At 26.4% G+C, this 144,179-nt stretch overlaps 4 protein-coding genes across 15 annotated transcripts; all 4 read left to right on the forward strand.

Moving 5' to 3' along the window:
* Positions 1 to 7,603: 7,603 nt before the first annotated feature.
* On the forward strand, positions 7,604 to 21,461 carry LOC119674171. The gene is made up of 4 exons (XM_038085297.1): positions 7,604 to 9,973; positions 20,742 to 20,795; positions 20,907 to 21,281; positions 21,334 to 21,461. The coding sequence occupies exons 1-4, from the start codon at positions 7,849 to 7,851 to the stop codon at positions 21,459 to 21,461; spliced, it is 2,682 nt and encodes an 893-aa protein (XP_037941225.1). The 5' UTR covers positions 7,604 to 7,848.
* Positions 21,462 to 33,711: 12,250 nt separating this feature from the next.
* On the forward strand, positions 33,712 to 46,080 carry LOC119679705 (acidic leucine-rich nuclear phosphoprotein 32 family member A). Of its 2 annotated transcripts, XM_038092200.1 has the most exons (9): positions 33,712 to 34,095; positions 34,211 to 34,471; positions 43,743 to 43,906; positions 43,969 to 44,181; positions 44,323 to 44,399; positions 44,745 to 45,074; positions 45,191 to 45,249; positions 45,605 to 45,773; positions 45,837 to 46,080. In XM_038092200.1, the coding sequence occupies exons 2-9, from the start codon at positions 34,424 to 34,426 to the stop codon at positions 45,878 to 45,880; spliced, it is 1,104 nt and encodes a 367-aa protein (XP_037948128.1). In that variant the 5' UTR covers positions 33,712 to 34,095; positions 34,211 to 34,423; the 3' UTR covers positions 45,881 to 46,080. The 2 variants fall into 2 exon arrangements, with proteins under 2 accessions (XP_037948128.1, XP_037948127.1); XM_038092199.1 differs by lacking the exon at positions 44,745 to 45,074 and having other exon boundaries at positions 33,736 to 34,095; positions 45,140 to 45,249; positions 45,837 to 46,072.
* Positions 46,081 to 48,833: 2,753 nt separating this feature from the next.
* On the forward strand, positions 48,834 to 111,198 carry LOC119678443 (myc box-dependent-interacting protein 1). 6 transcript variants are annotated; one of them, XM_038090267.1, is made up of 10 exons: positions 48,840 to 49,728; positions 101,529 to 101,664; positions 102,236 to 102,426; positions 102,506 to 102,610; positions 102,677 to 102,847; positions 103,613 to 103,694; positions 103,776 to 103,895; positions 107,351 to 107,848; positions 109,453 to 109,595; positions 111,025 to 111,198. In XM_038090267.1, exons 1-10 carry the CDS (start codon positions 49,660 to 49,662, stop codon positions 111,103 to 111,105), a joined length of 1,596 nt encoding a protein of 531 aa, XP_037946195.1. In that variant the 5' UTR covers positions 48,840 to 49,659; the 3' UTR covers positions 111,106 to 111,198. The 6 variants fall into 6 exon arrangements, with proteins under 6 accessions (XP_037946199.1, XP_037946198.1, XP_037946195.1 ...); XM_038090266.1 differs by having other exon boundaries at positions 48,841 to 49,728; positions 103,613 to 103,709; XM_038090268.1 differs by having other exon boundaries at positions 48,841 to 49,728; positions 103,613 to 103,709; positions 107,408 to 107,848.
* An 18,287-nt stretch (positions 111,199 to 129,485) lies between these two features.
* Positions 129,486 to 138,659, forward strand: LOC119678691 (G protein alpha q subunit). 6 transcript variants are annotated; one of them, XM_038090671.1, is made up of 9 exons: positions 129,486 to 129,776; positions 131,218 to 131,402; positions 131,463 to 131,617; positions 131,755 to 131,883; positions 132,820 to 132,948; positions 133,185 to 133,314; positions 133,389 to 133,542; positions 134,021 to 134,128; positions 138,436 to 138,621. In XM_038090671.1, exons 1-9 carry the CDS (start codon positions 129,659 to 129,661, stop codon positions 138,516 to 138,518), a joined length of 1,191 nt encoding a protein of 396 aa, XP_037946599.1. In that variant the 5' UTR covers positions 129,486 to 129,658; the 3' UTR covers positions 138,519 to 138,621. The 6 variants fall into 6 exon arrangements, with proteins under 6 accessions (XP_037946599.1, XP_037946600.1, XP_037946596.1 ...); XM_038090672.1 differs by lacking the exon at positions 138,436 to 138,621 and adding an exon at positions 134,465 to 134,592; XM_038090668.1 differs by lacking the exon at positions 132,820 to 132,948 and having other exon boundaries at positions 138,436 to 138,659.
* Positions 138,660 to 144,179: the final 5,520 nt, after the last annotated feature.

Below are 144,179 nucleotides of genomic sequence, written 5' to 3' on the forward strand. Positions count from 1 at the left end.
TTGCTATTTGATTATTATAGTAAAGCAAGTCAATGAAGCTCAATCTTCTGCTCGGTTGGCAGAAATAAATGACTGCAAATGCTCAGTAATTTCAAGCAAATAAATAAAATAGTCAAATGACTAAGTGTAAACAAGATTTCTTCTACAAACTAAGACAAAATCTACAAAATAAATTGCGCGTTAGTAATCTTATTTAACATGTTTTACTTCTGAAACAATTCCTACATTCATTCAAAAAGTTTAAAAACAACTTAGTCCTTTAATTTTAAAATCGAAACTTTTTGAATTTTAAAGGATGGAAGAGCTTCCTCTAACTAAAATTAAACGAAATACTTTAGAAATATAACACGTTTTTCCAAATTTTTCCAAATTTTTATTACAATAAAAGCATTTTTGATGTAGTTTTATATTCCTTCGAATGTCTTCAGGCTCTTCTTGTTGGCTTCATTTTTACAGGAAACGCACGAATGCCTTTAACGTTGCGAAGAACGGAAAAGTCAAAATACGGGAATGTATAATTTTATAAAGAAAAGACTTAATAATACTCAAAAATTAAATTGCGTTAAATTACTTAAAGCTTAAAAATGAAAATAAAAATCAATTTACGAGTAAGTCTTAGTTTTATTAAATTAAAATCATTAAAAGGAAATAAAGGGAATATAACTTTGTTTAAACTTAAAATATTGAGTGCCACTTAAAACGTAAACATTTTAATATCCTCTTCAAATGCGTTTTGATAAATATCTGCATTGCCACATATATACTTTCACTTCATAAAATTTTATTCAATTTTTTGTTTTTTTAAATAAATTTTATTTAATTTAAATTTTATTTATTTGATTTTTAATTCGCTTATGTCAGTCTATCAGTCTTAAACTGTTGATAGAATTTATTTAACTTTTCAAATATTTTATATTATTTGGATAATATATAATATTAACAGTAAAATAATATAATTTATTTTATAGTTTCTTATTTTGAAATTTATGCAATGTTAGATATATTTGAAAAATTAGGATTATAGACTTCGCTAATTTGTTCATATAATGAGAAGAGAAAATAATGCTACAACAAAAATGGTATTTGAAATGAAGGACTAAGAAAGAAGATGAAGCGAAGACAAAGCGAATATCAACTAATGCTGAAGAGATATAGTTGACAAACTGCTAATCACACTAGATGTATAGAACCATTAAGGACAGTAATTTTAACGCAAGGGTTTCTAGCATTTATCATCGTCCAAAATATTAAAAAAAAAAATGTATCAAAAAAAATTTTACCAAAAAAATCTTATCCAAAAAAAAATTTGATCCAAAAAAAATTTTAACCTGAAAAAAGTTTTAAATTTATTAAATTTTTATTTAATGCCATACGATTTACAAAACCGCTATTTGGTACTTTTAGCTTTTTTTTTTATGTGAAAGAAAAATAAGTTATATTAAAAAGTTACCCATATATAAAATTAGTTTTATCTAAATTCAAAGAATTTTATTCAACAAACACTTTAGTGAATCACAATAGTTATTTATATATTTTTATATATAATATATACTCGTACGCATGTATAATACTTTGTAATTTTTTCCTTCTTTCTTTTTTGTTGTGTTTATTCATCTGCATAAGTTCCTTTTTTTTATACAAAAGAAATTAAAATCAATAAAATGAATACATTAAAAAACTACAAATAAGAATTTATTTTCAATAAGATTTATACATTGATATCATTTTAACAATTTAAGAGAACATTTGAAGTTCTACTCATGATTATTTTTTTTTTTAAATGAAATAGAATAAATCAGATGTGAAAATTTTAAGTTGATTTTTTTTTTATTTAAAATAAAAATACAAATAAATTGAATTTTATGAAATTTTTAAAAGAAGACTGTGTAGGGTATTGAATGTAGATTTAAGGATGAAAACTATAACAATATGTTGCATTATTCTATTTATTATAAAAAACTATATATAACAAGACTTAATTCGTACTCCTAAATTCATATCACTACCCACGCGCTTTTACCATTTAAATAAAGCTTCACTGCAGAGTTGTATTTACCTCCAACAAAATACATTTTAATTACTTTTTGTTTTTTACAAATACAAATACAAAAAATTTTGCCATTTAAGATAAAAGGATGCGAATATTCTACTTATATTAAAATTATAAAATTAATATTAAAATATTACTTTATAGCTTAATTACATCACAAAAAAAAATACAAAAAACAATTATCAGTCAACTTTGGCCTTAAGCATCAACAAACAGTTATTCTGAATTAAGGATACTATGTATTCTTATGTTAAAAATACTTTGTAAAACAATGAAAATGAGACTTTATAACTTTTCCAAGCAAATAATGAACTTCTTACTTTTTATAAACTTAAAGTTTTGCATTTAAGCAACTAAAATGGAAAAAGTTCCAACAAAGATTAAATCTTTTGATGCTTCTAACATTAACACTTCTTCTTCTTCTTCGTACACATGAATTTTAATTGTATAAATTGAAAAAATACAAACAAACAAAATAGAACTAAACAAACAAAGAACACAACAAACAACAAAATGACATCAAAGCACACATTAAAAATTTCATATTCAAAAGTTTGTTTGCTCGTGTATATGTGTTGACAAGTTAAACTACATGATAAAGCAAATTAGTCAAGTAGACTAAAAAATAAGGAAAACAAAAACAACAACAACAACAAAGGCTCTGTATAGACGTTAAAGTAGTCGCTCGAACATGAAGTTGAAATCTTAACGTCTGTCAAATAAAAAATAAACATACACAAACAAGATTGGGCGTTATCAAAATCAACTAAAATGGCGTGGCATTTCTTCATTCTTCATATGTATGCGTGCTTAATTAAGAATGTGTGAGTCACTTTCAAGCTCACTTTAATATTCAGCAGCAAACATATACACATACACATGCACATACATGCCGCGCAAATATTGGTACGCATTAGTAAACAAATTGCCATACTTTGTGATTTATTGCGTATCCTTGTGGATTATAAGTTTACTTCGGTTTTCTTTATTATTTGTTTATTTTCGTCAGCGAATTTTATTTCTTTTTTCTTGGCATTTTTTTTTTTGCGTGATATTTATATACAACATACACAACATAAAACGAAATTTTTTAAATAGCTTACCCGAGTGAAAATAAATTTTGTTTGCATAAGTTTTATAATTTTATAATTTTCACTAATTAAATTAGGAAAAAAAATTAATTTTTATTTAAATTTAAAATTTAAAACTAAAAAATTTATAAGTTAATATTTTTTACAATTAATTTGCGCCAAAAAAAATCACGGAATTATCCAACTTCCTGGCGCGTACAAAGTTCTTTCAATTGTACTGTGTGAAAGGTTGAAGTTACATGTTAACTCAATGCTTGGGTCTTATCAGTGCGGCTTTTGATCTGGTCGCTTCTCTGTGGAAGTTAGATGTCAACTCACTGTTTGTGTCTTATCAGTACAGCTGTCAATCTAGTTGCCAAATAGTTGCTGCGACACATTTTATAAAAAGGCCAAAAACGCAACATCGACACCCATCATCTTTTTGTCAATCATATAGCTATCTTCGATAGTCTCATAAGGTATCTCTACAAAGTTAATAGGACTCCTTAGAATGAAATTGAGCAGCTCCGACAAGGTAGGATTAAGTCCTCCTTACCTTTGGATGCCGTGCGAGTCTTTAGATATTGTATGATCATATGATCTTTTCAATTTCCTCGTGGAAGTAATGATACACAGGCTTAGTGTTCATAGTAATCACATTATTTTTCACAATTGTGTCCAACTTCTTGCTTACATCGATGACATCGACTTCATTAGGCGTATCAAGGATGATGTTACAGCTGCCTTTGCTGCTATTAAAAAAGAATTTCCGAAGATGGACTTAGAGGTGAATGAGGGCAAAACAAACAATATATCAGCTACTAGTAGAAATCAACTTGTAACTAAGGATGATTCTTTCAATCTGTCAAGGATTTCATCTCCCTTAGCACCGATGTGAAAAACAACAACGATATCAGCTTAGAGATCGGACTTAGAGATCACTATTATCAATAAGTGATACTATGATCTAAATAGGCAATTGAGACGTAAAAAAAATTTCGAGAAAGACAAAATTTGAGCTCTATAGGTTACTTATCCTATCTGTGCTTCTATGTATCTCAAAAGCATGGACGTGTGATATGATATGTAAGACCGAAATCGGATGAGTTGTTATGCCCATATATGTTAAGTATGTAGGTAATTTTGTTATAAAAGGAAATTTAAAATTTTTCTGAAATTTCCATTGAGAAGATTGCTTTTAATTCAATATTCATTTAAATTTTTAGTTTTTTAATGAACATTGAAAATTATGCAGAATTTAGTTTGACTTGAATTTAACATAAGTAATAATTTTTATTTGTAATAATATATTTGATAAATTGCAATAGTGATGCCAATATGTCTGTAAGAGACTTAAGCTTAAGTAAGAGACGTAATGTTTTTATAGAATAAAAATCCTACAATTTTTATAGCGTTACGTTATCCTTCATTTGTGTATATTACTTATATGATTATTTGTAGTATTTTATTACCACACAATATCAGGGAAACTTTTTCATATAATTATTATTTATTTAATATATTTTTATTTTAAAAATCTAATAAGTAAAAAGAATGTACAAAAAAAATGCATAACATGATTTCATACTTTTCTTAGAATTATTATTAATTTAATATATTTTTATATCAATAATCGAATGACTAAAAACAATATATAATAATGTTGCATAATATGATTGCGTACTTTTTTCTAAGTATTTAAATAATTTTATTTTTACTAATAGAAGAATTTTTGAATAGTAAATTCTTGTATTGCAATAAAAAATTTTTATTTATAAGCTTTAAAATTCCTTTGAAATAGTAATACAGCTAAGAAATTCAAATGCAATCTGAATTCCAATAATCGAATTTCTCATATACAACATCTGTTATCCTTCAAAGGCTCTTATCTCTACAGAAAGTGAAGCCATTAATGAATCGTTTTTGTAATACTGAAATTACTGCGGCTTAAGATGAATGAAAATGTTCTATTTCTGTTGCTATTTGCGTAGATAAACAATACATCTGACTTTGTAGTTTGCAGCGACGAAGATGGTTAACATGCATTGTATATGTTTTTGAATAAAGACATGTACCACAAACAAATACTTAGAATAACAAATGCTTACATAAATTATAAGGATTTCTTCGATGCATTGTACGTTCTATGGAAGAATATGGTATTTCAGCAATTAACCAAATTGTTGAATACATAGCTTCATATATAAAGAAAGCTTATTTAGTACACAACAAATATTTTAAAGAAATTTTGAATTGATTTAAATTTAAAATTTAAATATTTTACTATATCCTTTCAACTTAACTGAAACTAAGTAACTATTAAAGAGAAAAATCATCGATCGTAAATTTGAATATTGATCAACTGAAGAATCATTCTTTTTCTGCAATGCAGTCATGAATTTCATTCGTTTTAAACCTTTTAAACTTTCCGAATTGTATTTACTGCAGATACAGTGCTTTTTCGACAATCATCATAAAGTTTTGTAATACTCTAGTGATAAGAAACCCTAACGAGTTCTTCCCTGTCACACATTTTTTTCAAAAAAAAACTGAAGAACAGATACTCTCGCACGATTATAAATACCAATTATAGTAATTATAATTGTATTACTAAATGTACTAAATATAGTATTTATAAACTGTATTTCTGTCGCAAATACAGATTTTTCTAACAAACAATAATACGTAGTTTTGCAACACTGTTAAGGTTAAAGACTCGAACGAGACGTTTTTCACTTGCAATTACCCCGTTCAAATAGGCTAGGAGTGATTGTTGAGACAATTTTTCTTCTTGTATAAGATAGTCTTAAACGATTCAATTTCAAAATATGAATGACGTTATATTATATAACGTTGATCATCTATATATAAGTTATCTATTCTTTAAATGTTATTCCTAAAACTATGCGTATATAACTATGCGTACAAATTATATTTTTCATTAATTATGAAAAATTATATATAATTTTTAATAAAGAGATTTTTCGAACAGTACTGAAACTACAACAACAAAAGTTCATTTTATATTATTTGAATTAATTGAATTTTTAGTTGACCATACAGCTGTTTCGAGTATTGTCAAATATGCATAATAAATGGTCTCGGAAATAGTTCTTGTATTTAATTGTTCGTAAAAAGTTTTTTTGGGACTGCAACTAGCAGGAATCAAACTCGTGTCCTGCCAAATTTAAAACTCAGAGTCAGAGCACCTTAACCAACCGACGCAAAGCTGTTTTGTTACTTTGCTGTGAAAAATGAATAATTTTTAATTCAATTTAATTTTATGTTCATTTGAATTATTTATAGAAACCAGTAATATAACAATTTAGAGTAATTACACTAAAATATGCACAGTAAGAAGTGTTTAGTATCCTAAAACTGATGAATAACCCAGTGCGATTTAATTTATTAAAGTAATATTCCCATTCGAAACTTCTATAAACATCACTCAAGCAAGTAATCATCTTCATCACTACGATTGTGAAAATGAGAAATATTTCTGAAAATATTGAAATATTTTACCCAAACCATTTATTGCAGTTTTGAAACCATTAACCCAAAATCGCTAAGGAAGAGCTTAAAGTTGGGGTTGAGCACCAATTCGCAATGGTAGTCAACTGTTAAAATGTCAAATATGTACACAGCAACAAATTATGCAAAAATGTTTGCAAGCATTTAGGGACATAACCAAGTGATAAATTTCGATACTGAAAAAATGTAAAAAAAATGTTAAAAAAATTAAAAAAAAATAAAAATGAAATCCTTTTAAACTTAAGCGTCGATTGCTTAGCATTCGCATCCATTCATCGCTCCGGGACGGTCATCATAACTAATAACAAAAGGTGTTGTCATTGCACATGAATAAATTACATTTTCGCTGCTCATGTTCCTGGTCATCAATCAATTAGAGACGTGCTCTACTAAAATGACATTTATTAAAAATTCAAAAAAAAAATAAAAAATGCACTACAAAATATAAAACTTGGTTCAATTTGCATAAAACATATCTAATTTTTCCTTCTTTTAACATTTCACAAACTTCTTTAAATTTAAATTATATTTTTATTTTTTTAACCACTTTTTCACGTATTTTTTCACGTATTTTTCCACTTTCACTTAAGTATTTTACACTTAACGATTTTTCGTACTAACATTTTTTTGCTTCTTCTCTTCTAGTTGTGATTTTATTGTAAAATAAAGAAAAAAAAAAGCCGTGATTAATTAATAAAAAATTAACAAAAATTAAGAAACTCACGTGACAATAAGTAAATGTTAGACAAAATTTGCACATTATTTGATTTAATGCACTATAAAATCTGAAAGTTGAACATTTAAAACATTTAAAACAAAAAAACAATTTTAATTTAAAAAATTAACACCAGAAATAATAGAACAGAAAAAACAACAACGCACCAACTCTTGCACAAAAAGATAGAAAAAATATAGCAAAATTAAATTGCTTTGAAATACATTCTGAGTGTATCTGTGTATTCGTATATTTGCTGCACAAAAGTATAAAAAGCCGTAAAGTGCACTTTAGTTTATACATTTTGACACACTTTCAATTAATTAGAAATACGTAAACTTAACGCACAAAAGCACCGCACTTCAGTTTTTTACAAACGGTGTCAACAAGCTAAGATTATAACCTTTTCCCGCTCGTAATCCCACACCAGCACCACCATTGCACATTATTACAATAGACACCAACATCAATACTTCTACCGTATGGAGCGCGGTGCCGGCGGTGGTCATCACCAATATGTTGCTGCCGGCCATCCCAACGTAACATCCGATGAACATAAAATTCAATCTTCATTTGACAATCCTGCAACAAAGAAAAAACCGCCTAAATTGAAGAGCATTGATCGTTCGGTTTCAATGGCTATAGATAATTATGCACCACAAGGTATTGTTGGTGGTACTTCACCACCGCATATGTTGTTTGATGATTCAATGATTATTGAACATCGTTCGTTATCGCCAGTTCCCATACGTTCAGCACCACCGCCACAAACACTTGCACTTCCCGCACACCATCAGCACCAAATGCACGGTGGTGGCAGTGGTGCCGTTTCACCAGCACTGTCAGCACGCCAACAACATTTATCGTTTCAGCACTTGGCAACACAAGCGCGTCAGCGCCAGCATGCACATCCGCACTCCAGTTCGACAAGTTCACCAACTTCGCATGTCGTCAGTCCGGTACAGCCTGACATTTATTTAGTTAGCAGTAGTCTTGGTGACGATGTAGGTGCTATTGGTGGCAGCACATCGCCAATACAATTCATTGATGACTATATGCTACCGCCATCGCATCGACATACAGCCACTGCTACACATCCTTTAAAAAAATCAATGTTTCGCCGTTCGGACACTATTGATGTGCATCCTGCCTCTAGTTATCAAATAAAAAAAACTCATTCTTTTCATGCACAACAAGATCCCAGTGGTATGGACCATTTAATAGTTGGTCCTAATTCACAAGGCTCCTCAGCTGCATCCAGCAGACGCACAAGTTCCGTACGTGGAAATTTTCTTATGCCCAGCCATCCCTCTAAAGACACAAGTCGTTCTCCATCACCTAGTAGACGTGGTTGCAGATCACATCGATCTTTTAATGATCCATCTCGTAGACCAAGTATTAAGCCTGAGTCCGTAGTTGAATCACAAATTCGTCATCCATCACTAAACGATGAACTTATGGAATCTCTCGATGGACGACCACCACTGTTTGCACCAACAAATTTATCATTAGAAAATGAACTTTTTATAGAGTCACGTTCACGTAGTAATAGTCATACGAAAATGGAAAATGTGGGTGCCGATATGCCAGCACAACGTGGTGCTGCTATGATACGTAAAAGCTCCGGTTCGTTTGAAGATGGTACATCGCATAGTGCTACCCATCCGCCTGCATCATCAACCAGCATAAAAAAACGTGATCATCCACATTCACGGCAACACAGTTCACATAGTCTTGAACTTGATGGCAGACCATCAACTTCCGCTGCTGCTGCTGCAGCTGCTGCGGCAACACATGCACATCCATCACGCACAATACAATTACATAGCGCTGCTGCAGCGGCGACGGCAGCATATCATTTTAAACGTGGCGCACAACATGGTCGCTCACTTTACTTATCGCCAAGTAATCTCGAAGAACTGCAAATTCATCGTCCAGGCGTACTAGCAGCTGCTGCTGCATTTCAAGGCACCAACGCCAGTGCAAAACAAGCCAAAGCTCTTCATAGCGCTAGTGTACGCCTACGCACATACAGGGAAACCTTAAGCGCTACGAAGAAATCGAAAAGCTTTATTGGAGATGGCACATATCCACCGCCTATAAGTGGCAATGACTTTGAGCTTACATCACCCCACCGACGCAATAGTCGTCCATTATCGAGTGCTGTACCCGGTGCTAGCATTGAAGATATAAAACGTAGTCCACGCCCTATGGCAATAGCATCCACATCAACAGCTGCTGCATTTATTGAAGAAAAACGTCCATCGTTCGAACGTAAACCATCGCTAACATATGAAATAGGTGATGCAGCTTTTGAACAGGTACTACGACCTTTTCATCACAAAGTGGCCGGACGAAAATCATCGTTGACCGGTACACGCAAAGCGTTGAAAAAGAAATCGCTGAGTGAAGAGACCGATGAAGACGAAGAAGCTGATCGCAAACGTAAACGTATCGTTTGCACTGTAATGACCGTGTTCCTGTGTCTGGTATGTGCCAGCGTATTTGTTGTCATCCTAACTTTAACACATTCCTCAGGGCAATCGCAACAGTCGTCGTCAAAGAAAATATACACCTATACTAGAGAGACGCCGGTCCACTACAATGGTATGATTTGATTTGTGTATTGGACGTAAATTTGTTGTGGTTGTGAATGTGTTTTTGATTTTTCTTATTGGTTTTATTTTTACAGTTGTAAACAATTTCGACTTCTTCTAAACTATCAATACTTTTTAGGATTAAGAACAAAGTCAAGGAAATACTTGCAAAAGCAATCAATAAATTTTTTAACTCTTCCAGATACGCAATCCGGAAGTATTTGATGCTCTTTTTATTGAGATTTTTCTTTAATTAAAGTTGATAAATATTTGCAAACATTTTCTTGACAAACTATGTAATCGTAATTTTTTAGTAAACTAAAACCAAAATAATAATATGTATTGCTTGTTAATGTTTTATAATAAGAACTATTAAGAAAATTTTTCGAAACAAAACTTAAATAAATTCTAAGCCAAACATAAATAAGATTCGTTAATACAAAAGATATATGGACAATTTCTATCATTGACGTCTTGGATTGGTTGTATATTACAAAGGAGCTTAAACTTATAGAAGATTTTTGTAGTCTTTTAAAGTTGGATCTCAATAATAATAAACAAATTGGCAAAGTATTTTTATTTTAACATTATTCATCGTCACTTATACTTTATTTAGCAAATTATTGAATAAAATTAATTAACATATTGAAATTGCAGGAAATTCATTTCGTAGAATAAATTAATTGCAATCGGTAATAATTTAACATACTCAAGTCGTAAATGTATTCATAAGTTTAAATTTCATGAACTTATATTTCTTTTTTTTTCTTCCAAGAGTAAACTTTTCCAAAGCAAGCCCAGCACCTTTAAATCACACGATCTTATAAGCCAGTCTGCAGGTCACTTTCTTGACTTAGTACTATCATTGAATGCTTCCTTCAACAGTTCGATCGCCAGCAGTTTGGTACGTTCTACCATCTTGTTAAAACCAAAACCTCTCTATAGCATCTTCACAAATTTTTACGAAAAACTTTTTTGTCATGGCATTTTACCTACTGAACATTTTTGATGGTGATATGACAACTTTATTTTTAAATTAGTACGATCTACGGATCTCTCTAGCTCTAAACTAAATAGTAGTTTTGGCTAATAAATCCCCTATGTATCTTTCACTTTATCATCTGTTGATGATAAACTTTCTAAAACAAAAAAATTTATCACTCCGGGATATTCGATCTTTTTCGGTACTGTATAAATCACCAACACATCGGTTTCGAATGGCTTGTAAAATAAAACGAATTATTATATATCGAAATAAGCATCTGGGTGTGTTCATATGATAAATAAAATGTCAAAATGGCGTAAAAGTTTTGATTCTTCTACTGGACAATAGATGTTGCTTTCAAGACCTTTCAACCAACCTCTATCTAGTAAATATACTCTAATAGATCCTATTTATTGTTTCAAATCATAGAATACATCGTAACTAATAAATAAAATAATCTTTAGACTCCACTTACATTTATTTCAAGTCCTATGATGCGTTCTTACTACAAATAACCTGTTGTGGACCTTATTTAAATTCATTTCAATTTCCGTAATGCATCATAACTACCATATATGGTATTTTGGATCTTATTAATATTTATTTCAAGTTTTAAAATGCTTCATAACCACAAATAGAGTATATTTGTGGATCCTGTTTATATATATTTCCGGTTCCGCTCATTTGACAGTAGTAAGTCAAACTGTTCTAAAATTTGCTATTCTTAATCTTTTACATAATGAAAAAAGATTCATTGAATACTTCGCATGAATTGAAGAGTTTTGTTAAAAATTTCATTTAAAAATTCAGTTTAATTTAAAAGTTTCAAAAAAATCAGGTAAATAAATAACATAATACCGCATTCAAATGACTCGGCATTTACTTTCTGTACATAATTGCCTGTAATCTAAAAGAAGATGTAGTTAAAAAGCCAAGCTTTGTTCCTTTCATTGTCTTACTGAAACTATCTAGATTCCTTAAGTTTTCATTTCGAAACTAACTGGAATAAAATAATTGCATCCAACACCTGAAATTGGAAGATGACTAACTAAACTAAACGCTTTATATGCATAACATTAAAACTTTTAACTAATTATAGATTGCAACAATATTTATAATTTGCATTCCACACTTTTACATATAATATTTTATTAATTTATCTATCTAAAAATTATTTGAGTGAATGAGGTCATTCGGGCATTGAGTTTGAAAATATATTGAACTATTGTTGCCATTAAAAATTTAATAGAATATAGAGCAATGGCAATTGCACTGAAAAAAAAAATTATGAACTTCACCTAAGCATTTTTTTACATTGCAGTTAACCATTTATGAAATTAATGACAAAGATCCAACCTTATGTATGATATTTTCACACTATCGGCAATATCTTAAATGTGACAAACTTATAAAGTTTGGTTTACCATTAAAACCAGTGGTGGATAGAGAGATAAAAATGTTTTAAGCCCTTTATTAAGCTATCAAGGTATCAGTGCACATATAAGCGAACAGTAGCAATGTTAAGAACAATTACACAACGCATTAGCAAAAGACTCAAAAAATGCACACAAATGCAACATTATTAAGTCAACGACATCTGACCTTTGCTGTAAGTATTTCTGTTATAAGAACAGATAAGAAATTTTTAGTGTTTTAGTGTTCAATATTTAAACAAAAATCAGAAATAAATATTTAAAAATACCATAAATAAAAGCTTTTAGTTATATTACAAATGGTTTATGCAGTACCCATTTTCCGCAAAACAGAACCACCACTGTTTGACACACTCAAGCTACATAAATTAATGTAAATGTGTTGTATTCGAATTGTGTTATCAACAGCAAAAGTTACTAATAAATCTCGAGTATTGTGCATGTATGAGTACGTATATATGTTACTGGCTAGGTTTACTTTAAAATGTTTGTTTTTAGTGTCCCATTACACTGTTATGTACTGTTGTATAGTACTGTTATACTGTTATGTAGGTTAAGGTGTAATGTAAATATATGTAAGCTAAGCGGATTGTTATTGTTCATGTTGGTGACATTGCCTGCTTTGATGGCTTCACTTGCATTTGTAACCAACAAGCAAAAAATGTGACATAAAATGAGCATTTATGAATTCACTTTGCAGCGCAGTGCCCACATGACAATAGGTGTCCTCAACAACAATACTAACAAAAATGAACCCAACAACAAAGCTGTGAGCCACCAACAGTTACCATAACCACACTAATAAACTTAAATAATAACAATAAAGTAACAACAAACTGTTAATAGCAGTGACAACTGAAGTGCATGTCTAAGTGCTTGGAAAAATAACAGTTCGTAATAACAAGGACAAGATAATACTAGTGAACTATAGCTGAAAAGCTGAGTGCTTTAAGTGGACAATCACATATGACTTTTTTTTAGTTTTTTTAGTTTTTATTAAATAATAAAATACATATTTATTGTAAGGTGAATTAATTTAAAAGAAGCTTAATAGTATTACAAACTATTATACTATTATGGAATTTTAGTTAAAAGTTGAAGTAACTAAGTAGTCTTCATTAACCTTATTTCATTTGCGCAAATTACATTTTGCTATAATTTTTAAATATTTAAGTAACTTCCTTATTGTTAGTCATTATAATAAATAGTAAATTATTACACAAGTTAATTTTAAAAATATTAAATTATTTATTGTGTTGCAATTGTATAAAACATATAAAAATAAAACAAAGTACTATTAGAGAAAGAAGTTAATAATGTTTTTAAAATATAATAACAATTTTTATATACACATATTGTTAACTTTATACAAAAAGGTTATTATTATTTATTATTTTTTTTTAATTATTAATAAAATTTTTTTTTATTAATAAAAAAAAAATTTTTTTAAATTATTAATAAAGAAGAACTAACTTATTATTATTTATTATATTTATATATTTATAATTATTTTATTATTATTATTATTATTATATTATATATTATTGTTATACTATTACTATTATATTAATTATTATTATATTCTTATTTTATTTACATTATTTATTATTATTATTAAATTATATTATTATGCTAATATATTATGCACATTATATATCTTATTGTTAACAAAAGGGTTATACAAAAGGGTTATTATATTAATTTATTTTTATATTTATATTATTTATTATTTTTATTTATATTATTAAATTATATTATTATGCTATTATATTATGCACATTATTTGTCTTATAATTAAACTCCATACAAAACGATATAAGGGTTAAGGTAGTTATAAGGATATAACTTTAGTTATGAGTTATAAGGGTGTAACAAAAAAGCTACACCCTATTTGATATGACAGCATTTTTGTAACTCACTGAAACATAATTCATAGCCCCAATTAAGTTTATATATTCCAGATCTAGTAGCTTAGTTAGTTGAAAGACAAGTAGACTAGTAGTTAGCAACTTTAATCATAGCTACTGAAGCCTAAGTTCATATTTCATTGAGTGAATACATTTAATGTAAAATAATATATCTGTAGTCAAGATTAGCTCGAGAAATTGAGTTCATTTAGCCTTGTCCGTGTATATCATTGCATATATAGAGTGATTTTTTTTTTTTTGTAAAACAAATACGGGCCAATTTTTTAATATATTATATCATTCTTCAAAAAGAGATTACTCGATGTTGACTTTCAACATAAAAGCCATTATTATCTTGTCGAAAATGACTCTACATATAAACAAATCTTCTCTGATATTTTTAATATTGTCTCATAATTAGAATACAAAAACCATTTCTTTTTTCTTCACATAAAGCAAAGACTCAAAATATTTCTCTAAACGAAAATATTAACACATATAATAATTTCTTCTTTTCCTTAGTTGGTCATTATAGTAAAGACATGAGTCGTCCTTAGTTGTCAACTCGATCAGTAGCTTGCTATGGCTAGTTGTTAGTAGCGCGTGTCTTCAAACCGTTGATCACTTTTCTTTTTTACCGAAGATGCAAACAGCCTCTACCGTGTTTTCTACCAATGGGTACCGAATCAAATATCTTTCCAACCGGATCACTTTCTTCTGAACTTTTTCTGTGCTTAACTATGTCAATATCGCGGTACAAGCTATGTTAGTTGGTTACAGTTTCTAATGGAGATAACTTCCATGTACCTCAATTAGCAATTTTTCACCGTTTTGCTACCATATTCCGCGCAAGTGCCCTAGTATGAAGAGTAGAGACTAAATCCATCTCACCGAATTTAGGTAATTTAATAGTCTTTTCATCTTCACCAGTGAGCAATCTGATAAACTATCAAAAAAGTATTTTCCTAAGAACCCAACTATGTACACCTAATACAAACAATTTTGCCTATCTAAATAGTCTCTATCATTATAATTTGTTCGCACTTTATGGATACTAAATTTCATATACAATGTTTTTGAAAATTTCTATTTTGCAAAAATGGTTTAGATACTATGATATATATGCTATAAAGTACGTACATTATAAAGTATATTTTTCTGCATGTGCAACTTATTAAAGTAACATAAACATTAGTATCAAAGGATTTTTTAGAATTTGCCATTAAACGTATACCATTCCCTTGTAGCAAGTCCCAACCTCAGCAATTCAAAGTAAGCTTGTGGTAAGCACTTCAGTTTGTGTATTTAAGCTACTTAGAAATGGTACTGATTTACTCTGCTCAATACTACTTGGTACTTTCATATCCTTGTCCATCAAGCCATATCCTTGTCAGTTGTAGTGTTCATGACGTTCACACTTTCACATTACTGCAGTCAGTTTTTAATTTTAAAATATTTTCTTCAAAATTGTTGCATTTTTACTGCAATTTTGCTGCATCTTTTTATACTCCACAATTTGATTTTTTATTTTCAGTTCTCCTATCTCTTCACTGATAGACCAACTGAAAGTTGTAGTAAAAGTTAATGGTGTGGTAAAAAAGAAAAATATATTAAAATCAAGCAATATAAGTTTGCATGTGCATTTAAGTTGAGGCGTGCATATTGACCCAAAGACCACTGAAACCCATATGAAAATGTCAACAAAAAAATTACTTTTTGTGAGTGCAAGTACTCGCATTGACTTTTGTGTCATTAGTGTAAAAGTGCTATCTAAATCTCCTACAGCAATAAGTTGGCTTTAGTGACGGGACTTAACTGTCAAAAGTGTGGACTCCTGAGAGCTTTTTACACATTTCACATTAACATTAAAAATAATAACAAAAATAAAAAGTTTAAGTAAAATAGTAGTTTCCCTAGAAATTATTCCTTTAACTGCTACTTTAGGGTAGAAATGGGAATTTCAGTTCTTTTTAAAATAATTATTTCTCTTTGTAATATAATTGTATTTCTGCTATTTTAAAATTCATTCTCAAATAATAATAGCTAATTTAATTTTAATAATATAAACTACTAAGTACTTGGCTAAGAATTTATAAAGAAGTTTTAAGTTCACTTACCATTAAAAGTGTTTTAATGCCATTGATCAAAAATCTTCAAACTTTTATTTTATATATGTAAATCGTACTATTTGGCTTTTTATTTTTTGTACTTCTAAGTTTCCCTCTTATCAAGTAAACGTGAAAGTTATAATTGGTCTCAAAGGAGCTGCACTTATGCTAAAAGGATAAATGCATTTTTGCTATGTTGTACATTTAAAGGATTTGACCACAGCATTGAGGACCACTCCTTCATGGTAACATTTCACTGGAACAGTACAAACAAAAACTGCCAAAATTGCTCAGAAACATTTAAAAATTGTTTTTTACATTTGTTTATTTTTCCAACATTTTTCTTGTTTTTTACTAAAAAAAACTGTTTACTACTCCATTTAACCCAAAATTGCCAAAAATCACATTTTACTTTTGTGCTTAACCAGCGAAAACTTTGCTAAATGTTTAGGAAGAATATTCAGAAAACTATAATATTTACTATTACAACAAATAAACTGTTAAGCTATTAAAATATATATATAAAAAATATTTATACATACATATAATTCATAAATGCTGTACTGCTGTACTGAAAACAGTTAAATTTCAAATTATTATATTTATAATTTATAAGGTATGGTAAGAAATGGTTATCAGATAACTTCCAACACCTCAATTAGCTATTTTTCGCCGTTTTACCACCATATTCCTCGCAAGAACCTCTAAGATAGAAAAATATAGTCTAAAACCATCCCGTCGAATTGTAATAATTTAATAGGCCCTTTAATAGGCCAATAACAGTCTGATAAAATGTCAAAGAAGTACCTTCCTGAAAACCTATTTCTAGGTTAAGAATAATAATGCCTTTAAAAACATAGCCATCTGAAATCTGAGTTTATAAACAATGTGATTCAACTCAGATACACTAAATTCAACATTTCTATTCATTTATACTTGAATGAATCGATAAGGGTCGGATGCACACTGGCAGCAAAAAATGTCCGGTTTCATTACTCTGCCGCGAGAGAGATGGTTATTATTTGCTACTGTACACAACGGACCCACTAGTAAATGCAATCAGCTGAACAACGTTGGCCAATAGCAATAAAAAAAAGAACTTAGTGCCACCACTTCGACATTTAAGCGATACTCTATACATGATCTAATGTATCTAACAACCGATCTACGGCATGGAGGTGATGCCGATCATTTGTATCCTTAAATATAGTTACATAATAGCAATAAAAAATACTTGGTGCCACCACTTCGACGTTTAGGCGATACTATACTACTGTACACAGTGATGTCGCTATTGAACACTGGTCTTTAACGCTCGGTACCTAATATAACTCACAATTGTTGAAACTGCATAGAGGCGACCCCGATCGTTTTTATCCTTTAGCATTTTTTCCTTAGATTGTTAGACTATCAATCTATTTAATGTCAAAAGAAAAAAAAACGACAGTGTAAGAAGATTCCAGAAGGTAACAGTTCTACCACTCAAATAGGGCCATCTGATTCAACCGATAATATATTTGAAAATTCATTTGAATTTAATTTTTCTTGTGAAAAATTTTCTAATTCAAATGCAGAAGCTTAAGCTCTGTTACACATTGTATTTACAGCAGCAGTTTTTGCATTTATACTTTTGAGTGTTCTGCGATGACACAAAACCATCTCTGTGCAGAAGTATTTGCCAAGAAGCGCAACAGATGTAATCAATCAAACAGCCCTGACATGGTCTGAGTGACTTTTCTCTGCTCTATAAGATACAATTACCAGTTCACAGAAAGTGTTGACGGTCTTATCTTTATCCATCTACAAAAAATGTATGGAGGATGCATAGAGAATGAGACTAGACATAGATATAGTTGTTTATTCTCGTCTTGTTTGTTTTTATTTAAACTCGCTTAATTTTAAGACGACGAAATCAATTATGAATAATTAATTATTTTTGGTTTATTTTAGTTAATAACTCCAGTTGCTTTGTGGATAAGCATGTATCTATAAAAAAAACTATTCTTACTCAATTTCTCTTCCCATTCTTAAATCAATAACCACAGTTACGTTTCGTCATGGAATAGTGATCGGACTACCATTATCAAAACGAAGTAAATAACATAAAATAATTTTCGTTAAAATAAAATGTAAATAAAATGACACCAAAAAATTTATTAAAAGAATATTAAAATTTTGAACTTTTTCCTGTCATGTTTCACTACATCCACTTTATCCACTACACCTAAAGTTTTATCTTTTTTTGAAAATTAATTAAAATTAAAAAACTGTTTCACACATGGTGCTAGGCAAAGTTTTGAATAATATTTTCCTTAAGTTTCATTTAAAACTTGTGTCATAAGTTTTCAGCACATACATTCATATAAGAGTACATATGGGAAGGAGTACATTAAAGGACATACACCCCTACACTCAAATTATTTTAATAATTTTACTTACCACATATTTCCTTTTTTATTTTAATTAATTTTATGCTTTCGTAGTCATAGTTGGCTTATTATGGAAAATATTTTAAAATTTAAACTGTGTACTTATGGCTGATGTTAAATAATTTAAAAACAATTACTTTCCGATTTAACAGAGAAAATAATAATAAATATTTATCTTTAAGTGTATTTCGAAGTTTTCTGTTATATGCTCCACTTAAGAGAACAGAATCCTACAAATACAAACTTACATAGTTGGAAATTGTAGCAATTAACGGGGTATCTTGAGCATATAAAAGTTATTGTTGGGACTTACTGGAGTAACTACTATATTATATTTATATCGTATATATTAAAAGTCTATGGGTATAATTTATCATAAATAAAACAGTGTGCGTTTGTCAAATAATTTAAATGGAACTCTATTTTCTTTAATTTTTTGCTGTAAATAGATAGTATTCTACTATATAAGAGTTATGAGATGTGAGCATGAACTGTTAACCAGTGTTTGGAGTGTTCTAACGTATACTTTGGAGTGTTCTATGTTGGCACTAAAGTATATTCTACCATATTACCATGTGAAATGTAACCACGATGTGTAATCTTGTGTATCAACCTTACCTGTTTTTACACTTATACTTTAGAGTGTTCTGCGATGGCATTACGCCATCGAATATGATCAGCTAAATACTGTACTTGTCTGAAATAGCCACATATGTATTACCGCTTAGAAGAACGTGTTTCAAGTCACTGCAAGTAACATTAATATTCAATACCTAAACCAGGGCTCTCCAAAGCAAGGCCAAAGCAAGGCTACCACAATTGAGCGTTTTTTTCTTTGTTATATTTTATTAACATCACATTATTTTATTTTTATGGTATCCCAAATAAATAAATTAAAATGTTTTAAATAATTTATTACACTTCAGGTTAATTTAGCTAATTGACAAAGATTTAACATATAACATTAGATTAAAAATATAATATACTTCATATCACAACAACTAATATTAATAATGCTAATAGTGATAAAATTGTAAATGATAAATTGATGAAGAATTATTAAAACTAAATCTTTCATTACCGTCGTGTTTTTATTTTTCTCTGGACAAATTATGAACGTCTGTTTTTATTTCTACGACCTTCCAACCTATTCAATGATTTGTATTGGCCCACGATCTTATCTGTTCTGGACGGCCCTGACCTAAACTAACTGAAAATTCTCAACAATGAAAACATATTATAATTACGCAAAAGTTGTATAAAATTGTATACCACTATCTTTAAATTTTTTTATATTTTTTTCTGTTTTTTTACTTACTTATTTACTGATCTACCAAGAATTATCGTCATTATTTAAAGAAAACTAGTGTCATATCATTCTTATCTATTGGTTAAGTTAGATAAAAACCTAGATGCTAAATTTATACATCGGCTTTAGGACTATAAATCCGAATAATACTTCTGATGATTCCCACAAACTTCGTTCTTCGTATCCTATTATTAACTATCTGTCATTAAGTAACTTATTTATTTATTTTACAACAATGTTAGGCAAAGAAACAAGTCATAGATAATAAATCTAAAGAGACAAATTTCAGGTAAGACAACATAACATAGTAATGTTACTAATACTGTTAAACTTTTTTTAAAGTAAATAGTCTGGATTGATGAATGCTTACGATACTCATCAACAGACATTTACTTTGAATGCAGTTTTAGCGCAAAACAACAAAAGCTTAAAAGAGGATAACAAATTAAACACACACATATACAATATTTAATAAATGTCTAATAATAACTAAAAAAAATATACATCGTCCCGCTTATAGTATTTCGAAAATAATTTATAAATTTTTAACAACACTTTGAATTGAAAACATCATTATTTAATATATTATTTAATTTGTTTCTCATAGTTCGCCAAGAAAATGAGCGTATGATGAAAGAGGCCATGGATCGTGCAAGGTTCGGTAAAAATTATACAGACACTTCATCGATTATAACCTCACCAGGACTTTCAATTACACACCATCAACAGATTCCATAACAAATAAGTATATTTGACCGTAAAAGGAAATTAGATTTCCCTAAACGACAACACCTGATAAGTGAAAATCAGGGCAGTGGAGCGGGGGAAATAATACAAGCAGAAGAACTGAAACAAATAAGCAACGATGAACCGAACATTTTGCATAAAGCATTCACAAAGTTACTAACATATTTCAAAGCAACCACAATCAGAGAATTTCAAGATACAACAACAGCAGCATTAACAGCAAATGCAGTTAATACAACTACCATTACAACAACAATAGCACGCACACAAGCCACATCATCAGCTTCCACAACCCTAACAGCAACAATAATAGCAAAAACAAAAACAAAAACAACGACATCAACAAACGGAAACAACAACAATAACAACAACAGCAACAAATATGGCAAAACCAATATTAGTGAAAATGTGAAATACAATGAAATCAACAGCAACAATTACATTCGCAACAGCAACAAAAACAACGCTAGTCACAGTAACAGCCAGAGCAGCAGTAACAGCCCAAGCAGCAGTAGCAGCAGAAGCAGTAGAAGCAGCAGTAGTAACAGCAGTGGCAATAACGGATATGCCACTGCATTAACATACAAAGAGGAGGAAATCGTTGACTTGATGTTGATAAGCGAAAATTAAACACAAAACTTGTAGTGCTGCCAACTGCAACGAATTCACAGCATTCAAGTTAAGCGGCAAAGCAAGTGTAGAAATTCATTTTCTAAACAATTTGTGAAATTTTTATTGCATTGATAACACAAATAGCAAACTACAAATGTAAAAAAAACAAAAAATGTTGTAATAAATTTTTTTGTATTTATTGAAAAAAAAAATAATAAAATGCTACAACGGAAATATCTTAGATATTGGAGCAAAATAAAAATGCGAAAGTTGTAGATGTAAAATATGTGCACAAAACTGAATTATGTAAAAATATTTTGTTTAATAAATTTAAATAGAGATTTTAAAGTATCAGATGAAGAACAAACAATTTTTATAAAATCAAAAAAAAAACAGTTACTTAGAGAAATAATTTCTGCTATAAAGTTATTACTTAAAAAGTATTTTAAAGATACTTTGAATTTTTTTATAATATATTAGATTATTTTAGTTATCAAATTTAAGTTCATTTTTTTATTATTTAACATATTTTATGCTATTTTAGTTATGAAATTTTAAATTAAATTGTTTAGTATTTCAAAATTTTTAAATTATATTATTTTTAAATGAAAGATTTTCTGACGATAATATACTATAAGCAATATAATTTATTTCTAGTTATTTTTAACATAATGTGACAGTTAACAGCATTTTTAACTATTGTGTTAAACTGTTAATTACATAGTACAATTACATTGTTTATCGGTTTAATGAATTGTTTTAAAGTAAGCATTGTGTATTAAAAATAATTAATTCAAATTCAGAGAAAATCATTCAAACAGTAGTTTTTTTGAACAGTAGTGAACTACAACAACAAAAATTCATTTTATATTATTTTCATCAATAGAATTTTTGGCTGACCATATAGCTGTTTCGAGTATTGCCAAATACCCATTATGGTTGGTCTTGTATATAACTCCAAGACCAGATATACAGATAAATAAATTCATGACATATGCAGTAATTTTGATACCAGTGGTAGTCTGTTGGAATGGATACAGAACTTTACGCCTCTAAGATATTTAGATTTTTTGTAACCGTTTCTATTAATTTTAAAGAAATAAAAAAAGAAACTATAAGCAAAAAAATGAAACAGTGCTATGGAAATGTTTTCTTTGCAACGTCACAAATTGTCAATTAATAAACATTATACAATGAGGTCTAGAAAAAATGAAAATTTGATGCTTTGTTTTGTGATCGTACTTACTTCTTCGAAACAAAAGTCACTCAAGAATTCTTATTATATCTGTAGTGAAAATTAAATTATTAAATGATTTTTATTTTATTCATTAATAATATGCATTTGTTGAAATTATTTACTTATTTAACTATCAATAACATTTATTCTTGTTAACTGCATTCATAGTTCTTTCACGAAACTCAATATTTTCAGAGTAAAAAAGTATTAGTATGAACAAGTATGAACAAGTATTAAAAATCAACATTAAATTAATATAGAGAAAATGATATTTTAATAACTCCATTCCTGAAATTATATCAAATGAAGTCTAATATTGACTTACAATAAACCGGTAAAGAAAATTGGTTTAAAATATTGTAAATTTAACACAAATTTTAAATGAATCGGCAATGATGCGTGTTTATACCTGGAAAATAAAATCACTATATTTACTATGTTTTTCCCCGAATTAATGTAGTAAAATATTTAATGATATTTCCCTGTAACATTCGTTCTCTGTTTTCTTTTATATTATTATAGCAGAAATTATTTCTATTGAAATTAAAATTAAAAAAACAGAAAACAAATTTTAAATGAAAGTAAAGATAGGAAATATATAAAATGTTGTGTACACTGAAAAATATTTTGTGACATTATAGTTGTAGAAATATTATTATTAAATGAAAAATATTATATTGAAAAATATAAATGTAAAAAACGAATTTTATAAATGCTCAAAGAGCACAATTAAAATAAATTTGAAAAACTATATTATAGTGAAATAATCTTATTAACTAAAATTGAGATTATTTTAGGAAGACATTGAGAATATTTGTAAATTTGAAACCAAAAATAAAATAACTGAATATAATGACAAAAACACACAAAAGTTAAGAAACAACTATTTGTAGATCAATTAAGTAAAATTATATATAAAAACTTATAACTAAAATTAATATAAATTTAATTGAAATGTATAATAATTAAGTTCATTATGTATAAATTCATAGCAATTAAGTAAATGTTTGTATATGAAATTATAATATAAAATAAATAAGAAAAAATTAGTAAAATAAATTAAATAAAATTAGTAAAATAAATGAAATAAACACAAAAGATTTTACAATATAATTAAATGATTAATAAAATTTCAAATTGACTAAGAAAATAATTTAAGTATAAAGCTATTTCCATATAAAATAATTCGTTACGATAATTTTTAAGAATTAAATAAAAAAAAGGCGAGCTTGTTTTCATTAAAAAAATATATATAAAAATATAAATTTAATACTTTAATAAAACAAAATAATGTACTAATTTAAAAATAATTAATATAAAATTTGCCTATAAAGTGCATTAAATTTAATAAAATAATTTTTATATATTATAATAAAAATAAACTCACTCAATTTAAATTAGGAATTAGAAAACAAATTTTTATAATTTAATGTTTATTTTATATTTTAGAAAATTTAATTTAAATTATATGTTACACAAATTTTTTAAGTTTATTTAAAAACAATATATATTATCGCATAAAATTGAACTAATAATTAGTTCAATTAGTTCAATTTAATTCAATTAATACTAATAATAAATTTATTATTAACTATTGAAATATATGTTGTTTAGTGGACGGAGAATGAATTTTTTATTATTTTCAATGTATTTGTATATTAATTAAATATTTTAAAACGATTGCATACAATCAAATCGTCTCAATGAGTTCATTTTGAATTCAGCTCTCTCCTTTGCGCTGGGGAAAACAATGTATTCGTTCATTATAGAAGGCTAAAATTAAGTAAAAATTATTAATTAGCTAAAAGTAATATAAAGTTCTTTTAATTTTAAAATTAATTTAAAATTAAATTAAAAATAAAATTTAATTGTTTATTAAATGAAATCTAATAAATCAGTTCTCAGCAAATTTGATCAGTCAGTCGTACGGTTCACCTTTTAAACCTAAAACTTACATCCATATTCATTCATGCATACATACATACATACAGTACAAAAAGTAAAAATAAACAGGAACAGAAACAAAAGAAGTTGACCCATTTTCTGTGTCCCAGAAGACACCCTGAAAACAATAAAATAACATTAACAATTAATTAATAAATAATTTACTATTAACAAAAATACACATAACCACAGCTATAATAATATGATAACAAATATTGTGATTATTTATCACAAAATAAATTTTTTTAATTATTGTAATTACATAAAAATAATAATAAATAAAATAATAATAAATAAAATAATAATAAATAAAAAATAATAATAATAATAAATAATGATAGCACTATTAATAAATATATTGCCAAAAATAAAATTTAAACGAAAAAAAACCGAAGTAATTATACAAAATATTACAACATCTATAAATGAATATTTGTAAAGAAAAATAATAAATTAATTAACAGTAGAATAAAAAATATTAAAAATTAATAAATTATTTAAAATATAAAAAATAAATAAAAATAATGCAATATAATACAATAAAAGAAATAAATAAAATAAAATAAAAATATGAAATAAATGTTAAAAAATATATGAAAAATAAATAAATCTTACAAAAGATTTATATAAAACAAAGAATAGAAAATTATGAAATAAATACAATTAAAATTAATAATAAAATTTATAAAGAAATAACAAATGTTAAAAATATATGGAAAATAAGTAAATTTAATATAAAATAATAAAGAAATTATATCATAAATTACTGTATTTATAATAATAAAATTTGTAAAAAAAGTTCAGAATATAAAATAAAAAAATGTAATATAAATAAGTAAAGACATAAATGTTTAAAAATATATGCAAAATAAATAAATATAATAAATGATCAATATAAAAAAAAATATGGGTAATTATAAAATAAATACAATTAAAATTAATATTAGAATTTATAAAGAAATAAAACACAATATTAAAAATATATGAAACATAAATAAATTCAATAAAAGGTGTTTATTAAAAAAAATAATTAGAAAATTATATAATAAATTACTGTATTTATAATAACAATATTTGTAAAAAATAGTAAAGAATATAAAATTAAAAAATGTAATATAAATAAGTAAAGAAATAAATGTTTAAAAATAAATGCAAAAGAATGAATATAATAAAAGGTGAATATCAAAAAAATAATTATGAAATAAATGCAATAAGAACTAATAATAATATTAATAAAAAAAATATAATAATATATAATAATGGTATAATAAATGAATAAAGAAGCAAGTATTTAAAAATATATGAAAAATAAATAAATTCAAAAAAAAGGTTTATATTAAAATAAATAAAAAATAATGAAATAAATACAATAACGAATAATAAAAATATAATAATAATAATATTTTTAAAAAAGTAAATAAAACAATAATAAATAAAAAATAAATAATAAAAATAAATAATAAATAAATTTATAAAAATGTATTAAAAATAAATAAATTTAATCAAAAGGTAATATACAAAAAAAAATAAAATTAAAAGTTATAAAAAAATTTGTAAAAAAAGAAAAACGAACAAAAAGAAAATAATGGAATATACAATAAATGAAATAAATAATTAATTAAATGTTAAAAAATATATAATAAATAAATAAATACAATAATAATCTTATTTAAAAAATAAATATATAAAATAAATACAATATAGAAAATATAATGAAATACTTATAAAACAATACCTTCAATATAGCTGTGATTTGTGAAGAAACCTTTTTTAGCTTCTCTTAGTTTATATACTCAGACATCGGATTTTTTGAAATCCCCGTCCCTAATTTGGCAGATTTGACTGTAACAGTAATACGTATATAAATATATTTTTTTTATTATAAAAACAATTTTGCGTTAAGAGGAATATGATTAAGTTTTAAAATGGCGGTTTCAAATAAATAAAAAGTTTTAAGCTTTTTCAATATGATTTTCATATAAAATCTGCAATGATTAAAAAATAAAATTGTTATAAATTTTAATTGATAAATGAAAAATCTTTTAAAATTTTGTATTAACAAAACAAAATTTCAGTTAATTGTTATGCTTATAATAAAATATTTAACTTATTAGATTTTCTATAATTTATGTATTGACATAGATAGAGAAATACGATATACATAAAATAATAATTATTATAATATGTATTAAATTATTTTAAGTAATATTTATTATTGTTAAATATTTTTTGTTTAAAAGAATGGCTGAGACAGAAGATGGAAGATATTGTTGTTAGAGAGTAAGTGCATTCTATGTCAGATAGATCTATCTGGTATGCAAGTACTACAGTAATGGAAAGTAATATAAAAATAAAATTGGTGTTATTATTCAGTTGTCATTTTTATAATCAACAACACACATGTTACGCTTTTCCCATTGAATAACAGTTTAAATACCGTTGAGTTTTTATGTGCCAGATCAAATTGTTTAAAATTTAGAATCGTTAACTTAAAGTGGATATCTCAACTTCCTTAATCTTCTTATTCATTGTTAAGCCACATTTATTGGCACAGTCCACATGTTCTACTGAAAGAATATGGCATTTCATACAATCATTTCTTATTTCTTCCCAGCTAAACTTTGTGAATTCTTCAATATTTATGAACTGCTTCTACTAGTGTTAAAGTCCTTATACTTATTATTTGTACCTCTCTCTTTTATGGCATTAATTCTCTTATAACCAGATTTGTACTTTCACTTCACTTATAATACTTAGTAATAAAGAAAATATCTATCTTGGTATCAGACATGTCCTTTTAATAAAACATATGAAACTAAATAAGACGATCAATCAAGAAAAGGATCGATCAAGAAAATTGAGATGAGCACAATAAACCAAAAGAGTCGTGGTGCATCTCGGTATCTTCCGAAATATTCTATAACATAGAGGGTAGTTAACACTTACTGAACCACACCAATTCCAAATTCCTGAGTACCCGACTTATGATCAATATATTCCCTTTCTTCTGTTCGCATATATGACTATATATGTTAAATTTATGTACTAGAAACACATTGTCATATAAATATTTAAACTTAAACAACAATTCTGCATGATTCGTAACAGAAAAAATGATTAACACTGTCGTCTCTATGTACTAAACATAGCACTAGCAGATTGCTGAATACCTAGCTTATGGTCTATATATTCCCTTCCTTTTGTTCTTATATATAATTATTTATATTATTTTTTGCAATGTATTTATATTTTATGCAAAGATAACTGAAACATATAAATATTTAAACTTATACAAAATTTTTGGACATGATCTTTACCAGAAAAGATGATTAATGCTGTCGTTTTCTTCTACTAAACATAACACGAGCAGATTGCTGAGTACCCGGCTTATGGTCTAAATATATTCTTTCATTTTCTTCCTGTCTGTCGTAATTGATTTTAATTTTTGCATTGAGTTCATCGGTAGCCAAAGACGACTAAATCAAATAGATTTTCAAATAATAATAACATATTTTTTTTGTCTAAAACTGTCCAATCCTTGAACAGACAAATATTTTGAGAACATTTTTTTAAGTACAGCTTTTATAAAAGAGAATATTCTCTTATTTTTATCTGTCTATTAAACAAAAAACTTTTTTTGAATATTCATATTTCGACACATTCTCTCGATTGACATATGTGAGAGAAAGCTCTTTTATGCAAAAAGAAGCTTTTTAAAAGTTCTGAGTAAATTTTATATAGAATTTAGATATCTATATGATGATTAGTTATCTTTGGTTTAACCAAACAACTATTGCTTTATTTAAATTAATTAAAAATGATTTTAAAAAATGAAAACCTAATTATTAAAAAATTTAATAAAAAGTTGTGAAATTGCTTACGTTTGTGCCTATTGACACTACGAAAATAATTGAATTATGAAAATATTGTTGTATATTTATAAACACAAAAGAAAAGAAGAAGAATCAATCGAGATTCAAAACTAAATTCAAAATTTCCAGACAATTAAAGGTAAAAAATTAGAAAATTTAAGAAACTGATTTGATTGAAGAATTGCGTTATCGTTAATTAAAAGCTTTATATTTACAAATTAGTCAAAGGAATTCCATTGAATAAAGAAATTATTAATAATAATATAGGCAAATAAAACTTAGATAATACGAGCAAGAAGAAATAATGTCGACTATGTAAACAAAAACAAAAATGAATTGTTAAAGTAATTAATTGTTTAATTAAATGCAATGAATAAATTAAGTATATGTTAGGTAGTTAAAGATAAGCTCGGCGTGAAGTGATGTAATTTAAGTTTGATTACTATTAGGCTTATTTATTTGAAATTTATAACTGTGAAGTAATTAATTAATTAATTAAGTAATTCAATAACGACTTGTAACATTATTTGTTCATACAAATACTTATGTTGGCTAAATTATGTTGTTAATTTTAAACAAAAGCTAAACGAAACTGATATTTGTTAATAAATTAAAACTAAATCAATAACAGAAAATAACAGAGAATAACAGAAAATGGAAAAGTATTTGTGAGCAAAAAAAGTAATTAATTAAGAACACAAAGAAATTTGATATATCGAAATAAATGAAAAATTAAATGTAATTAAAATTGATAAAAAAAAAATAATTCAATTAAAAGGAAATTAAACAAAGAAAATTATAAAATTCATTGTGAACGATGCTAAAAATTGAATATCGTAAACGTTAACTATTACAAGGACACATACTATGTAATAATTAATTAGTGTGATTAAAAAATCAATTGATTCAATAATTACTTAAGTTAAGTTATCAAAATTGAAACTGAAAAGTAAAAAATGAAAAATCAGAAAATTAAATTATAAAAAATAAAATTAAATACTGTAAAATGTGTATTTGCTGTATGAAATCACTCGAATATTAATGTTATATGTTGTTAATTAAATAAAGTAAATATAAAACAATATTAAATCAAAACTTGCAGGACATTGTCATTAAAGTGTAAACAAATAAATCAAAAATAAACATAAGTGTTAAAATAAATGTGAAAATTAAACTAATAAAGATGTCATCGGTGTAGTATCAGAAATGATTTATAAATGTTTAAAAAAAAAAAGCTTGAGTTTTATTTATTTTATTTTAAATTATGTTATTTGAGATTGTGATTGTTTTTGTTCCACAAATGTAATGCGTTCTTTTTTTGTTGAGAAGGAATTCATATAATTAATATATAATCATTGCATAAATTAAGAATCAGTATATTTAAATAATTTACTCATGAAGACAAATATTTCTTTAACCTTATATTTTTGAAGTACTATTAGAGCAATTACTCCAAGCTAACAGAAATAATATTTCACTAATAGCATTCTTTTAATCGCTACTAAATAACATACTGCTACTTGCTGCTAGATAACATTCTGCTAACATTTGTGCATACTGTAATCTGTACATTCTGCTTATGTCTATTCTACCATAAGTATATACTATATATATATATCTCTGACAAAAGTGCTAATAATAAAATTAAAAAGATATACCAATTACTTTGTGAAAATACTAATGTCACTCATCACTAAGTACAGGAGGTATGTCATTATAGAAAACCCAAATAATGGAAATAAATCGTTACAAGCATATAGTTTTCTAGTTCCCAATCTTGATTTCACTCGTCACTAAGTACAGGAGGTATGTCATTATAGAAAGCCCAAATAATAGAAATAAATCGTTACAAACGTTTATAAATCTTTTAATGGAATTTAATGGATCTAGTTCGCAATCTTGATTTGGAAGCGCTGTTTTAGTAATAACATAAGACAAAAAAATTATAATGGAAAGCATCATTTATTTAGTTTAAGCTTTATCATTTTAGAATATTGATCCTTTTACAATCTCTGATGATGTAAAAGTTATTAAAACCTATTATAAAAATGGTGCTGATCGAATTGTTTTCAGGAATAAGATCTACTATACGCTTGGTACATATCTGAATAAAGAAAATATGTCCTGTTGCAGCAGGATAGTAAAAATGTACAAATAACCATTGAAAGACAATTGAATATATAAAACGTCAATACAACGTCAGCAACATTCATCATTTAGTGGGTATATATGATAGAAACGTACTTTATAGAAAATGATAAAAATCTGGCATAAACTGTCAGTTCAAAAGGAGCTTTATTTTTTTTAGGATCTGAGTCAACTGCGAGACCTCGCCTTGAATAGCATTATAAGCTTTGCCAAAGGTTCAAAGTGGTTCTAAACCTCTGAATTTATCTATATACAGTAATAAAATGTGTTTATTGGCGTAAATTGAACCCTTGGGATCGCTGGTATAACCTAACATATATAAGTATTATAACGCGATAAAAAGAAACAAGGAAAAGATCTAACTATTTGGCCTTCTTCTTTTCTATGACACGAAAATTACACCTATATTTATATACGAAATTATTCTAACAAAAATCATCTGTAAATGTATAGATAATATATAAGAATTATATAAGAAAAAATAGAAGAAATACATATAAGAAAATATAATAAAAAGAAATTTTAAGAAAAAATTTGTGTGAGTTATAATTAAAGGTTCTTAAACAAGCTAATGATCTTATCGCCGATTAAAATTATTTATATACACTTAATTATATATATATAATTATATACAGTTAGTTAAGTATTCATAATATATATGTATTAAATTTTGTGTTCTCGAAATCTCAGAATGAACTTTGTTGCTACCTAACTGTTCTCTTTTTATTATTATTTTATATATTATTATGTGTATAGTTGCTACCTGGCTGTTCTTTCTTATTATTACTATTATATATAATTTTTTTCGATATTAGAAAGAACAACAGATGTATTAACGAAACTGCAGGTAGCAACAAGTAATCAGAGATATTCAACAGAATATCAGAGAGGTTAAATAATATATAATGATAATAAAGGAAATACAATGAATGTCGTAGCAACAACACAATGTTTACAATATTTGACTTTTTATTATATTCTGTTAAATAATGTTGAAGATTTGGTAAGAGAGGTGATAATAGAACTTATTAAAGAGCATATCAGCCACATACAAAATATAAAAACAAATCTGATGTAATTATGGGTAACTAAAGAAGCAATTATAAAAGTGAAAAGAAAACAATATTAGAAATTTCTAAAAATTGACCTTTTTAAATGAAAACCGTAAAGAGTTTTTGCTGATTTTGTAGCTTCTATTTATAGGCTTAATAAGTCTATCCTTGAATAAGTCTATAGGCTTATTCAAGGATTAATGCCTCGAACAAAAGTTTGGATAACAAAGAGTGCTCATAAAGTAATTAACCATCTCTTAATGTTATGATGTTATAAGAGAGGTGTGGGCGCGTGTATGTACAGGAACCTTGAAACAGAAATTGAGAACTGATATGAGATTTTAATGTAATGACCCTTTATTTCAGTTAATGTATTAAATATTGAGCTGAAATTTATTAGACTAATTATTTTTTTATTTCCTCCTCAGTTTCTTTAAGAGGTTTTAGAAAAAACAATATGCAAATCTGAAAAATACAAAAGTAAAATTTCTCAATTATTTAATCACAACAATGTTTCTTTCCACCCATACCACCCCGTATGCGGTAGTCTGACTACCAGTACTAGTATTATATATTAATTATGGAATTGTTTTTATTTATTTGCATATTTTACATTATAATAATTTTTCTAGCAGCTTTAGTTTATTAAAATTTTTAAATAACCCCTAACATTAATATATTATTAATAATATATTAATATTAATTAATTAAGGATTTTTGTTGAACTTCTAATAAAGTATTTTATATATAAAATATATAAATATTCAAGATATAATTCTTTATGTTATTATTTATTACTCAAATGCTTATTGATATAAAATATGTATCTTCTTTTTTAACCATATATAATAATTTTTATACCAATTAGTCTTTGAGTACTCATATTTTTTATATTCTTTTATAAATATTAATTTTTTAAATTTTGTTTTAATTCATACCTTTTTGTAAATTTTATTAAATCTATGAGAAGTACTCTTCGCTGTTAACTAGCAATTAGCACTATTAACTTTAATTTGTTAAAATTTTATTATAAAATAACTCTTAATATTTTTATAATTTATTAATAATAATAATAATTTATTATTTTTAACATAGATTTATAAGCTTTTTTCAAATCATATTTTATATGTGTTTATTTTATAAATTATTATCTTTTGATTTTTTATTTAATCCGTTATTATTATAGCATTAATTTTACCAGTTTAGATTTTTTCGAGAATTCATATAAAAAGATTATATTCAGTTTAGAGATGATATATGGCTTTATTCTTAGTTTTAACTTGACTCATAATAAGTTTTCTGATTATTACCGAGCTTAAGACGTTTACTTAACACATAATATTATAAAAAATCATATTAAAATTTGTATTAAATAATTTAATTAATTTTAATATTTTCTTCTTCTTAATTCCTTTATGTTCTTGTGGGGCATAGGGCCTCCATAATTATATATTAGTTTTTATAAAAAGCATTTGCATTTTTGTTAAAAATATAATTCAAATATACAACAAAAATTAATAAGTGTAATTTTTTATAATTTTGTGTGTTAAATAAATGATCTAAGCCACGTAATAACAAAAAAACTTATATTTTTATTATATACATAAACATAATATTAATTATATTTTATATTTTTAATATATATATTTAACAAATAGAAATAATTGAACTCAGTTGTTTTTATTAAAAATTTGAACTTAAACCCAAAAAATCTAATAATAATTAATTTTAATTTCAAGTCTGTTTTAGCATTTTATATATAACTCATATTTAGTGTATATAATATGTAATTCACATTAAAAATATCAATTTATATGTCAATTTTTGCAATGAGCTTGAGCAGTTTTCAGTTATATTTAGATTATTTCTGTATAATTTAAAATTTCTGTCTAAATATCTTCCACTGAACGTACACTACACTCGATTTATTCAAATTAAAGCAGCACAAGTAGTTGCGAATGTATTTCACTTCCAAATCGTTAACAGGTAGAGATTGATAAATAAAAAAGAGATGGATATGATATGTTTGAAACACAAGCCGATACTTGTGAGCAATAAAAAGAGCTGAAGGAAAAAAATTGGCGGTAGTTGACAAAAGGAAACAGCGAATAAAACAAAACGAATTCCAAAACGGAAAGTGTGAAACAAGTAAAGTGAAGAAAGAAAGCCAAACGAAACGTTTAACACGCAGAGAGATTTTATTTCATTACAAGAATTTGAACAGTTTGGAACAAGCGAAAATTTTTGCGAAGTATTTTGTGAAGTTAAGTTAGAAAAAAATATCCGCCAAAACGCGCAGAAGACGAGTTTAAATCGTTGAGTGCACAGATTTTATTATAAATAGTTAAGGTAAGCCATATAAAAAATTTTTAAAATCAATTTTTTAAAAAAGTGTATTAATTAAAAATTTTTTCTATAACCAAACAACTTTATCGCTGCTACGAATTTGTGTACAAAACAAAAGAGAATACGCATCAGACGTAAATCTTGAATTATTTCACACGTTGCAACAGAATTCAACGCCAACTGTTTAATTTTTGTGAAAAAGTGCCGACATAATTAAGGATTTACCAAAGTCACAGCCGGTTGCTTTAGAAACTTAAAGTGCGAATTAAATTCGAGATATCAGATATTAACAGCCAACGTTGGTCAAAATTACATATTAAAAACAATTAAAATGGAAAAGAGAATTCATTTAGAGAAACGCGGCAAGAAAGCAAACCAGGTAAGTGTAGTGCTAACTTTTAATAACAAAAAAATTATGAATTAATTTTGAAAAAACGTATTGCATAGCTGTATTATGTGTAAAGCTTAATTTTAATCGAATATAATTTTCATTCTGAATTTTGTGTATAAGTAATCATGAGGAACTTCACATTGAAAACGCACGTTCACACATACACACACACGCACACACATAAGCTAAATTAATCTGTCGCATAAAATTGATCGCCATCAATGTGTACTCTGCTTTTTTATGTAAGGGTTGCCACTTCAATGCTGTGCAAAAACTTAGTCGAATATAATAAATTATTATTGCAGTGAATATGCAAATTAATATAAATTCATTTAAAATTTATGTGATATAAGATTTATATCTATTCACTTCCATTCAGAATATAAAATGATGGCTGCTTGGCTTCAGTTTACAATTCAAACAAAAAGTACGCCATTTGCCGGGGCTGTAAAAATTCGTTTGTGCGTTGAACATGTGCAATAAAGAACTTAATTTCCACATAATTAGTGGCTTTTCAAGAAGTTTAAACGTATTACAAATATCTATATATATAAATATATATAAATGTGCATATATGATGAACCAGTCATGGAAACATTTCATTGTATATCACTCATTATGCAACTTGTTACTGTTTTGAGATACTAAAAACGGGCGTAAACTGTAAAGAATTCCATTTCTTAAAAAATTTTCATAAATAATAATAATTCGCATATAAAGAATATATTTTAGCTTCTTTAGAATACTATAGAGAATTAACTTTCAAAAAAAAAAACATATTGCAAGTATCTATAGTCGACGCATTGTGAAATAATGGCTATTTCATAATAAAATTTATCCTGAGCACAGGTTGAAGCCCTATGCTCCACTGAGAGAAGTGGACCAGAATATATACTTCAGGTCTCATTTTCTGTTACTTAAAGATATGCAAAATCCAAGACACATTTATTTATAAGCTTCTGAACAGTTAGTGAAGAGAAAAGACTGGTACTGGTACCAAAACTATTGATCTTCAAGTTTAAAGTTGGATCTATCAGTTTATTTTAGTGGAGTACTCTTAGTATTCAAATTTTTAAGTTTAAAATATATTAATTTGCATTTTATATTTGCCAAAATTGGTCAATTATTAAATTTTTTATAAAGCACAATTAAAATTTCTAAAACTTTTGATATATTGTTGTAGTAGCACGCTGGAGTCATGATCTGCACTTAACTGGTCCACAGTAGATATGGAAGATATACAACTACTGAAAGCAATACTTTTATATTGTGAATATTAATTCATATTCATATCATATCGGCATCTATAGTAGAGATAGACTTTGGCCAAATTTATGTGTTTAAATACAAAGGCGTGTAATTTTCAAATTTTTTAAAATATATATTTTAATGAAATATTGAGAGCATATACCAAAATCTTGTCAAAACGTAGTCAGTGTAGATATATCAGGAGCTACTTATTGTTTTTATTTAATCATGATAACTTCATAGAAATTAACATTAAACTTCAATTTGTAAATGAAGGAATTTCAGATTAGTTCCGCTAAATATAATTAGATGTATCAGAAATGTCAGGAGTTCAAACTTTTAAAACTATATAGAATTAATATCATATAATATAAAATTATTGCTTTACTAGTAGTTTTATTATATATACCAACAAATAATAGTAGCTCATATATTTGTTTTGAATCTTTTTTCTAAGTACTGTTTGTCAAAAATTCGAGTCATTAAATACACTACCTGCTCTAAATGGATTTTAATAACAAAAGATAGTATAAAGAAATAGCTAAAGTACTACAACTTGAAATAGAATGTTAAAATAACATTTGCTACCTGTCCTAAATGACCATTTTTAATATAAGATATATAGAATTAAATCCTTAAATTTTAAAATCCGATTTATTTTGTGGTTTTTAATATTATAAAATACCATAAAGAAATAGTTTAAGTATCAGAAGTTAAAATTAAATTTTATGCTTTAAATTATTATTATTATTTATATATAAATTAAAATTATATATAAAATATATATATATATATATATATATTTATATTAAAAAAATATTTACATAATTGTTTGTACACTAAAATTAATATCTGGAGTACTTTGCATAAGGAACTCCCCACCAGTTCTAGGTAAAAAGGAAAGATAGAATAATAAAGTATAGAATAAAGGTAGAATAAAATATTTATAGATAGAATTGCTTCTTGTTTTTCAAATTATAAGTTTTAATTGACAGATTAAAGACAAAATTATATTTTATATTAATATTTATTTGAAACATAATATGAACTTTTTAAGTACTGACAAGTATTACTATTTGTTTAACAAGTGGGATTTAACACTGTAATTCGATTAGTCAAGAACAGATTATTTATTTTATCCTTAACAAAAAACAACATTAACAATTTAGTTATTTTATTATGATTTCTAGTTAATGCAAACCATAAATATAATGAAAAGCTAGAATAATGCTAGATTTAGACTACTAAACAGATGTTATTTTTGATAGACAATGGTTCTCTTGTTATTATAATTTTTTCGTAATTGATAAGAGTAACAGTTCTAAGAAAAACATATTATCATATCATATCATATTATATATCTGAGTTTCGAGTATCTCTCTAGTTTCGAATTATTAAAAAATAGTTTCTATTAAATAATATAGTCACTTCCGTCATAATTGACGTTAAGTTACAACTTATATTATGCATATTGTATATAATATTATATACAATATATTATTATAACTTTTCTATAATGTAAAATATTTTTATCAACCACAAACCTTCTTTTGTAGTAGCTAATATCTTTATTGAAATTGATATTATCGTTCAGAAGGTGACATAAAGGCGGAACTTCGATAGATTTAAAATTGAATCCATGTACTAATTATACACTGCTCTAATTTCCATAAACCATCTTTTTTACTTTTCCTCCGATCCTTGTCATATAAATGTAATCCCTTTTCGTTATTTTACTTGCTGAGTTTTTCAAGAACTAGTAAAGTCTTAAAACAGGCAGATTGTTTAGTATTGATCTGTATCAAATCTTCGTTCAAAAATTTTTATCAGTTCAGTTAATAATCTCACAAATTATTCAAAATATTTGACTAAGAGAAGGGGTGGACGACACTTAGAACAGGGCCCTGTTGTTATCTCAAGAAACTAGTGCACATTAATACAAAGGGGCGGTACCTATAGGTTAGATTTATTTCTTTTTTGAGGTTGATCTCACTGTATAGCTAAATTATGATCTCTAAATCAAGTCATTTTATGTATTAGGGTATATAGAGAGTTTCATTGATATCTGTCTTTCAATGCTTTGCAAACATCTTAATAAAGCTAATATAAGTTTTTTAAATATAAGAAATTACAAAATATATGTTGAAATTTAAGTTTAAGCACTGTTTCGATTTTATAGATTATCTATAGATTGTTTCGAATGTTATTGTCATTTTGCAAAGTGTCTACATATATATATTACGCGCTTACCACCGATGTTCTTACTCGAGATAGTAAACATATTCTAAATGTACACTGTCAGGAATGTTGTAGACACTGTGAAACTTTGTATATATTACTCGATTACCGATATTAATTCCACTTTAGTGTTATTGAAATTTAAATTAAAATAATTGAATTCATAACATAAATTCTGTGACAGTTTGTCATAACTTTGTTTGGAATATCAGCTTTTGTAAAGACAGTGGAACAACATGAATTACAGAAGAAAAAAAATCATTTATCATTAGTTATACTAAATTTCTTCTGTTGTAATTATATATTAGAAGTTATTGTAGAATTTGTTCTATTAGAATCATAAATGAAGGTAACACTAACCATAGTGGTTCACTGTTATCGCCGGACGACTCAATCAACGATGGTGTTCAGAAATATTTTCATTGCCTAAGACATTTGGCTTTTTGGAATGAATTAGGACAGATTTTTTTTAAGTCATATTCTGTTAGATTTGAAGTAAGCTTTTTCGCTAGGTACATAAACAGAAATTTATTGCAGAAAATCGGTTTTCAGATAATTTCTGGAATTTCAAAAATATTTTTTTATCTTATTTCACACACTCATCACAATGCAATAGTAATGAATATACTTATGTATAAAAAGAGGCTTATGATTCATTTAGGGATGGAAGGAGAGCTTTTGCTATGCCTCGAATCTAGTGTCTGCCTCAAACATTAGTATAACCTAATTTGAAACACTTCAGCACAGATATTGTGTTTATATATCATATAAAGCATCTAAAGAAGCATAACTTATGCATCAAGTTTTTAGTCAACCACCCATAAATTGTTTTCTTATAGACTTCCATTCCTCATCCCTGCTTTCTGTAGTGTGCGAATAAAGCTTCGCTAAAAATCTACTAAACTTTTAATCACATTTTAATTTTTGTTTTATTTCAGCATAAATGTTGTAAAGTTGTTAATAGCATAAAGTTTTGTTATTCTGTGGTTCTGATATTTTGTTATTCTGAAATAAACAAATTCACACAAAGCGATTAAAAATTTACTTGTTTTTCTATAAAATTCGGTCTTTTTCGGGTCTGCAATGAAATATGAAAATAAACGCGTTTCTGCTCAACAACCAGACGAATTGTTGGTTTTTCATGGTCAGTGTGTATAACAAAACAACAACAATTTGCGCATATTAAGCTATGGTCGGTCAAAATAAAATAAAAATAAAATCATTAAAGCGCGATACATTAGCAGAAATATTTTTAATCCGAATTCGTTTTATTTATCTGAGATGAATTTGTGGTTGAATATTTAGCACAGCTTGCAATTCACCTTCCAAATTATTTATTTACAAAACTCATTGAAATGATTTCAAATAAACTCTATTGTCATCTGCCTCTGTCTCTGCCTCAGTCTTTGCTAGCCAAATATTATTTCAAACTCTTAATCATTTTGAACCAAAACAAAATACTTGGTTGGGTGTCTGTATGTATCTACCTAATAAAGATTCTGCATAATTGCAATTATTCTTTCTAATGATGTGCTGTGCCTAAAGTAGCGCAGAAATGCTTCGAGTTTTGCTCTACTAAAAGTATCTATAACGCATAAACCTTTTACTGCATACACTTGCATTTATTTGCACTCGTCAAATTAACAACACATGCAGATGTGCTGCCGCCTGCCTGCATTCATTTAATGTATTTATGCATGTATCGATGTCGTCGTCGATGAGAGAGGAAAGTGCCAAGTAGCAAGTAAAGGAAAAATTTTAAAATTATTATCCATACTACTCTTATGAAATGTAATGGCATTGCCACAATATATGCGAGTATGTTGCCTTTGGTGAGTGCCTGCCTGCCTACCTGCGTGGTGCACAGAGCCGTTGTTGCGATAAAAGAATGTAGTATCGGGTAATACCGTCTTGTTTTATCCTTTGCGCCATCCTTTGCTATGACACAAAATATTCCACATAAAGTAGCTATGGCAAATTCAACATAAATGAAATGTACAACAGACCCCCTGACCCTTCCTTACTGCTGTCTGCTGCGGCTGCTGCTGCCTTAGCAATTAAAAAACCACTACAATTTGTTTCTTTAACGATTTTCATATGAAACTTTAAAAGTGACAATATTTCAAATAATATTAAAAATAAATTAGTTAAAAAAAACAATTAATAGGATTAATTAATGTTTATAATGGTGTGTGTTGATTAGGTTCGTTAAGGTTGGAGTGGTGGCCTTATACACCAAACCCCACTTGAGTTTAAGTAATGACATAGATTAAAAGCATTATTCATACGCAGACCCCCGCATTCAGTTAAAAGAGAACCAATATCACAAGTCAAGTCCTTAATTTTGCAGGATGACAACTCTTTGGCCGGTAAGCAAAGGTGATGCCCTCAAAGACAAAATCTTCTCTTAACAAATGTTAAATACTGACAAATTAGATGGAGCATAGTTTCCTACTTCTACTTCAGAGTCACTAACACGATAAGTGTTATTATAAGATAGAGCCAGTTTCATAGTATGTGTTTCTAGTACGCAGTGATCAATACCGTAATGCTAAGCAAGTTCCGTTTTAGTCGAAACAAGTGATTGCAGATTTATATACACATTCTCGACCTAGAGGAAACAAACGTAAATATGACGAAACCTGCGTAATAGGAAACAATTGGTAAAGAGGAGAGATAAAAGCAGAAAATAAAGAAAAAGACTAATGATGGTAATGTTGAAACTAATATGGCTATGAATGTTAAGCTAATCTGGTTGGGCATATTCAAGCTAACATGGGAGGTAATATCGAAGCTATTCTGTATAAGAATGTTGAAGCTATCCTGTGTGAGAAAGTTGAACCAAACCAAGGTCCAACAGTTTAGGACAATAAAAAAAAGACTTAATTGGTAAAAGGTAGTAGCATAGAAAGAGATGGTAAAGCTATTGAAGCTAGGCTGGGTTCAACTGAATGAGGCGTAATTGACATAAACTTTTTAGATTTATCTCTGTATAAGTTTTAATAAGTCCTAAGTCTATAAAAAAAATCTATTTAGCTTATGTCCGTCTGCGTGTCCATTTTTGTTAATTGTATAGTAATTTTAAACGCAATTCCAAAAGTGTTTGATTTTTACTATATTGATTTAAAATAAATACATTTAAGTATTATTTTTGAATATTAAAACAAAACTTGCAATGAATTTATCATGTTGAACATCAATTAAATGCTCTAAAACGAATTATAATCTTTGTTACCGTCTGTCTGTCTGTCTGTCATTGTGCAAAAAGGTGGTGAAACATGGTCAAATGCAATTGCAATAATAGAAAAATGAAGAGAAATATTTCATTTGTTCCCCCCTTACAAGCTCCACAAATATTGGCATCTTAAATTGAAGAATTTTTAGGAAAAATGGCATTTATTAAGAACATTCAGTAGACTGCTTCAATGGAAACGTAACAACATGGGTAACCAAAACAAACAGAAAGTTAAATTTATTAAATTTGATTAAATCTCACCCATACCCAATCTATTGTCAGTTCTAAACAAATCCCCTCCTCTCTCACACTAGGATTGCCTATCCATATCTTAACCCATGTATACATTTTTAGCAATTCCTTTCATGGTATCTGCTTTATAGATCCCTGCGGGATATAACAACAACAACTTTATATATTATAATATATACATAATAGTATATTTTATTATAATATATATAAAGTATATTATATAATAATATATATAAAGTATATTATATAATAATATATATAAAGCATATTATGTATACAATATAAATATAAAGTATTTTATATATAATATAATACATAAAGCAATTTATATATATTATTTTACGATATATTGAATTTAAATATATTTTAAATGGTCTCCTCATAAATCTGACTCGGTGGACCTTGCTTTCATTAAATCCCTTATTGATACCACCTGTTGTATCACTCTTTGAAGATTTGGTATCGCAGTCTGGATTAGTTAAAATTGAACAAACGTTTATTATAGGGATATATATGAATCCTTCAAAATAATATAATTTGTTTAATTACTAAAATAAAAACTAACTTTACGTTCCATTATATAAAGCAAGGTGTCATAAAGTGTAATAAATTAGTTTTTAATATTTTAAACTAAAGATATTCACTTCATTTCTCCAATCAAAAGAATATCAATACCAATATTAGAATAAACCATATCGAACTGAATATATAAATATAACCCATTGACTTATGTCCAACCATATACTATATATGCGTTCCTAAATATGGGGGATAATTTCTCTATTCATATAAAGCCCACAAATTTTGTTTATATTTCTCAATGAAATATTTTTATGGAAAATTCATATCTTTTACTAATTTAATTCTATTTTATTGAGATCTGTTAACATATAAAGCTAACGCTTCACTCCTAAACCTGCTACACCCGGCGAATTTGCAATAAAAAATAAAATAAAATAAAATTTTATGAAACGATTAAGAGGAGTATTTGTACTGTACGACTATATAAACCCTAGTGACCTTAGCAATATTATTGATAACAGCCACAGAGAATGTAAAAATAGTGAATTAACTTAAATAGCAAAGCTAATTTTTTTTTATGCCAAAAAGAAATAATAAATAATATTAAATCATAACTTATCTACCACAAAGTGTGCGGTATTTAGTAGGAATCGTGTGGCAAGAGCGAAAATTTTTTTATGAAAGAAAACGATAAAACAGCAACAACTGTAAACATATATTTTTTTGTTGTTTTCCCTTGTTGCTGTTGCATATATTTATTTCGTTTTCCCTTTTCATTTTATTGACCGCTAATGTTTCGTTTTACATCGTTTCGTTTCTTACGCGCGTTTTACATTTCTCTTGTCTATCGCTATGTCTGAATGTTTCACTATTTCATTCCTTTTTTAACCCCTTTCTTTCCTCATATTCTTTCTGTTTCTAATTACTTTTGTATTACATAAATTTGCTAAAAATTCATTTTTAATTATTGAAAAATCATAATATAAATTGACATTAAAGAGTTTAATAAATAATTTGTACATATATTATTCACATCTGCATACATTTTCATTCAAATTTAATACGTTGATAATCGATTTTTATATACCATTTTGTATAAAAAATTGTTTCGCGTTCACACACTTACAACGCAACGCAATATGGCGGCGGCTGTCATGAACGCTTGTTAAATAGCGACTAGTTTCATCTTTGTTTCGCACTTTACTTTGAAGCTGAAAAACAAAGCCACTAAATTTTACTTTCGTTTGAATTTATCATTTTTCGCTTCAAAATTTCAATGTTGCCACATTTACAAATATTAATAGAATATTTACATATATTGTAAAATGCTCATTATGACCATATTTGTACTACATCGCTATACACAAAATTGTACTATTTTAAATATAATAATATTTAATAAATAAAGGGTTAGATATAAATATATACATATATGTATTTATTTATATAATTATTTATTTATTTATATAATTATTTATTTATTTATATAATTATTTATTTATTTATATAATTATTTATTTATTTATATATTTATTTCTTTATATATTTATAATATATTTATTTATATACATATTTATGTATATATTTATATAATCTAACTCGATAAACAAGACACAAAATCTATTAATTGCTTTATTAATCTATTTATTGCTTGGAGAAAATTGACAGGTTTATTTATCGAACCCATTTAATAAAAAAATTTATTGTATTAATTTATTATATTAAGAAAAAGCATACTAATAAGAATTTTTTATTTTATTTTAGATCACAGAACTTAATTTAGATAATTGTCGCGCAACAAGTATTGTTGGTTTTACTGAAGAGTTCACCGCGCTTGAAACCTTAAGCCTAATCAATGTAGGTCTCACCACATTAAAAGGTTTTCCAGTTTTACCCAATCTAAAGAAGTTGGAGCTTTCTGATAATAGGTAATATTTAAAGATGTAATATAAAAAGTGATTCATTAATAATATTAATATTATTTTTTTAGAATATCAACTGGTCTTAACTACTTGGCATCAAGTCCAAAGTTGCAGTCACTTAATTTATCTGGAAATAAAATTAAGGAGCTGGAAGCCTTGAAGCCATTGCAAGAATTCAAAAATCTTGCTGTGTTGGATTTGTTTAACAATGAAGCAACTCTGGTTGAAAATTACCGTGAGAAGATTTTCGAAATGTTGCCGTCTCTCAAATACTTAGATGGGTAAGTCATAATTCATATATATTTGTAAGTCATATATATTTGAAATAGAATTCTTGTCATATGACAAGAAATTCTTAATTGAAATAAATAATTTATAACATTTAAAATAACTATATATAAAACTTTATTTTTTTTTTATAGGTTTGATTGTAATGACGTTGAAGTTCAGTCAGAGGATGATGACGATGAAGTCAATGGAAATTCTGATGACGAATCAGGTAACAAAATTTATAATAATTACATTATATATTATTATCGATAGCGTATAAATTTGTCTATTATATATAATATAATATATATAAATGATTTAAAAAAAGTTGGAAGTATTGGAGCGCCGTGAAAGATCTATTTATGTATATTGTTATACACATAAAAGATAAATATATTATTATATCTTAAAATTATATAGTGTGTGGTGGTTCATTATAACGATTTTAATATCATAATCATAGTTACTCACATTTTTCTTTAATAATATTCACAACAAAACACATATCGTACTTTGTTTAATTCTTGGAAAATTCACGAATTTTCAATAAGTTTGCCTCATTCAATTATTTCAGATAAACAAAATGTATTTTGTTTAAATGGTTTAGAGTTTGATTTGGATGAATTAGAGGAGTTTGAAAAACGTGTTAAAGCAAAAAAAGAATCAAACTGTGCTTCTAGAAATATTGACGAAGTAGATGATTTAGATGAATATTTAAAAGAATTAAATTTGAAGGAAGCAAATAATTCCAACTCCAAAGCCAACGAAGAAGATGAATGTAAACAGTCTTCCAGTTTAGTGGAAACAACATCCACGAATAGATTTTCTCTTAGCTATGTACTTACACTTTATTGGTTTTATGCCATATTAAACTTGGCCACTATCGTTTTTAGAATTAATAATAGTAAGCAATTTGTAAATATGTAACAATTAACTAATCAATAAATTTTATCTGCTTTTTATTTCAAGATTCTGATGGCATCGTTGAAGATGATGAAGATTTAGAAGATTATGGTGAAGACTCATGTTCTGATGAAGATGCGTACGAAGAGGATGATAGCGACGTTTCTTTGTCAGAAGTAAGTATAACAGTTAATGAAAATATATCAAATTTTTTGTTAGCCCTTACATTTAGAGCATTCGTAACTTTAGTCTCAAAACAGACTTTAATATAGATTAAGGCATTAAAGTTGCTGACTTAAGTCACTATTGAGAATTGAGTTATTGTTATTGATTGTGATTTGGCTACTTATCTAAGAAAATATCATATATTAGAGAAGCTAATATCTTTAATATATTGCTATATAATTCCTATATAATACAAGCGTATGTGTTTATAAATAATATTATAAATGTATTAATTTTTAATTAGTTTATAATTTATATATTATATCACAATAAACATTTATTAAAAAAATAATTATTCTATTTAAGGTGTACAATGAAGATCTAGAAGAAGATAATTCTGAGTGGGATGAAGATGGTGTTGAAGAAGAGGATGATGATGACATTGAGGATGATGAAGCTTTTGCAGATGGTGAACTTGATAAATCTGCAAGTAAACCTGCTGTAGTGGAGGAAAAGGCTTCCGCAAATGATACTGGTAAGTTTAAAAAAAAAAAAAATTACTAATATAATTTGAGTCTAATTGATGATTTTCTTACAGAAGAATCGCAGGCACGAGGAAAGAAGAGGAAGCATGATGGTTAAATTTTTTAATTCTTCTTTTCTCTTTTTTTTACATGGAAAATTTTTATTTTTGATGATATACTTCTTAATTTTAATTTTTCAAAAGTATAACAAAAAATGAAACAAAATCAAATTTATTGTGTAAGCTAAGAAAAATGACGATTTCAATACGCAACCACAACAAAAATCAATTACATGTGTAGTAAACATTTAATTTTAAATATATAAAAAAAAAACTATATATATTTATGAGAATGAACATTTTAAATATTTCAAAATATTACAACAAAAAAGAATTAAAAAAGATGCAGAAAATCAATAATAAATGTATAAGCATTTACATTATCAATTATTTCAAATAATCAATATTGTTCTTTTTCTGGATTGTGTTTTATGACGCATATTTTTCGATTTTTTATCTATCCAGGAAGGTCTTTAAAATCTATTTTAATAATATTTAAAAAAATTGTTTTAATTTATTTCTCTGCTAAATTTAAGTTTAACGTAAATTTAATAAACAACCACAGAAATAAATATGAATGCGTAAAAGAAAACATAAAATGCTAAATGTTGTGTTAATTTATGTTTAAGGTAGACAAGATAAGCGTTAAAATATTTAATAATTCTACCACATTAAGTTGAGATAAAATTTATAAAATATTTTATTCGTGAATATTTCACATACTTCATTCATATGTTAAATTAAGTCATTCCTTTGTAGTTTCTACAATGAAATACCGTACGTACGTACGAGAAAAAAAAATATCTTATCAATTTGAGGAAAGTATATGAATATATTTATGTTTTTAGTTTTAAATCTGCTGTTTAACAATATTTTAATTACAATGTAATCAACTGCATTGATTTTCATTTAATTCATTTTTTCTACTCATAATAATTATTAAAAATTAATGACAACCTATATACTTTAAATAGTAAGACCGTTTGCAAAATACCTTCCACAAAACAATAAAATTAACACTTCAGATAAATTTATGAATGTATAATTTAAGTATTGAAAAAATAAAAAAAAAATAATATAAAAATCTATACAAATCTTGTTTAAATGTAGACGAAAAAATATAGATATTTTGATATAGAAATTAAAGGCATGCTAAAAATGATTTTTGATTAGAAAAACTGGCAAGTTTTGTCTTTAACAAATTAAGTACAATAGTATTAAATTAATTTTTAAATTTAGTTTAACAATTTAAACTAAAAACATTTATTGGACAAACTTAATTACAAAGCTGTTAAATAATAATATTGAATACAATTATATTAAAATCACTCTTGCGCTCGTAAAGAAAGGATATCGTGGTTCAACTGCTGCAAAGGATTACATTTGTACTCTGTAATTTATAATTTAGATTTTAAACATTATGAAGAATCACATTATTAGTATAGTCATTATATTATATGTAACTGGCGAAAGGTAAAGAATCGAACTTGTCTGGCTTTCAAAGCAAGCCTAGCGATCTGTATAATATCATACCGCAGGCGGCCGGAACTACGGCAAAAATCCACTGGTCAAATACAACGACCGAGGTATTGTTCAGCACTCCGAAAAGATGATATCAGTAGGAACCTGTTCTTTTTTACACTTTTCGGCTGCACAAACGATTAACATTTGGTTAATACAGATGACTAGCTTTCTACAGCTACATCCAGATGTATGCACAAGAATTCCAGATTGTAGACCGTAGAATCTACTTTATTTTTTAATCAAATTTATCAAAACTTAACCATTAGTATTTTGGATTGAACGAACTTTGTTTGAAAGTGAATTTTTGAATATGGATAAAACCACGTTGTTGACCCGGTCGCTCTTAGAACCCTATGATATTACGGTTGTCTAACAATAAGGTTCTCAACAGGTTCCGCCTGGTATTTCTAGTTATCAGGGACGTCTTGCTGCTGGAGCAACAACTGTCCAATATGCATAGTCAAGTGCTAAATATTTACTTGTCCCACATATATACGTCAATCTCCAATATGTGTTTCAACTGTAGCTTTATTCCACATTATGTCGGCCATCGGTACTCTAGCCTTAATGAACACAGAAATTTGGGCCCTATTGATTTATAGCTATGCTCTGTCGAGACGATGAAATTTCTATACCCGAACCTATGTTAAATCCAACAATCACAATTATGGAGCATGGACAACAAGTAAAACTAAGTAGAAGATTGTTGTCTGTATGTGGCATAAATATTATATTCTTAAAGGTAAAAAGTTTTTGAAAACTAAGAATGAGGCACTGATAAGTGATATATGTATGTCATTTATAACAAGAAAAAATTAAGTAACGTTTGAAAGATTCTTTTTTCCATACTATCTTACAAAGTTTATATTAGACAATATTATATTATCTGTGTAAACAGAAACTTGACAAGCACAGAATAAAGTAGAAATTGATTTATTGTATATTCCATTTTATTCCAACAAACTATAATTTTTTTTTTATGTTTGCATTCCTAATAAAATAATTATTAAAATATGATCATGAATATCCTTTAAACTTATACAAAAAGAAGTTTTTTTTGATTATAAGTTAAAAAAATGAATTTAATTTCAATGTGTAAATCAGGGGAGTCCAGACCAGAGAAGATCGTGGACTAATTCAAATCACTGAATAGGTTGGAGAGCCATAAAAATAAATACATACGTTCGTAACTGTGCTGAACAAAAATAAAAATACGGCGATGATGTTATATTTAGTTTTATAATTTTTTCATTAATTTACCTTTTACAATTCTATCAACATTATTAACATTATTTGCAATATGATATATATAATTATTTTAATGTAATGACTTATGGCACTGGATACGTTTTTCGAACCAGTTGTACAAAGGAATATATACTTAAGTCTTCGTCAGCATAAATTTGTAAGTAAATTTACGTGAAGTGTAATAAATTATTTAAAACATTTTAATACATTCATTTAAGATACAATATATATAAAATAATGTGATGTTACCAAAATATAACAAAAAAAATTTGCAAAATTATGATAGATTAGAAACACTTCACGAGCCGCACAAATGTTGGCCACGGGCCTCATGTAGCCCGTGAGCCGTGCATTAGACAGCCCTGATGTACACAAACATATTCTGGACATACTATATATGCATTGATTATATATACAAGAACCAGTTGAATGAACTAATGTAAGAATGTGGTCATAGAATAAGCGATTATAATAATAAAATTTTGAATATAAAGAATACCAAACAGTTTTGCAGATTTTGCGCTGGTGCAATTTTAAGATTTTCTGTAACACGCTCCTAATTCAATTTTGACAGCAAAAGCGAAAGAGAGATAACAACATTCGATGGGAGCGCTAAAGCAATAACACAAAAAAGTGTAAGTAGGCAAATGCTACTCATTCCATGGCACTATAAAAATAATTTATTAACTACATATCGAAGAGATTTTGTTTATTTGGTATTTTGAGGGAGAAAGATTTTTAAAATTGCTCCAACCTAATGAGTTGAGGAAGTGCTGTCGCTTGAGTAGTATCGTTGTCGCGGCGTTTGTTATTGTTACAAAGAAAAACAATAATAAATCAAATATATTTTATTTCTATACATGTTTAAAAATTATTATAAAATTAACTTTTTACGCGAACGAAATTGAAAAATTTTTATTTATAAATAAAATACACAAAATTCTTTATTTTTTGCAAGTGTTTGTGCATTTAATTATTGTTGTTATAATACTATATTAAAACAAATTATTAAAAAATTAATTCCAACAGAAAGATATTAAATATATTTTTGTGAGTTCAACAGTAAATGGCCGAAAATAAAGGAATCATGTTAGCTAAATCTGTGCAAAAACACGCTGGACGTGCTAAGGAGAAGGTGAGTTGGTTGAATCCTCTTCAAAAATTGCATCCTCTTGCTTGAATTGCAGCAACTTGTGTGTTTACAAAAACAAAAATAGATATGCAATAAAACATCAAACAATACGTGAGCGGTAGTGGGTTGAAATTCCGGTAAAGTTTTGCCTAAAGGTAGCAATGCTGCTGTAACAAATTCGTACGCTACTCCATGTTAGATGCGATGGCGTTGATTAACGCTTTCGTTGCTTCACATGAAGTGCTTTTGCCATGCGAAGTCATAGACTTGTTGTGAACAATGACTTGTAGTCACTGGATAAGAGCATCGTAGGCTTTGTCTTATGGTACATATGTTCAGAAATATGGAAAATCTACATCAACAACATCACAGTTAGCTGCATCGGGAATCCCTTATCTCTTTCATTGTTGGGAAATTAGTTTAACATATTCTCACCTTGAGAAACACTTAATTGCGATTTATGTCAGAACTTTATTGGACTTCTCCAGAATCTATGAAGGCCATATATCACACAATATGACCAAAATTAGCTGACCCCATGAATATGATTTCTTTCGATGGCTTTGATAAAGTAAATTTAGTATGCAGAAGAATATTTTATAAAATCGAATAATACCGAATAATAGAAATAAAAAGTTACCAGTAGCGTGACATTCTAATAATATACCCATAGGTGTTTCAATTAAATAAAAATCTGTTCATGTGTTACTTGTAATAAATTACAATAAAATCTCCTACAAATTTACATATACCTATCTACATAACGATTCTTTCAATTACTACTTAAAATTCATTATAATTATACAATATTAATAATTATGGTTATAAATTAAAAAATAATAAACATTATATATATCTATATAATGTGTATAATATAAATTCAGTATCTTTGTTCTTGCTTAGGAGTCTATAGATATTTAGTATATATACCAGGCAGCCAAATTCTATATAAGAATGTATATTTGATTGTACAGTATGCTATCATTTATCAGGACAATTGTTTTCCAAGGGTTGCCCGAATTTCTGGTCAGAGACATATTAGGGATGCTCTTTCATTGTGGAAGCAAACCTCAGTTCTTTCTATGCTTTTTACATAAGTCATATAAACTTATGTACAGTTCAAATCAACTTCTTCTATGTGTGTAATTAAAGGACTACTGGCTGGATCTAAAAGTACTTTTTTTTATTATAGAAGCAAATCCTCGATACCTCTTAAGTGAGTCATATAAACCCAGAGTTTATGTTAGCTCAAGTAAACTTTTCCTATGTGTGATTTTTAAGAGAAAATAGACTAGATCTAAAAGTGCTATCTTGTTGTAAAAACGGTTAACTTCCTCTACGTTCTTTAACTAAATCATAATTTTATTATATTGCTTACAGAATGTTTTTTATCTGAATAAAGAACATTTATTTATATAAAAGTATTGATTAAATTATGAAAGATTGTCTAAACATACAGATAGATAGAAAGTCAACTTGGTACTGGCACTCGGGAAGCAGAAAACTGCGGCTGTGATTGTTCTTTTTTGTTGCTTTTCAAATAAACTCCAAATATTGAAGTCATCCCAACTTCTTAAAAGGTTAGAAACTTCCGACCTAACAGTTTCCTTCCGACTCACATCAAAGCCGAACAGTCACAAAGAACGTGACTAGTAATGTCATCCGTTCCCAAACAGAAACTGCATACAGACAGACACACATTATTAAAATAATTACGTAGGTCATGATAACCCGATAAATAACCAAGTTTAGGTGCGCTACAAATAAGTTTAAATATAGCTATGAGCTGGGCCTGCATACCGTTTAGTAGTGCTTAATCTATACTCTTTCATTGTAAACTCGGCATATTAAAAAACAAGGTGGATCCAAAGTTCATCACAGTTCAAATAAACTTTATCTATTTATGTTTTAAAATAAATATTGCGGGACCTAAAAGTACTCTTCCATTGTTAAAACTCTTCTCAACTGAATTTCGGTTATTAAAGTGAACTATAATTTCATTATTTTGCTTACTGAGGTGATACAGACTGAGATAAGATGAATACATTCATGACATTATGCTACTTAAACTATTGATGTTTGTCTGTTAGCTTTGAGAAAAAATGTTATCCATTTAAAAGTTATAGTAAATATTTTCAAAAATATATAAAGTATACTAAAAATATTAGTTAAAAAATATATTATTTATTGCGTAAATAATTTAGAGAAAAGAATTACTTATTCTTGGCATAGCAACTACGAATTCAAAGTAGTTATAGTCTGGAATTGCAGCAATGCACTTGACCCCAATTCGAGCTCAATAAAAAACTAAAACCCCAAAAAGGATGCACATGTCCTGAATACGCAAATGCAGATTTAATTAAAAAAAATAAAAATAAATATTTTTTATATTTTTAATAAAATAAAAAATCTGTTTTACACTCATTTGAAATACATATGAAGAAAAATTATTAAGAAAATATGTTTTTCAAAACAGATAGATCTAAATGTAATTCTTAGATTTAATAATAAGAATTTTACTAAGCATTTTAAGTGAAATAATAATTTTAATATAAAACGATAGTTATCTTATCAAATTTAAACAAAGAAATAAAATGATATATTATTAATGTTTAATGGCAGTAAGAAGACTTTTATTTTTCGTATAATGCAAATACCGGTCGTTGTGCTAAGTAAACTAAACTTTTATTATTTAACAATTATTATGTCATCAATAAAAGAAAGTATTTTATTTTACATTAAAATTTTTCTAATCTCCAAACATTCGCATTTGACTGTAAACGTTGGAATATAAATACCACTATTTAATGGGTGGTATTCCCTAAATATACTTTCTGAAACCACTTGTCAATATCGATTACTAATTGCGACTATTCACTTCATTGAAGACGCTTTGTCGCAGGAAAAGGGATTTAAAAGATTTCCCTTACAATATTTAAACGGCACTGATTACGAAAAAGCATTATATTGGTTGAATCCCTCTTTACTTGAATCCCTAACACTCTTTTCTCTTAATAAAGGCTTATTTATTTCAAGATCCTGATTAAGCAGCACTAATTTAGTGATATCTTAGTTGATGCAACATAACTGTCAACAAAGACAGAAATGTATACAGTGGATCCAGACATTACATACTGTGGATATATTTTACATTTCTTGCATCCAATTTTCTTCAGAGACGAAGCATATTTTATGTTTAGGGACTATATCGAAAACAAAATTGTCACATGTGTGACAGTAAAGTAAGTGTTTTAAGCCCATTACATTCATAGAACTTATGGTGGGACGTTGGGCCAGCGCACCGTCCAACAAGTAGCCCCACTAAAGTGAAGGATTAGCCGAAGTAGACCACGAAACTACTTGGGTCCTTTTTCGTCCTTCTATTCTCGGATGTCGTTATTGAGTTAAAGCTGGAGTAGCTTCCGTTCGCATAACTACATCTCTTGTTAATGCAAGCAGCTCATTTAGCTTGAGGTTGCCTGCCAAGTCATCACCAACCCAATGGTGTCCCAAGACAGTCTTCCTTCTACTTGCCAGTGCTGGACATTGGCACAATATATGCACCACTGTCTCCTTTTCTTCTAGATATAGTCTGCAAGTGTCTTCCTCAGCAAGAGTTATTTATGGAAAGTTACTGAATGACATTGCCTTCGGTTAGGAAGAAACTGAACCTAGCAGCAAGTACTATTAGGTTTAGCCTGTGCTTTGTTAAAAGTGTCAAATCTGCGGCACAAACTGATTACTTTAGCTAATTAATTACTAAAGAATTTGGTATAAAGTTAAAGATATGAATGTGGAGATAACCACGTTTTCCGGGCATGTAATTTTACGTTTTGGTACTGTAGATTGAGCAACAAAATTATTCTTTGGTTAAAAATTGTTAAGACGATTTTTTATCGTGTTAATGTGGACAACTCTCAAATAGATATTAAATTTTTTGAAAGTCTACCATTACACTTAATGGTGGTCTAAGCATTTGAAAAAATGCTTCTGAGAAAAAAAAAGGTCTGCGAGAACTTTTTATATTAGAAATATATTTTAGATTTGTAGAAAAACCGGAGTCTTTTCCGAAGTCAGAAAAATTAGAAGGGTTCAAACAGTGATGAAGAAGCAGCAACAAAAATTTGATTAATTTGTTTAAATTTAGCTGATCTTACAACGCTGTTTCGAATATGTTCCATTTTTTTTTTTACAATTTTATAAATGCACTGTTCGAGGTCCTAGAGATCACGTGACACAGTCAATTCTATCCCTCGTAGTCCGTGGTATAAAATAGTTAAATGATTTCTTATTTAATATAAGATCAATTGTGTTTCTTCTTTTTTAAAATGCAACACCTTCTCTTTAATGACTTATAATTTATTTATTTATTTTTTTTGTTTTTTTTTTTCATTTATCTAAATAACCAATTTTGATAATTTTTTCGTAAATATGTTTAAATGAAAGCATTAACATACCTACAACAAAAAACATAACAGGTTCAGATTTGTAAAATTAAAGTGGCATTTAATTTCACATAGCAAAGAGAAAACGGCAAAATTCATAGGCAGTGGTGTAGGAGAGTAAATGTACTAAAGGGTATACTCGAAGTAAAATAGTTAAAGATAATTCACAAGTACACAAGAGGTGGCCATCAAATTTTATAGTAACTGGCCTAAGAGTGACTCGAACATTTGGAAAGCAGCCAACTTCATTGACCTAATAGTCTGACTGACAATTTGCTCTTGCACATGAATTTTTTCTTTATTGTTTTTGAGTCCGCATTTTATACTAAAACCAAAACAAAATCACTTGTTACTTCCACGTCGCAACCCAAAGAATTCCATAGTTTCCTTTTTGTTTATTTTTGTATCTTGTATCTTTTGCTTCAAACTTTTCCCTTGAATCGTCTCAATCTGTGCAATCAAGTTTCGATGTGCTCTTGTGTTAGCGTTGATTTCTTCTTGTTTACCTCATCCAACAGCTTAGGTTTGTTTTGGCCCGACTCGGCTTGGAGTGCGCTTAAGTGAAAGTCTGCGTTTATGTCGATTTAATACCAATAAAAGTGGTCAAGCCAAAAGCTAAAAGCGCAGCTGACAGATTTGTATTGGTGGGAGCGTGAATTTCTTTGATAGCCAGTCGCACGAAATGCCGAAGAAATTTCTAAAATTGCCATTATCAATACTAATACAAAATTTTTTTTAATACGAGTATCAAACTGGGATTAAGTCGAACATAAAAAATTTAGTTTATGGGTTAAAAAAACATTATTAGATACTGCTCATAATCAAAGAGTTTAATGGTTACAAATGAAAACTAATAAAAACTATTGACTTAGTGGCACGGACAAATGGAAAAAATAAATACTTTTCAAATACCAAATAATTTTATGTCTAATATATTAACAACTTTTTTTTATGGAATGCAAAATAGATATTAAATACTAGAAGCGGCATCTTTCAAAATGCATGTGGTGTGATTCTAGAAAATATGTAAACTCTATTTTATTAAGGAAGTAATAATGTAATAAAAATTACATATGTACTTTTATATAATTAAATAGGTAAATAATATCAGCAATTTATAATATATATTATAATATTATATATTATAATATTAATAATGTATATGTAACACAAAACAGTGCAACTCTTTGATGAAATAGACAACTACTCCAATTTAACATTAAGCCAACTAAATTTACGTCCAAATCAAAAACCGTAAAAAGATATGAAGATCACAGTAAGAAACGTAAGAAACGTTAAAACATTTTAAGTGGAACAGTATCAGGGTCCACCCACAAAATAGAAACGAGGTGTTGATTGACACCAATGCGAATAAAAAAAAACCAACCAACCTATATAAAAATATATAATTAATAAAATGAAGCTTAAAAATTGTCGTTGGATTTTTAAACAACAGATTTGCAGTATAGTCTTTGCTCTGATATATAAAATCATATTATTTTGAGCTAGATATCGCTTTTAACATAAATACTCTTAATACTCTTTCAATTATAAAAAAATCACATCAAGGCTTTTCTGATATTGCTGGTACCATTAAAATATACTTCAATTTCGGTGGCCAACGTCAATTACTACATTAATTAAGTGAAACATCAAAAATGTTGCATTGTATAAGCTATAAATCTTACAGCTATAATCTTATAACACTGAGTACCAGATATCTAAAGTCAGCGAAAGAAGAAGATATATTTTAATAATATAAATAATTGGTGGAACCGCTGACAGAAATCTCTAAAAATCTCCAAAAGTTGCGGTAGGGTAAAATAGAAAAGGCCGTTCCACATATGTTCCATCACTGCTCTGGTTTTTGTAAAATCTAGAAAAAAATATTTAAATATACAATATAATAAAGACACCAAGCATCGTCTATGTAACTACATAGTTTTTATAAAATCAGGAAAAAAACAGCTTGAATGTCATTTTAAAGATGATCTGGAGAAGATACTTAGTAACAAGATACATTAATTGATGAGATTAATCAATGATACCAAAGAATTTACCAGCGACTATAGGGTATATTAGGATCATAGGATAGCACAATAGACCTAATCTAATTCATTTAGGTAACTAAATGTATTAGATTTGCTCTTTTGCATTTCTGCCTAACCTATTTTAATTTTATAAAGTAAAATAGAAATGGAAACGTTTTACATACTTTTTTATTAAATATATATAATACATTATCTCAATTCACTACTCAAGTAGAAATATTATCTGTTTTTGGTAACATAAAGTTAGCGGTTCAATAATATCATTCTAACACTTTATCTTGTAAACCTATTTATATAATTAATTTATGATTTTGCGATAAGCAAAGTAATAATTTAATACTAATTTATATACTCCAGAATAATTATTGGTAATAAAATGAGCGATATGATTCTATGTATCCTTCTAAACCTACATCTATAAACTAACTTCTCTTATAGAAAAATCATTAAGTTATAATTTTCGATAATAAAAGTAGGGATTTAATTAATATGAATCTATATACTCTGTCGCTAATAGAAAAATTATATAAGTAATGATTTTTGGTAATAAAAATTGCGATATAATATGATTCTATATACCCTATCTTCTTCTATCTACTTATATAAACTTATTTTTGTCATTGAGTTATCATTTTTGATAAAAAAAGCAGTGATTTGATATGAATTTGTATACTCTATTGTGGAAAATTTAGTACTTAGTGATTTCTGGTAAAAAAAGCATTGATATGATATAATTCTATGTATTCTATCTTCTTCTTCCTACTTATATAAACTTACTTCTCTAAGTGAAGTGTCATTGAATAATGTTTTTCTGAAAGGTATTATATGAAATATTATTTTTCATGATATTATATGAAAAATTATGTAACTAATAATTTTTGATAATAAAAGCAATAATATAATATGACACTATGAATCCAATCTTCTAAACCTACTCGTTTAAACTTAAGTCTCTAATAGAAAAATCATTAACATATGATTTTTGGTAATGAAAGCAGTTATATGATTCTATATAACCTATTTTCTAAATCCACTTTTATAAACTTACTACTCTCTAATAGAAAACTCATCTATTTAATGATGTTGGGAATGAGGGCATTGATAGAATTTCCTTAAAATATGATTCTATATAACCTATCTTCTAAACTCACTTTTATAAACTTACTACTCTCTAATAGAAAACTCATCTATTTAATGATGTTGGGAATGAGGGCATTGATAGAATTTCCTTAAAATATGATTCTATATAACCTATCTTCTAAACTCACTTTTATAAACTTACTACTCTCTAATAGAAAACTCATCTATTTAATGATGTTGGGAATGAGGGCATTGATAGAATTTCCTTAAAATATGATTCTATATAACCTATCTTCTAAACTCACTTTTATAAACTTAGTACTCTCTAATAGAAAACTCATCTATTTAATGATGTTGGGAATGAGGGCATTGATAGAATTTCCTTAAAATATATTTTATATACAAGCGTATGAGTGGAAAGAAAAATTCAATTCAATCTGTCTAATATTAATCGTACACTTCCTACATATTATATTAGTCTCTTTAGAAATATTTCAGATCTAATTTTTAATGAACAAATAGACTTGCTGAGACAAAAAATGTCTGTAGTCAATATTCTCATTCTCAAAGCGCTATTTTTATCTTCTTACTATAATATTTAAACCTAAAATTTTTTAGAAATTTTTCATTATAGAAATTTTATGCAAGTGTGTCGTGTTTGTGACAATCCGAGCACATGTATTCATAAAAGAAATTTCACCGGCAGTTGCAAAATCAGAAAATCAGAAAATATGTGAAAAATAAAATCATTTAGATTTATTAAAATTTCGAAAATAATTTTCAGTTGCGTGCCTAGCAAATGTTTGGCGGTTGGATTGTTGGTTTGTTGGATCGGTAGGCAAGCCAAAAGTCTGTCATTAACTTGGGAATGCTTATTTCAAATATTCTTCAGTCCATCCTATGTCCACTCTTCCATTTTGAAGGCGCATAGCTAAGAGCAAAGCAGCTCAACTCAAAATTTAGATGAAGTATGAAGCAAATGGAAGACTGCGGCTAAATAGAAAAGCATTTTCACTTGCTCTTTTATTTTCATTAATTAAGAAAAACTGTAAAGAAAACATAAAAAGCCAAATAAATGAAAAACAAATAAAATAAGAAAAATACGTGAAAAATTCTTTACGATGACGATGACAACTGCAAAAGGCGGCTGCGACCAGAGTGTACCTAAAAATAGAATCTATAGCTTCCACTTTTCAAATAATTTTTTTTACTCTGGGAAATATGTTCAGATACAGCGAAAATATACGCAACTCAGTCATGTACCAGAAATAGCCCAAAGTAAGCTGCTTCTTCTTACGATTTTAATAGTTCACTTTACTAGATTATGATTTAATTATCATATCTAATAGATGTAAAAGCCGATAATATAAAATTGATATATTGCACAATTCTCCAAAAAATTTCACCCGATTTGCGACAGTTCAGCTCATCGTGAGCAACGTCTATTTTTAAAGCAGCATCCGGCAAAGTGCTGTGGCTCTGGCGATGGTGATGGCGATACTTTCAAGCATTTTATCAGAGAATAAAAATTTTGTGCCAATTGACATTTTATTGGCTCGACTTGAATGTTTGTTATGTATTGTATCTTGTATATTGTATGTTGCTCATTGAACTTCTAAGTTAAATACAATTACTTTAGTTTGTAATTTTAAATTCCTATTCTGTTTTTTTTTATCTATTTTACATTTTACATCTTTGCTTTTTTTTTGCTTTTGCAGAAACATTTAAATGCCAAAATCGTAGCCATTAAATGTATTTTTAACTTAAAAGTTATTTGCTGAAAATAAATCGGTTTTCATGTTTTCAACTTAATTACGATGTACTGAATTTATTTAAATATTTTTTTACAATTTTATAGTTATATAACCGCAGCATGTTTTCATAGATACATTAAACTCATACGAGTATGTGCCTATTACACAACAAATAGGTATTATTTCATTGCCAAGGTCTTCACATATAACCAAAATCCAAGTTAAATTGGTCATTCAATACAGTTTATGACCACTAACAAGTATTTTATGTCAGGATTTCTCAACCACAGATTAGTGTCATTAGCACCTACGGTTAGTAAAATGTTGTATTTTCGCCTTTAATGATATTATATTATTGGGAAGGCATTAATACTGGTCTTTGCAAAGTACAATGAATATTTTACCGATCTTTGTAATACGTTTTAAATGTTTTTCTGTTTCCCAAAAAAATTTTTTTCAGCTGAGAAATGCTACTTTATGCTACGTGTAGTCTGTGAACCGTGAAGTTGTTGGTTTAACATATAGATCATATAGATCTTGAAGATAGCTGTTGTAGCATTTAAATTTTTATAAGCTAAATGAGTATCATCATCAGCTGCTCGGGGTAAGCTTTAGCTGTATCAACCAATTTCAGACCTCCAATTTTGGATACCCATTTTTCTGATGTACTCGATCACATTGTAGAACCATCTAAGACGTAGTCTATCTCTGTTGCAGATGTCGTACGGCGTGAAATGGTGTATATGCTTTTGTGGTTTATCTTTCGGCATTCTCATGACGTGCCCAATACATCTCAAACGCTGCTACTTTGCGAATTTAACAGCTCCTATGTAATGAAATGCAGTTCCGTTAGTTTATCTTAAAGAAATATATGTATATATATGTAAAATAGCTTATATGATTACATGTAATAAAATTCCAACCTTTAGCTAGAATTTTTTATGAAAAATTTAAGTTATTTTCAAAATAATTCATAAAAAAGATTTTGGATCATTCATTAAAAATGACTTTTTAATGATATCAAATAATATTGTTAAAGTCAATAGATTTAATAATAGACCAATTAAAAAATTAGTCACCATTTTTTAGTATGGAGAATGTAAACATAGTCTTACAGATATCGAAGGTACCTAATACTCTGACTACCCGTATGGTGCTTCAAAAAACAATAAAAATCTTCAGAAAATTGTTTTTAACATCTCTGGTAAAATTAATTATCATCTATAGATATGCTGAGTATAAACGCTGACTTACAGACACCAATGACGCCTAATATTCTAGTAGCTTAAGCGATACTATTATTCTGGAAAATATCAGAAATATCTACAAAATTGTTTTGACTAATCATAAATAAAATTTTAGTTTGATATCAAAAGAAAATATTAGTTATTTTTACATGAAATTTTGGTTATTAGATTGTTGTTAACAAAGTGGATACTGCTTTTTCTTACAGTCAATCAAAAACGAGGCGATGAGTTTAAATACTGTTTAGACATAGAAGGCAATCATGCGATTTGCATAAATGGTTGAAAAATTATAATGTCGCTGTATTCTGAAAATAAATCAGCAATTAGTTGAAGAGACTGCAATCAGCAAAAGTCAATCAATGAGAGAACAAAGTACTGTTTCACCAAAATGATACATCAATGCATAGCGATAGTGTATTCACCTGATATTCTTAAATATGACTCCAGTAACTAATACCTTATTTATAAACCTAATAGGGTGTTTATCGGGATTGCTTTATATATAATGGTGTGGAAATTTTGATGTTAAAATAAATGTAAAAAAATCCATTTCAGATGGTAATAAGTTATAATCCTAGCCCTAATATACTAAAACTAAAAGTGTGATCAAACTGCAAATTTTATGTTTTTACGTCTGACAGAATGCTCAGTACATCATTTAAAATTACCAGGCGGTTAATTCAAATAGTTCTATTTTATTCCAAAAAAAAATATGAAAGTCTTCGTTCCTAAGCCCCTTTCAAAATTGGTGCATTTATAAAATTTAAATGAATAATCATTAAACGAATTAATCAGCTATAGTGGATAAAGGATTGTGGGTTTTCAATTGTGAAAATACGTCATATTGTGGTTTTAAATTTGTAATTAAAATGTAGAAAATAATGACGATTTTTATGACTGTGTGATTAGATAATTAAAAACTTATTTTTAGTGAATTAATCGAATTTGTTTTTTTTTTTTAAGTTTTTTATACAATATTTATATCCAAGTGATATATTAATTTTTCTAACATAGCAAAGGTTCTAAAATTTTTTTTTCTAGCAGTCTATATTATTTCAAGTAGGATTCCTTCTGTACTGTGACATTAGACTTAAAGACGCAATTAATTGTTAACGATTGTGTTTATATTTTGCATTGTTTATAAACATTTTTATTTGATTATTTGCTTATATTCTGAGTACGACGATTTTTGCGAATCGATTGATTTCAACTTAAGCAGATGAGCTCACTTGCCTCATAGAACTTTTGTGTTATTCATCTTAATTTGTATATTTAACTTCAAATTTTTTTGCAATCAATTCAATTTTTTTACTCAGAGTCTCTAATATAAATAATAAATCTCACCAAATAAATGTATTGAACGAAAAGTAAATATTACTCGCTGAGTGGGCGTTTATTCATATTTCACATTTTTTGTGTTCAATAAAATTGCAGCTGTGGACACAGCGTTTTAAATACAGACAAACTTATATTTAAATATAAACAAATTAAAATCTCTAGAGTGCAATAGTCCATGAAAAATGTCCATATAATCGACATTGTATAGTATTACACAAGTGTTTTGTTTTTTTTTTATACCATCAATGCTCAAGCATTTGGTTTTTATAGTTTTTTAAATCCATTTCAGCCACAGTCTACAGATATATATATTTATATAGTACCTATTGTATCCATATTGCTTTCTTTATTGCATCACAAAAGATTAAATTTGTATTGAATCATTTTGAAAAGCTTTTCCCATTTAGTTATACTTACTATTCTGTGAATTTACAATTGGAGAATATTTCTCTTGTCTGCTAGTTTTATTATTAAATCTATTTTAATAAATTGTATCCAAGTTTATATTAATAAAATTTTAGTAGTACTTAAATTAACCTTAAATTGATTTTTGCATTAATTCACTTTGTTGAGAATAAGAAATGCAAATTTAAATTGAATTAATTTAATTATTTATTTGAGCTCCTTATAGCTAAAAGAAATAAAATTAAAAATTGAATAAATAATCAATTTACTATTTACATACTATCCACTCTTTACATGTAAACCCCAACTGTTTGTGTTTTTATTGAAAAAATATTTTTCAAATCAAAAAGAATACTTATGTTTCAACAAAAAAAAAATATACATAAAATTAAAATATTGAAATACTTTATTCCTAAGAAATTTCATTAACAGCTCATTTAAATTCTCTCCAAATCACTTAAGTTTACAATATTCTCTAAAAGTGGTGCGTGAGCCTATGGAGGAAAGTACATCAAAATCGGATATACAAAATACTAACAAGGTCAACACGATCGACAGTGTATACCATTAAGTGTTTTACATACTTAACAAGTATCTTATTGAAAATTTAGGCACAAGTGTGAAAAAATCCAATTTTTGCTTTTCTATACATTGTATCCCATAAATTTTGTATGTGTCAAGGTTAAGTTGGGATAGGGCTAACAAGAATTATTGTTATAAGACCACGCGTAACGTAATAGATACGAAATAATTCTTGCAAAGTTAAAAAATATGATTTCTAATTCTTATAAAAAAAGAATATAATAATATATAGTAATAATAATAATAATAATACAGAAATAAATATCTGTACACCATATAAATATTGCTTGAACCTCTTTATTGCCACGCCATAGCTATTTTCTAGGCATAGTCTGTAAAATATTTTAGTTATTTAAATTTATTCACTTAAAAGTAAAAAAAAAACAGTTCAGATTTTTCTATTAGCCTTTTTAGTATATGCATTAGAGATGCTATCAGAAATTGAAGACAGCCGAAACGGCAGAATAGCAAACCGGTCTATTAAAAAGTGCGTTATTTTTTTTTTGCTTGCTCTTTGATAAGATTTGAAGCTACAACAAATTTACAAGAAAGTGCTTGTATCTGCATCACAACTTGTACGTAATGAACTTTTAATTTTCTTCTATTAGAAGATATTCCGGAAATTTGACTATTTTTCACTCCTTGGCATTGATTTACATTAATGAAATTTTTAGCATTTTTTATGATAGCTAAATATTTTGATTACTACTAGTTTCTAAGTCTACAAAACTTAAATTTACGTGATCGGGAATGTAGTAGTATGAAAAAAGGTCCTAGAAAAACCAAAACGGGCCATAAGAAGTAGCTCTGCTGCTACTTAATGCAATCAACTTTAAATAGTTCCTTTTCAATAATTGTATTATTGTAGCATTTGGTTAGGTTAGGATAATCTGATTGAACTAAAGCCACAAATAAATGTAGTGGTCTTCAACGATAGAGCTTAATCCCTTTATAGATAACATGCAAGACACATTTTTTTTTTGCAAATCTAAGAAGATATTAAAATTATGTTACAGCAAATATTTTAAAAAGTTTTTTTTAAAGTGTGTTTGTAGACTAGACCTTAGTACAATTAGAAACCCTGCCTACCGTAGTTCCAACACACACGCTACCTCTGCTATCAGAACTGGCGATTGTATCGTTATTTCTTCGTAATGTTGAAGAAAATATTTTTATGTAATGCAATTTTTTGGGTTCCACATAACTCTTATCAACTAATTATTTTAAATAAATTATACACAACAAATCCGAATCAGACTTAATTTAATTAAATTTAATTACAGGGTTATGAAAACTTCAAAAAATATTAACTCAGTTATTTCTTTGAAATTCTATTTGCTAATATGCCAATGAAAAATATTATACCGCTTCATAAGGTTTGCAGCGATGATATCCAATTTTATATGCTTATCTGATCAACACCCACCCTAAATTGTAACCTTTTGTAAATATTGTAAAATGATTTCTGTTAATTTCTGTACTATGATTAATCTACGAAGACATCTAACGAAAAGTGAAGATAATTGCAAGTGAAAATGATGTGCCTATTTCTAAGTTAACATTAATAATATAGTTCATCGATATTAACCACAGTAAGTAACCCCGTTTTACTTCGATAATAATTATCTTACAGATATGGATGAATGTAAAAGTAAGCATACTTACCCTTGAATATTATACATTGGCCAACAAAAACATGGGTCTGTATAAGAAGATGTCGTCGTTCTTTTCACTTTGCGAAAACCTTAAAATAAAGCAGCAATACTTAACACTTTAAAGCTTGTGAGAAGACTTTACTGGTTTATAATAGTGAAAACTGGTATTAAAGAACATTCTAATAATACTTATTATTCAATTAATTCATTAGTTTAAATAGAAAACTCTCTAATCTAAAATATTTTATATATTTCACGTAATTTGTATATATAATTTAATAGTTAATTGAATTTCAAGTCCTTAAAGAACGTTGGGGTAACTCTTTGCAAACGATGAGTACAACAATATGTATATAATACATTATTATTATTCTTATTATTAATAACAGTATCCCTAAGCTGAAGTAATTGTCATTAATAGTAATAATTCATTACGCTTTATTACAAATTCAATAGAGATACACATTATATTGGAATCTCAAAACTAAATCTAGTACAATTAAAAAACAGGGTTGTATTTAAATTTTGAAAAGGACAACTGCCATTAGGGGACCTGATTGATTTGTGAGAGATCTAATTATACATATCGTAGCAATAAATCGAAATGATTTGCTTAGAAACATATATCGATAAATAGTGATATTTCATTTAATTATAATAAGTCAATACCAGCTTAGATCTACTTTTATATATAATACGAGATAAATTGATAAAGTAAGATATAATTACTAAATTGATTTTATGTATCATTTGTTAGTAAATTATTTAATAAGATAGTATAATTTTTATTAAAATCGCTATAATTAATATTTTTTTTATAGACATACTTTTTATTGTGTAGAAAAAATATACTTTATAATGTTTATGCATTTCTTATCGAAGGAATATTTCGACATTACCTTTAACTTGTTTTTTCACCTATGCATGTTTCTAATTACACCTTTATAAACCCTTCAGCTGTGTAGGGCGAGGCTTAAATGCGCCTGATGGAGCTTAAAAAAAGTAACTCTTGAAAAAGTTTATTCGAATAAAATTTTCCTACTTGTTCATGCTTGATTTGCGAACACTCAAACGCGAACACTCAAATGTATCTGAGTTGAACATGTAAGTTTTCTTTTTATAAAATTATTTTTCTTTTACATAAATTAGAGAATAATACGGGCACATGCGAGTACATTTCCATCAGATTGATGCCACATTTCTTGCACACTTGATTTAACATAATTTTAACCTACTTTTCTATGTTTACAATAAATTTTGGGTTCGTTTGGCAAATACGAATCACAAAGAAATAATAATGTAAATATTCATTTTCAGATAATGCAATTCACCTGATAAACGCTCGTCTTATTAGCAGGAAAAGAGGTGTGAGCGAAATTTTAATTTCCCTCAGAAAGAAAATTTTATAAAATTTGTCGTTATTGTGCCATGATTTTTCGGTACCACAAAAGAAACTTTAAAGAAGGAAAAGGAAAATACTCGTAAACACAAGTACTCGACCTATTTATAAAATGTATCTTAACAGTCTACTGAGTTTATATTTAATAGCATACAATTGAGTAACAGCGCTCATTATTATTTAATTCATTTTATTTATGATTATTTAATTAAAATAAAAAGCATTAATTAAAATGTAAAAAGAAAAAATTATTAAATTTACTTTATTTCTTATTTTGAGACATTCATTGAAGTGTTATGGATGGCATCTTTATAAAGTATCTCTTATCTTTGCGAACGAAATGTTTTTTTTTTAACAATTATGACAAATAAATTATATTAAATTATGGAAAGTTACATTTAAATATACAAATATTTATTACAAATATGTACTATATATGTAATAAATATATATATATATATATATAAAGTGTTATCAAATTTGTGGTCTTGATTTGTCAGTGACTGTTTCAGTAACATGTGAAATAGAATTATCATTCAAGATATCTGATGTTTAATTTAAGGTTTGCCATTTTATAATATGAATAGTTTAATAATAAAGAAAATTTCTTACAGAAAATGGTTACCATTTTTGTAGTAGGTTTTTTTACAATTTTCACATAATCAACAGATTTACTACAAAAATGGTGACGCATTGAAATTTCCTTTAATGATGAACCATATTTGTCAAATAGTGACTGTGCGAACTAACAAAATTTTCTCATCTAGGGTAGTGAAAATTTACTTGTCACTCTCGAACGACTATTACATCAACATATATTTTTTTGATAATATATGTGACGAAGGTTTAACATAAACCGTCAATTTTAGTCACTATAAACACACGATTACTTATTTTTTTTGGGAATGAAATTGAAGATGTAGAACTGGAATATAGGTATGTGGTTTCAATAAGATGGTACCACAAGCCACTCAACACATCCAAATTTGGCTTTGTTGTGTAAAAAACTTCCCGATGGTTTAATTTTACCTTTTAAAGACATAAATTGGTATCTGAAGCGATAGCTGGAGAAGAAGGCGTAGAGATACATCGTGTCTTGGGTGAAGTAATCAAGTCGAAGCATTAACCGCACTTGAAGTACGAGATTAGAGAAAGGGTGCTGTGCACTTAACAAAGGCGCCTGAAGAGTAATGATGCGATTGTCCCAAACCTATAACGGATTGTTATGGTCATTTAACTAACTAACTAACTCTACGAATTAACTAATAATATTATCCAATTTATTACAATTTGTCTTTTTTTTTTTTGTTAAGATATATAAAGGATCGTATTTATGTGGATAATTATTAATTCTTTAACGGCGTGAAAACTAACATCTATTAAGTCTTTGCTAAATACTATCTTGTAAAATTTGGTATTATAAGCTTTCACGTAGAGGACATTTAAATGATAAGATCAGTGCACAAAGACTTAATTAAAGTTTCATTTTTTGCTCTATGGCAACACTTGACCCCTATGCCTCTATACGTTTTTAGTAGACTAACTAAGGTATGGCCTACAACCTTTTATTAATACTTTCTTTCATAGGCTTATAACGCCTTCTTGAAGTGATAATTTGATCTACGGAAACAGAAAAAAGTGGCAAAACGCAATTTTTAATAAGCACTGTGGTTAGACCATAATATTTATAGACGATTTAGCCAAAAACTTAGCGAAACATAGTATTTCATAGGTGCCTTTTACAAATTTATTAATCTATTAATCTCATCATATTTCTAGCAGATATTTTAACTAAATACCACCTACTACTTAGACTTTTGTCAACAGCTCATATGACCATTAAGTAAAATTTTTTATAACTATTTTAAGGATTTATCTACAGTCGTGAAGTGAACTATATAAAAAATATATAAATCAGTCATTATTTTTCTAAAAATTTGAAACCACAAAATTTTTGTTATATAATGTTGTGGTACGTATACAAGTATATAAATGCTATTACTACTAAGATTAAGATTAGAAAAATTAAAAATAGAATACAAAAAAAGTTTATAGATGTATATATATACATTGTTATTAACTTTTAAGTGAAACGCAGTAACAAATTTAGCTAATTTTTTGCGGTATAATGCACAGTGTAACTATTTTTTGAGATGACGTTAAACACGCGATTCGTTTGGTTCACTGATTACAGGGTGCGAAAACTTTATAAACTGCTGAGATTTATGAAGTATATGTTATATTATTATTTTTTTAAAGCACTTAAAAATTCATAACAAAAAAATTCGAGACAAAATTCATTCATTAAAATTAGGACATCATTGTATTTTATAATAGTAAAACTTTTTATCTATGTACATAAAATGCAAATGTACCCTGTAAATGCATAATTTCAAAGTGAGTATAGAATAAAAAGTTATTTAATTATGCACTCAGATAGAACCTGTTATAACCTGTGAAGGTAGAAAACGCTATAGAAATCTGTAAATGGTTTTCTCCTTTCATTCGTGTTAGTAGCGATAGAAGTGTTTGTATGCCACCTTAGAACTTGTTTTATATGTCGAGACGTTTTTAATAATAAAACGTGAAAACTAGATAATTAAAACTTACTTAGGCGAAATTAATGCACTTTTTCAACAAACTTACTCAACAAATGGTTCTAACAAAAAATTATTTTTCTCTACTATAGAAAACTACTATAGATTTACTTTATGTGCAGCATTTGTTCCTCAAAAAATAGAAAAATAAAAATGATTTTTAAATAATGACTAAGCAAAATAATAATAATATATTCATGTGACTATATCATGCATATAAATATTATATATTATCTTTACAAAGCATTTCTTACTTGCATTCTAAGTTTTAATATAATAAATCACAGTCAATTTACACAACTCCAGAAAAAAGTGCGAACATAAAAGTCAAGTACGGCTTTGGGTCAGTTGGTTAACGTGCCCTGACTCTGAGTTTCAAATTTGGCAGGACACGAGTTCCATTTCTGGTACTTGCAGCCTCAAAAAATTATTTACAAAGAATTATATACAAGAATTATATCCAAGACCACTGATGATGGCTATTTGGTATTACTCGAAACAGCTGTATGATCCGCCAAAAATTCAATTAAATAAAATAATATAAAATGAATTTATGTTGTTGTAGCTCACTACTGTTCAAAAAACTTCTTTATAATAAATTACTGCATTCTATTTTTAAAGGCACGAGATTCTATTTTGTAAAATTGATTTGGGTCAACACTTTATTGCAATCATAATATGAAAAAAAATATAAATATATAAATTTTTTCTGATAGTATATGGTGAAGATAATATACTGCCAAAACTCGAGAAAAAAATGTTTTGTAGTTTAACCCCCACACTTGATCCAATACTGGTTATGCCACTGACAGAAATTGTCTTCATAAATTCCATCATACATATTAATATTTAATGTGCCATGGGCTTAAAGTATTTAAAATATTTATATTATACCACAAAAATGCATTTCCTCTATAATTGTACAGCTTTGTCAACCATAAGGAACAGGTGTTTAGGGAAGTACTTTTTGACGAGTTGCTCATCGGTAGGAATGAAAAATCTATTGACTACAAAAAAGATCTTTTTAATTATAGTTTTATTATTACAAACTATGAGCAAACTTCAACTTGGAAGCTGCTAAGCAGCGAATGAACAGACGCATCTACTATAATCTGAAGAAGAAGGACTAAAACCGTTACGTCAAGTCAATGCTATATATGGAGCGATATATGCGAAGAAATACTAATAGAATAAGATAAATATAATCATTGCTGCCTTATGAGCTAAACGATTAATAGATCGATAACTGCTGACTAGTTTCTGCAACTAACTAAACACAAAAGTGTTCCTTTCCTTGTAAACTCATCTGTAAAACAATGTAGTCCTAACATTAAAACCTAATCGGTTCAACTCTTATATTTTGAATTTATTATATTTTAGTGTAACTATGTTTGTCGCTATTCTTTTAACGAATATATGTTTAAAGAATAGTAATAATTAATCGATGAGAAGTACATTTTATATATCCTTAATAATAGCAAAAAGTTTTAACTGAAATCTTTTAGAGATGTTCGGTGGGTAATAAATACATTTTTGCAGATATATACTCATTTCGGATTTGCTACATCGATGAGATTTATTTTTCCAATTTTTGATATGAGAGACCCACTTACTAATAATAGCTTTTGATAAAACATTGAACAGTGAGCTTTAATTAGAATGATTATTGGAAAGAAAACAATAGTACTCCCAAAAAAAAAGCAGTATACAATGATTTTAGAGCATTGGGACTAGAGAAGTGAAGAAGTACAAGACTAGAAAAGTGAAGAAGTACATGACCAGATAAGAGAAGAAGTACAATACTAGAGAAGAGGAAAAGAACAAGATTAGAGAACAGAAGCGAAAGTTAGAGAGCGATAGAGAGAAGTGGTTGAAAAGCATTAACCCACTCTGGACTTGGTTCCAATCAATCGGTGTTATTTAAAATATCCAATTTACTTATTTTTTAAGTCGTGTTATGTTAATAAATGCAATTTATTATGAAATTAACTATTTTAAATAGGGTTTCAGAACCTTGATAGATACTTTGTTATAAATAATTAAATATGGAATTATGAGTAATACAGTGAAATAATTAAATGCTTTAAACAAAATTAATTTATTTTGAAAAAATTTTATGCATTATTAAACGTTGAAAGTGATTCACAGCATCAAAATAATGTAATTAAATTAAATGCAGAGAAAACGTAAGTCAATTATATGCTTTAATTAAGTATCTTAGCTTGTTTCTCGAGAAGGGCGAGGATCTTCTGTTATGCAAAATATGCAGAAATAATTTTAAATGCGATTATATTTCTTCGCTATTAGTATTGGATGTAATGATAAACGTTTTAAAGCTTTTGAAGAATAGTAACTTATAAAATTTTTAAACATTTTTAATGAGTGACTAGTTGCAAAATCCGACTTGTTATCTTCTTGTATAAATTTCTTCATTTAGCCACAAATTGATTGTTTTTATTATCTTTCAAAAATGCAAACTAAATGCAAATATTTCACGGTTTATGGGATTTTGTTTGCAAATTTCAAGCTTTGTTACCAACACTTAAAATCCCCATAAAGCTCATTATCATTGCCAACAATACTAACAACAGTTGTGATTAAATCAAAAACTGCAACGAGCGGGAATCGGGCGGGTACTTACATATCTGGTTTACTAGAATGAAATGCATTTTACTGAAAATTATTGTATAATATTTTTTTTTTTTTTATTCTTGATTCTTGTGTATATTGTTGCTGTCATCTGTCAATTGCAGGGTACTTGTTTTTGAACTCATTCAAATTATAATAATTGAAATGTTGATCTGAGATTTGCGTGTTAGAGCAACTGTTGCTGACACAAATCTGCTATAGTTAGGGACTTTAATGAACTGTGTACGAAAATGTAAAATTTTGTGGTTTTTATTTTTGTGGTTCATATTTAGTAATGACCTCAATGATACAGTTACGTATGCCACTTCTCAGCGGCAACAAGTTTTTCAAATCATCAGTTCTGTTTAATTGTATCTTTGGATCTATGCAATCGTTGCTATCGCTGCAATCGCTGCAATCACCTGCATCAATGATCATGTTTCTTTTGCAGTTTGTTGTTTGTTGTACATACGTATATAAATTGTTTATTATGTTATTTTTTGCTGTGTGTATATGCAGTGCTGCGGTGCATTATTTCCACCTAATAATCTATTGCATTCACAATGCATTTTATGAAATTGCAACGCAAATGATAAATTCCCATCAGTTATTCTAATTCGTTTTTATCAATTTTAATACAGTTTTATGGTCACTACAATGGTTTGTACTAATTTTTTGGTGCATTTAAGCTTTTTATTAGTGGATTTATCCGATATTTAACAAGTGAAGAATGCAAAAAATTGGATTAAATTGACTTACGTAAAACCTTTTTCATTGTAAAGCTTAAATCATTTAATTTACTTCTATTGTCGTTAGTCGAAAATTGATTTCATTTTATATGAGGGTTACGTTTTCAATGTCATTACAGGTCTCTTAATTTAATAAATTTACTTAAATGCTCACACACATTAAAATTCGAAAGTAGTAAATTAAGTAAAAATACAAAAAAAAAAATAAAGAAATAATTTTTTTCTAATTTTTAATAATTTTTTTTCTAATTTTAAATAATTTTTTTTTTTATTTTTTTTTTCAGGTAAAATATCTCAGAATTATGAAGCTTTGAAATAACGAGTAACAAAGGTTTTAAATTTCAACATTTAATTAAAGAAGTTTTCATAAAAAGTGCTTTTCATTATTGCGAAAGTATAATAAAACTTTTAAGATATTCGAAATACTTATATTTTTACTATAAGTTATTGCTTTACCAATAATATTTTTTATAAATATTTTTTGTAATTTGGTTTTCCTGTATCGGTTCAGGTTAAGGTTAAGCTAACTTATAGAGAAGAGGGCAACAGTACTTCGTCGTCAAACATAAACCCTTTTTAGTGCTTATAAATTTTATTTTTTATTTTATTATAATTAATTACAAAATATAGAATCTTATAACTAAGATAGGAAAAACGACAGGACCTTCGTCTCGGATGTTATAAATTAAATTTTATTGACTAGATTATAGGCTTTAACATGTTTATATATCGAAAGTATTTTTAACAGTATTTGTTTTTAATAAGCTGGTAAGGTAAGATGTTTGGAAAGATATATAGAAATAGAATCAAAAGAAGGGCAATCGTTAAGTATATGATCTATAATACTTATATATAATTTAAATAATTTAGTATACATTTAAGTTTTCTGATCGTAATCTAAATCCTTATCGTAATCTAAACGAAAAGATCTCGTTCTAAATCCCTTCGAAATTTCAGAAGTATCTGAAATCCCTGTAAGCTTATTTTTATTTCCACAGTTTTTCTGTCTGTCGATTAAATCTCTTTATTTTTTTACTTGAAATATTATGTTAAGCATGAACTAAATACCTATATAAACTTATAATGGCCTGATAACTTCACAAGTCACAAGACACTACTAGTCAAGATTCACTCTAATGTTCGCCTGTTCGCCTACTATTGCATATACTACTATTATGAACCACAGAATTAATGGTTGACTATTTGATTTTAGTGGCTGCAGAGCTTTCTCGCCCAATTAGCCTATAAAGAACGTTTTGTTGCCTCAAACCCAGTCATGAAAATCTTATTTTTCGAACCCCCCTCTCCTGATCAGTTTGAAATGTCTTAATTTTACTAGACCTGGGCATTTGCAAAATAGTGCTTAGTTGATATAGAGTTGATAATAACATAGATTCTTTCAACTGAAATTTGCAAAATTACTTAATATAAATTGAATTTCTAAGAAAATTCTTTTGATGTAGAATGTCGTTAATCCAGTAAAAATAATGTGATTAATTAATCTCTGTTAAAAGTCTATCTTTATAAAAAATTATTTATACTAACTAATAAGTAATTATTTATTGAAATACAACTGTTTTTTTTAAAAAAGGTTCACGCTTAAATAATTTACTTAAATAATAAATAAATTTTAAATATATGTGTATCTCTGTGTAAGTTAATAGTAATTATATATAGAAAAAGCCACTATATTAAGCAAAAATAAATGAAAAGCAATTGATAAGAGAAGTACAAATAATATCTCTAAGGATATTATTCCCAAAGTAATTGTTGCACATTCTAAAAATGCTGTTTGAATAAAAAATGTTGTGTCAATCAAAATAACACAAATTCTTCGAACTTCTTTTTCAAAATCTCTATAAGTATGAAAATATATTTGTCAAAGTGTATATTTAACACAGTTATTGATACTTTCAAACTTAAGCTACTATTCGTATTCTATACTCTCAGAATAGTATCAATGACCTCTATTGCAATTCCATAGAGAATAGAGAATTAAAACATGTGCTTGCGTTCTTTGCTGTTTCAGTAAAAATATCTTGTTCTATTCGAACTGTTAGCAAAATGTCAACAAATAAGAAATAAAAAAAAATAAATCTATTAACATAAAAATGAAATACACAAAAAAAAATATTGCCTGCAGCCAAAGTAGCAACAGAAATTTTTAGTTGACCATGCAATCGGGCATTGCCGGCATGACCGCAATTTTCGTCGTTCACATATAATTTTATTTGTTGTTTAGTTTTGTTGTACTCGTTCTTACATGATTATACAATGTTTCAGATACTTGTAGCTCAACAGCTAACAGCTTGTATAATTGCCAATTTTTCACATCACTTCATCAGTTGAATGACATGCAAACTTTTTCTTTTAATAATTCTTACTTTTTATAGGTCAAAGGGTTTTCTTTTCATTTTAAAAATTTTTTAGTATTATTTTTCATAAACAAAATAAATACAAATACAGATACAGATACAAAATATATCACACCTTTCACCAATTTTTGCAACTGTTGCTTCCTGTCTGAGCACGTTTTCCGTATTGCACGCAATTTTTCAGTTCAGATACATTTCATCTATAAAAATTTCACTTATATCTGCTCTGCTTTGTTTGTGACACTTGCATTTGATTAAAAACAGTTCAATGACTCTAGAAAAAGTTATGCTTCAATGAAAATATCAATGATGGACCTGCTAAATCTATGAATTCGTGCTAAAAGGAAAACATTGACTAAATTAAAAAAAAAAAATAACTTTTTACATTAAATGCCTTTGACCCAAACGAGTTTTCTTTTATTTCATGTTAAGTTTTAAGCATTTAAAATTCATTCAAACTATTTATTATAATACCTATTTATACCTATTATATATACATATTTATTATAATACTATTTATTATAATACGAGCCAAAGGCCCTGGCATCTAGCACTCGTTTTTCCTAACTTAGTTATAAGATTATATATTTTGTAATTAATTATAATACAAAAAAAAAATCAGAGTAATAATGCTAATAAAGAAGAAAAACAAATACAAGAAAAATAAAAGTGCTCTTAATAGTTCAGTAAAATAAGAAAAAGTATTTGGTTTAAAAGACCTCACATAAAACATTTTAACTGACGAAACTACCTACAATTACAAAAAGTTACCAATAACTTTACTTTAATGGTATAATTTTAAATGTTTACCATCTCAATGACTGCCAAAGCTCAAGTCCAGCCGTTACTGTTGCAAGTATTTATCTCCAACTTGTTTAATTTTTGCTAAATGCTAACAATCTTTCATCGTTTTAGCCTTCTTAACTTTCCTTAAGCTATTTTTATAGTTTCCGGTAACATAACTAGCTGATGGACATATTTTTATAAACGTTACAATACCATATCTATTATATCAGGCTAAGTCAGATTAATCTAACAGGCTGTAAACCACGCATAGACCTGATGGTGCCTAGTGATAACAAATAGTGGTAAAGCTCTATTATCGTATTCAAACTCAAACCCTGTCTGCCGTAGTTCTCGTAGATATGCATCATGCGAATAAAGTGATTTTCCTTTAAATAGTTCGGAGAACTTCATAATTATAGATTATTGGAAAATATCTATAACCATATTCTAAAATTACCCATATATATCGTTAAAGATATTCGTTATAGGTTTAAAATTTTGTGTTATATGTAAATATGGTCTTTGCGTAGGATTATTAAAGTCATATTTTACTTTTTAAGAAAATAAAAATTTTTTTGTCTCCGCTTACATGAAAGTTCCTATATATAGATTAATTTCTTTATCTATAATGGAGTAATAACAGTAATAAAAAAGTTGCTAGTGGTACAATCGTTTGTTTGTTATTGTTTAGATTGAAATATTGCGTAGATATTTATATATAGATACTTTCTGTTTTAATGGGAGTACTCAAGTTGCAAAAACAAATTCCATGTGTATAAATAATAAATATTATATTATTTTTTTTAGTTGCACTGATAATGACGTTTAATATTGTAAAAAATTTTAATGACTTATAAATGATTATTTTAAAAAACTGACTTCTATTCACAATTATATCAAAAAAAAAATTTTTATAAACAATCAATGATTAACAACAAAAAAAAATAACCTTTGAAGCTAATTTTAACTTTTTTGATAAACAAAACGTTTTTACTTTTACAATAGCTGGACGTTTTATTTTAGCAAAATTAATCATTATCTTAACAAAGTTTAGGTGTAAAATACTCCAAATGCGTATAAAAATTATAGAAAAAAACTTATTTTTTAATTTGTTTATGTAAATATAAATTAGAATTATAGTGTTATATATATATGTATAAAATTTACAGAAAAAAAAAATACATTTAAAATTTTATGTTAACCATGCACTTCACCCTGGCACGTAGCCACGGGAGGGACTGAAGCCCACTACGAATTGAATCGTTGGGTTATATGCGCACGTAAACAATGTCGATTAAATGTCGACAAAGTCTGCTATAAAAACCGGTATCGTAATACATATATAATTTGAGATTAAAAATATTAAATATTTACCAAGACTTTCATGGAACTTATTTTCTGGTACATAAATATCTTTTAGCTATTTTGACCACTCTATCAATCACAACAGCTAGTATTGATAGATATGTCGATTAAATATCGACAAAGTCTGCAATAAAAACCGGCATCGTAATACATATATAATTCGATATGAAAAAATATTAAATATTTACCAAGACTTTCATGGAAGTTATTTTCTTGTACATAAATATCTTTTAGCTATTTTCATTACTTTATCAATCACAACAGCTAGTATTAATAGATATGTCGATTAAATGTCGACAAACTCTCCAATAAAAACCAAGATCGTAATACATACAGAATTTGATACGAAAGAATATTAAATATACTTTCGATTTACTAGAATAATGTGGTTGATTCAAATGAAGTTATCAACTTTCAATGGAAAATTAGCTTAGGATTTCAGTACCAAAATTTTCAGATCTTTAATCTGTAAGCCCTTCTCGTCGTAATTGTCTGGCTACAGATCTGCACTCAATCTACAAATGTGCAGACATCCGAGAATCGAAGGACGAAAAAGGACCGAAGTCGTTTTGTGGTCTACTTCGGCTAACCCTTCACTTCAGTGGGACCATTTGTTGGACTGTGCGCTGTCGCAACGCCTCACAATTCATATATATATATGACATAAATACCTTAATTTTATATGAAATATTATTTATGTATATAAAGTAATTATTTTTAAATATATTTTTAATTTACCTCATTATGTAAAATCCATCAAAAAGCATTTTGCATTATTGATATTATTTTAACCTTTCGTTTGTCATAAAATAGATAATAATAGCTCAAATATATAAAACGTGGTTAGATTATCTAAATGTTTTTAGTTAAGTATATATATTTAGAATAATTTTCATATCAGGAAATAATTTTTATGAGGTTGCTTATCTAAATGTTTGCCAAAATATGTTACTTATTTCACAATTCGAAAGTAAAAAAGTAGCAGTATTCAACAATATCTATCTCAACGAATTCTCTCTTAGTCTGCTTCGTAAAGTTCAATCATTATTAGAAAAATATAATTATTTATTTGATGCTTAGATATTTTTAACGTACACGCATACATCAATTTTTATATATTATAATATATATTAATAACAATATAAAGCCTTATTATTTTTCTAACAGAAGATTGTGATGTAAAAATATTCTTTTTTTTACACTTAAAATTTTCTTATAATGTTTTTTAATTTTATAGACTTATATTATTTTATATGAACACAAAAAAATGTATTATTCTCATATATTTATTCTTACATATTCTCAAAAGTACTATTAAAATTTAATAATATATGTTTGTCAATAAGAAATACTTTATGTACTCAAAAAAAAAATAATAATAAAATTTTTACATAATTGTGAATTTTAAAATATTAATACTAATACATAATTTTAGTAGTAACAAAATATTAAAATTAAAATTCTTTTATATCATTAGGCTTTTCTAAATGTTATGCTTCGGTGAAATTAAGTAAATATATCTTTAACGGAGCTGGCTTTTGTATCTATTCGCTTTGTAGACGTAAATTTCAATATTAAATGAACTATGTATGTATAGCACGTGTTGAGTGCAATTATTATTGTTAAAGTTTATTAACAATTTATTGCTAAAAAATCTTTAAAAAAAAGTGGATTTATTTACTTACGATTTTTTATTTAAAACTTTGTGTTGTTCAATGTGTAAATGTAGCCAAATGTGCTAAGTTTGATCTCATGATTGACCGTATTTCAGTTTCATAGTTATTAGTTGAAATTAGTATATTAGTGTTATATAGCAAATACTTTAAATAATAAGCAAATAATGTTCTGCATATTGTAAAATAATAATTTAATATACTAAAAAGTTACTTTAAAGTAACACTTGGAAACGACAAAAAGCACAACATTCGTAGGAGTTAAAGTAACTGAACAGATAGAAGATCAAAAAAGTTATAAGGTTAGTCTTAGCTTTACTAAATCGTAAATACTCATAATACAAAGTTTATTACCAAAAGTATATGATTTATCATAAGTTTTTAACCAATATGTAAACAAATATTATTTTAATAACTATATTTGTTATTGTGCATATTAGCACTACCAGAACTTAAACCATTTAGTTCTATGGTTAAATTTTTGCACAATGACGGTGCAAAAATATAAATACTTATATATGTTGACAAGTACGAAAGTTCTCTATACCAAAACCTACTTTCTAACTACCAGCTTATATCGTAGCTATACCCATAATTAACCAATCGGAATAATTTTTATTGGTGTTTGCATGTCATCTACATCTATAACTCACCCAATCCCATTGCAGTTTCATAAGAACATTAAATATTCATATTAGTTAGACAATATTTCAATTAAATGAATTCAAATAAAATAAAAAAAATAAGTAAATAGTAAAAAAGTTGATATTGTTTAGTTTATATGGCAACTTTAAGTTATAATATATATATTTTTGATCATTATATACTACCTTTCATCTTCGAGAATCTGAAAAAAATTTGATTCTTGTAGTTTAAAATTCATAGGGTCTAATTTGTGTTGCAATTATCTGTTTAAATAAATTCTACATGTAGAATTAATTTAGTCTATTTTAAAAATTGATTGACTAATTTGCATTAAAATAGACAAGTAAACAATAATTATCAATTTATAATTCGACGTTATGAGGAGTAAACATACTTTATAATGTCTCCATTATCACAGTTACAAATTATTATGTTAAAGAAACTACGTGCAAAATTTAATTAGTCTATTTTAAAAATTGATCGACAAATTTGCATTAAAATAGAAAGATGGACATTGCTTATTAATATATAACATCGACATTATTAAGACTAAACATACTTTATAATGTCTTTGATATCGTAATTATATGGTAAACTCCCTTAATAACTTTTTATGTTTTGTATTATTTCTTTAAAAAGTAACAAGAACAAATTATTATAAGGTGTTAGAAAACTGACGTAAATATATGAAGAAATTATATTATACGAGTATACATTAATAAAGCATTAAATACAGTGAAAACTCTACCGACAATTCTGTTCGGCTTTTACTACTCTAGAGTAGACAATGTTCTCCAATATAGTTTTTTTAATCATTGTTTGGAACAACCTAATCTTTTTTGACCGGACGTCGCTCTTGAATTAACAAGACTTAGTTAACAATAAGTCTCCACTTAAAAGGGTTTTTACTGTTTACTGTTTTTACTAGGAAAATATACTTAAATGTTAAGAATTTAGTAATACAATGAATTATAAAATTCACATTCAAATGGTTTCAAATTAATTAACAATTATATGAATAAATTATAAGTATTAAAAGATTAAATTGAATTTTATATATACTTGTATTTTTATAATCGTAGTCATGTAAAACGTAATTGTCCATTACATATGCAGATATGCATAAATGCATAAAATTCAACTTTATTACAGTTACTAAAAGATTTATTACAAAATATATATAATTATAAAGTCTAGACCAGAAATGATTAATAATAGTAAAAAAAACTACTAGACTTAATTTTTAGAAAAATAAAAACATATGTATTAAGTTTATTATTCGCAGCCAGACTGATACTGACAGTCTTTCCAAAAAAATTGTTAAAACCAAATACTTTTAAAAAAATGTTAGTTCACATCAAGTATAACAAATATTTTTAGGATATTTTATAACACTACTACTATTAATTTCTTGAACTACTGGAGAAACATACGGGCTCCACAATTTTTTTAGACACTTTGACAGATTAAACTACAGCTATATTCATCTGTGTTCATATCTTCATCGATAGTTCTTTTCTATGTTATTATGCATTCGTCCTTTAGTTACCCTACGGTTTCTATAAGAGAGCCTATCTGCATATGTCACAATTATATTGTCGTACCGGGTGACTGACCGACCTATTCATAACACAGTGACCAATAATTTTGTTTAAAATATGATTTTACTTGGCATGTTATTATACGTTCGATCTTTAGTTATCCTACGGTTTCTATAAGAGGCCCTATCTCCACATGTCACTATTATGTTGTCGTACCGGGTAACTGACGACCTATTCATAACACAGTGACCAATAATTTTGTGTAAAATATGATTTTACTTGGCATTTTATTATGTATTCGTCCTTTAGTTATCCTGCGGTTTCTATAAGAGAGCCTATCAGCATATGTCACAATTATATTGTCGTTCCAGGTGACTGATCTATTCATAACACAGTGACCAATAATTTTTTGTAAAATATCATTTTACCTGGCAAAACAAAATAATTTCAATTAGAAATACAAATTTTTAAATCGAAAGTTATTTAATAAATATTATTAAAATGCAATCGAGGAAATAACTAATACTATAATCACATATTGTAATTTCTGAATGAATATGCGACGAGGCGTGAATGCGCAACTATAAAATACGAGTACAATCATCTTAATTTGACGTCATACGAAATTATGTATTAACTTTATATCATCGATATTTGTATCCATAAAAGAAAATGAGAAAAGTTCATTTGTATCTTTTTCCTATCTATCGACGTGATGAAATGTTGCAAATTTATTATATTTTTTTTGTGATTGTCTGAGTTGAGCTTCACTTTTACTTTACGATCAAATGGAATTATTATTTCCTATTCATAAGTTTTCTGCTCTCATTTCTTTATTTTTTTTTTGTGTAATACCGTCCAACTATAAATAAAGCAAATAATAATTATTTCGAAGTAATAAACGTTATTCGATATATTCAATATATAAAAAACATATGTAAAATACACAAAACATGTGTGTAAAAATATGAATGAATTTTTATGTGAGTTCAAGTTGTAAAATACTTTAAATAGTGTATGGGATGGCATAATATCTTTTTTTAAACATTGAAAAAATAATTAAATAATCTAATAGTTTTAAAATAATTGTACAAATATTGTAGAAAATGAATTTATCATTCAAAATCAGATATCAGATTTATTTATTTTGTTCAAATATACCACACCACACACACTCTCCACATATGATTAAACTGTACTCGTACAGAAGAGTATTAAAGTTTATTGAAAAATTTTCTATTACCGGAATTAGCTATACTATATATCAATGTAAATACAAACTTGTCAATAACATGTCTACATATGTACGCAGAGTCACATTTAAGTCATAAAAATACCTGTACACGCTAACACAAGAGTATACAAAGTAGAGAATAGAGAATTTATTAACAAGTGAATAACCGGCCTAACCTACAAACCAGAAATTACCTACTTTTGCTGAATAATTGACTGGCGCCAAAGTACAATACCAACTATAGTAACAGTTGATTAAAAGTAGAAAAGTATTGTTAAATATAAAAACTTAGCTGGAAAAATATACATAAAAAAATTAAAACTGTTAAATTTATATAAAGAAAAGGAAATATGTATGGATATTACTACTTTATAATTATTAATTTCGATTGGTATATATATTATTGAGAAAAAAGATAATACACTGCGACCTAAAAGATTTATTTCGCCCCTTAGTCATATTAGAGTGTTTTTCCAAGTCCGATTTCTTTAATGAAAGACAGTATAGAGCCTACCTTTCGTAATTTTGAATACTTATGATCCATGAAATACCTTCTAGGTGTTGCTTTGGTTTGTGCATCAGTGCCGGGCACTCCCTAAGCACGTGGTATGCAGTTTCTCTCTCTACTTTACATTATCTGCAATCTGAGTTGGATTGAATCCCTAACTTCGTTCAATCTACAGTGAATGGTCAATAATCCCATAATAATTCTTAGGTTATCTTTTTTTTTCGATAGGTAAATGTGGGGTAATTTTTTCATACGTGATGTTCTTTTAATGCACTTTTAGTGCAATATTCTTTTTCAATTGGTAAATCTGGGGTTTGATTGGTAAATTACACTCGAGACTAATTTATAATACACTAGATATTTCGCCAGAGTAGCAAGATTACACTGAAATTAACAACTATTTTATATAATTTGACAGATAAAGTGTAATTCGATATATGGATCTACTAACACGACTGAAAATATGTTAGATTACTCCAAAAATAACAAAACAATATTTGATACATCGAAAGTAAATCTGTATTCAATCCAGATTTACCAATCGAAAACGCCATAAGTATCTAAATAGATATAACAAGAATTATAACGCTTTACCTGGCTTAGTATCTCAAATATTCTTTAGAGAAATAGTGTATCCTTAGCTAATTCTAATATCTACCCTGGAGAACACTCGAGGAATGCTAAAAGAATAAGAGCCTTAATAAGAGAGAATAAGAGAATCACGAGAAGAATAAGAAACGAAATATTTTTAAAAAAGAATGCTAAAAGAATATATTTTCTTTCTAAAAACCAATTGTCAATTATACCGATCACATTCTGAAATTGTAATAAAGAGCAGAATACATCGCGATATTAATTATTATCGACATTGGAAAAAAAGATTTTCATAAATAATGTCTTCCTTTTTTTAAGATCCCTACATAGAAAGTAATCCCAATTACCCGTAAAAATAATCAAGGAATAGGTTAGATTAGATTATACCGGTGATTCCAAGGGATCCACTTAGAACTATAGACCCATTGTGTTATCTTATAATTAAAAACTCAAGCGAATTACGGAATAAATTATAACAGATATTTGTAATAGGTAAAGTGAAAAAAAATCAATTCCATTTTAAAAAATTTTTTCTAATAAATATGCAATACTAGCACAAATGATCCGCCAAGGTCGCTAAACCCCACTCCGATGTGTTAATATCTTATCTTTTTTTATACAGTACTAAATTTTGTCAAATCATCTAAACCAAAATGTTGGTCATATCTTTGAGATTAGTTATATGATATAAACGTTAGAATTTTTATTGCATATGTGCCAAAGAATAGAATGGTAAGTTGCATTAAAAGCTAATTTTTACTAATAGCTTAAGTTAAGATCGTGTATAAATATAATATATTTGGATAGTTGAAGATGACCATTCTAGTCAAAATATCAGAAGTTAATTTTAATAGAAAATACTATTTGAAAAACAAGAAATTTAGTATATGTATATTTACAAACTGATAAATAAGTAGTAAATAAGTATATAATATATAATAAGTCATCATAAAGTATACCTATGGTACATACTTTTAGAGTAAATATGTATACTATAAATATATCATATATGGAATGTTAAATAAATTGAACCTCGTATATACTATACAAGTATATATATCAAATGCCGAAATGACTCTATAATTGTTTTTAAACTTAGAAACTCAAACTGAACTTATTATTTCTCTATATTATAAACAACTTCTTCCCTCCCTCTTCTACTTTATCCGGTAACAAATTTACTATCTATTGTACATGTCTTACTGTGATTTTTATTGTTGTTGACGTTTTTGTAATTCGAGTTGTAGTTCAGCCAGTGCTCAGGAAGCCTAAGAAACAGAAACAAAATACAAAATACCATAAAAAACTGCATAAAATGAATGATTGCCACTGTTTTATGTTTTATGTAATGTTTATGGAAATTGATATAGTTTAAAGTATATCAGATGTGGATACACTTGCTTCACATGTATTTTGGAGCAAGTGTGTTACAAAAGAAAGATTCAAATTTTTCGACATTATGTGATATTATGATATGGATTTGAGTACATGTGAGGGCAAAGCAGTAATAAAAAGTTGTACTTGAACCGGAGTCAAGATCTTTATCATCACATTTGTATGTGCAGAATGATGATCGTATAAATACACAGTAACCTAAAGTCTTAAGCAACAATCATGAAAAACATTCAAAATTGATAGTTTTGCAATGGTTGGTTGATTAGCACAAGGACATACTCTGACCCAAAGAGGGCTAAAATAATCCTTATTCCCTTGTTGGACAATATAATAGAGTGTCCCTATAAAAGTACAAACTATATACTTTTCGTTGACAAGTAAGTAAAAAGTTTAAAAACACTTATTGTCAAGCTTTTAGTATTGCAAAGTATGTATGGACTCAATAGCATTATTCAAGTTTTAATCGATAAGAAAATCAAATCTTATTATTATTTCATAATTATATTGGAAAAAAAGCGTGCGGATATAGAATTTGTGAAGGTTTATGTTTATAAAGATGTAACCTATTCTTACATTCTTTTAAATATATTGACACAAATACTTGTTATATTAAAGAGTGCAGTTAAGGAGGTATATACTTCACCACCGCGAAAACTGTGTCAAAAAACAGATTTTATAATGAAAATGGGATAATGACATGGTATAGTATGTGAGCACGTATATGTTGTTGACATTGCGTTGTGCAATAATAACAGTTTAATTTTAATTTAAGACTTTTTTTTGATCCTTTCCCCCTGCTCTGCACTCCTAAGTACGCCCACAAAACTATCATTTAAATATTTTTAGAAAATACATGCCCAAGCCAGCGAAGCCGTTGAAGTTTTATGCGCTTAACTATGTCAATGTCATGGTATAGCTGCTACAGCTCATCGTTTCAACTAATTCAATACTTGTTGCCAAAACGTAAAGGAAGATAGACCTTCCTAAGATGTTTCTCTGGAATGTTCCTAACGTCTTCTTATTACTATTGGTCATTGTCCAAGCTTCTGCACCATACAATAGGGCAGACATGATAAGAGACATAGAATTCGATACTTGTTGCCAAAGCGTAAGGGACCATAGATCTTCCTAAGATGTTTTCTCTGGAATGTTTCTAATGTCTTCTTTTTACTATTGGTAGTTGTCCAAGCTTCTACACCATACAATAGAACAGACATAATAAGAGACTTGTAGACTTGCGTGATTGTTCTGTTAGTATGCATATGTTCTGTTACGGTTCCTTGTAACGCGATGTTGAAGATAATATGTTATCCATTGAAACACAATATTTTCATTAATTTATCCAGTATTTGGATATTTTTTTTATATATATATATATATAATATATGTATATAGATATATTTTCAAAAAATGTTTTTATATTAACAATTATATCTTTTTCTTTTATTTTAAGTAGTTTTGAACTTCTAATTCGTCACTTAAGTGCATAATTAGTTAATAAGTTATATAGAATTATGTAGTATAGAATTATGATTATAATTAAATATGCTATATATATATTACAATATATATATATATATAGATATATTTACAAAAAAATGTTATTATATTAACAATTATATCTTTTTCTTTTACTTTAAGTAGTTTTGAACTTCTAATTCGTCACTTAAGTGCATAATTAGTTAATAAGTTGCAAACAAGCGTGTTTCTATGTCTACTGGTGTTTAATATTTAATTTATATCTACATCGTAAATTAATTTTATAAAACATTATTTATTAAATATATGAAACGAGGGCTTAAAACTTTCTTTTGTTTATAAAAATTTCACTATTGATAGACAATTTAGTGAGAAGAAACTTCATATGCTAATTAGTATTGGTTTTCGTTTGGCTCAAATAAATATTTGTCTGAAATTTTTCTGTAAACTTTTTTCTTCATTGATTTTTAAAGCTAAGTATTGAACACTTTTTACACGTAGTCGTGAATATAAAGATTTTTTTTTATATCAGATGAATTTCTTAATAAAATATTACAATCAATTTGTGTTTTAATTTTTATTCTGTGTTACGAAACTCAAATTGTCGACTATTAAATGTTCAGTAATAAAGAAAAAAAAGGTATGAAAATATACAATAAATTTTTATCTGAGATCTCAACTTACATATTTCAAGAAATTATTGAAATATCTTTAAAAATGCCATTTGATTATTATTTACTGTAATTCACATGGCTTTGTATCTAAACTGCTGCTTTTCTACTTGGAAATATTTCACGGCAGGTGTGTTTCATAGCAACTGCGTTGACTATGGCTGTGTCTTACGTAGAGCGATCTCAGCTTTTGCGTATAAACCGCATTCCAAGCTTTAACTCTGCGTTCAAAATTTATTAGAACGTTTTGTGTGCTTTTATATTATTATCTCATATACACATAATAATTGAATTTATTAGCAACAACAAAAAAACACATAAATAATTTATTTCAATACTTTGTGTTGCTAAAAAAAATTTTTCAATAAAAGACTTATTATTATTTTAAAATTTTAAATTTATAATAAAGTATTAACAAAATGTCGTTTAAGGATTTCAAATATAAATAAAACTTGATTTTTTCAATTTTTTCTAAATCTATCTATCTTTCTAAATTTATACAATTATGTAAATATCATTAAAGATTATTTTCAATTTATGCTAATTGTTTTTCATCATAGAAAAGTGTAACAATTATGATCTATTGACTTAAAACCGTAAGATATCTTACTACGATTGTAATGAAGTTACTCTGGAGTTACTCTTGGCTGCTTCTCTTTACATCATTTACATCATTGATTAAGATTCTTTAGGTATCCATCAAATATTAAGTGAAGTTTTCATGTGCAAATATGTGCAATTGCAGTCAAAATTGATGCATTTTCGTTTCAACATGCCAATATGCCATGAATGCAGTTGCAATGATGCAAATAATCACGTTCTTAAAATTTTTGTATTAATTAAAATCCATTCTCTACACATTATTAAACTGTTGAAGAGAAATATTTTGTTATTTTGGTTTAAAATATAATAACACATTATTTTAGATAAGATTTAATATTATTTATGAATATATTCTCTCTATAATTATTTTAAAGCTTTTTTAATATTTCTACACATTTTTAAAAGAATGGTTTGTAGAGATTTTTAAAATTGATATCTGTTCCGGCAATTACGTTTTTATTCGATATGAATGATCCCTATAAGCTCAGATGTGGAGAATACATCCGACGAAGGTGTTCTCCAGCCATATAAAGCGCAAACCGTATAATTTGACAATCGTTATTGACGACTTGTAATACAATACATCATATTGATTGAAAAACGCTATTTTTTTCTAAATTTTGTAACTTTTTTTGCATTTATAATCTTTAAACGCATGAATAACTGTCAAAGTAAACGTTTAATATTATAGAATACCAACCTAGAATTTTAGGTAGCACCACAATCTTTTAGGTCGATTACTGTTTTTGGTCGCTGTGGTACTTCTCAAATTTACTGTAAGTCTACAATAAATTAGTCTACTATATGTAGGCTGAATATGTACGGGTATTACTTTTGATCCATTGTAAATTGCTCCATTGTTTGGTTGCTTTCCTATACTCTAGTGTTTACGTTAAATATGACACCCATATTTATTTGATATATTTATATTTTCAACTGTCTTTTGCAACTACAATTTACTGTTATTAATAATAATTTTGATAATTTTATGAGGAATTTTCTATGAGGAACCGATCTCTTTAGAAAAGTTTTCATTTATGATAATTAATTTTTTTGTATCAAAATTACTAATCAACTAATTACTCTATTTTTTTTTATCATTTTCTAATAGCTTTTTTTTGTCAAAGAGTAATATTTAATCAAAATATAAAACACTTTTATATTCATTGTTTTAAAAATATCGAAAGTTGTTTCAGAAAATACTCTGTGATCAGAACGTCGTTAATATTTTAACACTTATAAGGTTGATTCTTTAGAATGCCAGTACGAGCATTAATTTTTTCAAAAGCGATATCACAGTATATGTTAGACCAAGAGCTTTGCAGCCCACCTATGCATGCAACATCACCAGTTAAGTTTTGTACATTTGTTATCATAAAGCAATATATGATATTTCAATAAATATACATATTTATTATGAAATTAAAACTAATCAAGTATCAACCTTTAAATTAAAGAAAAATCCCTAAAATTTTTATAGCGATTTTTATTAAGGCAAGAAGTGAAGAAATCGAAACTGATTTTAAAATCAATTTGTTTAAACAATTTTTTTCATAAAAAAATCAAAAAATATGCACTTAAATCATTAAAAGTTTAACCTTATTATATTCTAATAATAAAAGAAATGTCAACATTTATAAAACAAGTAAATTATTTATATATTTTTTATTATGTTAGAGAGATTTATGTAGCGATCTAAAGATCTATTGCATCCTATTTATATTTAAAATGATATAACATTTCTTAGATACTTTGCTTACTTACACTATCTACTACTTGCTTCCTTCTTTATATATATATCATTCTCGTGTATTTTTGTACTTCTTGCTTCTTTTTTAAATAATTTTACATTTCATGAAATAAAATATAAGATACAAATTATTATTAAATGTTATAAGAAAGAAATGGTGAAAAAATATCTTTTTAAAAATTTATTTTTGCTAGGCTGTGTGCCACATTCTCTTTATTACATTTGTACCAAGAAGCGCTGTGTGTTATTTACTCGTAAATTGTGCTTTATTCCTAATACTCGTACTTTATCTTGAGGCTAAAATAATGCATTTGTGGCACATAATCTCTTGTATCTGTTTTACGGGAAACAACTTGACTGAGTGACTGTTTTCTAAACTGTCTGTCCGTATATTTACTTTTTTGCTTTCGACTTGATATTTGCTGACTTTTAGCGATTCTACCGCTGTGTTGTGGTTTTCTATTCTTCATACAATAAATGCCAATTGTAAATTCCGCTTAAACTAGGGCATCTTTTTATGCCTTCAGATTTTTCCCGCCTCATGCAATTCTCATATTTTCTTATTGTTTTTGCAGCACTTATGTTGGTTGTGTGGTGTTTATTGTTTTGTGGAAAATTGCACCGACTAACACTTGCCATTGTTTTTACTTAATCCCATGTTGCACACCGTTCATAATTTAAATATAGTTTGTCTGATAAGACTGATTAACTTTAAATATATTCAGATCTTAAAATCGACAAATTGTTTTAGTTTTGTTAAGAAATTTTCGATCTGTAATATCATTCATCCTAATTGGTTCTAAATTAATAGCTGTAAACTCTGTTACTTTGTATTAAATATCACTAAACAGATATAGCAGATTCATTAGCAGATTACAAGTCACCCAACCTTTAATCCATCTATTCCTCATTTACTTCCTGATTTTATGTGCTGCAGTTTATTTTTATTTTTGATTTTAGATCTAAACATTCATTTATTCGAAATCTATTCACTTATTCCTTATTCGCAATTTTGCACAACACAAATGATCACCGCTTCTTTGTGGCCTAGTAGTTAGAATAAGAAAAGACAATATAGTTAGCAAAAAGACAATATTCTACTTATTTTTTATTCACAAATTTATAAACTGAACACATAACAATTGCTTTTACGAGATTTACTAGGTAGGGCAATGAAAGATCAAAGCAACTTATTCTGTCTGTTATTGTATTTATTAGATTCTCTTTTAGAAATAAGTATTCATTCAATCAAAATACACATATGATTATACCGTTTGTCCGTGCTAGATACCCTTAAAAGTTTCTTATGTAATATATATTTTTTCCCAATAGTTATTTTATATGTAAAAGTTACCATCTCGTTCCATAATTGCACATATCGTTGTGAGATCATTAATTTTTAATCATATCAAAATATTCTTGATGGGTACATTTTTTTATTTCCAATTATTTTTCTTAATAAATTTTCCTTATTTTTTTTATTATTTATTTTACTTATTTTTATTGTTTATTAAATAATCCCAAAATGTGTAAAGAATAATGTAATAGTATAATTTTTTCTTATAATTATTTTGTACATAAAAGTTAGCATCCCATTCAATATTCGCAAATACCGTTGTTATGTTGTTAATTTGTAAATTTTTTGTTATTATTTATATGAAAACATTATAAAATTTAATTTTTACAGCTTATTATTATTAATAATAAAGTACTTTTAAAAGTTTCTTCATAGTGTAACAAAATTTTATTCTTATAATTATTTTGCACCCAAAAATTACCATCTCGATCTTTATTTGAATACATCGTTGCAATATCGTAATTTTACAAATGTTTTTATTGGATATTATTAATCTTTATTTTTATTATGTACTTTATTTATTATACTTATTATTATTAATAAAATACTCTTAAAATGTGTACAAACTAGTGTAATATAATTTTTTTCTTATAATTATTTTGTAGTTTAAAGTAAGCATAGAAAGTTCTAATATCGTAAATTTACAAATGTATAATTTATTAGCAACTGAAATATTTTATCACTATTTTTTATAGCAATGAAAATGTTAATGTTTTTTCTAATATCGTAAATTTACAAATATGTAATTTATTAACAACTAAAATGTTTTATCACTATTTTTTATACCAATGAAAATGTTAATGTTTTTTTTTTATTTCTTATTATTATTATACATTTCATTTATTTTACCTATTGTTATATTTATAAAATAGTCTTCACTAATCGATACACTCATTATATTATTATTATAATGTTGTAAATTTGAGAATATAAATTTTTATTAGAAAATATGTAAAAATTTTCTTGTTATTGTATTGTTTTTTTTTATTGTATATTATTATTTTCTACTTAAAAAAAACTGCCATTTCTGATCTATATTTATATGTAAATTTTTAATATTATATATTTGCGAATATGTATATTGCCTATTTTATTTCTATGATGACTGATGTTATTTTAAATTTGCATTCACATTAATTAGTTTCTTAATAATTAAACAATTTTATGACAGTGACCAACTTTTCTTCTTCTTTATATATGTATGTATAATCTTCGACCCCTACATACTATTTAAATAATTTTTTTATTACTTTTCATGTATACTTAAAGGAATAGTAGTAAATATTAAATCATAGATATAAAAATGACAGCTTTAAGATCTCACATTAGGTTTACGGAGTTTATAAAGCCAATTAAAGTCAAAAGTCTTTCAAAAAAAGAATGTCATTTCATCTGCCTTTTCACCAAATCTGAAAAACGACTCGTATATTATACATTCTATAACTTGTTTTCGACAACACCATCACCACAACTTGTACAATACATTAACTTCACTAACTTGAACTTGTTGTTGGCGCTGGTGCTGGTGCTGGTGCTAGTGCTAGTGCTAGTGCTAGTGCTGCTGCTATAAATGATATTTGTCTTCTCTCGAAAATGCCCATTTACGTCTTGAAATAAGAGTCAAACAACTTTTATGCGCCACACAAAACCGAGGCTCTGATTTAGCAGCCGCTAACGGTTGCACCAAAGTTGGCAACACCTTGTTAGGCGTTGAGTTCATTTGCATAAAATTTTCTTTTTATGGCTTTGGCTGACACATGAGTTGCACATAAAAATTTCAACACTGAAGTGTGTCTGCCTCTCTTCTCACATGTGGGTTGTGTAAATATCACACAAAAGTCTGTTTTTCATTTAATCATCAAGTTGCTCTCTAACATACTAAACATACTAAACCCGTCAATTTGTCTGGCAGCACGTGACACGAGGGTTTTTCAGCTATTTACTTTATCTGTATTTCAATATCGGCACCTTGCTGATTGTTGTCAAATATATACCATACTTTTTTGTATAAATTAATATTTCTTATCAAATAAACCCTTTCACTTTTACGAATAATCCAATATTTTTTTACCAATTAACTTCGCATACTGTAGCTTTGTATTTTGGATATATCAAAAAACCATAATGAATTCTGTTATCTGCAATTTTTTATACGCTTAGAAACCACAAAAAACATCATTCAAAAAAATTATAATTAATTTTTACTTTCCGTCTATATTATAATATTTTTTATTTCCTTTTTGTCTGCTTTATATGTAAATATTTACATACATATACATATATCTATATATAGTATGCTAATTCCGAAACTTTCTTTAAAATTATTTGGGATCTGTTTTTATTAATTTCTGTTTTTAGTTTTTATTTTTAATTTTTTTAATTTTTTGTTAAGATTTTTTTTCTTTGTACTTTATTGAATTTTCAAATTCTTTTGTATTTATATTCTTTCAATGTTTAAACTTCCTTAAAACAATTTTGTAATAAGTATACAGACATATATTCATACATCTATATAATATCTTACGCACATATACATGTTTAGACGCTGCGATATATTGTCACACTTTGCGTCACTATATCTATTTTTGATATACTCTACGAGAGTATAGGAACATATCTTAGCCATATGTCTCGTCTTGCAATCATTTTTCTATTCAACTGCCAAATGTGTATTTTTCTCCTATATTTTGTATAATACACGTAATGCCGCAAAAACCTAATCTATAAAAAAAGTATATATGTGGCACTTTGCGCATATCATCGGCATACACAGTCGTCTTATTCAAATTAGTATCTTTAGCTCATGTGTTATGTGGTGGGCAACAAATTTGGTCGAGTCTAGTAATAAACGTCATCACTTTAAAAAGACTTACTAACAAAATCAAAGTCTCTTAACTTCTTCGTATTAATTATACCACATTTATTACTAACGGGTAGGTGTTAAGTCAATCTAAAATCAAAAATATATTTTTATCTCTTATTTTTGCTTTATAAATTACAAAAATATTTAATAAATTTTATCTTATTTACTTTTTAGCAATTATCTAAAATATACTCTCATAAAAAAAATCATATGTACCTATTCTAAAAATCAGTTTTACAGGGTGTAAATATAAGCACTAATGTTTTATTTAAAACATTAAGTAATCATATTTATGAGTTGCTTAAAACTCTTTATTGATATTAAATATAAATATTTTAAAGAAAAATACAGAAATTAAAAAAAATATAAAACTTGAAAACACCAGAAGTAGGTATCTACAAAGTTCATAATAAGTTCGAACTAACACATAAGGAATCTATTACTCTATTTTGAAAAATTATAGCGTTTTAGACAATTTTGGCATGTTTTCCGAATAAACCCTAGTGAAATACTGCAAAATAATATTGATCTGTCTCCTTGACAGATCAAAACCTATCTGAAAAAACATGGGTATCCGGCTTGACCAGTTAGTTAGTTAGTTAAGGTGGAGGGAGGACAAGTTCTCCTCAATTAGCTAAAGAGCCGTTTTGAATCCACAAAAATCTTGTAATAGTAGTAGATAGAAGGTCAAACTACAACTAGCCAGAGGCATTAACAAAGGCAAGAATCTGGCTAATGCTGATGCTGGAGGTATTCACTTATCTCCAGCATCTTATCTATGTCTTATCTATCTTATCTATGTTTTAAAATAGCAGCAGTTTTAATTGACTTGGATATGTTGGGCAATACATAATAATAGAAGTGCAAAAATATAAAAGGGCAGTATGATGTGTAAAAATTGGGAAAACAAGCAAAGTCATAGTTGGATAGACGCAGTTAAAATTGACCTAAAAACCATTAATCTTTTTTCGAAAGCAATCTAATGAACCAAAAAATTATAAAGAAAACTCTGACGCACAATGTCTTACTGCGCCATAAATGATAACAATTATTATTTGTGGAAAAAAACTATTTTTATATTACAAATCATTACAATATTTTAATATTTTTTAAAGCAAAATTATTACAAAAAATGTCAATTGATTAACAATATAATTTTTCACTATAAGATGAAATCAGATTCTTATAAATGCCACCAACATACAATAGTGTAATCGTGTTAAGGTTTTTCCAAAAGATCATATATATTCTATCAGCTTGTAACACAAATCAATTCAGATCAAATTTTGGGTCTCTAGTTATGAATAAACGGGGTACTAGCTCCCGACGGAGCGGAGCACTGTGACCATGATTGATCTTTTGTGCTACAGGAGGGTCTCTAGTTAGGCTTTTCCCAAATACTTATACCCAAATACCGTTTATATGGATATTGTATTCATTCTATGACTTATCTATAGTGTTTTTTGGGGCCTCAAAATTAATGTAATTTTATTATAAAATTCCAATTTTATAAATTTTGGATTTATCATATCTGTTTATTTATTATCTTTAAATAATCTACCTACATATTGTTATCTATGCCGACTATTTGAAATTGCTAGACAGCTTCATTTGCTGACTTTGATTGCACTATATAAAATTATTTTTGGCACATTATATAGAACAAACAAGTTCTAAAAATTGTGTGTGTAGAAATTATAAAAATATGTTTATATTATATATAGATACATATATAAATTTTTTGATGTCTTTTAGCATATTTTCAAATTTCTTATTTTACTCATACATTTGATGTACTCTAGATTTAACTTTACATGTGTAAAGTCAAGTATATTGTTACTAGAATTATAAATAAAAAAATATGTGAAATGAATAAGTAAGATATTAGTTAAGTTTAAAAATGTAACTTAATAATATAATATGATTATGCAATATATATATAAAAATATATGTGTATTAATTTTTGCTTTATTAAATTAACAATATAATTTATTATATGAGAACCGGCTTGGATTGTATAGGCCTCGAGAATCTGCGCACGTGGACTTGATTGACAGAGCAAAGATATTATATATTATTCGCCTCAGTTTATTAATATTTGGTATCTGCTATTATATATAGTTAAGATGCAGTTTACTTTTCTTATCAGTGTAATAAAAATGATTTAGGAAAAAAACTCTCATATCTGTAGTTTATCTTTCTGTGATGACCAACAAAAAAATTACATGAAAGTTGAATATTAGTTTCTAAAAGAACTAAACGGACTGACGTCATAACATCGAAAACCTTGTTTGGGTTATGGAATATTAGGTAGGCAGAGCCTATCAAATTATGATTTGATATATGTGGTGCCTATTTCGGTATTTTAAATGACCAACCTTCTTAAAATATATGTTAAATTATATGACATTTCCATCATTACTTAACAAATCCTAATATCTAAATCATGAAACCACTTTTGATAATTATAAAAGAATGAATAAAAAATTACTGAAAAGTTTCAATTGTCGATTAAACATCGCTCTTGGGGAAAAAGTACTAGTGCATAATATAGATTGATACATACTGTGGAGACTCAGTCATCATTTGTTGAAACACCGAGTTTGAATACGTTCGTAAAAATACCAAATTCTTGTAAATAACTCCAAATTAAAGTTGTGAGAGATATGCCAATTGGTATACCGTTAGCAATAACTGTTAGCTTGACATTATGTTAGCTTAGAGACGAATCAAGCCGTAAGTTGATGATTCAGAATAATATTTAAACCTATTTAAAAGTGATAAAAACGATTTTTAATGTGAGATAATATATAACCATTTAAGAAACATGATTTAATTACTTCAAGGATAAAGAGGCAGTCTTTTGAATAGACTGCAACCAGCAAAGGAAAATAATGCCATAACCAGGAGGATAAATTATGGCATCTATGTTTTAGCATGCCTACGATCTAATACAATATCGATTACATTGAAAAGAAATATTCCATCTTTAATGAATATTGTATCACTGTATTATAAATACATATTTAATAAATATTATTTGCATACTCCATTAGAAGCTTAAAGAGTCTATAAAAATTTTCCACTGGTTTCTATTTTGTGCTATTACTCTCAACTTGTTAAACTATTTGTCCGTCTCCTGCTGAACTGTCCTTTTTCAGGTCATTGCTGGTCTGTATATAATATATATATTTAATAACACTCAATAGCGTTGTATCACTCAATATTGTCCATTTTAAGAATAAAATGACGAAAAAAAATATCCTTAAATATAAATAATAAAAGTGTTATTATAGAAAAAGTGACACCAATCGCCACATTATACAAATTGCACCCATAGGATGTTTTTTCCAGATCTGAGTCCTTGTTCGCAAACCTCCATAGAATACGTTATGTAAAGTATCTCGACAAATATTTTTAAAAAAAGGTATATTAATATCTTATATATCAAAGATGTAAATATATGAGAATTCAAAGATAAGCTATCGATTAATGACAAAAATTCTTCTCCAAAATATTATGTTGTTATATGTCAGACGATAATCGTTTTGAACAACTAAAACAGTTGGAAGTTTATAAATATATATAGAAGAATTTCAAAAAATTAAAGAAGTATAAATACCTTTTAAAGTTACTTTAACTTTTTTATAATTTTTTGAGATACATATGTATATAATAAATTGTACTTCCTTATTGTACTCATAAAGAAGTTATTGTCTAACAAAAATAACCCTTTATTAGGAAATAAGTTACTACAATATACCAATCTATTTGTTTTTGTACAAATATTTTGCATGCTTGTCTGTCTATTAACATTTTTTAAGTAAATACGAATTTTATGTTAATGAAAAATAAGTAAATATTGTCTTTTTTATTATCTAAAAGCTTTTTTATTTGGATAAACCGTAATAAGATAAGCGACCTCAATGCAGATAAAAATTTTATCATAACAATTTGTTTATAATTTTTGTTTTTTTAATTTTTAGAAACTGAAATAAGTGTTTAAAGGTATTTCTAAAAAGTTATGTAAAATTTTATTTTGAAAAACTATTAAAAACTTATCCAAAAAAAAATGCTTTTATGAACCATTTAACCTTTTAACCTCATATATTGAAAGCAATATTATGCACAGTCACTTATGGTGCAAATCATATGTTACATATTAGTTTTCATTTCATCGCAAATGTATTACAAGGTTGTCAAGCTCTCATATTCTCATACAATAAATAGTTGAGATGTAATGACATCCTTTAACGTTGAAAATCCTTTACGATTAAGTATGCTTTTATGCTCAGTTTAGCATATTTTATCATATGTTTGTGTAACCTTTTTTTAAGAACTAAACGTTGAGCTGCAATAAAGAATTTTTTATGCATTACAACCTTTTGAGAAATAATAACTGTGTGAAGTATAATAAATGTATGTACGTAAATTGAAAATGTAATATAGAATATTTATAATTTAAAGAAGAATAATTGATATCATCGCAAGAATAATATAGCACAAGAGACCATCTAAGTAGCGATGTACTACTTGGTGTATGAAACTCATCCACTATCATAAAAAAAACTAAGCTATTAAAAATATTATATTTCATTAATAAGCTGTTGGTTAATTGCAGGGGATGATTGGCAGATCCGTTAAGCCTCACAAATACAACAATTATTTGCTATATTAATACCTCAAGCCTTACAAGAAATAATCTGTACTAATTATTAAATTCTGGTCATTCATATAGATCATACAGAAAATATTAAACTATTGTATGTATGTATGTTGATCCTTTTTTCGAGTCAGCGCAACTGCACTTTTACTCTGATAACTGGGGGTACTGCAGGGTCCCACCCATCTCATTGACTAATTTATGTATTGCCTATAAGCTTCATGATTATTCAGTGATTGATCTAAGATCAGCGTACCTCCCCGTGCGGAGAGTGATTATTCAAAGATTAGATAGTAGTAAGTAGGATAGCCTGTCAATTTTCGGCTCTATCCCTTATGTATTTGTTGATCGGGTCTATTCTAAGGTCTCTTAGCATGTCGTTTGTTCGGATGTACCAAGGCTCTTTGAAGAGCCAACCATTTTTTTTGGCTAGCTAATAACAGGTGGAAGTTACTAACAACACGTATAATATTTCGGTCGACCGGCCCTCACAAAATAAGAACAGATCAAAAGAACTCATGAAAGCTTGTTGCGGCTTGCAGTTACAAACTTCAATGCAGATCTTTCAAGCTATTACTGCATAGATACTTGCGAAAAGAAACTGCCTATTTCTTATGAAATTTATTGTTCAAGATGTAAAAGAAGAAACAATCATTCATTTCCACTTAGATTGTCCATTTTTGTCTATAAGAAGGAATAAATTCTTTTATTGACAATTTTCAGGATTGCTAATCGGTAAGAACATAAGATATGTTTTTTCGTTTCATATAAAGTATTAACGTTCTAGAATCCAAATCGTAACCGTGAACAGGCAGTTATCGTCATTATAAGATCAGATCGATTTCTATTTCTTGTATGTTATTGTTTTTAATAAGTGTTAAGTTCAGTTGCGGTAGGGAATTGGCCTGAGTTTAGTGATAGGGCTGCTATCTTTGAAATTAACGCTTTGTGGATTTTGAGGTCTCCAAACTTATTGCTGAATAAGTTCTCCAATATTGGTGAATGAGACCATTTCCAGCCAAAGCTGGATGTTGTGAAATTGAAATCTCGCCGAACGCTCGGTCATCAAAGCCTCATATGTGAAAACAGGGTTCGACACGAATAAACTGAGAGACAAGCATTATAGTATTTGATATAAAACAATACAAAATCAATTAATGTACTATATAGGAATATATATGTTATTAATGAAATATTCTCATGCTTAACGCATAATAAAGTAAATATTTTGTGAATGTGTTTTTAACATATTTTTTTTTAATAATTTATTTGGTATAAAAATTGCTTTAAAGTAAATATTAAATATACATTTTTATGAAAAAAAAAAAATGCCAAGAAAACTTTCGTAGGTGTATTGAGGCCATCAACAATCAGTAAAGCACATGTAACTGATGCAATTCTCCATCTTGACGCTTTTCTTTAAAATCTTTGACGCGGTGCTGCCTCAACCGCTTCACAACCACAATTCACAAATGATTTCTTCAATTTTCAGCTTTTTACGTAATGCAATAATATATATTGAAAAATAACAACAAATACATAAATTTACCTTAAAGATACAAGATATTCGCTTATTTGTGTTCTATGGGTTATTGCTTATGTTCGAAATGCGTGAGAGTTTTACATTGTGTAGCAACGACATGGGTGTTTAGGCGTAAAGTTGACAAATGTCTATAGTATAACTGAGTATTGTATATACATTTATATATAATATACGAGTATATACTTTTTTACTTTTAACTTTAAAATTTATACACAATAATTTTGTTTGACTGATTTGAAGGTCAGTGCAGTTTATACGTGTACTTACTAGTCTGTATTAAGAAGTGCTAATGAGAGAAGACTATATTATTTAGAAAATAAAATACTGAACCAATATACAAGCTCGCTTGGTTATACATTTAATTTAACTATAAGTAAAAAAAATTGTTATTGTTTTTATATATATGACTACCAAAAGTAAGACAGACATATAAACTATTTTATTGTCAACAGTTTTGAAAAGCAATTCATCAAATAATTCAACAACATTTTATATAGTATTTCCATTTAAAAGGCCATCAGTTATTGTTTAAAATATTTTAACTGCTTAGTAAAGTACTTCGGTATCTTCACATAGACTTGTTGTACCTATACAAATCGGTATCATAAAACTCTTCCCATTTTATGCTGAGTACGCATTTTGGTTTATAAATTATATAAACAATAAACAAGTATTTCTATAAAATATCTACTACGTTCTTTTTCTCATATCTTACAATAATATACGTAATAATAATATAAATTTTATGCTTTATAGAGATTCTTTTAGTAACTGTTATTGTTGTTTACTTCAGATACATTTTCGTATTTGTAAACATTATAGCAATCATTGACCTTTTCCGGCAAATCTATTCAATGTGCAATTCGTACAATTTTTATTGTTTAATTTTATTCGATTTTAGTCTGTATCTTATGAGTTTGTATCATATTTTCCGCCAAATTTTGTGAAAAAATAAGCTGACGTTAATTTTTATTTAACTCTCAGTCATAATAAATGTTATCATAAGATACATTTATCAGTCAGTTAATTCGAAATTATAGCTAATCACAAGGTTAATTGCAGTTACGTGTGTTCCACTTACGTATGACGTCACATTGTGTACTTTAAAAAGCTATACAAATACACGAAAATACATTTCAAAAATAATTAAATGAATTAAAAACAAAAAAAACAATTGAAATTAATTATTTGTTGATTTTTATATATTTTTATTATTTTTTTTTTATTTTTATTATTTATTTATTTTTATTATTTATTTATTTTTCTTTTCAATATAATACAATATACATGTAATTGAAATGGAAGGAAGCTACTCGATCTAGTGTAGAATTATTTTTAACATCTCGACCAAATCAATATTTTCTATATATTAATATCTACCCCAACGAATCTAATAAAAATTAATAATGCTAATGCACTAATAAGTTAAGTGCATTAAAACCAGACGAAGAAATTGATAAACCATTAATTTTTCAATTTTAATTTCTAAAATGGGTTAATATGGGTTGTGTGTCTAAATACTTGCGTTTAACAACAACTCAAATAACGCATTACAAAAGAATTCTACGCTAAATAGACGTGACATGTGTGAGATAATAAAATTTCCAAACGACAAGGAAAGTAATCTTATAATTAATTTCTCCCCTAAAAGTATTTGGATTGATTATAAATGTTGAAAAGCAAGAGGCAAGGCTTTCAAACAATTAAAATTAGTGAAAATAAAAAATTAACAACCTATTATGTATTAGAATGTATTAGAAATGTATGGTGGAGTATCCTATATATCCAATGTATTAAAATTTGGCGCTTACTACATGTGTACACCACCTTAGTGACTATTGGTAAATAATTTAATTTAATTTAATAATTATTAAACCAATTTTTTTTTGTTTTTATATCCCAAATATATCGAGAACTTTCGCAGCGAAAGAAACAATCATAAAACCGAATACCAGGCTATTAGCTCCTCACACCAAAGCAGTATCTTCTTCGAGATCTCATATGCTTAGCAAATCAATATTCAACAGTTTTCGCCGAAAGAAAAAAAATTTCTTCCGAGGTATGCCTTTCTGGCACAAGTAATTATTATGGCTAAGCTAAGATTAAGATGTAGCAATCTGCTACATCTGCAGTTATTTGTCTAGGATTAATTAGTTTATTCTTGATACGTGTACAAACTGCAGATGTATATATAGCAGATAGCAGAAATATATATATCCATCTTTTAAATTATACACACATAAACTTAACCCCAACTTCTATTATTCTGGTTATATCCTACCAATGTGTTTAGGTTAGTTAGACGCTATTGCACCAAACTACTTAAATTTCTCATTACCTTATTCCCCTATTCTAAGACCTATCTTCTCTGAGCTTAGCAATAAAAAAATCATGTTATTAGAACAATAAGTTGTTCTGAAGACATTGGCAACATTATTTGTGTGAAGATTATAATTATAATGAAACAAACCATTTTACAGAATTCAACTTAACATTCACACTTGAAGGTAAAGAATTGTTCGATACTTCCTCAGAGTAGATAGTTATTCACAATAGTTATTATCACCAAAGGGTTTTACAACCACAGATATTTTTATAATATTAATAAAAAAAAATATGCTAACAAATAATATTAAAATATTATTTCTTAAACAATCTTTAACATTTTAATATTATTATCTTTTTCCTTAAAGATTTGATTAAATATGTAACATTAGATATGTTACATTTCATTACTCATTACATTGATTACATATTTTGCAATTACATGAAAACTTATATAGTAACTAAGTTTTATTAATTTTTCAATTTATTTATTCTATTTTCAGCTTTTACAAAATTTGGGTAAAGTTGATCGAACTGCAGATGAAATATTCGATGACCATTTAAATAATTTCAATCGCCAACAAACTCATGCTAATAAATTACAAAAAGAATTCAACAACTATATCAGATGTATTAGAGGTATAACAATATGAATCCTTACATTTAGTACATATAATGAAAGCTCTATTAAGCGAACACCTTTCTAAGTGAGCATCTTTATGGATAATGCTATGTTATTAATCCTTACTTTTAGTTTTTTATCTAAACACCATGTTCCCACTGCAGATTAATCAATTTATGTTAATCAAATTAAGATTTGGTCGTTTCCACTGGCATAAGTTAATTTATAAGTTAAAAAGCATTAGCTATGTCTGGATATTGTCATTGGACAATACACCGTGTACATAGGTCAATAGCCATGAAAGTGACTATGGAGCCATGACAGTAACAAAATTCCAATTAGTAGGTAACTGGAGGTTTGGACACTAAAATACATAAATTCAAATTAATCAAATTTTATTAGCAACATAAATTTAATAAACTATTTTAACTAAGCCGATGGGAACGTACTATAAGTACTTTCTTTTAAACAAATGGTTCTCTTAACTGAAAATTCTCTCCATTCTGATTCTGTCAGTGTTCACTTAAGAGAGCTTTCACTGTATACACTTATAAAAAACTTCATATATTTGCAATTCATTCATAATAGCTGTTCAAACTGCTTCCAAATCTTTGATGGATGCTATTTCTGAAATTTATGAGCCTCATTGGTCCGGTTTTGATGCGCTACAAGCACAGACTGGTGCATCAGAAAGCCTTTGGCAAGACTTTGCACACAAACTTGGTGATCAAGTTTTGATACCACTTAACACATATACTGGACAATTTCCAGAAATGAAGGTAATAAATTAAGAAATTATATTAAAAAATAATTATATATATAATATTTTTAAAAAATTTATTTATTTTTTTAATTTAGAAAAAAATTGAAAAACGTAATAGAAAATTAATTGATTATGATGGGCAACGCCATTCGTTCCAAAATTTGCAGGCAAATGCTAACAAGCGCAAGGACGATGTTAAAGTATATAACTATTACTAAGAAAAATCAACAACTCTATTTAATTTTATTTAACTTTGTAATATTTAGCTAACAAAAGGTCGTGAACAATTGGAAGAAGCTCGTCGCACATATGAAATTCTAAATACTGAATTACATGACGAATTACCAGCGCTATACGACTCAAGAATATTATTTTTGGTAACAAACTTGCAAACACTTTTTGCCACAGAACAACTCTTCCACAATGAAACATCTAAGGTAACATAATATATTTATTTGCATTTAATAATAAAGATTTAAGTATTACTCTTAATTTATAATATAATTTTGATTTTAAAATAATCTATTAAAACATAATGTTGGGTTGGATTAAAAGTATTCGGCGATTTTAATCAAAAGTGACTAAAATTGTTACCAGAATTTCTATATCATAAAATCGCACTGTTTTAAATTTACGGAACCGATTGATGTGCTTCTCAGACACCACTTTTGGTCCAATTTCACTTCAATAAAAAATTGGTCAATTCAAGTTCGAGTTTATTTTGTGAGTCCCTTATAAAGTTCCAAAGTTTTTTTAAAAATTGCCAAAAAAAGGTGTACGTGCTAGTACAAAGCACAGTATAAATACAGTACATAATATAAAACATAGCTTCTTTTCTCTTCATCAATTTGGCGCCTTTTTTCTATTATTCTGCTTTTTCATCATCCTTATCAATTATTGGTCGACCAGAGACCCACACTTTCAGAACAAAAGAAACCGAACGGTCAGTAACTTCTAATTGCAGTAATTGTAAAATATATTGATCAACTTCTGAAAATGAAAATATTCAATTTACAAATATTTGATTAATCAGTTTTAATAAAATTTGCATCAATAATCATATAATTTTACCTATCAATGATAAAAGGTAAAAGAATTAACATATAAAAGAACAAAAATTCGCCGAAAAGTTTTTACCTAACATAACATATATAACTAAAATTAAATTTTATAACTAAATATACATTTGTATATATTTACAGATCTACTCTGAATTGGAAGCAATAGTGGATAAATTGGCAACAGAGTCACAACGCGGTTCCAACACACTCCGAAAACAAGCCAGTAAGTTTATGGATAGTAAGTTTTATAGTACTGATTTACCTACCTAAACACTGATAACTAAACGAGTAATTTTTTTTTTAGCGAATCCTATCAAATCTTCAAGTCCAGTACAATCTCCAGTAAAGCCATTGAATAATGCAAATGTCAACAGCAATTATCAGAATCAAATTACAACCAACGGTTCCAGTAACATTAACAGTCGTAAGTATAAGAAAAAAAAGGTTACTACTGATGCTCCTATAGCTGCCGCTGTTGTTGTTTTTTTCAATGTGTATTTGTGAAATACAAATACAATTTAAAATTTTAAACTAAACATACAACAACAATATACAATAATTTTAAAAAAACTACCTTTAAGTATTATTATTTGATTTTTATTTTTACGAAATGAGTTGTTTAATTAATTGTTTTTAATATATTTTTTTTTCTATTTTTGCTTTTTAATAAAAATTTTAATTGCTTAAAAACTGTAAAAATTCGATTCATACATATTATTAAGCTTAAATCAATTGGAATTGTATATTTCAAAATTAAAATATTTATAAACTTATGTTTTTAATTTGCATATGCATATATCAAATACCAACATTTACTAATATTTAATATGCATAAAAATATTTAAATTTTTTTAATAACTTATTTAATTATTATTTATTGCTGTCAGCCATTATATTTATTATTATAATTAATTTAAGTATTGGAAAAAGAGTTTAAAAACTATTTCTTACTTAGTTGGCCATTAGAGACGTGAGTCGTCCTTGGCTTAAAAACTATTTGAAGTATAAAAAATGGTAAGAAGTTGCAGCTTATTAATTTTTAAAAAAAAATTAGTTAAAGTTGCAAATAATTTTGAAATTTATCCTTGTAAAGCATTGATCTAGACAAAAAAGAGAAAATTCTGTAATTACTTTTATATGTTAGTATAAATAACTAAAAAAAGTATTTCTAAATTTTTCATTATTTTAAAATATTAACAATTATAATCACTGTGGAAAATTTTTATACCAATTTAGAAATAATACAATATTAATAATTTGTGAATTATTATCAAAGAGCAATAACAGTTTTTTTTGAACATCTGGAGTATCACAGAAGTGTATCTTAGGATCTAATTTTTGTATTTATTAAATCCACAAAAATAAGCAATCACCATCAACTTTAAGTTAGTTAGTTTAGTTAGTGGCTTATATTAAAAAACACTTAACAGAACATTTGTTTTTGTTAAGAAGAAAAATTTATTAAAATACTTCAGATATAAAATTTTTCTATTATAACCAACAGAACTCCATTTATTTATACTAATATAAAAACAACATTTTTAACATAGCTCGGTTATATCCTCCTCCAAGCTTAGTATGTTAGAGCACTTTATATCACTGAGGTTTAATCTGTAAGTATAACTGTTAATACAATATTAATATATACCAAATTCTGTGAATTGGAAATTAATTCAAATAAAGATGAAATAATTTATCTTTGATATGAGCAATTAATCTTTTAGTTATTAATATAATATTTAAGCTGACAGCACTAAATATACTATTTATTAAGTTGTTCATAAATGATAAATATTTATATACTAATTTTTAATTTTAAATATTATCATTCTGTATGAAACTATTTTCAGTTTTTAGCAATTAGAATATAATTTATATACTTAATATTTAAACTTATTAATTACAAACAATAAAGCATTCCAATAATAATAATTCCATTTAAGAATGGGATCCATTTGCATAGAGTATAGTTACTGCGATATGGTTTTAAAGGAGTATAGATAATATAATTGTGCATAAGATGTACTAACTTATAACTGGTGGTTCCAACAAACCTATGAAAATGTTTGGTGTTGTAAGATAGAAGAATGTTCGTACTAATATAATATAATTATTTAAATTTAATAATTAAATGTATTGATTATAGTTTAAATATTGTATAGTAAATATTTTTTCGTCATGAAAAGTTCTTTCAATGATTGAAAATCTTTAATTTATTCTGTTGTTTGAAGTAGAATATGTATTACAGGTTTGAAAAAAGTTCCTTTACATTTCATATAACAACGGTTTCAATATATAAAATTACAAATTTCATCTATTAGTCTTTAAACTACTTTCTGAGTTAGAACCCAATTATACATTTAAGTGCAATACTACGATATCTACGAACTTTAGGTGTTTTTTATGTACATTATGTATTTATATATATGTTACATATATCTAAATTTGAAAAATATGATGAAATCTTTAAATGCTAACAAATTAACATACATTTAAAAATACACATTATCTCAATTAATATTAAATATATGACTATAATATCTATATATAAGTTTTTATATATGCAACTATAACATATATGTTTCTACAAATACACACATATGTATATACAAATATATGTATATATATACCTATAAATGTGAACGGTTCATTGTAGACAGATCCTTCTTTTCTGAGGTTTGGGTTCGAGGTAGAAATAGTCACTCATTGGATAGACACAACCAGTACAGAAACGCTAAGTTATTATGCACACTTGTCTTAATTTTTATATAATTTAAACAATCCAAAAGGATACTTCTAGCAGTACATATAGATGGGAGACAGTGTTTTAAATTAAGTTAAAATTGTTTGCAAGTAACTTAGAAATCTTTCTGTAATAAGTCATTCATATATGTCTAAAATAAATGTAATATACACAATGTCACGTATTAAGGTAGCATGATTTTAAAAGATAATATAGGTACATAATGTTAGTCATCTAGGTATGTTGAACTGATTGACATCAAGAAACCACTCCTATACATCCTGGTACTTCTGAAAAGTAGTTGGTGCCTCATAATTACGAGGTAAATCTGCGTCTCTGTGTGGTTAACAGAAAAGATATGTTTCATTTGTGAATTTAATAATAAACTATCTTAATAATTAACTATATTCTTACTTTGATATCTTTATTTTACCAAACATCTTTAAAAAGAATATTATCACAATAATGAAATATTGATATTTAAAAAATCAGATTTTACCAAACACTTTCCAAGCTCATAAATATAGAATAACAGGTTAGATAAACCTGAAACTGTTATTTGATTAAAACCCTTTACTATAGAATTTATATCGTTTCTTAGACCAAAGAATCGCTATTCACATTAAATATGCTTTAATATAGGACACACTGTTTATACTATATAATAAAATTTAGTACATACAGCACCACATACGTGTATTCACGTAATATATAAAATTAATATATACATGTAATAATATATATGTAATATCTATTTATATATATATATACAAAGTGCACTGCTTGTAATTATCTATATCTTTAAATCTTGAAGATTCGTGAAAATTTCTTTTCCAACTATGACATTAACTATTACTCTTGAAAAAAATTGGAATGTTTTTATGTTTTGCATGTTTTGTTAAAGAAAATTTAAATAAAATAAAAATTTATTTTTAATATATTTTTAACGTGCATGTGTTAAGTTTTTATTTGTTTTTTTCTTGTTTTTCTTCCTTTAAACATTTTTGTTTGGAACGATTCTAATCGAAAATGCTCAATATTTAATAATATTTCACATGAACATTAAAAACAATGTATAAATAATAAATGAAAAAAAAATTGAAATCGAATCCGAAATAAAAAAAATAAATGAACAGCAACATCTTCAAGCTCGGAGCAAGAAGCTAGACTTGATTCAATTTCTCCAACACCAGAATCAACACCAGAGAATCTTAAAGGAGGTTCAACACCCAGCAGCCCAACAACATCAACATCAACAAATGAGCCATCATATCAAAATACACCAGTAACTAATACCACTAATTCCACCATACCAGCAACACAACTTACAACATCCACCACTGAAAATGATGAGACCACAGATAATCCCGAAAATAAACATCTGAACAGTCAAAATGCTAATGTAACTGAAAGTGACAAAACTACAGCTAATACAACAACAACGAAAACAGCTACAACGGAAGAAGTCGTTAATAGTACAACAAAGGTCCTGAAAGGACAACCACAAATTCCCACAGAAAAGCTTAATGGTAATGGCAATGGAAATGAGAATGAAAATGGCAACAATAACACAAACACCGCTACATCTGTAGCAACAAATAACGGAAATGTTGAGGATAATAAAAAAACATTAGGTAAAGAATTATATAAACAAAAACAGAATCATGTACAAAATGATAAACACAAAGATAGTAGCAAAGTAGTTAATAAGAACCCCTTCGAAGATGATGAACAAATCTACGAAGTCCCTAATGGTAAGTAAATAAAAAGAAACAAGTATGAGCAACAACTTTCTTGAGCTTACCTATCAAAAACTTAATATTGCACTGAGGGAGCAAGGCCTTTAAAAATGTATCTCTTCCGACTTCTATTAATTTTAGAGTATCTAGTGCCAAATAATTTCCTATGAAGAATCGGCGCAATTCCGATTTCCCGGGCAAGTCAATACTACGATTGATTTTTGTAGTCAGCTATTTCGAGCAGCTTTTTCTTATACGGTATTTGCCGATATTGCATACTTCTTGAGATATCGAGATTTAAGATTGTAAGGTTTTTACCTTGGTGACATTTAGCGTTTATTATTATAAGCAATTTTTACTTCTTGAGCTATTGAGGTATAAAATTGTAAGCTTTATATTTTCGTTTAAATAACAAAAAAAAGAAACTATACGCGCCATCTAGTGTCATTATTTACACAAACGACGAGTAACGCCGGGTTAGATGGTGGCAGTTGGTAGCGATTAATGGTTTCCAGTTAAAAATTTTCAACTTTAAAGTCTGATATCTTGAAAACTAAATTATTTATTATATATCGATATATAGCGTAATGGAGTAAGTTGCTCAAAAAAGTCTTTTTTACAAAAATCTATTTTCAAACTGGCATGACTGGGAAATCTAAATTGCATCGCAGAATCATATGTATTTCTAAAATAATTGTTAAACATTTAGTGTAGGTGAATTTATAATTTAATTAAATAATTTTTTTAATACTATTTCCTGTCGTCTCTGAACTATTCTTTCTATATTCAATAATTCGAATTTATCTAAACAAAAATCTATTTAAAAATAATTTAGCATAACTTACGGTGTTGGTGGAACTCCTTTTAGATGAAAAATTAAATGAAAATAGTTTTATTAATTTTTGCTAATAATTTTTTCATCTTCTGTACACATAATTATATCCATATTATTAAGTTTGAGTCCAAAAAGGCGTATTGTAAATAGCATTAACAAAAGAATAATATTGCTCCCTCATCAATATTTTGAAAATTAGATGTTGTGGAACGTTTCTATGGTGGCGTGTAATTCTGCGAGATACAAAAGTTTTAAGAATTTAAATTACCTATGAATGCCGCGTATAAACGGTGTTTGTATTATCAAGTTTTTAAATGTCACTTTCATTTAATTAATTTTATAAATGGACTGAATTTGTTTGCTCTAACTGGATCTCTGCTTATCTTGTCTTTAAGTGTTGTTTTTTTTATATGACAGCAAAGCCAGGCTTGAAAAAAAAACGCGATCGTTTCTTAACTTTCTGTTTGTTTGATCTAAATTTTTTGCGTTAGAACAATTCGTTAACAAGTATGCGTACTAAAAAATAAAATGCTACTAACTAATACTACAAAATGTTTGTTGAATAACATATGTTCATCTTTTTAACTACTTTAAATGTTCGAATAGATATATCTTTTCTATTCACAATATCCTGTAATATAAATCAAATAACTTTTATTCACAGATGCTACCACCGCCGATTTGCCTCCTGGTGTTCTCTACCGTGTGAAAGCTACTTATGGTTACGTTAAGGAAGATGTAGACGAATTGAGTTTTGAAATCGGTGACATGATACGCGTTATTGAATACGATGACCCTGAGGATCAGGTAAAATAATTAAGTGTTATCAAACAATCTTATTTAGTTACTAATATGTTAAGGTTAGAAAATAACCATTACATCAATATATTATTTATAATTTATTTATATGTATTAGGGTCATGCACCTAAAAAGCGTAGAGAATGCCCCAAACATATATCTTTAAAAAAATCTTCTTTAACAATCGCGCAAGCTTGATTTGAAACATATATTCCTATTATAGCGTGTGTAGTTCATAAACCACTAAACATCTATGCGTTACTTTGACAGTTGAGGAAGTTCTGCCGCCACTTAAGTCAACCAAAATCAGTCACCTGGGCCATGTAATACAAATTGTCGTATAATGCATGATCACGTCATTTTTACGCTCTTTTTGGTCATATCCGCGAAGCCATGTTATGCAGACAGTCAAATCACAATTGTTAATTATGTATCGTTATTACTATTTTTATACTTTTTGGTTGTGTCTAAATTAAAAACATAGACAATTACTCTTAAATTATTTATTACTGTCTAGCACTCATTTTACTCTAGTGGTGAGTTACAAAAAGCTTCGTTGCCGTGTCCAAATTTTAATAAAAATTTTTCTCTTGATGTGACCAACAACAATTTCTTGCTAGAAGTGACCATAACTGTCTGCATAACACAATTCTTCCGACCGATATATTTAGTAAGTGATATATGTCTAGAAAATAAAGACGAAAAGTAAAAACATATTTAGCAACCATTTTTTAAAGTTGGGTTTGAAACTCCTGGTACTTCAATTTTCTTGAAATAACATCTTATTTTCTCGTATACTGCGATTGCATATCCATATCTATAAAGACTAGCATAAAATTTTGTAAAGCCATGGGATATTATCCATACATATTTTTTGGTATTTTGGTATGGTTAATCAATATTATACAGTTTATATGGTTGTTAATATGATCTATGGCAACCCATATTGCTAACCGTTCTTGCGCATAATGGCTCTACACCAGGAATATCAGACTGCGCACACTCTTAGGATGGATTAAATAATATTGAAAACGTTTTTCTACAACTGTTGGGCTTTAGCTAAAAGCAGGATGACTTTTTAATCGCAGATGTATTTGTCTCTCACACAGATGTTAAGCGCTAAGATTAACATCACCCTGCATTATCGAAGAGCTTCAAAATGGGTTTATGAGTAAATATAGTTACTGATGAACTGACATTAAACAATGGTATCAGAAGCATAGAATCTAAGTGAGTTGATCAATTAGGTCGACTACCACATTAACCTTATCTACGATAACCTTTTTTGTTTTCAAATAATGAATGATTTTAAAAAGTTAATGAATGTTTAAAAAGTTATTAAAATATTTGTTTGTAGATAATTAGTTTTATGTTTTTACATATAAGTAAACATTTCCTTATATCCATTGAACATAGTTTTACATTTCGAATTTACAGGAAGAAGGATGGCTTATGGGACAAAAAGAAGGCACTAATGAGAAAGGTCTTTTCCCTGCTAACTTTACAAGACCAATATAAAGCAATATACAGCAGAAGGAGAAATTTTTAAAATAATATAAAAACAACAACAAAAGCATCATCTATTCATCAAAAAAAAAAAGAAAAAAATAACGAAATTTTTTGTAATTATTAACAATGACTAAAAATTATTTGAAAGAAATGTAAACAAATTAAATTGTTATTTTTTCAAATACCCGTTCATAGTATATTTTCTACAGATCAAAATACTTGTATTTTATTTAAATTGAACATAAAATATTTTAATTTTAATATACATATATATTATTCTCTATTATTTTGGTCAGTAATATTTACATTTAAAGAAAAAAATGATATATTCTTAATATTTCAAGTGCAGCTTTTATTTTATAAATCAATTATTAATTATTTTTGATGTTTGGAAATAAAGTTTATTCGAACGACCTACCTTTTTAAAAATGCGCTTCCAAATTTATAATAATAAAATTTTTTTAATCAATAAAACTGTTAATTTACGCACTTAAAAGAAATTTAAAACAGAAGAATCTTTAGACAAATAAGTAAAAACTTTTGTTATTGTTGATTTTTTATATAAAAAAAAAACGTAATTAAATTAAAAATATACATGTATAAATATAAAAATATTAAAATGATTTGTGTGAATATGAATACATTATACACATATAAAAATTTTATCAAATAATAACTTTCTTATTGTTTATTATTATATGAAAATTTCTAAAATGTTTATAGAATATATTTATTTATTTTTTCCATTATTGAAATATTTAAGGCATTTTTAATAATGTGTAAAATATTTTAATAGTCAACATCAAATTAGTCCCCCAACCTGTATTCAGGAATTTTTTGGGCAAATAATAATACTAATTTTACAAATTTTATAATATTTAGTAACAAGTTGAGAAATCACAAAATTTCAATAAATTTTTAAGTAATTTTTTTTTAAATATTAAATTACATTTGATAATAAAAATCAATTTTGGGTCAGTCAAACAAGCCATTAACTTGCTACAAATTTTTACTAAAATTGTTAATTGTTTTTTGTTTTCTTTTCGTTTTTTCTTTATTATTTTTTTTTTTTGATTTGATTAATTTATTAATTTATAATATTATTTCCTAAAGATTAATTTATATTATGTTAAACTTGTTTTATTATATACTAAATCTATAAATTATGCATATATATATATATGTATTTATGTATATGTAAGTACATTTATATATTAATTATTTAAAACTGTGTCAAAAACCATAAAATGATTGAATATTAAAAATAATTTGTTACATTCTTATCATTTTGTATATCTTGTCATATATGCAACATAAATCAACAACAAAGAAGTGTAAAGGTAACTGAATCAAAAATAATAAGAACACATATACAATATAATTAATGATAATGTATTCGAAAAAATATGTTATTTTGTCATTTAATTAATAAGTTATTAAAATTTACAAATACAAAATAAATAAACTTTAAGCATTTTGTGTTTATTTTAACTTAATCATATATCATATATGGTTTAACTAATATATTATAATATATATATAAGATTTATACAGATAGATAAATTTTATCTAATATCTTATATTTGGCAATATAAGGTTTTAGTAGTACAATAGATTAACAATATAACAAATGCCCAATTTAATTAGTTTCAAAATTAATGCACGAAATAATTTTAGCATTGACTATTCTAAAAAATTAATTGTGTATTCGTTATGTAGAATAATAATATATTGAATAATTAGTTATACAAAATAACGAATGCACCATTTGAAATGCACGAATATATAAATATACTATATAGCTAATATATATTATTTATATAATATATATATAATATTAGTCAGACTGCTTGAAAGCAGCTCAACATTTCTCTTATCTAGGTTCCCGATCATAGAATATTTTCGGCAATTGCAAAGCAGACGAACTAGACAGAAAGAATGCTTTACGACTTCACTCGGAACACCTAAAAAATCTAGGCATATCATTTAAATCATACAAATTGTTACTGATTTCTTTCTCTGCTAAACTTTTTAATAAAAGATGGGAAAAGATAAGTAGGCATCTGTATACAATCTGGCCACATTCCACTAAAAGAAAACCAATTTTCTCATTGAGATGCCCCGTAAAAATCGGTCTTATGGTAAGTTTGCTTACAGGCCATTACGGATTAGGAAATTATGCTAAAAGATTGAATTTGCTATTTAAACCAAGGAAGACCATCTAAAATACTTAAAACGGTATATAGTATATAATCGCAAAAACATTTAATCATACATTCAGAGATATATCTCTGACATGTTAAAAAAATTCTGTTATTAGCAGTGACACTTATATTTATGTAAACAACAGAATTACTTTTAGAGTTGCCAAGCTAAAGAATGTTGAGAATTTCTTTTAATACGTACTAATTAATATTATGTGTAAATATATATCAAACTATTCTGATCATAAAATATACAAAACCGAAACTTGAGTTTTTCGTGAAGAACATCTAGTTTTTAGATAAAAAATTATAAAACTCTAAAATTTTTAATATACATGTAATATATATGTACATGTTTAATATACGTATATAGAGTTGCCAGTGCTTCTCATTGAATTTTCTTATTGCAAATTTGTAGTCTGAAATAAATAATTAATATATTACAATGAAGTCTTCAATTATATCTTAGAAAGAAAATAAATTCACATCTTTTTAATTTTCTAGCAATAAAAGGTGCAAAAAGAAAGTTTGAAAGAATTTTACGGAATTAAAAATAAAATTTATTTAAACATAATTTTATCCATAATTAAAAAATAAAATGTGTTTAAGATTTCAAAAACGCCGTAACCTAAAAACGGAAGGTTACGGAAGGAAAAATGACAACCTCAGAAAATTCGTTAACTATTTTTCGTTCATAGATCTCATTAAGGTGAACTTATACATAATCATCACAATCGGAGAAACTAAATGAAATAACAAATTGCATATCTAAATGAAATTACTGAAATAAATGACATTTAGATAATTTAGAAAAGACGAATGTTGATTATTGTGGGTTCTATAAATGAAATGATATTTTGATTAACAAACAAGCAGTATAATGATGTCACTTACAATTAGAAATTGAGTCTGAGTTCCATCGTGGAAATGAATCATAATCCAATTATTAAGTCTGAAGTGATAGGTGACTATGATGACGAACGACCTTGATTGGAACTAGAAGAAATTGTTTCAGAATTGAAAGCAGGATTAAAAAATTACAACTTAACATGTTAAAGTTATTTATAAAACTGACTTCTTGGCTATAATATGGGTGTCAACCCAATCTTGTCAATGTAAATAATGATGATCAGACTTAGTAAAATACTTTTTGAAGTAAAGACAAGTTGCTGAAAAATAGATATAAGTAGCTAAAAATTGATACACAATAAATATTTTCATTCATCAACTTTTTTTAACAAGCTAAATTTCTAATTGTAATATAAATTTTAGGATTAAAAAATTTTGAAATAATATAATAATTTTTTTTTATACAAAAAGAGATTGTATAAAACTAAATGTAAAACTACTTATAATTATTATTATAAGTAATTATTTTTATTTAACATAACATATAATAAATATATATATATAATGTAAAGTTATTTATAAAGAAACTACATTTTTTCATTATTTAATAGATTTACATATATTTTGAAATATATTATTGTTATATTAAGTATAATAATAAAAAATTTGACAATCACATTCTGGTAGTATACGATAATAAATTTTTTTGCTGCGCTGCACAGCTATTTAGCAACGGCGTTACTTAAAAATTCTTCTGTGGCTCGTGACTGATATCTCATCTTGTCGTTTGTAGTCGTGTGTGTGTGGTGAAGAAGAATTTTTTCTTCTACATTTTGTACTATTAAGAAAAATTTAATAAATAAATATTTAGCTCAAATTAATTAATTGTAATGCAAAAATATTTAAGTATATAAAGTTTTTCTTATTCTCTGTTGAAAGTACAAGTAAATTTTAAAGTTTTATAAAGGAAAGGGTTTGTGTGAATTTACATAAATATATTTTCGTGAAAATAAGGACTAAGAAATTCAATAAAAGAAAAGAGAGTAATATAGTGCTAAAACAATTTTGTGAACCGAATTTTCGGTTTATTATTGCAATATGATTAAGTAAACAATTGAGAACTACTTTTTTTTATTCATTTATACATTTAGTGTGTAAAATGAATTTGGTGTGTTGGAATATTCAGATCAGTGGCCGGTTTCGTGTGTCGTTCGGCGGAAGCTAAAAAACTTTAAAATTATTAAATAAATAATCTAGCAGGGTGCGTCCCTTAATTACTATATAAAATAAATTAATAAATTGAAATTGATCAAACTTAAGCATTTAAATACATCTTTTTTTATGGTTGGAAAAACTTGTATATTAAATTAAAATGGTGTTAATATAAACAAATATTAAAAAAAAGTTAATATAAATTTAATAAATTGTGGTAATTTGGCCATATAAGTTTTGTGAAAAGAAAAGCAATTAAATTTTATAAAATTTTTCCATAATTTTTTTTTTCATATTGGACCTCGCCCGTCCAATTGGATTGCTGCTTGTATGTATTCGTTTCGTCGGTAACATTGGGCAAAATGTTTATTTCTCTCTGGCCGTTAAGGCAGTATACATAAAATGAATGATGTAAGAGCGGGACAAGTGTAGAATTTTTATAGGAATATGTGCAATAAATTGTAAACGAAACGTTGTCACGCAATTTTTGGTTTTTTCTCGTATTTCATTCTCTTTGTTCGTCAATCTTTCATTGATAAAAGTTAAATTCTTATTCCTTACGAATTTTAATAATGGATAAGAAATAAAAGAAAAAGTAAACAAAACAGAAATAAAAATAAAAACCATAAAATATGTAATTTGGCTACGAAATTGATAGTTTATATAGTATATTTTATTTGAAATTATTATTTTATATCTTTTGCAGATTACTTTAATGCATACATAAAAAAATATATAAATATGCATTTTATATATTCAAAGCTGAATGGCGAGCTAAAATAATTAAGTGTTGAAATTTGAAATTTTGTGGCATTTAGATACTAGAGAAGTTTTTTAATAATTAATAATTAATACAAAAAAAAATAATTCAGCACCAAACAGCAGTACACGTTCCTTATAAATATTTGCAAAAATATTAAATATTTATTTGTATAATAATTTTAAAACAAATGATCTAAAATAAAAATAAGATTAACATGAAAGAATGTTACGTTAAATAATTTAACGCAATTTTGTACTAGCAACGAGAGCAACAGTTACCAGAGATCGATAGCAATATAATAGTTCTGCAGGGAAACGGAAAGGATTTACTTTAAACAACTTTACTTATAATTATATTATAAGCAACAAACAAATTAAAATCAAACAAAATATATTAATAAACAACAAATAACTTTATTAAAACGACTAAATGTTTGAATTTAAGTTTGTCATCAAATACGTGTAATTGGTGAGTACAAAGTGAAAAAAATATATATTAATTATTTATATTTACATTAGTTAAAAATCGGTTTAAAACATTTTTTTCTGAGAACAAAACAACACCGGAAGGGGTATAATTTCCAGATTTTTTTTTTGAATAAATTGTTTTTTCGTGCGGCAGAAAGGACAGTAATGCCTATACGCATAAACTGTACTCCCGGAAAGTAAGTGCTTGACTCTCACGAACAAAACCCCTTCCTCTCATTTCTAGAGATTTTCTAGACCCCCAGGGATTAGATTAATGTTACCTCGGTTAGATTGGGTCCTTACTAGTCATTTAAGACTCTCTTCGGTAAACGGTTGGAATATTCTCGAGGTTAAGCACGCCTGTCGTAAGAGCCGACTAAAATCCCAGCGCCATTCCGATACTGTTTCGAGTGTGAATAACACTTGGTGCAATTCACTTGCGTCATCCAACCGTAAATGTAAATTTGGTACCACGGATGTTAGTGCCCGGAGCTTCGACTGTCAATTGTCAAACAATTGAGGTTGGTAGTTTCGTGGTGGTTGTGCTTATACCCAAACTTACGCGGAGAGAATGATTGTATTTTACTTTCATTCGACGTTTATGCAACTTATTTACACCGGTTGCTGTGAGCCAAAGATCAGCAAAGGTTGGATTGGCCTCGCTCCTTACCAAGTGTAAATTTATGCCAAATACAACTTTAATTTTTGCCGGTGGAAATTTCTTCTGTGATTTTGAGCGTTCAAGGTATGTAATCACGCTAAACAACATTGGATGCTGTTTAGATCTACTTAGCCTCCAGTTTGATTTGTTTTCGAGCATTTTTGCCGTCACCCTTAAGTCCCTTAAGAACTTGCATTGGTAGAACTTATACTCCGCGTTATCATTCTCAGCTCTGCCATATATGCAATTTGGTGAATTTACTTAATTTAAATAATTTTGTACCTGTGAATTTAAATCAACTTTTATATTTTGCTATATTCACCTCTGTTACTTATCTCAATCATTAAAGAAATATGGTAATGTATTTCATAAGAGTAATTAATAACTAATTTATGTATAAATTGATTACGCTCTCATATATTTTTTTCAATATAGAAGCATAAGGTTAACATTTTTCTCCTTAGAAAATAAATTTTAAGATGCAACACACAATACACAATATTCATTATCTATAGAATATTTTAAGAGTAAATCAAATCAAACACTAATTGCATTTAACTCCATAGATTTTAATTAAATTCCCTCCCAGTTGTGGCTTGTTCTAATTTTCTCTTCTTATATCTGCACAAAATGTGCATTGTTTGAGTCAGGAATGCATACGAATTTGATGCCAACAAATTGAATTGAAAACTAATTCTGTTATAATTGCATTATTATTGACAACATATTTTTTATTTAAGTAATGTGTTTGTTCATAGTTATGTAGTATGTGTACTTAAAAAAATGCATAGAACATAACCACATCGTTTTCAATTACCTATATTGTAGATTAGGTCATATACATTATTGGTTTTAGATTATGTAAGGTTATAGGTCCTGTTCTGGAGAAGATATTAAAATTGAATGGAGAGATAATGTAAAATACTTAGGTCTAACTTCAAATAAAAGGTAAACTTAGCTAAAGAATTAATGATCAAAAATTTAACTTATAATATGATTCTAAATGCTCTAAAGCCATTGATATAAGGACTGTTAAGTTTAAAAAATAAAATTAACCCTTATAAGCAAGTAATATTCAAGTAATTAGACTTATACTACTTTATGCATGTATTTCTCATACCAATACTGTTCCGTCCACCATTAGAAAACTTCAAATTTATTATAATACTGTATTGAGGCGTATGCTAAAAGCTCTATGGTATGTCAGAAATGAAGATATACACAATGACTTCAGAAGCGAGAGTGTGCAAAAGTACTTTAAAGATACAGCAGTGAAGTTCTTTGATTCTGTGGACGCTCATATTAATTGTGTATTGCACTCTCTTAAAAAAAAGTGCAGTATGTATTCCGTCAGCAAAGTATGCTAAGTTTCATAATATACTTCTACAAAGTCACCTGAAAATTATCTTAATTTAATAAAATATTTGTTGTATTGGCTCACCAAAGTGGTCAGAGACCACTTTTACTATTGAGTAAAAATGCTTTAGAAAATAACTCGCGTTTCATCGAGCAAAGAAGAAGATATTTGAAACAGTTGATTTTCGGTATGTCTTCATAACCAAAACAAGTTGTGGTAACCCTCGGAGATAAAGTCTCCTTCGTGAATGGTGCACAACACTTGATGGTCGTATTCGACCAAGGATCTACGTTCCAGTCGCGCTTGGAACCACCAAAATAAGAAAGTTTTTTTTTATGTACTTGCTTACTTACTGCTGTCCTTCTCTCCTAATAGAACATAGGGCCACAACGATTCTTCTAAGTTTTCCTCTGTTGCCTGCTTCTCTCGAAATTTGGTTCCAGGAATACTGTGCGTCTTTAAGCTCCTGACCCATAGTTAGATAGTTGCCATGTTTAAGCAACCTTGTGGATTTCGTGTGTTCCTAAAGATCAGTATTAGATATGCGCTCCGGCCACCAATATTTTCAGATTTTTTTTGCTTTAGTATTATTAATTAAAGATTTAAAAAAGTATTGAAATATAATGCATATAGATTAAATTTTAAATGAATCATTATCTAAAGATTTAGTATAACCTATAGAATTACGCAATACATGTGAAACCTTATAATCTTTATTATTTGTCGAATATGTATCTGATTGTAATCAATCACTACTAATGAAATTAAAGTTATGATACACATTATATTATATTGTCAACTCTTTATTTGTACGAGGTCCATTATAGGTGATTACCTAGTATATATAGTGGAACAACGATATTTGTTTCTAAGGACAGAACACATCACTCAATAAGTCGCCGGTTTATTTAAGAGATACAATTCTTTTTAGAAATTCGATTTGATTAGACTTTCAAAACTATGTTACAGACTTCTTTATGCTTTCCACAACAACTACCGACTTTGAGCGCCCACAGAAATATTCAACCACTTCGGTGTTTGTACTACTTTTGCAGATGTTATTGTAATGTACTATGTATAAGTCAATATAAGTTTATTTGGAATATAAGTCAAGTTACCAGAACAATTCTACAGGATTATTAATAATAGTATGCTTCATAATCCAAATATGGAGCTCCCAAAATTCTAAACGCTATGTATTTATTAACTCTAATTATGTTTAATGTAGTATATTATCACTCTACGGCAATGATTGTTTTTGATAAAGTAAACATAATTATAATATACAAAAAAAAATAAGAATACTTTCAGTTCTTTCTGTTGACTGTATGTCATAATTATGTTGTTATAATTATCAACATTTTTCATAATTATGATAAATTTCAATTGGCATAAGGCGTATTTAGAAATAATACAAAGATATTGAAAAAATAATTTATATTTCGTGTAAAATACTTCAAAATATTTTAGAAGAGGTTTGCGTTCCCGAACCCCCCTTGTATATTGTTTGGAAGTTTCTTGACTTCCGAACGATATTTCAAAAATTTCATGCATAATTTTTTACAAATAATTTTAAGATAATTAAGTAAAGATATTCACTATCTGTGGATGTTTTGTTTAACTTATTAATAGGGTTAGTTATTGTATCTGAATATCTTTGATAATGTTAAAATCCTTTTAATTGTGCATAGCGAAAATAATTTCCTTTAAAAATCTGCTGGCGCAAAACATTTCAAGTGTTTGTATGCTTAATCACTTATCTCTAATTTTATCTCTAAAAAAGAAAAATATTTAAAAGTATTATGCGCCATTATCATTAGATTTTTTAACGACGCACAGTGGTACAAAAATCGATTTCATTGGTCAAAAGTTCTAAAATTTTAGGTCAATAATTTTTAAATTAAAAAATTTAACATAAATTTAAGAATTAATACTGAAATCATATCTTCTTAGTTGCTAAATTAACTTTTTATGCACATCTTTGATTAACTTCATAAAGAGTAGATATAGAAAAGAAAGTGAAACTCTTGTTTTAAAATAAAAATGTATACTTATTTAAATTGAGTCATTAGATATATTGGCAATTAAGTGAATTTTTATATAGATTTTTTAAAGACAGACAATCGTAGATATGCTGATCTCCGTTCCGTTATCAGTTAAAAGATAAATAAAATAATAATTCGAGTATAGTTAAAGTTTGGTGTGGGGCTGGGATAAGCCCCCCAAGCATAAAAGATTAAAGTGCGCAATAGCACTAACTCAAACCACAACAACAACAATCATAGATGGAAAACTTTGTCAAATTTTGATAGACACTAATCTTACATCAAGTTATATTATTTGTATGATCGAAAGAACATCTAGTCAACTAAACAAAGAATGAACGGTGTTAAACTTTAGAATTCAGAATTTGTCTTTTTTATACAAGAATACAATTCAGAAATAATATCCTTAAATAATATTCTTGATTTTGAGTTATCAGGATCAAGAAGATGTCATTTGAAAAATAAACCAAAGCGATCAAAGTAAAAAGCATACTGAACTGGTGTATTCGTAGAGTAGTCTAAACAAGTTGTAGGCTACTCCAGTAATGGAAAGACAGTCCGGTTATTCAGAAATTTAGAAATTACGACAAATATTACAGGATCCAACAGAGAACTGATGAATTCAAAGTTCAAAATAATCATTGAGATAATATCTTGCATGGATTTAATGCCGAAAAATTTGCATTCTGGTGTGGTATGGATAAAATATTTCAGATAATACGGAAAATCTTATTGCATGAAAAAAATATTCGACATAAGGAAAAAGAAATAAAGGTTTACGATATTTTAGAGAATCCTATACACGCAAGAATAACCAGAGTGTGACCGATGAGAATTTTTTCTCACATTTTGTTACTTTCTTTAGAACAATTAATATATATGATTTGCCATCTAGTATACAAATTTTGAGTTCTAGAGACTAAAAGAGTAAAAAAGCACTTAAAAGTAATTCCGCACCTCTCCTAACGGTTGTATAATAATTCTTACAATTCTACAGTAGCCTGAGTTTAAAATATAAAGTACTTTTGTATAACAGCATTATAGTACGCAAAAGATCTTTCAAGTCGCAGTGCATGCACAGCCTATCTATAATAATAATAACAGCATTATAAAACCAATGTGGATTTCTGGTATGCAGTTATTTGATAACGGTAGTGCTAGTGAACCCTTTAAAGAGTTGAGTTCAAAATGATTAAAAAATCCTTTGTACTTCTTAAGTTATAGAATTTTGACCGCTTAAAATTGATTTTAGACCACTGTGCGAAGATGCTTTATTTCACACTTTTTATCTTTGTAAACATTAAATTTATTAAAATTTATATAAATAATTTGAAGAAACCGCAGCGACTCAATAGCAATCACAAATAAACAATCAACCACAAGATTTCCTCCTCTCTTAGGTAGTATAAACGTTTCATTTAAATGTACATACATATATATTATATTATGAAAGCGTTCATTTAAAGTGTCTCTTATAATAGCTGTAATCTAACAGAATACAAAAAAAAAAAAAACTATAAATAAAATATGTTAATCATATAATGAGCACAAATTGCATTGTCAAATTTCATACGCTTACTGAACAATTGAATTAAGCTGAGCTTTAAATTATTTATACAATTATTCATAGTCTGATAAGTACATACCAGAAGGAACGATAACATAACATACCATATATTCCTTTCTACATTAAGACCGAAAAGTTTTCGGAAATTCTCATTTAAAATTCGCGCGCTGTATATTTTTCGATATTTTAAGTTTATGTAGTTTGGCAGCAATGTCCTTAATTACTATGCCAAAAATGAGCGCGATCTGTCAGACAGTTCGTTTACGGCAGCTGTTGAAACCAGTTCACCTCAGTAGGGCGTTGCGAAAAAAACAATGGAAAAAAATATTGAACAAAGAGTTTGCATCAAATTTTGTGTTTCGAACGAAATTTCGTGTGCAGAATCGTTGCGAATGCTACAAAAGGCTTATGGGGAATCAGTTTTATCGAAAACTCAAGTTTATGAGTGGTACAAAGCCTTCCAGGACGGTCGTACGACCGTCGAAGACATTTCGCAACGCACTACTGAGGTGAACTGGTTTCAACAGCTGCCGTAAACGAACTGTCTGACAGATCGAGCTCATTTTTGGCATAGTAATTAAGGACAGTGCTGCCAAACTACATAAACTTAAAATATCGAAAAATATACAGCGCGCGAATTTTAAATGAGAATTTCCGAAAACTTTTCAGTCTTAATGTATAATTAATAACCAAAATATTCATTATTTCTTACAAAATATAAATATATTTTATACGAATATTAACATTATTATTATTACTTTAATAAGTACATTTGCAAAAATATCTCAGTTAATATATTTATATATTATGTATAATATAACTATATATAATATAATTGATAATATTTTGAGGTTGCTTCTAAAGAATAGCAGTTTTGGATTTAGACTTTATCTAACTTTATTTAGACTTTATCTAGTTTTGGATCTTTACATAAATTTATATGAAGACCATACAGGTCTTGCGTTCAAAGAATATGATACGAAACTTCATTCCTTTTACACAAAGACGATATTTCACAGATCGTTTAGGTTAATCAAATTTGTTTACTGTTCCCAATATTTTGCTATTGTATCTAAGACAAATAGCTTTAAATAGTTTGAATTGGATATTAATACAGTTTTAAAATTTTGAACTCGGCAAATTCTTAATCTTTTCTTTTAATATATGATATTTAATATGGATTCATATATTTGGCAGTTGCTCAAGAACATATGAAACCCAAAATCTATTCCACATTTGATATCGTATGTAAATGCTCTGTGTCATTTCATTAGAAAATATATTAGTCATCCATAGTTTTTAAAGGGGCAGTATATCTATATATATATATATGTTTTCCTAAGCTATATAACATATATAAATATGTTATAAATTGTAAGCTAATTACATATTCACACTATAATAATTAATCTCGTTCCCGAGGTTAAGATTATTTTTGCTGATAACAATCAGTAACTTGAGCGAAATACATGAATTAGAAAATATATAATTTTGCAAGAAGAAAAATGAATTAAAGAAGCCTATATTAGAAGTTTTGGAAATATCCCTATTAACTAGATATGATAAAAAGAAATACGAGAATCTGTTTTAAAATAGGTTTGACTAGGTAAATAGGTTTTAAAATAACAAATATATGTGTGGAGAATAACAAAAACTCAATTCAATTATGCAGTTAATGAAGATTAACCCATGCATGTGAATAGGTTATAAGTTAAAAACTGATACTATAAAAAATACTAAAATTTTTTATAAAAATATCTTAAATTTTATAATCTATATTGTATGTGGGATTTATGTCTTGAGAATGAGAAAACAACTATGCATATTCTTTGTGATTGTCCAGCTTTAATAACGCACTGGAGAAATCTGTTTCTTGGAGCTCTTCTCCAAATTAAGTTCTGGTCTTTGTTCATAAAGCTATAAAGGGAGTTTAAAAATATATAAAAAACCATTACAGCCAGGTCGAAAAATAAATTAAAAAATTTTTATAAATTTGAAAATATAATTACTTAACTTTCCCTATGTATTCTGAAAATAACCTACATAATATGGGTTTGAATTGCATTGAATCAGTAAATCAGTAAATCAAAAGTATTGGGTACTTTCTCTTCAAACTACGTATTATCGCGTTCTTAACAGAACATGATATATTTACATTCGAACAGATCATTAAAATAAATATTAACGACTTTTACTAGATCTCTTTATAAAGATAATGTACAATTCTTCGAATATGTTAGATCAGAGCTTTCCAGACCACACCGGGCTAATCATTATGTTAAATTTTAAAAAGTATCTTTTAAATAATTTTATATTAGCATGTGAGCCACTATGTGGTTTGTATGTGTGGAGTTTTGTATTATATTGAGTTCACCCACTATCTATTTTATATACTCCAGAAATGTCTTTACGCATCTCTACATGTTATTATTAATGCATATTATAAATATTATTAAAGTGGTTTAGCTATCTTATTATGAGGTATAATATGCATCTGAAAAAGGCATGATCACACAATGAATATGCATACATGAGTACGAGAAACCACAAGTAAATTAAATTGAATGCGATAAAAATTATGTGGTGTGTGTGATTGTGTACCCTTAAAATTTAATAGTGAAGTTTGATTGTATTTAAAAATAAATTCTTTAATTTAAATTTGCAAATATAGCCATTTATTTTTTTATTGAACATAAAATTCAAATCAAAGAAATTTTATGTTTCAAATACTCATAAGTAGAAAAACAGATATAAGTTTCAATGCCTTCACGTAGGCAGTTTAAAAAGGAATAAACTGTTTGCCAATCACTCTAATTTTTTTTTTATTAAATTTATATTTTTTATAAAATATATTTTATTTTATTATACTTATATTATAAATATATTACATTTTTTTGCTTTAGTTTACAGTAACTGTGCTAGATTGAAGACAAATATTAGAAGTTGTAGCAAAATTTTATATTATATTATATTACATTATATTATATTATATTATATTATATTATATTATATTATATTATATTATATTATATTATATATATTAGTTTTATATATATTATATATATATATTATATACATATATTAGTATTATATATATTATATTATATATATTATATTATATATATTATATTATATATATTATATTATATATATTATATTATACATATTATATATATTATATTATATATATTACATATTACATTATATATATTATATATTACATATTACATTATATATATTATATATTACATATTACATTATATATATTATATATTACATATTACATTATATATATTATATTATACATATTATATATTTTATTATACATATTATATTATAGATATTATATATTATATTATAGATATTATATATTATATTATACATATTACATATTTTACTATACATATTACATGTTTTATAATACATATTACATATTTTATTATACATATTATATATTATATTATATATATTAGTTTTATTTATATTACATATATATTATATTATTAATAATATATACATATATATATTATCAGCTATAATTATTTATCAATATTATGTTGAAATTGATTATATATATTTAGTAATAAATAAGCAATTATATTATATACATATAATTTTTTTATTAAATATGTAATTCGTGTCGATAAAACTCTTATTACACCGATACAAATACTCGTTTTAATCAAATTAAATATATTATATTTAATATATCAAATTATATTATATATATTAATTATTTTACATTAATTATAATTTATTATTACATTATATTAATATATATTATACACATTAATTATATTATTTTACACACTACATTATTTAATATATATTATATTATATTTATATTATATTATATTTATTATATTATTATTATATTTATAATAAAATGTAGTATTATTATTTATAATATAATATATTATATTATTTTATATATTATACATTACATTTCATTATTTTATGTATTACATTATATTATGATATATATTTTATTACTTTATATATATTATTTTATATATTATATTACTTTATAAATATTGTTTTATGTATGACATCGTATTATTATTATATTATAACACTTTTTATATTATACTACTTTTTTTATATGGTATAATATAATATACCATACCATATAATATATATTATTTTATATTATATTATAAGATTTTATTATATTATATTATATTATATATTATATTGTATATTATATTGTAAATTATATTATATTGTATATTATATTATATTCTATATTATATTATAATATATATTATATTATAATATATATTATATTATATTATATTATATTATATATTATATTATATTATATTATATTGTATATTATATTATATTCTATATTATATTATAATATATATTATATTACTATACATGTAATCATATTATATCACTAGATTTTTATTATATTATACTATATTTTTTATTATATTATATTTCTATATTTCTTATTATTTTATATTTCTTTATTTTTTATTTTATTATATTTTAATATTTTTTTTTATTATATTATATTATTTATTATATTATATTATGTCATAGTACTATAGTGTTTATTATATTATATTACTATACATGTTATCATATTATATCACTAGATTTTTATTATATTATACTATATTTTTTATTATATTATATTTCTATATTTCTTATTATTTTATATTTCTTTATTTTTTATTTTATTATATTTTAATATTTTTTTTTATTATATTATATTATTTATTATATTATATTATGTCATAGTACTATAGTGTTTATTATATTATATTACTATACATGTTATCATATTATATCACTAGATTTTTATTATATTATACTATATTTTTTATTATATTATATTTCTATATTTCTTATTATTTTATATTTCTATATTTTTTATTTTATTATATTTCAATATTTTTTATTATATTATATTGCTATATTTTTTATTATATTTTATTTTTATAGTTTTGAGCTATATTTTTTATATTATATTTCAAATTTTCTTATTATGTTATTTTTAATTTTTTTTATTATAACATATTACTATATTTTTTATTTTATCTATATTATATTATATTATATTATATTATATTATATTATATATTATATTATATTATATTATATTATATTATATTATATTTATTATATTATATTATATTAATATGTTGATTGGTATTTTAATATGATGTTTAGTTTCCTGATGATGACTTTAAACTAAAGTTGATCGAGTTAAATCGAGGTTTTCTTTTATTAATTTTTATTTTTAACAATAAAAAGTTGACCAATTAGTCTGCAAACTTAACTTAATAAAATTTGTTTTATTTTATAAAAAAAAATTCAATGTTATGGGTACATTTTTTCTAATTAAATCAATGACACATACCTATATATTTTTGATCAACATGGTAAAAAAAAGGAAACAAATTTATATATTTCTTTTTGTATGTAAAAAATTTCTTTTTTTTTTATAAAATATTAAATAATGGTACTAGCAGCTTTTCGAATTAAAATGTATGACATAAACATTTTTTTTTTGATATTTTCTGTCATATATTTAAACAATGTTTAATATATATATATATATATAACATACATAGTTTCAGACTACTCATTCTTACTGCGTTTTTAAGAGTTCAAACAATTTAACAAACATAATATACCCTTTATTCCTAACATTGTGAATAGTGTGGAAACATGTGATTATATATCTAAATTATATAAATATTTGTATATATATAATTATATATGTATATATAATTTTTATATATGCATACAGTTTGTGGAAATATATTTTGTTTGTTGTTAAGTTAAAAAAATACTTCTTTTTCACACAACCTCAGCGCATTAACGTTAATTAGATTTAGTGCAAAATTAGAATGGATATGTTCATTTTCTAAGCAAATCTGAAAGCACTTAAGTCGAAAATTCAAGACATTTTCAATGTTCCAATTTGTTTTGAATATTATATGTTGTATTATGTTCTAGAAACAAAAATTTTATCTTTATAAAAATGTATATAAAACAAGGTCATCGAATTACATTTCACTTAGTGAATTTCTTAAAAAAAAAAAAATTTTGTGGTTTCTCCGTAGATGGCGTTTTATAGTAAAGTTGATATGAACAGTAGATAAATAGTTTGTGGTCAGTGAATAACACTGCAACATATAATAAATAATAAATTCTTTATAATTTAAAAACTTAAATAATATTAATTTGAAAGTAATTGGCAAGAACAATGTTTGTTTTATAAACATTTCAGTAATATTATTGACAGACATGTAAATTTGAACTAGTATATATATGTTTGCATGTGATATCTATATGTCGTATTGACCTCGGTATTGGACTGTGAAGTTCAAGACAATTGGATTAGAATACATTCTTTATGGTATGATGGTCTGTTTGTAATAATACGTTCAACACTGTCCATGTGCTCGTCCTCTGTGATGAGAAGCCGTACGTAATAAAATCACCACCGCTAAACTCAGTTGCTGCAATACGGAAATCGGAAAAATAGATTCTTTTTTGTCTATTTCTTAGGTTCGGTTCAGGTGACCATTTCTTGTGTGTATTTGTATTTCCGAATATATTTGTCTATTTGTATGCAGAAAATGTGATGTACATATTAGCAAAATAATTAATTTTAACATTACATCGAAAACTGCCGAAGTGTCAACACTTGGTTAGTTTTACAGCGGTTTTTTATTTTTTCATTACTGTTACAATTTTAAGCTAAGTAAATAGTAATAGATAGTAAATTTAATAGCAAAACTTTTCTTTTTGCAGGTATTTATGGAATTTTTAAAATTACTTTTACAACATAAACAGTCGTCGATGTCGTCCTCAGCATTGTTCAACTCAGTTCAAGAGGCAACGTTTTTTATTTCGTAGATACCTGAGTAAAATATAATAATAAATAAATAAATAAATAGATACCAAAAATAAATAAATTATTAAAACAATTTATAACTCAACAAAATTATTATAATTATTATAATAAATTATAATTAATAAATTTTTTAATAAGGAATAATTTACCGAAACTGGTTAAATGTGCAGCTGAGCCATAAGGAATATCACGAACAACAAATTAACTAATAATCTCTCTAACTTTCAACGTTGTTGGAACAATATTTAAGGATTTTAACAAAACTGATTTGCATGTTAAGAGAATTGAAAAACTTTATTACGGAGACGTAATAATTTTAATATTAATAATCGGAACTCAAATATATATATTTATATATATATATATATATTATAAATATACATATATATATATATGTACTTTAAGCGACAAAATATATGAAGGAACACTAGCAACAACAACACTCTTAGATTAAACTCAATTCAAACCAAAGTTTTGAATACGGAAGAGCATTTTTTACAAAAATATTAGCCTACAGTGGACAGTTTGCAGCATAAGCAGCTAAAAATTTTGTTAGTATGGAGTGCTGTTTATCTGAAGAAGCCAAGGAACAGAAGCGCATTAATCAAGAAATCGAAAGACAATTACGTAGAGACAAACGAGATGCGCGAAGAGAACTTAAATTACTGCTACTGGGTAAGTTATATCAATAAAATATATAATATATATTAATACAATATGAGGAAACATTACAAAAAAAAACGTAACTTAAAGAAAGCTATTATAAACTTAAATTTAGATTGAATGTTGAACTATATATATCGCTTACAATATATAGAATAACTAATAAAAGAAAATATTCACCCATTTAAGTAATCAATATATAGATTAAATTATTTTTTATATTTATGAGTGTAATTGTGATACATGTTTATACATTTCAATATTTTAGTCAACATGTGAAACCTAGAAACCTTACAAATGTTTTTTTTTTTTTTTGAAATTAATTGCTAAACGATTACGGTCTATAATAGTAAACGGGTCTTTTAAGAAGATTTTCTAAAAATATTTACCGAAAACATATATTTACTAAATGACTAACTGCAATATTTTCAGAGATTATATATACCTAAATTTATGTATTCTATTATAATTCAGAAATACAATCAGTTTAGGTAAAATCTAAGCCAAATAGACCTGTTTTTTTTTGTGTAACCCAGTTTCACATAAACTAATGTGATTGCTTGTGAAGCCTTTAACAGATGTGGTGATGTGGAAATTGATTGACATTGTTGAGTTGGATTTCTGTGACATAGACACAGTCACGGCTAGAAGCTATTTATTATATTGTAATAGACTTGGAAATTTAAAGGAATGTATTAAAAACTGGTTTGTCTCACTAGAAACACTTCTGTTTCTCAGTGAGAGAAACAGAAGCGATCAGATCTACCCCGTCACTTATTTGATTTTCTGTCCAAATATATACACAAACATTTGAATTATGTTGCTTAATAGCTCATCCATATTGAGGTGGCAAATTTCCTTCATCTGCATCCAGGTTAAATTCAATATTCACACATATTTCCTCATTCTTGCTTTTAAGTTATACCACACTACTCTCTGCGTCATATTCCAGAGAGTACAGTGTTTCATAGAAGAACAACGCCTTTTCTCTCAAAAATTACATTTGATTGACGGAAATAGTTGAACGACTCATTAATCGCATTGATAACTACGGTGAAAGACCACTACTTACGGCAACAGAAAGTACAATTACTCATTCATATCATTGGAGATTCTTGTAACACCAAGAAGTTAAAAACATATATCTGCCATAGATATTAGTTCAATCTGAATATAGTGACGGATATATTTAAAAATGATCTAATTTAAAAGCAACCCCTAAAATAATAATCAATTTTATATTAAATTTTGCTACCTGCAACTGATACTCTGAAATGTTTGCAAGGAGAAAGAAATATGTTTAGGTCTCAAGATAACTTCATCAGTATTCTTACAGATATAATTCATTTTAGTAAGCAGAATTATGGTTTTTTTAGCCCTTTATGCAAATCATCAATTATCCACACAGATATATAAATATCTGATATATACTATATATATTTTTTTTCAACAGGAACTGGTGAATCCGGTAAATCAACGTTTATTAAACAAATGCGAATTATTCACGGAAGCGGTTACTCTGATGAAGATAAACGAGGTTATATTAAATTAGTTTTTCAAAATATATTCATGGCAATGCAATCAATGATCAAAGCTATGGATATGTTAAAGATTTCATATGGAAAGGCGGAACATAGTGTAAGTCTTAATAAATTAGTATAAATACTTAATTACAATAATAAAATTTTTCTCGCTTAGGAACTTGCGGATTTGGTTATGAGTATTGATTACGAAACAGTAACGACTTTTGAAGATCCATTTTTGTCAGCAATCAAAAATCTATGGGCAGATACTGGTATACAAGAATGCTACGATCGACGAAGAGAGTATCAACTAACAGATTCAGCTAAATAGTAAGTGATTTTATTAATAATAATAATAATAAGTGATGATTTTTTTTAAAAATATATATTGTTTGAAAAAATTTATTAAAAAAAATATATAATCATGCATAAAGTCATTAATACACTTTGTTAAAAAAATATAATAGTTATCTGATGGACCTCGATCGTGTGGCTCAACCAGACTATTTACCAACCGAACAAGACATTTTAAGGGTTCGTGTGCCGACAACGGGGATTATTGAATATCCGTTTGATTTAGAAGAAATACGATTTAGGTATTTAAATAAATAATAGTTGGGTATATAAGTGTTAAATTTTCATATTGGTGGAAGTTTTTTTCTTAAAACTTTAATTTTGCATGTTTCTAAACTAATTTTATTGTAATTACTAACTTAAAAATTACATACTTAAATTTAAAATTAATTTTCTCTATTCTTTCTTTTACAAAATATTAAATAATATTAGCATACCGTTCATATGATTCTATAATCTTATATATAGTATTGTTTTTGTATTGATAAATGAGTTTCTTTTGTTAGTTTTTTAAACATTACAATATAATATAGAAATAATATATTAATACAATTTCTTAACCAATTTCACATTTTGGTCTAAAAACCTTTATATATAATGGACCTTTAAATTAAATTTTTATATAATTTTTTGAAACTTCTTAAGTGTCTAATATTTTATCAATAAGATTAGATAGATCAGAATAGAGATTGCTATTAATAAGGAACTGATAAGATATATTACTAATAAGATATATATGTTTCAATATAATATTATACTTCTTAGGACCTTTAAGTCCTTCAAATGTAGTCTTCATATATTTTTTTGAACCTTTTTTATTAGTCGACAGATCAAATAATCGATAAGATTAAATAGACTAAGATGGGAATGGTAAAGCTATTAATAAGATATATTTTTTTAATTATGAGATTTATATGTTTAGTTGGATAGAATGTTAAAAAGCTAATATTATTAAAATATGTTGCTTTAATTTCATCAGAAATTTGGACGATTAGAGTCGGTTGAGTTGATGGAAACTAATGTCCAACCAGTATCAATGTAAAACGTCAAAATCACATCGTTGTCATTCAATTTTGTTACTATAACAGCGCAATTGAAAAATAATTTTCTTCATTTTAATCTAAAGACTTAAAAATCATTTACTAAGAATATAAAATAAATAAATCATTTATTCTCAGTTATTTAAGCGATTTAGAACGTATTGAAGCGGCTGAGTATTTACCAACAGAACAAGATATTTTACGTGCTCGTGTTCCAACAACTGGAATTCTTGAGTACCCATTTGATTTAGATGGAATAATATTTAGGTATTTTAAAATAATTTGAAAAGAATATTTTTACAGAACTTTTCTTAGAAAACGGTAAATGCTAGTTATAGAAGGTTTGGTTTATTATTTAATATATATTTTTTTTTATATTTTATTAAACTTTAATTACTTAATTTTTTTATTTAATGCTTGAATATTTATTTTTTGCACCTTAAATAAAAAACAAAATTTTTTTATTTATTCAAATATTATATAAATTTGTTTTTCATATACAGAATGGTAGACGTGGGCGGTCAGAGGTCCGAAAGAAGAAAATGGATTCATTGTTTCGAGAATGTTACATCCATAATATTTTTGGTTGCGCTATCGGAATATGATCAAATTTTATTCGAATCTGACAATGAGGTTTGTTAACATATTCATTTAAATATGAAGAATAAATTTATTAATACTATTTAATATTTAATTTAATAATAAAGAATCGTATGGAAGAATCAAAAGCTTTATTTAGAACAATTATCACGTATCCGTGGTTCCAGAACTCATCAGTAATTCTCTTTTTAAATAAGAAAGATTTATTAGAAGAAAAAATTATGTATTCGCATTTGGTAGATTATTTTCCCGAATATGATGGTAAGTTTAAATATTTAATTATAAATCATTTTTTTAATTATTTTAAATAATACATGAAATTTGAAAGTCTTTTTACATTCATTTATTGACTAAAATACATTATATATAACGCAAAATTGATGTGAATTTTAAAAAATGTCAAAGGTGCCAAATGTGATCATATGGGTGCAAAAAATTTTATACTGAAGAAATATTTAGTGTGCAATCCTGATCCAGAACGTCAATGCTATTCTCACTTTACTACAGCAACAGGTTACTCTATTAAATTATTTAAAAAAGAAAGATGACACACACATCGTACTTGCTAGTTGCTGACGCTTTAAATATTGTAATATAGTGTAATTTGCTAGACATATAAATATTCTATTATTCTAGTTTAAATAATATTTTTATTTTAATAGATATTTTATTGCTTATAAACGTAGTTTTTCTAATGCTATATTGCTTTGATTTTCGTTTTTTATTTTAATGTTCATAGGTCCACAAAGGGACGCAATTGCCGCCCGTGAGTTCATACTTCGTATGTTTGTAGACTTAAACCCCGATTCCGAAAAGATTATTTATTCTCATTTCACGTGTGCTACAGGTAACCGTACGTTTATGTAAAATTTACTTTTTATTTTGGTATGAATGGGTGTATGAGAAATTGTTGAAAGGCTGTATATGGTTGATTTGTAGATTAAATAAAAAAATAAATATTGTTGTAATAATTTTTATTAAGTATTTTTAATTTAGTAATTCTCAATTATTATATATGGAAGGATTTAAAAAATCCGCGTATGCATTTGCTTTGCTTTCATGTACAATTCATAAGTATGGTTTGCGTATATCAATTATAATTTATAATATATCTAATTATATATATTATTTTTTCTTTAAACTTTTCAATTACTGGAACTACAAATTTAAAAAAAAATCACAGATACCGAAAATATTAAACTTGTCTTCTGCGCTGTCAAAGATACTATTATGCAAAATGCTCTAAAGGAGTTCAATTTGGGTTAAATGTAATAATATTTAATATATTCATAATTACAGCAAAATATTTCATTATCGTTTGTAATTGAATTTTATTTATAAAAAAAAATACGATAAATAAATGAATTTATTTAAGTGTTGTTTTAATTTTTGAATATGCGTTAGAGTTATATATACTTGTATATATAACATATTGAAATAGAATAATAATTTTAAAGTATTACGACGTGTTAACTTTTTACTACTTAAAGTAAATATATATATAATAATTAATATATAATATATATTATAATATATAAATAATTATATAAATTAGTATATTATTATAATATATAACAAATAAATTATAATATATATATAATAATTAATTGTTTATTATTGTTATTGTTAAAATATTATTACCATAATTTTTATTGTTATAACTTTTATTATTATTACAAAATTCATTATTATTGCTAATATTAAAAAACGATTGTTTATTATTATTATTATAAAAATTTATTATGTTTAGCACTATGATTAAAGTTATCTTCCTTGGAAGAACGACGTCTCCCTTGTCCTAGCTCAATTGAGATCAGTATATGACCAAGTGCTAAGCAGTTATTTGTTACGTATAAACACGTCTATACCTAATGTGTGCCCAAATTGCAGCTTTACTCTCCATGGCCTCGCCCATCTGTTCTCCAGTCCTACAAAGCACACAAACCTCCGTCCAATTGATCTTTGAAACCATCCCATTAAAGTGACTAAGTTTTTCATCTGGACCCGGGTTCATGTTCAATCAAATCCTACCCACCCAATCAACCTCTTATCCACATTTTCCCCTCCATCACCCCCAACCACTATCCACCACTTGCACACCCATGTAATTGTCTTGTATATCCTTTCATGTTATCTGCTTACAGGTCTCAGCAGGTTACAACAACAGTAACAATAATTAGAATTTCATGTTAAGGAGCAGTATGATATTGAACTAGAGTTCCTAACTAAGTTGATCAACTGGAAAAATAGCTATATTAACTTAACCTGATTTATTAAATATGTAAACGTTATTATTACTAACTATCTCGGCAGTCAATGTAATATTCTTTTTCAAATAGTTAAGGTTTCACAAGTTTATATCCACGATATATTAAAATATTCAAATACTTGTAATTGAACAAATATTTTGAATAGTTCAGACTAGTCTATAAATTCTATAATACATTAAGACCGAAAAGTTTTCGGAAATTCTCATTTAAAATTCGCGCGCTGTATATTTTTCGATATTTTAAGTTTATGTAGTTTGGCAGCAATGTCCTTAATTACTATGCCAAAAATGAGCGCGATCTGTCAGACAGTTCGTTTACGGCAGCTGTTGAAACCAGTTCACCTCAGTAGTGCGTTGCGAAAAAAACAATGGAAAAAAATATTGAACAAAGAGTTTGCATCAAATTTTGTGTTTCGAACGAAATTTCGTGTGCAGAATCGTTGCGAATGCTACAAAAGGCTTATGGGGAATCAGTTTTATCGAAAACTCAAGTTTATGAGTGGTACAAAGCCTTTCAGGACGGTCGTACGACCGTCGAAGACATTTCGCAACGCACTACTGAGGTGAACTGGTTTCAACAGCTGCCGTAAACGAACTGTCTGACAGATCGCGCTCATTTTTGGCATAGTAATTAAGGACAGTGCTGCCAAACTACATAAACTTAAAATATCGAAAAATATACAGCGCGCGAATTTTAAATGAGAATTTCCGAAAACTTTTCAGTCTTAATGTATTTAGAATACAAAATAAATATCAATATTGTCACTAAGTTGATCAGTATTTTATGTTGTTGTTGTAGTCCCCAAGAACTTTGTCGTTTGGGAAGACAAGTGACTCCGCCCTGAGATATAATATCGTTTCGTTATATGGTGGGCTTATAATATATATAGGATGTTTTTTGATTTGTTTTAAGTTTATTTCTTTATTATATCTGCTAATTTAATAAAAATGTAACAACATTTATACCAAATTATATTTTTTTTTACTCAACAGTTCAGGATCTGTACATAATTCTCTCCACAAAGTTAGTCAAAGATTATTATAACATTAGAAGCTTAAGATATTGTTAGTACTCTGTTCACTGGGTTGCCATATATATATTCTATTTTTTTACTACATAAAATTAGCATAAACTCTTGAAACTATAAAACATTAAAGTATTTTAATAGAGTATAGAATTTTTTCTCTCAGAACAATATTGGCTTTTAATATCTATTAAACTTTATTAACTTTGATTTTAACCTCAATATAACAGTTATGACTATAATATATAATAGAAACCTTACTTATTGAAAACTCTATTAAATTTTATTTGAAAAAGATTTATCCGATATTGATTTTTTTAACTCTGTTATAATTTTTAATATGTTATTGATAAAAGACTATACATATTTTGCATATAAATAAATTCTCTATATCAAAAGTGCATTTAAGACTTAAAGAATATCAAAATATAAATTACCTTGGTATATATATCAAAGTATCGCAGTTATTGTTATATATCTTTACTATGACTTTTTTAAATTGTATAGCAAAATAATTTTTCACATGAAATTAGCTAATGACTAGTTTGATATATGTTTGGACTATTGTGTGTAACTTATTTTTGGGCTTATCTCAATAAAACTGTAGGGTTTAGACATATTAACTATATAAAATCGATGCAATGATTTACGAGATATAGTAAAGCTACTTAATAAAAGTTACCTTAAAAAAATTTAAATATGGCAATTATGGTTGCGAGGAATGGTAAAAAAAGACCAAACACAAATTATTTTTTGATAAAATCTTTCTGACAGAAAAAACCCTTATTTAGCTAAAAAAATTAATATTTTAAAACTAAAAATGAGTTATTATAACACAAAAACACCAGGTACCTTGTAATCACAGTCATTATCATCCATACGTATTGTAAATTTTTTCAATGTCTCCACTTTATAGATCCCTACGGACTACCAAAACATTAACAATATTTCAAAGTCTGAAAATACAACTACAATTTGTAAAAATATGTATTTCTTCGCTTATAAAAATATAAACAATTGCTTAATAAAAAAATTTCAAGTGTAATTTTAATTATAAATAATTTTTTTTATTAATTGATATTGTTTGTTTTATTAAAATATAATTGTTTGTTTGTATTCCTTATTGAATTAAAGCATTACCAAAGAAAAAGTTGTAATCAAAAAATTTTTACCATGACAATGTATATATATAAAACTATTTTTTTATAATAAATAAATAATTAGATATAAAAAGGTAGAATTACTTTTTGCAACGATAAACTATACAAAATTTATATATATTGTATTTTATAAATAATTGTATTTTACATATATTGTACTCTATATATTGTATTTTATATATAACTAGTAGATTATGTGCACAAAGCATATTATATAGTTTAAAAATTGTATATTTGCATATAGTAATATACAGCATAGTATATGTTAATTAAAGTAATATATGCATTTAAATATATATGTATATAAATGATATATATATAATATAATATATTATAATATAATATAATATAAAATATAATATACTATAATAAAATATATAATATAATATAATAATAATATAAGAGTAAATACTTATTTATTTATATTTAAATTTAAAATTATTTGAGAATATTTTTAATATAACTATATATATATATATTAGCCATATACTGGAAAGAAAGAGTTAACTTAAAACCAATTTTTGTTTTAAATGTTTTGTGTGTACTGTTTTTATAACGTAATAAGCAATTTTCTAATATATTTTTTTAGATATAAAATATTTGAATTTTTGAAATAATTGAATAAACTAATTGCTTATTTTCATTTTAAATATTGAAAATAATATAAACTCTTTGCTAACGTTTTGTTTAATTTTTTCAGATACTGAAAATATAAGATTTGTGTTTGCAGCTGTAAAGGACACAATACTTCAATCAAATCTGAAGGAATATAATTTGGTCTAAACTGGATTTTGGATCAAACAACTATTTTTGTGATTTTATTATATTCATATAATTCCTTTTTTCGCTAAAAGAATATAAGTAAAACAATATGAAAGTATCATTAATAAAATTGGTGTATGGAAATTAAACCAATTAAAAATCAAGAAACTAAAAAGTAAAAGTAAAAGTAAAAGTAAAAATTTTTTTAACGCTACAATAACCTAATATACTTTTAAATTAATATAAATAATATTAAAATAAAAAGAACAACAATCACAACAAAGAAAATATTGTAATTTGACAAAGCGAAAAGTCAAAAGTCAAAAGTCGAAAGTCAAACTGAAGAACATTAGAACAAGAAATTTTGTTACTGGCAAACAATTAACAACAAGAATATAAATTAAATTATAATTTTTATGATAGTAAGAAACGAATGCTAAAATCATTTTTGATTGAAACCTATTAAAACTAAAACAAGGCAGAAAAAAATTTGATCAATAAAATTTTTTTTGTGTGAAAAATATAATAAATAATTGTAATTATATTTAAACATTATTTGTATTGAAATGAACCACATTCAATGTAAATTAAAAAATTACCAAAAACTACAACAAAAACAACCGATTTCATTCATAACATAGAAAAATTAATATCTTGCAAATAAAAAAATTAGATAAAAAATTATAAATAATGATGTGTAAATGTATGTCAAAAAATTATTATAAACAAAAAACTATATATTAAAAACAAAAAAAAAAAATAAATAAATAAAACAAATAAAATGTTTTGTTAAAATTGATATATTTTATCTCTTTTATTTTAGTATATTTTAATTTTAATTATTTAGTTAAATGAAATTATTAAATGCATTTTGATAATAAAAAAAACATGCGCACACATGTAAAGCACTAACCATATATATACATATTTTTAATTTGACCATTAAAATTAAGTCTAACCAAATATTCAGCATATATATATACATATTTATATTATTATAAAAGAAAATTCACAAGTTTAGTTTATTGCACAGAAAATTCATTAAGTTTTTGTTTTTGTACGAATTTAAGTCCTGAATTTTAATTTGAAAACATTTCCGAAAAACCTTGAAAACAAATATAAGGAATATAAAGAATACGGCGCGGAAACAGTGAGACTAGACTGTATTAATTCAAAAACTAAATTAAAAGTTAAAAACACATTCATTCCTATTATTTCTATTATTAATCTTTGATATTGTTTCTATATAAATAATAATAGAATAACAATGAGGATGTTAATATAGACTTCGTAACATTTTAATTAATTATTATGAGGAAGATTTAGTTTATTAATTTCGAAAAGCAGGTTTATTTTTTCATTTAAAGTTTATTATTTCTTAAATTATAAAGATTAATATATTTTAAAGTATTAAAAGTGCACATAAGGACAATTTAAAAAAAATTATATAAAACAAATATATATACAAATAATTTTGTAGTGAATTTTGAGTATTTTCCAAAATTAATTAAAAATATCTTTATATAACGATTCATTAAAAGGCAACAAATAAAATGACTTAAAGCTAAAAATAAGTTTGATTTAGCAGGAATTAAAAGCCAATTATCAGAAATACAATTCATAATGTATCATTAATTTTCTACTTTAAATGCAGTTTTTACTATAATCGATTTCATAATTTTTTTTACTATTCTATATTACCTTTGTTTACCTTCCTTCTTGCATACCCTTCTTGCTACCTTTTATATATATATAACAACTAATATAATAAAATCATTATAATTACATTTCAGCACATCTTATATGTAGTAATTTTTATATTTATTAAATAAAAATTATGTTGCAAAAAGGGACCAAAGGAATATTAAAAAAATAATTCATTATCATAAACATCAATATTTCTAACTTTTTAAGCTTTTTCTAACTTTAAAATTTTTTATAATTGCTAATTAAATATAAATAAAAAGCTGCATTTTTTTCAAATATAAAAATACAGAAATATTTTTAGTTTTTTTAATATTTTAATCATTAAATATTGAAGCTATAAAGTTAATTGAATGTGATGTGTTATATTTTTTTTCTTGTTATTGTTATTTATTATTTAAAAATATAGGAAAGAATATATCATTTTTTTTTCATATTAAAAATGATTCTTATGCTTCGATAATTTAAATAATTGCTAAAATAATACTTTCTTCCTTTTACTTTCAAGTGCTTCTCTCTCCTTCTTGCTCCCTCGCAATAAAATAAAATATTCTTAGATAAATGTCTATAGTTTAAATGTTATGAAATATTTAATAGCATATTTAATTATTATAATTTAGTATTTTTTTTAACTATTTAATAGTAACGTAAAAAATGTTAATAATTTGTTCATTATTTAAAAGGTTTTATAAACGTTTTTCATTTAAACAATAATACGGATATGAAATATATTTATTTATATGAATATAAGTTTTTATATAGGAAACAGCTATATAAATAAATTTACATATAAAAACCAACAAACTGTTTTTATAAAAAATTAACATCAGCTTTTAAATAACAGACACATTATTAACAGAAAGTGAACTTAAAACAATTAAATAAAATAGTAAAATATTTAAATTTTTAATTAATCATTTTATTTCATGTATTTTTATTGGATATTATTCATATAGTTTATTTACAAAACAACTAATACAAATTTTAAATAATACAAATAAAATAAAATTTTAATATAACATACAATTTTTGTATAATAATAAATATAATATTCCATATAATAGGAAAATTTAAAATTATTAATGACATTAACATTAAAGTTTGTTTTAACATTTGATATAATATAATAATTTATTAATTTAAACAATTTATAATTATTGGTTGAACATTTAATGTATTAAAGTTTGTTTTAACATTTGACCTTATGTGCACTCACTTCACATATATTATTTCTCAAATGCTATTTAATAGAAAGAATGACATTAAAATATTTAATAGTCAAAATTTTTTATATGCTTAGGTATACGTGCTATATAGGAATTAAAACATAAACTGTTGATAAACGAGTGTGTGAATAAGGAAAAGAGTACAAGAAGTTACTTTAATAGTTAGTAAATAATATCTCTTTAACAATATCGTAAACCTTTTACTTTAAATAAACACATCAACACCAATTTACGCCTAATTATTAGATTATTTACTTTATTTAATTAAAAGTTCAAACAATACCACTTTAATTTCATGATTATAATATATATCTACACCCATTTTTATTACGCTGACTTTGGCCAGACATTCCCCAGATTTGTGAATACATTTTCCCTTTTTTTTTGTGAAATATGGAAAATTCGTAAGTAATAAACCGTATTCGTTTTCGAACATACAAATCTTATCAAATTCTAGCCAGTGTGAACGCTATTTCTTTCTCTATCTTAATTATTTTGATTAAAAGTAAATTGTTTTAAATTATTTTGATTTTTTGTTACGAGCGATTTCAACTAATGTTATACGGCAACCTAATGCAAATTAAAAATCCTTATATGAAGCCTACAGTTATATGGCAAACCAATACAAATTAAAAATCCTTATACACTTTTTAATTTTTCGATTTTATATTTTTAAATAAACGGAATTTTAATGGCACAGAAAGATAAGTTGAGAAAAGGTACAACTATAAAAATTTTAATATATGATTGAATTATTAAGAATTCAACATTTCGTAAGTAATTAAAAAAATAAATTAAAAACATTATTTCTGTTTATTAGTAAATTCTACAAATTTTGAAAAACAGCAATTGTTTATGAAAAAAATTTATTTAATTTATTTGATTAATACATTATTTAATAGATTTTTATCTTATTGAAAGTTTTCTTTGGTTTTAATTAAAGTTTTATATAAATGATTTACTTTTCCGTCCAAAAATCTTAACAAATGAATCATAATTTAATTTTTCTTTATTATAGTGTTAATTAATATATCAAAATTTTGGTATGAATGTTTTCATTCACACTACAAAAACAAAAACAAAAAAAAACAAATACAAAATTTTTAATTATTATAAAAGTCATTGCTAAAGACAAATATAATCAATAAATTATATAATATGATGTTATTGACCAAAAAACTTATACGTATGACTAACGATTAATAGGACTACACAGGTCCTTTGTGATTGAAAAGTTCTATAGCTTGCAAATACCATTTGGATGTTCAGAAATAATTATTACATATAATAAAATTTATATAATTGATATGCACGTTAATTTTTAAAATAGCAAAAATGCCTTTAGGTTATGAGTAATATAAAATACACAAATATAGAGTGGACCATAATTAACCTTACGATTTCAGTAACAAAAACTTTCGTGCGTAATGTACAATTAATTCATTGATTGATTTTTTTCAGGAATTTTAAACTTTTATTAATCAGGAAAAGATTAACATCAGAAATATTAAATGGAGTTGATTAATATCCGTGGAATTACGTTGAAATAAAATGTTATAAATATAAATACAACATAAAAATAATTTAAAATATTAAAACTATAACAATAGAGTATATAAAATAATAATACTAGATGAAGATAAATCGTAACGTTAATCGTGAAATTATTCTAATTACATTGTATTCATATTACAAATAAAAAAATATACCAATTAGTATATATTATATATAACCCGATTTTCATTTACATTAACGCAATAAATTATATTTCGCCGTTTATGGTAAGGTTTTCTTAAGTGAACCTACTAAACAATAAATACAAATACATAATTCTAAATCTTGTAGTTCAGTTTTTTGCTTGAAGTGTACAAGAATTCAAAATATTTATTTATCATTACGATATCGGATAACATTTAAGACCTATTGTTTTAAAATAAAAATCAATGAAGCCCTAGAAATAAGTCGGAAAGAAATAGTAATAAAGTTCACTTAACGATATAAAGAAATATATGAGAGTATAATTGTTTGTAACAGCAAATGAACGTTGTCAGTTGGCCTGCAATTTGAAGCGTTTATACAATAAGCAATCCATATTCTAATTATTATAATATTAATACAAAAAAAAATTTTTTATAAATTACCAACTCATAATTCAACAGCAATATTTATAAAAATTAAACTAAAAATAAAGAAATAATTAGCTGAAATATATTTACTTATTTATATAGATACATAAATGTTATTTAATTATATTAAAAAAAAAAGGAAAAATCAAAATTGAAACACAAATATGCATTGTAAATCATCAATAACTTAATCTTTTATATAGCATAATGAAATATATACATTTACCTTTTTGCAAACATATTCAAAACTTTTTATAGCATTATCAATACCATTATACATATTCAAAATATAATATGATATTTATTTATATAAATAAATAATTAATAGTAAAAATGATCAGATGAATATAATAGTAGTATAATACTACTATACATAACAACCAAAATAACATATTAAAAACAAATGATGAAATTGATTATTGAAATATAGATATTATTTTGTGGGGGCTATAATCGGTATAAAATTCTAAAAACTCTAACAATATTTACTCTCTTAGGTGTCGAATGGCAATTATCTCTGAAGCGATAACCAATCATTTCGCTGGTGGGTATTAGCGTTTTGTGCCTTTTTACTGGACATAATTATAGCCCCTTGTTGTTTTCAGTTAGAACGTTACTACGCTTAT

This window comes from Teleopsis dalmanni, chromosome 2, assembly GCF_002237135.1.
Source record: "Teleopsis dalmanni isolate 2A chromosome 2, ASM223713v2, whole genome shotgun sequence".
Taxonomy (NCBI): Eukaryota; Metazoa; Arthropoda; class Insecta; order Diptera; family Diopsidae; genus Teleopsis; species Teleopsis dalmanni.

Bases quoted from the DNA above. Each gene is read 5' to 3' on its own strand.
- LOC119678691 (XM_038090671.1), top strand. From the start codon at position 129,659: ATGGAGTGCTGTTTATCTGAAGAAGCCAAGGAACAGAAGCGCATTAAT. The intron at 129,777-131,217 runs GTAAGTTATATC...TTTTTTCAACAG, and splicing joins ACTTAAATTACTGCTACTGG to GAACTGGTGAATCCGGTAAA. The intron at 134,129-138,435 runs GTAACCGTACGT...TAATTTTTTCAG, and splicing joins TCATTTCACGTGTGCTACAG to ATACTGAAAATATAAGATTT.
- LOC119679705 (XM_038092200.1), top strand. From the start codon at position 34,424: ATGGAAAAGAGAATTCATTTAGAGAAACGCGGCAAGAAAGCAAACCAG. The intron at 34,472-43,742 runs GTAAGTGTAGTG...ATTTTATTTTAG, and splicing joins GCGGCAAGAAAGCAAACCAG to ATCACAGAACTTAATTTAGA. The intron at 44,400-44,744 runs GTAACAAAATTT...CAATTATTTCAG, and splicing joins AAATTCTGATGACGAATCAG to ATAAACAAAATGTATTTTGT.
- LOC119674171 (XM_038085297.1), top strand. From the start codon at position 7,849: ATGGAGCGCGGTGCCGGCGGTGGTCATCACCAATATGTTGCTGCCGGC. The intron at 9,974-20,741 runs GTATGATTTGAT...TGTTTCTCATAG, and splicing joins GACGCCGGTCCACTACAATG to TTCGCCAAGAAAATGAGCGT. The intron at 21,282-21,333 runs GTGAAAATGTGA...CATTCGCAACAG, and splicing joins ATATGGCAAAACCAATATTA to CAACAAAAACAACGCTAGTC.
- LOC119678443 (XM_038090266.1), top strand. From the start codon at position 49,660: ATGGCCGAAAATAAAGGAATCATGTTAGCTAAATCTGTGCAAAAACAC. The intron at 103,710-103,775 runs GTAAGTTTTATA...TTTTTTTTTTAG, and splicing joins AGCCAGTAAGTTTATGGATA to CGAATCCTATCAAATCTTCA. The intron at 107,849-109,452 runs GTAAAGAATTAT...TTTTATTCACAG, and splicing joins GGATAATAAAAAAACATTAG to ATGCTACCACCGCCGATTTG.